This window comes from Desmodus rotundus, chromosome 2, assembly GCF_022682495.2.
Source record: "Desmodus rotundus isolate HL8 chromosome 2, HLdesRot8A.1, whole genome shotgun sequence".
Lineage (NCBI taxonomy): Eukaryota > Metazoa > Chordata > Mammalia > Chiroptera > Phyllostomidae > Desmodus > Desmodus rotundus.
In genome coordinates, this window is record NC_071388.1 from 15,120,325 (window position 1) to 15,264,503 (window position 144,179).

Below are 144,179 nucleotides of genomic sequence, written 5' to 3' on the forward strand. Positions count from 1 at the left end.
TGGTGTTTGTTGCTGACTGTCAGTTGATAGTCAGATAGTAGTTCTAGAGGAAATCAGGTAAGGCATTTCTGCTTAATAATCCATATTCTCCAATAGGATGGATAGGGAATATTTTACATGGTAACTTGCCAAACCTGGAGAGTGGAAACTTCCAGTCCTCTTGGCCTTCCGGGCCTGGAAACTGAATTCCCACAATGCACTTACTTCTAATACATTTGTTGGTCAGTACACTGGCAAGACCATCCCTGATTCCACAAGGGAAATCCTACCTCTTGAGAAGAGCAATAAGAATACCACATTGCAAAGTGGAAGGAGGAATCTGTAGCCATTTCCTATTTTCGTTAAATATACAGGCTTTATATCCTGGACTCTATTTCATAGAAATTTTTTTAGTATATTTTATTGATTATGCTATTACAGTTGCCCCTTTTCTTTCCTTCCTTTATCCCCCTCTACCGTGCATGCCCCCTACACTCAGCATTCCCTCACCCCTTACTTCATGTCCAAGGGCTGTATATGTAAGTTCCTTGGCTTCTCCATTTCCTATACTATTCTTTTTCTCTGTTATTTTTTATATGTTAAAAAACGTTATTACACTTTTTCCACTACTATTCAGTCCCCATATACCCCTCTTCCCCCAGCAAACTGTTGTTGTCCATGCTCATGAGTCCTTCTTTTTACATAGTTTCTGCGTCCCCTAAACTCCCCCTACCCCACTAGCTGTCATTGTTCTCCATCTATGAGTCTGTCTCTGTTTTGCTTGTTAGTTCAGTTCATTTGTTGGGGGGTTTTAACGCAGCCCCCTGGTCTGCCATGGATGAAGAATAAGACTACCAAGACATGATCTGCTTGGGGAGGAAAGGTAGCCGCTTCTCTCAAAGGAGAAGGGCCCAGAGCCTTTCTCTCCAGGGGCTTTTATTAGGTTCATTCGCATAGGAATGCGGATAAAGCTCATCAATCATTGTCAGCCAGTAAGGGTTAAACAATACAAGATTTACTGAGAACTTTGAGGTCTTATTCTGAGTTACAGCCAATTAGTTAGAGGGCCATAAAACTTTAGGCGCCAGACTCATCTCAGGTCTGGACGCTTATCTTTTAAACTGAGGGTACAAATTAAGTAGGTTTCACAGGAATGTATGTATTTTTCTTAGGCCTAATTCCCCAGGGAATCTGCCCCTCCCAGCACAGGACTGCACTGCCCTCTGTCATTGTTTCAGGCTTAAGTCAGGCAAGGGAAGTAAGGCAGCCAAGAGATTAGGAGACTTCTTGCAGACAGAATGAGGACTCAGGCTATTTCAAAGCCGAGGGGCGAGGGTCCATCACCCCCTTTTTCCACAGCCCCCCTGAGTCCTTCCCTGGGAGTTTATTCCTGGTGACCAGAGCCTGTCTTAGGTCGATCTTCCCTTGAGGATTCTTACCCGTCATTTGCTAACTGGCCAAGCTCAGGGCCAAGCAGGGTGAAGTGGGCAGGGGTGGTACACCTGCCAGGGAGATAAGCTTTGTCTCCTTAGTGGCTTATGGTCCCAACTCTGACTCAGCCTTAACCATGGGGGGTTACAGCCTCTGAAACCAGGCAGTGTGGTTCCCAACATCCATTCACTAGATTCCACATTGCAGTGAATTCATATGGTCTTTGGCTTTCTCTGACAGGCTTATTTCTCCTTGGCCATTAAAAAGATACAAATTTTACCCTTTGTAAAAGTGTGAATGGAAGTGGAGAACATTATGCTAAGTTCCTATACTATTCTTAACTTCCCCCTGTCTATTTTGTACCTACCGATTTTGCATCTTATTCCCTGTACCTTTTCCCTCATTCTCCCTCTGCCCTGCCCCGCAGATAACCCTCCACATGACCTCCATTTCTTTGATTCCGTTCCTGTTCTAGTTGTTTGCTTAGTTTCTTTGTTTTTGCTTTTAATTTTTAGAATCATTTGTTGATAGTTTTGAGTTTGTTGTCATTTTACTGTTCATAGTTTTGATCTTCTTTATCTTACATAAGTCCCTTTAACATTTTATATAATAAGGGTTTGGTGATGATGAACTCCTTTAACTTGACCTTATCTGGGAAGCACTTTATCTGCCTTTCCATTTTAAATGATAGCTTTGTTGGATACAGTAATCTTGGATGTAGGTCCTTGCCTTTCATGACTTTGAATACCTCTTTCCACCCCCTTCTTGCCTGCAATGTTTCTTTTGAGAAATCAGCTGCCAGTCTTATGGGAACTCCTTTGTAAGTAACTCTTCCCTTTCTCTTGCTGCTTTTAAGATTCTCTCCTTATCTTTAATGTTGGGTAATTTAATTATGATGCATCTTGGTTTGTTTCTTCTTGGGTCCAAATTCTTTGAGACTCTCTGAGCTTCTTGGATTTGCATGCTTATTTCCTTCAGTATATTGGGGAAGTTTTCCTTAATAATTTTTTTCAAATCTCTTGAAAATAAGTTTTCAATCTCTTGCTCTTCCTTTTCTTCTTCTGGCACCCCTGTGATTCAGATGTTAGAACTTTTAAAGTTATCCCAGAAGTTTCTAAGCCATCCTCATTTTTTTTTTTGAATTGTTTCCTCATTATGTTCCTGTCGAATGTTTATTTCTTCCTTTTATGCCAATTTTTTTATTTCAGTCCCGGTTTCCTTCCCTTCACTGTTGGTTCTCTGTTTGTTTTCCTTTATTTCATTTTGCATAGCCTTTATTTCTTCTTTTATTTTAGGGCCATAATCAAACATTTCTGTGAGCATCCTGAATACCAGTATTTTGAACTCTGCATCTGATATTTGGCTGTCTCCTAGTCACTTAGTTCTTTTTCTGGAGTTTTGATCTGCTCTTTCATTTGAACCATATTTCTTTGTCTCTGCACCTGTTATGTAGTAAGGGGCAGAACCTTAGGTATTTGAAGCCCACTTCACTGTGTTGTGGTGCTATATGTGGGGAAAGGGTCAGAGAGGGAACAAAGCCGCTTGCTTGGCTCTCACCCTGCTTTCAGTCACTTCCCCCAGTACCCACAAGTGAATTGTGCTTTTCTGGTGCTGATTACCAAGTGCGTGGTTTTGTGTACATTCTAGGGCTCTATGGTTCTCTCCAATGGAACCTCCTGTGAGACTGGGAGTTTCTTCTCATACCACTGCAACCCCCACAGGTTTTTATGACCTGAGGTTTTGAGGCTTTACTTTTCATGCTGGAACCAATCAGTTGTGCAGTCTCTCTCATGCACCAGTTGCTCCCCCCAGTTTATCTCCAAGTGAATGTGGGACCACCTGGTCTGCCAGCCGCTGCCTCAGCTGCCCTGGTTTGCCAGCTGCTGCCCTGCTGTGAGTTCTCTCCACCCTGGTTTCCTGTCTCTGCCCTTCCTCCCAGGATTAATGTTTCTCCTTTAACTCTTTGGTTGTCGGACTTCCATACAGTTCGATTTTCTAGCAGTTCTGGATTTTTTTTTTTCGATTTATTGTCGTCCTTCTTTTTGGTTGTGCAAGGAAGTGAAGCATATCTACCTACGCTTCCATGTTGGCCAGAAGTCCTATTTCTTGAATCTTTAAAAAAAATCATCGCTATTTAACATGCTGACCCATTAAGTTATGTTTTTATACTTACTTTTATCAAAGGATGAGAATCGTATTTTTTGTTCATTTTTCTTTTTCTAGTATTATCAAGTTATTCGCTTTAATCAGAAGATAAAACCTAGTACTTCTAAAATATGTATAAATTCATAATTTTAAATGTAATACCTTTTTATTAAAAGTTTAAAAATAGAATAAAATGTAAAAAATTTAGTAAATTAATCATTAAGAGATAACCTCAGCCAACAGATTATTTAAATATCTTTTAAAGCTTTCAGTTTTCAGGTCTAACCATTTCACACACTTGAATATGTATCCTACATCAATGTATATTTGTATATCTTGCTGTTCTTACTAAACTTTTGTGCATTTTTAATGTTCCATGCACTTCTCTGTTTTAACACATTTCATTGTTGTGCATTGAAATGCATTGATGAAAGTCTCTTGGATTCATTACATTGGAAGACTTTGCTGTTGTTACTCTGTTTTCTATGTGATCACCATTGTCCCATGTGACATGGCCAATACTAGTGTAAGGTGTCATTTAATAATATTTATTCCTAACAAATATTAAAAGAAAATGAAAATAAAATCATTTAAACCAACTTTTTTCCCTCTAAAAACAAAATGGTTGCTCATTAGCAAACATCTAGTTGTCATGGAATAAAGGGCACAGTTCCTTATGAAGAAGAAATAATAAGTAACTAAATGTTTTAGGATTACAAGGTATCTCTCAGTCCAGGGGATTCAAACTGCTATTTTATTTTCCCTCTACAATTTGAAAGTGAATAGGAAGCTCAGGAGGGAATTAGTTTTCTTTTTATATATATATATATATATATATACACACATTCCTTTGATAATAGGACAGTCATTACTACCTTTGCATTTTTTTGTGTATTATCAAGGGCAAGCATCTTGACTCTGTACATTTGCTACTTGTCGTATTTAATAGATGTGGTCAAGCAGGAATCTAGCTAAGTGTCTTTGTTCCCTTTAGCACTCCACACCCTATTTACCAAACCACAGACTGATCTAGCCTTTGATATTGTTTCTTTGCTCACTCAGAGGTGTGTGAGGATCAGCAACTCTAATGAGCCCGAGAGGTTGCAGCGTGATAAAAGATTAAGGCCACAGGAGGTTGTATCTAATTTGAGCTTCCAGCTTTGAAAATCCCTGTCCCAAGAGAGAACAGATTTTGGGCTTCATCAATATTTTATAGTTGTTATTATGTCAGACAATAACGTCTGTGAACAATTCTTTTGTCAGTGAAAAGAAATGGGATAAGTGGAATCCAGAATTGTGTTTGAAAAATAAACAAAGAGAATCATTTTAGAGTTAGTTATGCATCAGCCACATGAGCTACTAGTCAAGGAGTTTGTAATCCTTTGGAGTTATTCTCCTTTTAATATATTTTTTCATGAAAATATTGGTTTTGGTTCTTCTGGGGAAGACAGTGCTGGATAAAGAGCTTATAAAAGCACATCTCAGTATTCTACATCTGGTCCTATATTGTGATTTAAACTTCAATATCTTCTGGTGTGAATGTTCAATTACTCTCAAATCCTTTATATAAGCACATCTCCAAAAACAAAGACAAGGAAACAAGCACAAATAAACTCTCCAGTTCATTTTTATATTATATCATGCCAAAATCACACCAGAGAAGTTATATAGGAAAGGGAAACTTTCTTCATGACGCCAGCAAAAGAGGAGAGAGATGTAACTCAGCCCAACAGCTAGGGAAGTTTTAAGCATGTGGGGAGCTAGTAGAAAGTACTGGACTGTTAGGGAGGAGGGTGGTCACCAGCACTAGGACATCCATGTTGTTAATATGTGCTTTTAGAAGTTAGGCTCCTGTTCTCCTGCAGGGGAGGAAGATAGAGGACATCTCTATCGAAGATTACCCTTCAAAGAAATGGCTCCCAGGGCCATGAGAAAGACATTTCTAGGTTGTGAAACTGGTGAGAGGCTGGAAGAAGATTTACATCTCAAGGGGGCAGAGACAGAGTTTGCTGTTGCAAGTTTTTGAAACTAAATGTTCTTTAAAGAGAGAGGTCACGGGACATCAGGAAGGAACCTTTCTACAGTTTAGCCATGCTGGGGGGAGCACTGAGGTCACTTTAGGCAATTGTTTCTATTCGCTTAGACAAAACAGGCACATCCTTCAGGTCAATTCCACAAATAAAATAAAAATACAGTTTTAAAATGTTTTGCTATATTCACATATTTTAGTACTTTCATCGACAATCTAAACTATTTTTGGACAATGTATAGATATTTTATTTTAAAAGTTGCATTGTTATTCAAAACTAAAAATTTGTTTTACTTTGATCTTCCTATAAAATCTGTATCGAAAATAGTCAGATATACAAAACTTACTCAAAATTAAGTACATTTTGTTTCTCTTGAATCTCATCAACAGTAAAATATATTCATTTGTTAAAGTTTTTTTTTTAATTTAAGCTTACTGTTGTATAGACACAATAATTTGTATGGACTGAATTAGTTCATGAAGCTAACCTACTAGCAACTTTTTATAAATCTAGTAAATAAATAGAGATCTGGCTACAGAAATCTGACCCCAAGAAACTGACAGAATAAGAATTAACATGTAATTTATAAACACATTGGTCTAAGAACTAAATCTATGTATATATATAATATATATATAAAAATTCATAAATATAGCCATGAAAATCCATAAATATAAACCCATACTTTTTCTTCTGGTTAATAACAATAAAAATGATGTAATAGTTTCAAAATAATGAGTGTGCATTTAGTTCTTACCACGTCAGAAACTTTTTAAGACTTCGTGTGTTTTAAGTAAATAACTTTTTTATTCTCAGTGCCAGTGACCCCGGGAGGTCACGAACACTCTCCAGCGTCTCCTAGTGAGAGGCAGAGGTAGACTTTAATCTCGTGACTAAAAGTTTACCTGCCCTGAAGTGATCTCCGGGCATTATATATTTTGGTAGATGACATCATTAATTGTCCTATTTCTCATTCTAAAAGTATGAAATGTACTCTTGCTTTTTTTCTCTATGTTCTTTTTTCTGTCATGCTATATAGGTTTTATTTGGTGTATAAGCTCACATACAGTTACTAAAGTCTTATGCAGCCATTGACTGAGAAACATTTCCACCAAGAATAATCTAAAGGAGTAATTTCTTCCATTTTTAACAGTAGGTGGTTTTGTTTCCTATCATTTGCACCATCACTTTTTACAGTTCTTACTAGACTGAGGGAATCTGAATTCAATTTTCAACATAAATATACCCAATTTTCCTGTGAGCATGATTCTCCATTAGATATGAAAAAGTCAATATCTTTACTAACACTAATCATCTAGAACACCCCTGGAGGGGAAATCTTTTTTTTATATATATATCTTTTTTTAAATTGTTATTCAATTACAGTTGTGTGCCTTTTCTCCCCATCCCTCCATGCCACCTAGAAGAAGACCCATGTAGTGTTTCAGGTTAGACTCCTGCTAAAGCTCTACACACAATGGGACAATTTTTAGGATATGCATTTAGGCACCAATAGCCATCATACTAAGGACGCTTATCACTATTGCACTTGTGTATCTTTCCAGAGGGCCAGAAAATGTGGATAAGACTTGCAATTGAATAAATCCTAGTCATAGGATTTGACTATGTAGGAGATCATAAATAGTCAGCAGAAAACCAACTTTATCTTAACATTTGAAACAAAAGTACTTTGGAGAAAATTACTTCTGAGACCCTGATGTTTATTTTCCTTAATGGTTCTTAAAATATTTTTTCTTTTAAATAAACCTTTGATACAGTTAAAGTTAGGAAAGAGAGACAGTTATAGATCATGTGATATTTTGAGAGAGATGAGAGAAAAAGAGAGAGAGAGGGACTGACTTAATTTTAAAACTTCAAGCACCTTGCCCTGAATATGTGTTCCTGTTATTTAATTTTATTTGCCTTATCGCATAAAAGTTACCCTGTTGTTCAAATTAGTAGGTAATTTGATATACTTTCTCCATATCTGACAACTGATTTCATCTTATTTGGAAGCTGAGAATCACTTTGATGTGTTTATATTTTTAATTAAAAATTACAACCATCAATTTCAAATTAAGATTTGAGTATTTCTAAATAAAAATGACTTACTAAATCCCACTTCTGATTAGAATTTAAACAAAGGAGGGAAAGACTCTGACTTCTGACATACAAAGATTTATTTCCAGTTTTTTGTTCCTTAACGTCATGTCTGTTTCTTGAGTCCTTAATTTTGTATCTTTATTGCAAAAATAGATATGATAAGTTTTGTTTATTTGTTTGTTTTGTTTTAAGTAAATAAGGGAAATGTCCAAATTTAGTTTCATTTTAAAAGACAAAACATAGTCACAGGAGAATATTCTAGAAGTTTATGAGTATGGGGACTTAGGGAATGGTGTAGGAAGCAGAGCAAAAGTTGAGAGAAAGCAATGAAAAAATATAAATTGAAAAATTGAAGAGATTTTGGATGAAAAATTAGGAAAAATAGTTTTTAGGAGCAGATACTGTAATACTTGAAATTTAAAGAGGCACTAAATGACCATTAGCAAATATAATTTTAGCCTTTTTTGGAAACCTTCAATAAAAATTTATGTGCATATGTTTTGGATAACTGATAAGTATCTAGATAATACCCAAAATTAAGAGCTTCAGTTGTACTAAATTATATTTATTATACAATGTTAGAAGTATTTGATTTGTCTTGTATTTTAATAATTTATAACCTCCAAATATGTTGTGTAAGAAAAAATCAAATTGCTCTTTACCTCACATATAATTTCAGGTTTTAGACTATATAGTCTTTGGTCCTACAATTGCTTTCAACAGCTACAAAAAAGCCAACATTCTCCTTGCTTTGTTATCAATTGATTGTTATTAATATTTCCCCCCAAATTTTAGAAAGCCTCTTTTTCCCAAAGATTAAAATGCTGAAGTATTTTAAAACAAATGTAAATAATTATACTTATATAAACATATAACTCTGTATTTAAAACAATATATAAAAATCTATATCCAAAGACACATAAATATTTTTCTCCATCTCTCGAACTCAGTATATCCCTGTTTTTCTTCTCATTTATTTTTTCTGTTCTTGTCACAGCATTAAGCCTAAACTTTCATTAAATAAACATCTACTTCTACTTGGTAGTGTTTCATGGCAACATAAGTGGTTGGCTCAAGGTAGTGTTACATACAGGTGTGGGCCAATGTAGGTTTACAGTTGTAAGTGACCTTCTTTTGAGGTAATAAAAGTATTGTTATAACCATAAGCTGTATATCTTCTTCCACATGAACAACTGTAAAGCCACTTTTGCCCACTCCTGCATTTGTGAGAAGACCCCTTATATTTGAAAATACTCATTATGGAGAGGGAAGAGCTTATTAGCCTTCTAATAGGAATAATTTTCAGATATAAGTGGTTAATTATCTAAGAGTTCACTTATAAGAAGGTATGTTCAGATAGTAATTTAACATTAGCACTTTTGCTTGAGGGAGTCAAAATAAAAGGATGTTACTTTTGTCTCCTTAAAACAAAACATTTTATTAAACATAATTTTAATAGTTCAGAAAAATTTGGATTATCAATGACATCATTTTTGGCATGAAAACAAGTTGTCAAAAGCATTTGAATGACAAAGGGTAAGTGCATACTCTCAAGTTAGTTGTGAAAATTCAACAGTCAAAAGGAGGTATAGCTTATTCAAGTGAGCCCTTGACTGGCACAGGGATATATGTTTGTGTACAATATTCAACACCTTTAACCTCATTAATTATTTCATGGACACATGTTCTTTGGGTTTTATTTTACTCTTCTAGTGAAAACGATTATTCAGATCAAACTGAAAACTTTTCCCTAAACTCTTTAATTTAATTGGAATAAATTTTTGGAGAAAGGTGAGATTTCTCACTCCACCCACAGAAACTTGAGGTTTCCACATGAATTCAGTGTAAGGATTATGGGCCTTTTTGGCTTTTTCTTGCCCACCTCCTGCTCCACTCAATAAAGCTGTTGGATATCCTTTTATAGCTTAAAGACGGGGGCGGTGGGTGGAAGAAGAACAGGACATAGCCAAGTCCTCATTTCACTTTTGCTGCTTGTAATGGATATTCCCGTGGGCACTAGAGGCTACGCACTCTGAAGTGGTGCCTCTCCTTCACATGCCATCTGCTACCTTCACCTACCATCTTCTACTCCCTGCAAGGAGTGACTTTTTTTTTATAATTAGCTCACATAGACTTGCTTTGTGGTCCTGCTATCCTAGGCTAGCACACAGTCTGAGACAAAAATCCCTTTGAAAATTACCCTGGACCATACAAAGCTAGACTGAACTGTGACTTCTCCCTGACCTCCATGTTTCAGTTACTATGTACAGTTGCTAGAAGCAAGTGCAGTTATTTACAGAGTCAGCCACAACCCCCGCAAAGCCCTCATTCTTTCTTTCTTCTCTGGTCGACCCAAAATGTTGCCAAAGACAGGCGACCACAGACTGGTATCTTACCCAGGCAATTGTGTAAAATTACTCCGGGGTCACCCCATAACTGCCAGGCACCTGGCTTCAGTTTTCTAGGTGATGTTCTGGAATGCTCTCTTATTGAGCTAGGGGTCATAAGTCACCTTCACCCTTTATTGCTTGAAGGTAACAATTCAGTTTGAGTTTGGATGAAGTTTCAGAGTTTGGCAATAACCTTCTTCAAAGACATATCTTCAGAAAGACAGTTTTAAAATCCTTTTTCAAATCTTCTTATGTCCTCCATCTCAGTAAGAGTCTTCAAAAGTTGGAAAATAGAAGACTTAGCTGCTTCCTTGGAAATTTATATTTTGGCCTGTCTCTCAACTCAGTTTGGAATGTGATACCTACAGTATCTCAGACATTGACAAGAAATTTTCAAATTAGCACCTTTCCACAAATGTTTCAAAGTTCTACTCAAGACAGACAGGGTGGGAAAAGGGAGGGAGGAGGAGATTAATGTCTTTAATGTCTATTAAAAATAAACAAAAGTGGAAACTTTTTTTTCTATACTCATTGCCATTTAATAAAAGAAAATAGATTACTGAAAGATAAACAACTGAGTTACTTTCTGCACTATAGAAATAAGGAAGAATTTCATAGTTTAACATACGTATTTTTAGTTTCCAAATAACTTATAGTATTCATATACTGCACCCAGAATATGAAGCAAAATGGATTTTTAAATAGAAAAAAGAACTTGAAAGTAAAAGAAACATTCCGAATAAACAGTCCCAGGGCCTCTGCCTTTGTTTCTTCCATTTCCCGCTGGGTTATCACCTCAATTCTCACAAATCCTGAAACTAGAGACTGGGGTACATGGATGTGTCATACAAGAAATTGCTAGAGTATTAAAACTCTTTTGAAGTATATTGACCCAAATCTAAAGTTCGAAATGCATGTTTTGGTGTCATGCTCTGTACTTTTTGGTCCTGTCACTAAAGTTTTATGCCCTCGGATGATAGTGTAAACTTATTTTTTTTTTCTTTTTAACCTTATTTTCACTCTCTGAATATCTAAGTATGCCTAGCTAACTACATTGGCTAAGGTTGGCATTTTAAAATGCCATCAAATCTTCACACTGTAAAGGATCTTTCACAGTTTGAGAAAACCCTCACACAGGGTAGATTTATTTATGACCAATTAGTAAGCTTAGATATCTCTCAAAACACAGGGTCCCTTCAAGGCAGAGCATGTCTACTTAAGATTCATTCTCGGTCACATGAAAATGCCAGACTTCTGATTTTATTTTCCTGTATATGTACATATATACTTAAGATTTGGTAGATGAACTTCTTCAAAGACATTTTTAAATGAAATATTAGCATGATTTTAGTAATATATGTCATTGAATACCACCTTGAAATAGTTAATGGTTAAATGCCTGATGCTTGTCATCAGAAGAACTGTTGAGAAAGGGGTGAAAATTCAGTATAATTTAGTTGATGCAACACTAAGCAATCAGTATGAGAATAGCTTGCAAACTTATGACATTGGCTTGAGTTTTACTGATTAAAAAAGGAGGGAAAATGCTATAATTTTCCTATTTCACCATTTTCCCTTGCAAATTATATTTTTTTATTGAATCTTTAATCAGATTTCTGAACTCTTTCCAAATGGCAGCTCCGTTGTTGAGATATATTAAACATTGTCACTAATCCCACCAGTAGTTAGATTTGCTTCATGTATCTATACATTTTAAAAAATATACACATATATTTACTTGCTATTTGTGCCTTTGTCTTATGCTCTTTACTAGACTGTCTCTTTGGTGATACTCAAATATATAAAATCATTAAACTCTGGAAGAGGATGGAATGTTTGCCAAATTACCTAATTTTTGTGATTTCCTTGTCATTTCCTTGGTGATTTTTGTAGTATTAAAAATCATGCATGCTTATTATGATGGAAGTAAAAGAATTTTTTCCTCTTGATGAAGCATATTCAATTTAGTGAGGACAATTTTATATCCTCTCTATTTCTCTGTTTTAAACCCTGTCAGCTCCCAAGAACCTCTCAATCAAGCACCTTTATAGCTTTTGGGCTATTGAAACCTCTCCTGTTACTCTCTGAGCTATAGCTTGAGGGATTTCCCCACCTTTCCAAGCCTCTTGTACACTGTGAAATAAAGTGGCTTAAAGACAAAAGAAAGAAAGTTAGCCTATAATTCCTCTTTAGTCGATAAAGTGCAGTACTTTAAATCAAGGTTTAGATGTTTTTGTTTTTGTTTTTGTTCTTGTTTCTTTTTGTTTTGAACTAACTGATCACTTTTTCTAAGAGGGAGAATTAATGGACCAAATACAACCCTGTGTGCCAACAGGAAATATGTTGAACTTAAGCATCAGTTTACCAAGACGATAAATTCCCATTTATTTTTCTGGTAGGAGACAGTAGTTTTATTTATTTATTTATTTTGAACTTCATAGAAGAATCTACAATAAATTGCACATATTTAAAGTGAATAATTTATCAATTTTGATATATATAATATCTACCACTGAAACCATCATCACAATCAAGATAACAAACATTTCTTTTCCACCAATATTCTTTGCATGCTTTTTAACCCCGGTGTTTCTCCATGCCAACCCCCAGGCTACACCACCTCTGATCAACTCTCTTTGAAGTTCTTTGCATTTTCTATAACTGTATATAAATGTTATTACTGTGTGTGTGTGTGTGTGCATTTTTGCTTGGATTTATTTTAAACCATTACAGGCTGCAATGGTATGGAATGTACTTGGAAGCCTTCAATAAGACCATCAGGCTTGGCTGGGTTCTTATCCAGATTTTTTGTTGATAATTTTACCAGCCATATTCTGGTAAAAGCATATGAAGCATACTCCAAAGTCACCTCACCAACTCTGTTATATTTTCTCACCAGTGTTGATTGAGTCCAGGGGCCAGCTTGACCTTGCTGGGATGGATAAACTCATGCAAAGCTTTTAAAGATTTTAATTTGAGATCCTCTGGTGCCATCACAGGGCTGCCTCGAGATTGTTAGAGATTAGATTAGAATAATTTGCATCCAGGCATTATCTCATTATTTTTTCCTATTCCAGAGCTGATTGATGATTCTCTGTCCAGGGCCAGGATGTTAGTGAGGCGGCTTCTTTGACATAAGGATCATCCAGAGCATTTTGCACATTCAGTACGTCACCTCTTTCTTCCCCCAGCCTCACACACTCCCTGGTCGGTTTTTGTTGTCGTTTCTGTTCTTGTTTTTCATAATAGCCACCTTCTTTGTAAAAATTAGCATTCTTCAGAATTAGTTAATATTTTAAGTATTTTTAATTGAGGTTCCTGCAGAAGTGAAGAAACTCCTTTGTTTTCAAAGCCTTCCATAATCCTTATTTACCCTCAAAACACATCCTTAACTTCAGATTTTTAGCAACCTCCTCTTGTAAATAGAATGTTCCAAGTGCGATATCAAATCTCATTCTAGGGATGAGTTGAGACATGTTATGGTGTAACATACATAATAAGGTTTTTTTTTTTGTAATAATATAGGACCCACCAATAAAAACAGATAAAGTCACATTTTTAAAAGATGCCCAATAAATATGTCTAGTGTATGAACAGCTTTCAGACGGGAGCACAAATATCATCAATTATAGGCCAGTATTTATAATATTACAATAATGGATACAAATGTGTGAAGGAGATTTAAAAGTAGACAAGCTTATTTGATGAGAATAAGCAATGGAGCCTGCACAGGAAGAGATCATCCAGTGTAAGGAACATCCTAAACCCAAGTTGGCCAAAGATTGTGCTCTTTTAGCTGCTGCTGTTCCTCTCTCCCAAGAAGGATCAGTAGACTTTGTCAGAAAATCAGGACAAAGAGAGTAAAAAGCTATCAGTTTCTCATGATTTTCATTAAGTTAGAACACTAAGGGATTGTCTAGGATTTTCATAAACAGTAACAGCAACAATAACAATAAAATTAATATTCAAAATACTATATGCAGGCTTAGGGCAGAAGTTTATTTAAAGGAAATTACAAATTACAAGCATCTCTCTGTTGTTATGACGGCAAACATTAATCTCCATTTATTATCTAAGAGTTTCACATTTTATATCCTAGTATGTAGATTTCAGATTGTCTTGAATTTTTATAAAACACAAAAACAGATTTACGATCAATCCCCTCGTATTCATCCAGCTTATGTAGCAACATCACTGCCTGAAGAATTGAAAGTAGCTCAAGGGTTGGGACTGATTAGTCTATTCCTCCCACAACTGGCTCAGAAATTTGGTTTACTTCTAGCTGTCATTTCACTTATTAATTTTATATGCCATTAAGTACAATTGATTCATCTGTGTATTTTGTTAAATGCAAGGAAGGTTCACTTAAGTATTTTGTGCATTTCCTTTACTTGGACCTATTTTAATTGAAGGATAAGGAAAGGAAACAGTTATTGCCACCCAGAGAGCACCGTAATCAATAAATTTATTTCTATCTGTAAGTAAGACTATAAAACAGAATGCTTTCTCACCAAAAGAGTATTGTGTGTATGTGTGTGTTTTCACAATTTCTGAGACAAAAATCAATAACAGTTTTAAAATACTGAAAAATGCATTTGGTCGATTGCAAGCTTCTCTATGCCGGGGGACACACGATTGTATGCTCAGGATCAAAGCCCTTGCTGTTCTAACTTAACTTTGATCCTTATGCATAGTTGTGTTTCCTTACCGGTCATCCTTCAGCAGAGCAGAGACCCATTACTTCCTGATGGAGTTCAGCTTTATGAAAATCCACTCTCTTACCCAAGGAAGAAGGCAGTGTTTAGCTTTGCAGTTAATTCCTCAAGCTTTTTTTTTTTTTTTTCTGTTTTCAAGATATGTAGAGTTGAAATCATCTTTGATAACTTTTCTCTTTGGAAAACCACTAAATGTTCCTTTTAGCTATGTGAAAGCAGAACAAGTGTTCTCTCCTGAAATGAAGTTACTGTAAAAAGCTGAAGCCTTGTAGGAGTAGAAACTGCTTCCATGAGACTGAAGATAATTTTTTATGCTGAAAATACAAGTTAATTCTCTTGGAATCATGATTCATCTTCAGAATACACAAGGGGGATACACCCACAAAGAAACCAGAATTATCTTCTGGAAGGAAGGCTTCTTGTGGCAGAGGCTTCCCCTGCGAGGTGAGTGCCCATCTGTATCAGTGTACCTGCTGGTGGTGTTACGAGAGGCTGTGTTCTGCTTGGATGAAATTTTTCTGAAGACTCTTTCAATAATTTTGCCCATTTCATGATGGGTGATTTACAAGTGCACTTACCCACACTGTGCTGAGTGTTCAGCAGCTTTTGACAAAGACAACAAGACCCCCAAGCCCCACCCTCCCTATTCACCTGATCTCCTTCCAAGTGACTTTCTGTTTGCTTGTTTCCCTGGATAAAAAAATGTCCTCAAAGGGAAATATTTTGCTGATGTGGAAGAGGTGAAACAAAAAATGGCAGAAATACTAAAATACACCAAAATTGATGAGTTTAAAAACTGTTTTCAGCAGTGGGGGGAAAAAAAAAAACTCAATAGGTGTATTGCATTAAATGGAGAGTACTTGGAAGGTGATTGAATTTTAGACATGTAAGAATAAATACACAGGTTTTATAAATAAATTCCATTTCAGAGGGTCCCCACTTGTATACATATTTAAAGACATACCTCTTTCTATCTCTCCTTCTTCCTCTGTCCTCTCCCCTCCGTTGTCCTCCACTCCCCTCTCTCCACACACACACACACACAGATTTTGATGATACCTTGTTACAATGCATTATTTTGGCTAACTAAAAGGGTATCATTTTGTGTATTTGCAATTCCTCATATAATATGAAAGAGTTAATTGTCCTGCAGCTATTGGCAAGAGCTATACAGGTTTAAATACAAGATAAGAGAAAGAGATTTAGTGCTTTCTGAATAGAATTGAGAAATATGCTCATACATAACGGATAAAACCATTGACTTCAAGGAATTCAAAGCAAAAAGGAAATATACAGTGATGTAACATAAGGGACAGCATATACTGAAACAAGAGAGCACTTTCGTAACATTTTCAATAAGTAGTGGGCCTTGTGAACAAAGAAGCTTGTAATAGGTGTATAGAACAGAGGATATCGATTGTATAAGTATTGCGTAATTTATATACAAAGGGTTGGAAGATCTTAAAATATTTGAGATAAGAGCAAAATAGACTAACTTGCATGAAAAAAATTGCAGTTATGAACATGTTTCTTATAGTTATGGCAACGTCTTTACTGATACTAATTTCACATCAAAGCACGAATGATGAAAGTCATATAACTCCCATGTTATATATTTTTTATTCCCACAGTTTCTAGGTTCACCACTCACTAAGGTGTATCCATAGTGAAATTATTATTATTATTATTATTGCCTGGCTCTGCCCGAGACCCCGACTTGCAGCTTGTCCTGGAGGCCCTGCTCCCGGCTCGATCCTTGCCTTCCCGCGGCCTCAGCGCTGCACACCCGCTTCCACCCTGAACATCAGTTAACCCCGAGGGCCTAAGGTGGCCCAAGATAAGACCCTGCAGGCCCCCAAGACGAGGTTCTCGGCCACCCCTCCTCCATCCGTCCGTGTATCCGCTCTCCTGTGGGGGGACCTGCCGCTGGATGGCCTCTCTCCCAGAGCTTCAGTTTACCCTTTCAGCAACTGGGCCCTCTTCCCGCGCTGCCTAGGCGACCCCAGAAGAGATGTCACAGGTCTCATGGAGTGGGGGTCTCCAGCCCCCGGTGAAATTGTTTAATGATCTTAGTGTCTGAGCCTGTGATATGGGACTAATGTTCCTACCTCATAAATCTGTCAATAAATATAACACATCTGTAAAGAGCTCAGTAGTGTGTCTTTTTTTGTTTATTTTGTTAGTTTTTCTTTGTGCTATTATTTTAGAATGATCTATCTGTGCCGGTGAGGCCAGGTTGAAAGTAAAACAAGCACATAATTACATGAGTCCTAATATATGATGCAAAGATAAATAAAAATAGTATGTTTGTCCTTGGGACTGAATAATTATGAAATAGGAACTGATGGACAATGAGACAGATTTGGGCAAGAGTAAGGCACAGTGAGAATTTTGGAATTGTATTCCCCCCAGACAAAGACCTCACACAATGGACGCTTCATTTTAAATCTATTCTGGGACATTTGCCCAACACTTACACATTCCCACGCATAAGCTTTGCTAGAACTCTCTTTTTGTTGAACAAAGGTGCAAAGGGGATTTTCCACTGCGCATTTTATTCAGTTTTCACCTGAAACAATACACTGTGTCAATCTCTTGGCAGAGCAGTTGAAGAGTGTCGGGAGGCTCTTTCTATACCATGGGTGGTATAGATTGTGACACTTACTGAAGGATGCACAGGTGAAAAAATGGAGCATTGACAGTGTGAATGAATAGCTCTAATATGGCTGTCAGCTGGTGAGTTAGATGATAGGTTTCTGAAGAAAATAAATTGTGGACTAAGAACTCATGTATTCATTTAAGGACATTTTAATCACAACTGCTTTCTAGTGTCTGTACATGTAACACCATTTATAACAAGATTAAAATAGGAATTATTTGATGTAAAAGTGGCATAGTATGAAAATGACAAGTTGTTACATTCACAGCACATTGTGACAGCTACGTACAGGCATGCTTACATCATTTTAAGGAAATACATTTATTTCATTAAGTTCTATAATGGTGTGGGCCATATTGATGTTTTTCAAAATGAGAATTCATAACATTAATTGACCTTTACTTGTACAAGAACATCAATATCTAAATAATCAATACATTGTTTTATATTTACAGTTTCTAAGAATGTCAGCTATGTAGATAATTATGTTATAGTTATTTTATACCTGCTTCTACTTAAACATTACAAGGAACCTTGCTGCTCAGAAAACATGTTGGTACATAGAACACCATGGTCAAGTTTTTCAAAGAAGAAACAGTATTTATTTGATGGACAAATCTTATATAGGGGCATAAATTTAAATGAAAATGTGTACTACCAGTGAAGTAAAGTGGTATATTTAATATGAGAATTTTCAAGAGCATTATTTAAAATACATCAAATGGGACTCTTGGAGTTAAGACCACCAGGCAAAGACTCTGCTTAAGCCTTAGCTTGGGAAATGTGAATTAACCAGAATCTGCCACTCCCTAATGTGGGACCCAAGGCAAGTTACCCAAATCACTTCGAGAAATATGTTCCTAATAATTAACTAGATGAAATATCTATCTTTATTGGGGGTGGTTTGAAGTTTAAATGTTATAAAGTTTATATAACTAGTAGAACATCTTATACATAGTAGATGCTAAATGTATATTTTCTATTTGTGCAACTACCACGCTGGTTTACCCAGGTGATCTTACTCAGTTGCCTTACTCTTTATTTTGTCAGACTTCAAATGAGAATGTTGGTCTACATGACTCTGAGTTCTCTCTCATTTCAACCATAAAGTTCCAATTCATATAACGTATCTACAAGGAAATATCCCACTAATAGTCTTCACTTAATTTACTGGTAAAATGTATGTAGTTCTCTATCTGTGTGTATGTGTTTATATCCATGTATGTTAGGTAGTAATACCAGGTAATGTTATAACTGATACTCCTGATATAAAGAGTTTCTTCTCTTCCATGCTGTACACCCTCAGAGAGGGTTGCAAGTGAAAATAAACCCGATTCTGTGATGTCATATGTGTGGTATTTGTAGGACAATATTTTCATATTATTGAGTCGCAACAAATTTTCATATTTTCTGTAGAAAAAAACAACCATTTTTCTCAAACTGTGAGTCTAGATCCTTAGAAAAACAGATGCCAGGAAGGGGTTAATGTTTAAGGAGTTTATTGGGAGAAATGCCTGTGTGAAAGAGACGAAGGAGAGAGCCTTCAGACTGCACAATACAACTGGACCCCCAGTCAAGGAGGAAAATCAACAGCAACCAGGCACTGTGGACTGCCTTTAATGCTAAGGAACACACTTCAAAGTGAGGAAATCCCTGGGCTAGTTCAGCTTACAAAGTAGTCTTTAGTCTCCTAGGATGGGGCCGCTGTAGAATCTCCATGGCACTCCGTCATGGGAAGCATGGCCTCAGCCCAAACATGGCAATGGGTTTCCAAGGTATAAACCAAGGCCCTTGATCAACGGTGCTGCCTCGAGGAGGACGTCTGCAGCTGTGCTCGCATGCTCACCGTGCCATTTGTGACTGCTTCCCAGGACTCTCCTCGTATTAGAGGCAAAGGCTCCCAGGGTCTTAGAGGAGTGACGAAGCCAGACGTGGGCCTGTGTCACTATGAATGACAAGAACTTGTTAGACTTTTGTGAAAACGCTTGCCACTGGCATCATAGGAATACGATAACATACCATTTCAAACCTAACTCAAAGGGCAGGACATTTCTCTGAAAGTTTCTGTAGACATGAAGATTATTTTCCCCATGAACCATCCCCCATAATTATCAGTCCGAATTAAAAATATGTATAGCAAAACTACCTTCACTGCTTTTTTAATACTTCCCTATCCCACTGTGACTAAACAGTGTAATATGAATAGATATTCTGTTTATAATATTTTAACATTATGCCACTTCACTTACATATGTGACCTTCAGTTAATATCCTGCAGCCAGAAACCCCACACTGACTAACTTTAATGGCTGTCACTTTTCATACATTCTAGTAGGAACTGTTACTAAAAAGGTACATAAGGCTCAGGGCCAGCCCCCCACATGTTTCCCTCTACGGTGCTGACTATAAAGATCTGCCAAACACCTTCAAATCTGGTATTTTTTTCTTGTTTTCTTCCTAAATATTATAGTTTACATATAACATAGTTGCTATTAATGTCTCCTTTCTTTTTTAACTGATCATATTTAAAAATGGCAAATATCTGCTATTGTTGACCTAAAAACATTACCATTTAGACAATCTATTAGACCTAGATGTAGCTATGAACTATAAATTTAATAGTATGTTGTAGGATATTCATAAGAAGAACAGCATAATTTTTCAAATGGAATTTTTCCCATTGTCAGTTTAATTATAGAATATATTCTAGATGATACTTGCAAGTATATTTTACTCAGAGTACTGAAGAGAAGAAGGCATAAATAGTAAAATATAATGGAAAAAAGCCAATATATCTTTTTTATGCTACAATATATATATATTTTTTACCCTGAGTCTTAATTTTTTCTTGCTTTGGTCTTTGGACTTTAGGAATATTTGAATAATAGATCTGAAATCCATGCAAATGTCATGTAAGCCTTTTTAAATTATGTTTAAAACTATATATGCATTTATATATAGTGAATTGGTAACGTTACTATATCATAACTATAGCTGTAAGAGAATAATATTAGCTAATTCATTATAACAGTCTCAGAAAGTCATAATCTTTTTAATATTAATTTCTTAGTAACCTGACATCAGAGAAAAATTCCACAGTGTAATGACAAGAATTATTTGTCACACATTTAAAAACCAATAACTTGTAGCTACGATAAATTATATAATAAAATTATGCAGAAACAATATAAGATTAATTAGAATACTTAGAATAATGGCACAAACTATTCGTGGTCTTCTAAAAAACAAGTCAAAAATGAAACACACAAATAACAATAACTCAAACACAGACTTCTATGAAAAATTAAATAGACGCGAGATAGAACACGAAAGCACAGTTGGCCCATGCTGTTTCAGCCTTGCACATTGATTTCCATTAACTTCGTTTTCCTTCCTGCCTTCTTACCGGGGCTTGTTTTCATGGGTGGTTTACAATTCTTCATTGCATTCACTGAAGCATATGGTTCCTTCTACATGCACGGAATGAAATGCGTGTTTGGGGACTCGGTAACTAAACATGGGCCTTTCCTTCCTGTCAGGGTATGATTTCAGAAATCTCTGAGGCTGCAGCTGCAGCCACCTCTCTCGCAGATCATCAGCACTGTCAAATGTATTCAGGAAGACAGTCAAATGAGTCTAGGAGATTTCAGCAGCACAGAAGATTTTTTTTTTTTCTATTTCGAACTGTTAGGAAAAAATGCAGGTTATTTTAGTAGTGAAGGAAGCCCCAAAGTGCTATATTCATCACTGTTTCACTCCTCTGGTTTCAGTACACCACAGAGAAGAAACATGCTTCCACATTGTTTAATGCTGTAATAGTCACCATGGGAAAGCTATTAAACTTACCTATGCAAAGAACAAGAATTGTAGAGTGTTTATGTAAATATTCCTAACTCAGTGATGAATACAAGAGGCATTTGTAAATTCGGAAAGCAATTCTGTAACATCGTATATAAAGTCATGGACAAAGTGAGATGAGGAAAGTCTAAGCAATAGCAAACCATCAATCGTAATTGTGTTATCAGAAATGAAAGCATGAAATAAGACATTATCAAATAAAAAATGAAAGGCATATTCTAAGCTAACAAGACACAACTTAAAATTAAATACAAGAATTTAACTTATCTGGGTGAAAGAAAATAGAAGTAACATTAATTTCAGTAGTGATAAGGGAAAATAGAAACATCAAGTAAATTTATTTATTCTTTAATTTGAGGTGTACTGCACATGCTGTGAGTGACTTTGTGTTTGTAGTTCTATGAGTCTTCCCAAATGAATACAGCCACGTAACTAGTGTCCTGTTCAACTGAGATATACAACAGTTGGACCTCCCCTTCCCCTGACCCCCAGCCACTTCCTCATTCGCCTTTGTAGTCATCATCTCCTCACTGCTCCAGTCCCTGGCAAACACTCACCTGTTTTCTGTTTTCTTTTTCCTGATTTTCATATCAATAGAATCACACAGTGTGACTGAGTTGGGTTTATTTTACTTAAGGTACATAATGCCTTGAGATTCACCCTGCATGTGGTTATCGATGGGACACTGACCTCATATAAATGGACTCCATAAGTTAGCTCAGACATTCTTATTCTGTAGGTTGGAGATTGGGCAAGAGAGACTTATTTTTAATGAATCGTCTCATGTTATTTGATGCAAGAGGGCTTTGGAATATACTGGTAAGAAGGCCTGAACTAAGAAAGGGTAATCACTCCCAAAGTAATTCAGAAGACTGCTTGCCGGTAGAGGTAAAGGAGAAGCGTAGGGCTCCTGGTACTGCAGCCATTCCTAAAGATCAGAACCTTGAGGGAACATGGATCCTAGTTTTACTAATAAAAGGCATACACCAATATAACACCCCACTGTAGAAATGAGGGTGGGTCATTCGGCCATAGCTTGCATTTAGCAAAACGTGGTTGTCTCTGCAAAAAGGCAGAGTTCATTGGTTATAAGAAATGGGAATGCCTGTAAGTAGAGGGGTAAACGAGGTGTACTGGAATTGTTTTATTTGTAATAAACTAGCTAAATAAAAACCATAAGCTCTTTCTACCATGTGAGGACAAAACAAGAAAACGTCCGTCTGCAAACCAGGAAGTGGACTTTCACCACCATTCAAATCTGCCGGGGCTTACTCTTGGACTTCCAGCAGGGAGAACTCTGAGGAGACACATGGTTGTTGGTGAAACCACACAGCCATGGTAGAGTGAGGCAGCGGTGTTACCCCCACTGACACAGCAGTGGGCTGAATCTCACAGGGCTTGGGTGACTCATTTAAGGGTAGAGTTACAATAATGGTAAGTTTAACATTCCCCTCCAACTTATCGATCCCTAAACCTGCTCTTCTCTCTACCTGACAAAGTTTTCAGAGTTCAGAATACCAGGTTAGGAATTCTTGTTCTTAAGGATTTATAATTTAGCAAAGGTAATAATGTCGTACAGGCTATTAAAAAATACTCTTGTATCTGGGATGTTCATGATTAGATTGGCAACTGTCCTAGAGGTTCAAATATTTTTTTTTCTTCTATATATACCTCCTTCTCTCCTCACCCCACGTTGTGTGCTGAGTTGTGCTGACATTCTGTAAAGGAAACAGGTATGTTGAAGTATGCAAATAGGGTCACTTCAGATGTAATAAGACAAGGTTATACTGAAATAGAATGAGTTCCTACTTCACTGTGAACTGGTGTTCTGATAAGAAGATGGCCATGAGAAGGCAGATCCACATGGAGAGTACCATGTGATGAGAAAGGCAGAGATGGGTGTTATGCAGCTGCGAGAAAAGGAATGCTGGAGGTTGCTAGGAAACTGGAAGATAGGAAGAGGAAAGAAAGAATTCCCCTAGAAGTTTCAAAGAAAGCATAGCCTTGAAAACACCTTGATTTCAGACTCCTAGTCTTCAGAATTATGAGAAAATAAATGTAACTTGTTTTAAGTTCCCAGTTTGTGGTACTTTGTTATGGGATTTGTAAGAAACTAATGGATGTATATCAACAAATACAATGAGTATTTTTCTACATTAACTTTATTCTCATATACTTCATATTGGTTTTCTTATGAATCAGAGGCAGGAGGGGTCAGGAAGCATGAACCCAGAGTGTTCAAGCTTTCTATCACCTTGTTTTGTTCCTTTTTATGTTTTATGTACTTATTTGTGTGTGTGTGTGTGTGTGTGTGTGTGTGTGTGTGGTCCCCAGAGAAGTGAGAATTTTCTGCATCTAGTCTTTGTACATAAAATTCAAGGGAAACACCATGATTGGCCAAACAATGTGATTATGGTGAAGGGTATCACCTGCATGACTGGCAAATTTGCTGACCCCTGTGGCAGGAAGGGAAGGAGCGTGTAATAATTTAGCGTCTCCAAAACCACGTGGAGTGAAGGTGTGTAATTATGAGGATACGTTTTGAGTAAAATTTATGAAAAAATGTATTATTGGTTTTGAAGGACATTCAAAGTAGAGATATATAACCAGAGGATAATAGATAGATATAGATAGATAGATAGATAGATAGATAGATAGATAGATAATAGATAGATAATAGGTAGATAGATAGATACGATAGGATACAGATAGATGTATACAAACAGACAACAGTGGAGCAAATACATTTTTACACAAAATCCAGTCTACTATATCCACATTGCTCTACTGGTATAATCTACCAAGAGAGTGAATAATAAAATGTATCATTATTTGTATTTTAACGATAAACCCAATTAAAGCATAAAAAGAGGAACTCCTTTACCATGAGATCAAAGTCTAGTGATTAAATTTATACAGACACTTGGATTCTAGTTCCAGCTCACCTGTGTGATCTCTGATGGTTAACTTGTCCTCTTAGAGTTTCAGATTTTTCTCCACGGTAGTGGTCATTGGGGAGATTAAATTAGATACACAAAGTATTTAGCAGAGTGTCTGGAATTTTACTCAGTGCTTAGCCAATGGCAGCTAAATGTTTTACAATTTTAATTTTCCATTTTTAGGTGAGGCTATCGCTGCCAACAGGAGTATGTTTTTATTTTCCTGGTCCTATGTGCCTGAAATCAGAGCCCAGCACTAAGGAAACAAACCTGGAGGGGTGGGACTTGTCTCAGGTTTGGGGTAATGGGGAAGCAATGCCATGAACACTGAGGTTGATGGCACAGGGTTGCTCTCATAACTTTTAGAAGTCTGGTTAATCATAGTTCAGACCATTCTTGGTAGACCCAGAGAGCTGAGTCTTGTAAAGAACAATTCCATGTCAGAATAAGTCCTGTATTCAAGCTTAGTATCAGAAGCCATGTAGAAATGAAAATTTAAGTATCTCGTGTACTCCGCTGCCTCCGAAGAGCTCCCAGTGTCTAAGAGGTGACACTGTTCACTTAAACTACCTAGTCCTACTGACTGGGGGTGATGCCACATTGCTGTAAGAACCCAGACACAAAAAGGAAAAAGAAAGCAACATTTCTTTGAATTTCCAGAGTGGAATTTGGGCTTGTATCTCCAAAACCTTTAAATCTATATGCACGGATATCTGAAGTTTCTCTCACTTGCCTTTTCATTTAAAGTGTCAATATATCTTCTATTTTGCTTAAACTCTAGATGACCCTACTAACTCTTAGACAATAATAACAAGACATGCACATGTTTATAATTTGATAGAAACATAAATGTTAAATGCATGTCCTCATTACTCTTCATGTTTCCATACAGAGAAATTTTCTTTAGATACTTTCTCTTTTCTCCTGCACATTGCACAAAAAGCTAAATATATAGCTATAAACATAGCTATAGAACACCTATAATTGGTGTTCTTATCTCTAGTTTTTGTTTATATATTAATTTTCTTAATTGGAGAGTACATTTGGAAAAGATAGACATTGATCTTATCTATAAATATTCACTTGCTTAATTTTTAATATTGGAAATATGTTAGTTATATGTTTCTGTTGGATTTAAAATAAATCCATTTATATTTCTCCAATAATAAACTACATTGTAATTCAAAGTAATGAAATGATGTAAGATTTATTTCTGAAGATATAAATATATACATGGTATACATTTACAGGAAATCAGCTGTTCTCACTTTAATCTTATTTCTTCTTTGCCTCCTTCTTCCATTTTTACTCTTCTTGTCATCATTTATGCAACTTAAAATTTGGCACACACATTAAAATGACTTTAGAAAATAACTAAGAATAAAAATAGCATATCTGTAAATGAATGGGTTTTTAAACAAGACTGACAGAAAATCTCAGTTCCAACACTTCTGGTTGCAGTTTTAGCCAACTTTCTTAATTTCTCTGCAGCCAAGTTTGTTATAATAATTGAGTTAATATGTGTTCACTTAGAAGAGTGTCTAAGATATAGTAAGTGCTAAATAAGTGTCAACTCTTATTTAACAGGAATAAAGATTGTTTAATATCAAGAATTATGAGATGGGCTTAATTTTGAAAATTACCATAATTAAAACGAAACATTAATTCACTTACAGTAATATATTAGCATAAATAATCAAGGTAACAAATTTATTGGTAATAAATAACAATCAATTTAGAAAATGTTCTGCATAAATATAAAAACAGTTTCCTAAATGTTACAAAAATAAGTGGGAGTCAATGCGATACCATTAATCACCCATTTAAAGTGGCTGTAATGTTAGCTATTCGCAATATCAAGGGTCGGTGAGTTTGCGAAGCCTCCAGAACTTTCACACACTGCTGGTGTGATTATAAAATTATGCGGCCACATGGATGAACTGCTTGCCAGTTTCCATAAAGTTAAATCTACCCTTATTACACGATTCTACAATTCTACTCCCTGGAGCTTACCAAAAAGAATGAAAATAAAATCTGTATCTACAAACTGATTTGTATGTGGAAGTTCACAAAACTTTATTCGTAATAATCAAAAACTGGAAATTACATAAATGCCCATCAGGATGAGAATGTATAAATTGCAATAAATTTCTATAGAGGAAGTATTTTTCAGAAATAATGTGACAAACTACTGATATACTCAATATGAATGAATATCAAAAACAATTTGCTGATGCTGACAAAATAAATTCATATAATTTTATTTAAATAAAATTATTAAATAGGCAAATCCAATCTACAGTGACAGAAGGAAGCTCACTGCTTGCCCGGTCCCAGAATGGAGAGGTACTGACTAGATATCAGAATGAGGATATATTTGAGTTAATATAAAACTCTTGACTGTTGTGGATGATTACGTGGGTCTATGCATTTTTGACACAATTCATTGACCATCTAGTGAAAATGGATGCACAGTATTATATATAATTTAAACCTCAAAATGACAAAAATGTTGGAATATACCAAATATGAAAGGTTAACTAAGACAAATAAATATGACTTTCCAAGACTATTTGTCCTATGACAAGCTTGATGATAGTGATTCCAACCCAATAGAGAAGTCATTACGTGAGGTAAATTAGGAATACATAAAGCTTCATTTGCCTGATTAGTAACAATCGCCTGCCTTCATAGTACATTCCAGATATTTCTGAACATGTTTTTAAATATTTTTCAAATATTTTAGAAATTGGTTCACATTATTTTTCTGATGCTTTCCTTTCTCAGGCTACCACACTATCCCTTCTAGTGACGAAGGTCGCGAGAGAACCCCCCACCCCGTGTGGCACACAGTAATCATCTCAGGATAGACACTGAGCGCGAGCTGCTTTGTGCCTGTGAGGAGAGAATGCTGATTGCATAGCTCCATCATTACTTTATTTCTGGTGTATGGCAAACCATTTTTTATTTCTCCTAACAAAGCAGAAAACAGGTTCTATTTCCTATTGAGAAGGCTAAGCAATTATGGAAGTGAAGTACTACATGAAATAATTTCCATGTGCTGGGGAGTCCTAGGGGATCCCCAGTCCAGAGTATTTCTTTTTTCTCCCTAGACTCAGAATAAGCTGAGGTAGAAAATAAAGAGTTAATATCAAGACAAAAGCATTGCCTTTATTATGGATAAATCCAGGTAGGAGAACAGGGACTGGCATGAACACGTAATGCACCGTCACGCAGAACTGGGCGGACTCGGCCAGGCCACACACCGATGCAGAGAGCCCTGCAGGCGCAGACACTCACCCTCTCTGGGCAGGCTGAATCCCCAGAGGAAAGAGCATCAGCACTTCCCCCCAGACTTCCAAACATGCATTTCTTCCACCACACAAGGGACAGAGTAGAGATATTTTTTTTTTTAAAGGAGATACTGAGAGTGGTAAAATAGTATCCCTCTCATGGAGAATATTTCCATTTCCCCAATGAAATCAGGTCTCCACCCTTCTCCATCCCAATGAATAATTAGGGAAATAAACACATGGACTAAAGCAACAGGATTCTTTGACCACTGGACCTACCGAGTTTGGCTAATGGGAGATATTGGCAGAAGATAAGAAGGCAGGTTTAATTAAGGTCAGGTGGCTAGCAGCTTCATTTCTCTATGGAAGTCTAAAGCTCTTACCTGTCACCCTTTCCAAAGCTCCAGACCCATTCCTATCTCTAGATTAAACCATAGTTTACCTCTTAACCGTTCTTTCCTTCAAATAGCAACTCCTCTCATGGTTTGTCCTAACCCTGGCCACCCAGGTAAATAATAATCCCTTCTTTAAACTCTTCATAATTGCCTGTTAGAATGCCATCTGTCATTTTGTTTGTCTGGTTGGTTTTTGCCAGTTCCTGTATTAAAACAGCAGCTCGTTCTTTCTGGTTGTGCTCATTACAAGCACTTCCTATCACCCAGGCCCACTCGGGATCCTCTGATTATTCATATGACAGAGAAAAATTTAAACAACACCACGACTAGCAAGCACAATAGAAATTGCAGACTTGGTAGAACACCATGAGAAGCTCATGGATACTAGGCTATGGATGTAACTAGGTTATTAAGTATTTGGTATCATATGAAGAAAATATAAAGTTCTTTTTAAGAGTCTGGCTCCTTACAGTTGGTCTGTATTTATGATAGTTGATAATTGACAGTAGATGTGACTACACCTGGGTTTTCTGGATGCACTAATTTAGCCAGTGCCTTAAAAAGAAAGTAATGCAACTTTGGAAGGCATTTTATATTCGTTATTTTCTGGTCCAAGAAATGTGAATATCAGTCACTTAAAATCAAAAATTGATCAAGATACATTTCTGTCTGAATCAGTTTATAAAGAATTGTATAGAAAAGGCCACTTCATGTGACACTTTGCAGTTCCTCAGTTATATCTTATCATTTAAAAATATGTGTCCTTCTTATCAGACATTGCTACTTTGAAAAAAACATTTTATGTACACAGACAGCCAGTAAAACAATATCTCTTGTCTTTGCCACGCCAACTGAAATATGGTTACAATGATTAAAATTTCACATCAAATACAGATAAAAGTAAAGACCATTTTTATTCACAAAAATACATTTTAAGTAATTTGTAAAATTTAAACAACTTTAGACCATGTCAATTTTCATACCCTTAAGACAATTTCAATTTGAACATTATCAAGCCATGGGGGTTGTGTCTCCCTTGTAGACTGAAGTTAAATAAAATTGTTTCATTACCACACCTACAACTACATTGTATGAAACATGAGCATCTGTTCAGAAGCGAAGCTGTCCCTGGGGCCATGTGCTGGAGAACTCTGTCCCAGTGAATCTGAGACAAGACTTCAGATCCCCAGAATACCTCTGAAGCAATTTGCTGTTTAGCAGTGGGAAGATTTGGTCTGAAGAAGAGAATTCTTTGAAGAAAAATTTCAGTTTAATTACAAAGATTAGTTATTTCAAGTCATAGTTTAGAGCAGAATATTTTTCTGTTCTATAATTGCACCCCAAAGTCATTCACTTAATACACGAGAAAGACTGAATGTGCATGTTTATTAGACGAGTTATCAGAAGAGATCAAAAGGCAGTGTTGTAGAGACTAAAGTGAGAAATTTTTGCTTAATTTTTAACAATAAAAACAATAAAGTGGAGAAATGAGTAGCACATAAGCATGTGCTAATAGGAAGTTCAAAAAGATCTAGCAAGATGGACAACTGGCTGAAATTAAACACTAAAATTGTCATCAGAAAAGCAAAGTTTCTTACAAGTCTGACATTAACTAATAATGTCAGACTACTAATAACATCAGATTAATAATGTAATCTTTGGCAAGTCAATTTTTGTATTCTTTGAGTCTGATTTCTCAGCTACATGAAGAGGAACTATTCTAAATTATTTCTCAGGTTCTGTTTAACATTTACATTCTATAATTCTACTGGTAAATAAGTTATTAAAAGGAAACATAATTATGATAATATATTCTCTACTGTTCTCTTTATTTTTGCTTTGATTTTGATGGTAACTGATGGTGAGGAAAGTACATGAAGGAAAGGATGAACGCAGGTACAGAAACTTTTAGAACCTGAAACATATAATATTTAGTTTATTATTTATTGACTATAACCAATTGGTTCAGCCACACTAATTGCTGTTTAGTTCTGGGAAAATGTAACCTTCACCGGCTAATCTAGGGCACTCATACTATTCCTGGAGTGCATTCTCTACAACCCTTCTTCATTTGTTAAAAAGCTAATCACATTTAAATCATGAGTCTAAATATCACTTAATCAGGAAGAACGCCTTAACATCCCCTGTACCTCCCCCACACTGTTTAAGCTAGTTTATCACTTATATATTTATCATGTATTTGTAAGAAAAATTTAATAATGTGTGCATAAATTTCCTGTTCTGTTTGCAAACTACCACAAACTTAGCAGCTTCAAACAACACAGACTCATTGTCTCAGAGTTCTGTAGGTCAGGATTCTGAGGCAGGTCCTGGGGGGTTAAAATCAAGGTGTATGCAGGTCTGTGCTCCTTGGAGGTTCTAGAGTCAAAACTGTCTCTGCCCATTCACATCATTGACAGAACTCAGCTCCTTGACTTTGTTGGACTTGAGACCCTTTTTCCTTGCTGGCTGTCAGCACAGGGCGGTTTTCAGCTTGGAGAGGACACCCACATTCCTTGGCTTCCATCTTTCTTCCTCCAGCTTCCATTTTGAAAGTCAGCAACTGTGGGGTCAACTTCCCTCACATTTCAGATCTCTCCTTCTTCCTCCATTTTATCTTTTTAACTCGGGCGGGAAAGATGATCAGTTTTAAAGCCTCCTGTGATTAAAATGGGCCTACCTATATAATCCAGGATCATCTCCCCTCTCAAGGTCCTTAACGTTAATTGTGTGGGGGTTCAGAATGAGCTACTCCAAGATATACCTCAGTGGTATGTAGATTATTTTGAACTAAAGGCAACAGAGACCTTGAGAGCTCAAAAGAAACTTCTCCTTCCCCCATAACTATCTAGACAAATTTAAGTTAGGAGTGTGGCCCATAAAAAGACTGATCACAAGAAGTGACTTTTTACCTATTTATATGGCAGGACAAACTGATCAGTATTAGGCATGTTCTCTCCCTGAAATTGCCTTCTGAAGCCCCAAGGCGCATCACTTCGTCCCCAGTTCAGAATCACTCACCCGCCAACCCCACCTTTCTACTGCTGAACTTTTGAGAACATGTGGTCTCTGACTCTCTCGTGCACTCAGGGTTCCCACTCACATGCATACGTAAAGTGTGGTCATTTGCTCTTGCTAGTCTCCTGCACGTCTATTTGATTATTTGACTAGCTAAAAGAACCTTGAAGGCAGAGATAAGTTCGTTCCTGTCCCACAATTACATCTGAAAAATCTCCTTAGTATTACAAGTGACTTTCTACCTGATATTTAGGACCTGAAATGTCTCATAGGACATCTAGAACAGGCACTCATCCAGCTACTACACTTTGGAATGTTTCTCAGTTTGTTAGAGCTGCTTATTAATGTCATATAGTGGTCCATCTCAGTAATGGAGATCAAGTTTCCCGCCTGGCACAACTCCCAGTTTTGATGGGCAGATTACTCAGGTATCGTCCAAACCTCATCTCGGTAGGAAAGTCATCATCGTGATTCCTCCAGATGAGAGGTCAGAAGATGTTTTCTTACAGAACCAGAGAGTAACTTTTTTAGGCTTCCTAGCCAAAAGGAAATATTTCAGATATTATATAGGTACATAGATAGCCATTTATAAGGTGAACATTGGGGCAGCTGTGGCCTTCATGGCCTTACTGAACTTCACTTAGATGAAGAGAGAGACATTTATGGGTACCCACTATGTATAAAGCTCAGAGCCCATTTTAAAGAGAAGTGAAGTACAGAATGTTGTGGAACAGAAAATGTAACTATTATATGAGCTATATATCTCTGAATAATCATCCTCTCTTTTTCCTTGGTTCTCTATGGTATATTTTTAGCCAATTACTTAATTTCCTGATTCATTCTTAAATTTTACTTTCCAGTTTGCCAAGACATTTTTTCCATGGCTAATATTTGCCTACAGAATATAGAGAATTTGCTATTAACAACTATGGAAACTAAGTATGAAAAGAGAAGTGGATGTCTCACCCTTTATTATGTAGGTATTCATTAAACCCAAACTTTTCAGCAAATATATATATATATATATAAGATCTACCCCAAATATGCAGGAATCCCTCAGTTCAAGGAATTCCACTTTTTCTGACATGGTGTTGCTCAAGGTTTTTCCATTGTACTGGTTTGTCTAATGCTTTGCTTTGTTAACTCTCATTTTATCTCTTTAAAATATTTCATTTTCCAGACAAAAATTATATAATGTTCACTGCCATTTTTACAGCCATACTATCTCTATTTCAGTTTTACTACCCATAAATAGTAGCAAAAAATTAAAGGATTATTTTTAGTTTTAGTAATTACCATTAGAGAAAAGGGTAGATTCTATATCAGGACATATATATACAGGTTTGCACGTAACCTATGATTTGGCCCAAGGCTCCATATGGGTCCTTTAATTAAGACAAAGATAAATAAGGGCATGTAATTTGAATGACTATTATATATTTGTGAATGAACATTCCATATGTTTTTAAAAATTTATATCAGGTAGGAGGTAACTAATAATTAAAGATGTAGTTGTATCAATACTAACAATTGTATGACTTGAATTTCTTTCTATAAATCAGAGGTTTGCCATTGGATGGCCTTTAAAAGGTAAAAACATAAAAAGACATGTTTATCTTTACATCTATCAGTGATTTAATTTTTTCCTTTTTTAAGACTGTTGTTCAGTTACAGTTGTCCCAATTTCCCCCCCTTGCTCTCCCCTGCCCTGCCCACCCCTCAGTCAGCCCGCATCCTGTTATCTATTACCATGGGTCCTTTATACGTGTTCCTTGACTAGACCCTCCCCCTTCTTTCCCTGTTTTCCCTCTCCCCCTTCCCCTCTGGTCACTGTCAGTTTGTTTCTTATTTCTTTGTCTCTGGTTCTATTTTGTTTGTTTGTTAGTTTTGTTCATTAGATTCCACTTATAGGTGAGATTGTGTGTTATTTGTCTTTCACTACCTGGCTTATTTCACTTAGCATAATACTCTCCAAATGTATCCATGCTGTTGCGAAGGGTAGGAGTTCCTTCTTTCTGTCTGCTTCATGGTATTCCATTGTGTAAATGTACCACAGTTTTTTGATCTGCTCATTTACAAATAGGCACTTAGGCTGTTTCCAGCACTTGGCTATTGTAAATAATACTGCCATAAGAATTGGGGTGCCATAGGTTCTTTTAAATTGGTGTTTCAGGGTTCTTAGCGTATAATCCCAATAGTGGAGTTGCTGGATCAAAAGGCAGTTCCATTTTTAGTTTTTTGAGGAAATTCCATACAGTTTTCCACAGTGGCCTCACCAGTCTGCATTCCCACCAACAGTGAACTAGGGTTCCCTTTTCTCCGCATCCTCTCCAACATTTGTTTGTGGATTTGTTTATGTTGGCCACTCTGACTGGTGTGAGATGGTACCTCATTGTGGTTTTAATTTGCATCTCTCTGATGGCTAGTGATGCTGAGCATCTTTTCATATGTCTCTGGGCCCTCTGTATGTCTTCCTTGGAGAAGTGTCTGTTCAAGTCCTTTGCCCATTTTCTCCACAACCCCACCAACATTTGTTTGTTGATTTGTTTGTGATGGCCATTCTGATTGGTGAGAGGAGGTATCTCATTGTGGTTTTAATCTGTATCTCTCTGATGGCTATTGATGTTGAGCATCCTCTCATATGTCTCTGGGCCTTCTGTATGTCCTCCTTGGAGAAGTGTCTGCCTAGGTTCTTTGCCCATTTTTTAATTGGATTGTTTGTCTTCGTGGTGTTGAGTTGTATGGGTTCTTTATGTATATAGGAGATCAAACCTTTGTCCCAGGTATCATTAGCAAATATGTTTACCCATACAGTTGGTTCCCATTTCATTTTGCTTATATTTTCTTTAGAGGTTCAGAAGCTTTTTATTTTGATGTAGTCCATTTGTTTTTCTTTCCTTATATCCCTTGCCCTAGCAGATATATCTGCAAAAATATTACTATGTAGGATATCTGAAATTTTACCACCTATGTTTTCCTCTAGGATTTTTATGGTGTCATGACTTATACTTAAGTCTTTTATCCACTTTGAGTTTAAGAGGAAAACTCAAAATAAATGCATCCATCAGTGATTTAAAATTTTAACAATTTCTACAACACAGTTGGATATTAATACCAATTCACAGGTAATACATTGAATCAATAGAAATGCTACCCAAAATGTTATTGTTATTATTACTAAAAAATAATTTATGTATATATCAGATATTAACTGTCATGACATATTATTAGATTGAATATATATATACATCAGTCAATAAAATGTGTTTCTTAATTCACTAGAGACAATATCCATAATACAACTTTTATATTTTTTCAACCTATTAAAATATTAAGATACCTTCAAGAATACAACCACATGGCAATTCATTTTTTGAGCTTTAAAATATCAAAACAAATTTTTTAAAAATCATTTGATGAGGAAAGCAGCAATACCTACTTTTACAATTACAAGTTTTGTTTAAAAGTAGCTCCCTAGTATTAAATGCAATTTTGTTGATTTTAGTATTTTGTCTTTTCTCAAATCCAGAAGTCACTCAGTATGTTCAGAATTAGTACAAGCTTTGTCTGAGGACATTAATTAGTTTCTGAGAGCATTTTATTGCAACTTGCTAAATATAATCAAACTGTCGAGAGACAGAATAATAAAACAGAATTGACTGAAACTGTTAATTTAACCAACTGGATTAATTTTTTATTATATGTTTATGAGGCAATGTTTTCCATATAGCATGATTTTATTTTTCTATTTTGATACACTTTTTAAAATTCTGCTGGCTCTTGAATTTTAATATTGGATTGTACATATAAATTACTTTTAAGATTCAAAATCATGTGTTGTTGCATAAATGTCTAGATTTTAGTACATTTAATTTAAACTAAAACAGTTGATTTTGAAAATGTTACATTTTTACTAGTTTTATGATTCTTGTTTTGAATAGTCAAGCAGCTCGCCCTGACTGGTGTGGCTCAGTCGGCTGGCTGTCATCTGGCAAAGCAAAAGGTGGCTAGTTCGATTCTGGTCAACGCACACTACTAGGTTGTGGGTTTGGTCTCCGGTTGGGGTGCTAGGAGATGCAACCGATCGATGTTTCCTTCCCTCTTTTTCTCCCTCCTTTCCCCTCCATAAACAAACAAACAAACAAACAAACAAATAAATAAAAAGTAAAAATTTAAGAATGCAGGCATTCTTGTATTTAGATATAAATTATGTGAACATAAGAACTTATAAAATTTCTTGCCTAGAATATTATAATATGCAAAATATAAACCATTTCTGGCACAATCCTTGTATTTCCATTGCTTTTATTGCTGCTTGTCTTTAAGAACTAGGATGGCTCTTGTATGTTTCACTAATTTCTGAATAAGATGGGGCTTACATATATCTGAAAACAGTAGACACTGAATTAAAATTTGTTCAATAAACAAATAACCCCAAATACACACATATTCTTCCTTCCTCAAGTGAGAAATCAAATATTTTCATGTGTAAGGTTGAAATTTTTCTCAAAAGGGCACCTAAGCAATAGGACATTTTTTAAATTGCTATGTGAACAGAAATAGATCAAGGGTCTTCTTCCCTGATTTTGGTTTGTTGCTTCGGAAGCTAAACAACTCATTTATTTATTATCCTTATTTAGTAAGGTAGCATTAATCATAGTATTTGGTTAGCTTCTTGAGCAAATCACAAAGTTTAATTTATTTATTCAATTTACCTACATTTCTTCAATGAAAACAGTGCATATCATTGATGGCATGTTCCTAACAGTTGCTCTCTTGAAGTTTAGATAGGAAATGGCAGGGAAGAAGCAGCTAAAACATTGCACTCGTGTGAAAGATGGATATGCCTCCATCCCTTTGTAGAGGTGCTGTTGTAAGTTCTACACAGGCTTGCCAGTTTCCTACGTTGCATATTTGGACTGCATTCTTTAAATTGCATCAATGAGAACCTACTTGTAATACCTCAAGAAGAACTCAATTATATACAAAACCATAATCCTACTATTGCAGGACCTATGATATACTGAGGGACAAATGTTCAATAGTATTTATTATGCAATTCTTATGTACTTAAAATGCTATCAAATCATGAAAATGGTACATGTATATTTAAAGCATATAATTATTTTTTATCTTCACCTGAGGACATGCCAATTGATTTTTTAGAGAGGGGAGGGAGGAAGAGAGAAAGGGAAAGAAACATGGATGTGAGAGAGAAACTTCAATAGGTTGCCTCTTATACATGCCCCAACTGGGAACTAAACAAACAACCTAGGCATGTTCCCTGACCAGGAATCAAATCTGTGATCCTTCGGTGTATGGGACAGTGCTCCAACCAACTGAGCCACACTGGCCTGGGTTTTAAATCATACAATTTTGATGTTTTTTGTGAGTTCAATGATACAGGTAAGTATAAATTTGTTTATACTTAACTGTTTCTTTTGTGACATTAGAGGAAATGTGGAACAACCTGGATCCAAACCCTACATCACAAATGTTAATATGGTCTTGGAATAAACGTTACTTAATATGAGTAAGGCCATTACTTACTCATATATGATAAAAGCAAACAAAATAACAGCATTTTATGGTTGACATACTTACTCTAACTTGAATATCAGCTGAATCCTTGTTGGTCTCTAAACACTGAGGGTCAAGAATCTCCCCCATAAAGTTTTTAATGACACATTACCTTCTGATGTTTCTTTTTGCCTCTTTGGTTCTATATCAGTGCATATTGTTTCTGTTATTTTTTTCCATTAAATTTCCAATTTAACCTTTTCTTTGATTTTCATAAGGAATTTACTTCTATAAAGCATAGTGTCAAGAACCATGAAGTATGTATGGAGAACCACTCCTTGGGAACAGAGTAAGAACTGATCACAGAGCATCCGTTTTTCTAGAATAGGCAATAATTATGGTTCTCCAATTTGATTTCAGAATTGTTATGGATTATGGTTTTCCCTTTTCTCTTCCACAAATGGGAACATTTTCTGTGGTTATTCTACCTTCATATAACCACCATAAGTTGGATTTGCATAGTGCAGATAAAATGTCTTTTCAACATGATATCTTATTTTATCTGGTAAAACAGTGCATTGCAAGATGAAGGTCTTTAAACCTGATGCTTTGATTAAGTGAGACTTTTGATGTTTTTGTGAGAGAGTGAGTGTGCATGTGAGAGATAGGTGAACCGTTGCTGCTAGGAGCAGACTATACTAGGTATCACAGTAATAACCCCATAACTTTGCTTTCTAGTATCTCCTATGTTAGTTGTACACTTACATAGAGGACATGGGCTTTTCCATCTAATGAGATTTGAACAAGAAGACAATCACAAACATTGCATAAGCAAAGACTTGAGAAGTGTTTGTGTATTGGGGTTTGTCCTCTTTTCATGTTCTTAAAACCTGTCCTATAAACATCAGGTAATAATAACCAGGATAATCTGTTAGATGAGGCGAGACCATTAGCCTAGTAACCCTTGTTATTTCAGTCAAAAGCTAAAAATTGAACACTTTCATTGACTACCAATGTACCACTTATAGGGTGAGCCCAGCTCAGACTAGTAGCTCAAACTGCCAAACCACAAAACTTTGAATTAAATTAATATTAACCCAAAGTACAAAATTTTGAGTGGGATACAGCATGGATTGGGGAGAGGAGATGATCAGGTTTGGAGGAAAAAAGATTTAAAGCACTCTTTCTATTGCTTAAATGAATTATATAATGGATTATGTTTATTAAATTAATAATATATAATTTTTAATATTCATTAATTTTTAGAGAGAGGGGAATGGAAGGAGAAAGAGAGGGAGAGAAACATCAGTGTGTGGTTGCTTCTCTCACACCCCCTCCTGGGGACCTGGCCTGCAACCCAGGCACATGCCGTGACTAGGAATCGAACTGGAGACCCTTTGGTTCTCAGGCCAACACACTCAGTCCACTGAACCACACCAGTCAGGGTAATAATATATTATTTTTAACTGTAGAAAGAAAAAAATCTAAACCAGAAAATAAGTTTTATTCTGAAAAAAATTAAGGAAAGTAGACATTTGTCTTTATAATATACCCTGAGTATCAATAAAGATTAAATTTAAATAAATATAATAAAATCTTTAAAATATATTGTAAAATGTAGTCAAGTTAAAATAATTTACTTCTGTAATATCAAATTAAAATGAAAAATATGTTTTCTTAAGGAGTTTAAAAGGTTACATATTATTGTAAAAAAACTGTTCTTAGGTCAAAATATATTGCAAGAGCACAGAAGACATATATTTTACTCTCAACTCTGCCTTGACACTCTCTGTATTTCTTTATGTATTTGTAAAAAGAGGTGGTTGAAGTAGATATTCAAAGTCCATTCTAGCATATATTTTATATTAAAGCTTTAAAGTATTTGCAATCGCAGAATACAATGTGCCATCAAAAACTTGACTTGTAACAGATATTATTAAAAAATCCACTGGAACAGTGTAATTATTCTATACCATTCTTAAAGTTTTTTTCTTTCCAAATATAAAAGTATTCATGGTTGATAATTTATTACTTTTATATCTAATCCATTCCAGTATAACAGAAAACATTTATTCCTGAGGCCATATAAATTAACTGTTTTTAGCATTAAATTTCTTGAATTTTTAAATGAAACAATCATTATGCTTATCTCAGACATAATGGCATGTTAAAAATCATTCTAAGTAAATGTACTATATTTGCTAACAGAAGACAAGAACATTTAAAAAAACACCAAGTATTCATTTAAGGTTTGTAAATAACTTTGCAAAATAAATTAACAGAAAAATAGAATGAAGTGAGAGATAATCACTTCTACTTGTCTCTGTTTTTAATTAACCATGATAATGTTAATAGAGCTATTCATCCTATTACTGTAGTACCCACCCGCCCACAAACTTGTGCAGGCATACTTTCACCAACACAAAGCCTAGCTGCGTGATAAGAATAATTAAGGAAGTCTAAGACAGTTTAATTAATATGCCAATGTCTCAGCACCACCACTGAAAGTTAATCAATAAATGGATCCACGGTGTGATTTGTTACATCATGTTTTCTTTAAAAGGACAAAACCGTGAATGTCTGCTTTCCTCCTGCTCCCCTAGATGTCTCATCAGTCTTGTTGCATCACTGGCACGGTCACACGCTCTCTGCAGAGATGTGCTTTTATGCTCTTTGTTAGACCTGAGAAATCATTTCTGTGTCTGCCACCTAAAATGAGAAAGGCAAGGTAGATGCAAATTCTACTTACCGTACTTTGCAGACCATAAGGCACACTTAGGTTTTAGAGGAGGAAATAGGAAAAAAAATTTTGAAGCAAAAAATGTGGTAAAATATTTAATAACATCCTTTAAAGCAGAAATCCTGTAGCGAGCCAGGTAAACTACATTTGGATTATAAGACGCACCCTCGTTTTCCTCCCAAATTTGGGGGGAAAACGTGCATCTTATAGTCTGAAAAATACGGTAATTCAGTCTTGTTCTTTAAAAAAAAAGTGTCTGAATGTGAAATTCAAACCATATACATTGTTTAATGTGCATAGCCATTTATAATGGATAGCCCCTGTATGCCAAGAAAATGTATCCATTCTTAATACCATTGCTTTTATAAATTGAAGTAACAAGACTTTGTTTTTTTCTAATATCTCCAGGAAACCAAAGACTTTGATGAAAAAGATATGCTGTCAATCTTATTATTTCACATTTAGAGCTTGATTTGGGAAGTAGGAAATTAGGACAAAAAATAAAGGAAACAGGTATGCTTAAGGCAAAAATTACAATGTGATATTTTTTTAAAACACAGGTATAAATGACAATAATTATTAGAAAATGCAATTTTCTAAAAAAGTAAGAAAGTTTTTAAAAAATATTTTAAAGTATGCAAAAAAGCAGAATGTGTTAACTACATATTTAGTGATTAAAGAACTGCTTCTCCCTGAGTACAGAATAACTTGTTTATTAAAAAAAAACTAGTTTTTACTTTTTTATTACCATCCACATTAACAATGTAGAGTATTTATAGCCTTTTTTGTGAAAGAATTATTATAATTACCTGCTTAAATTTAATACATTTAATTGGGTCTTAAAATCTGTTTTATAGGTATTATAAAAATAAGCAAAGTAGTACCCTTTAACTTACATATTATATCTTACTAGTATATTTTCCAACAAATATTTTAATGTCTTTTTTCATGGTGCTGAACAATGAAGGCATTTCTTTTTTTAAAGATTTTATTTACTTGTTTTTAGAGAGGAGAAGGGAGGGAGAAAATGAGGGAGTGAAACATCAATGTATGGTTGCCTCTCACGCACTCCCTACTGGGGACCTGGCCCACAACCCAGATTGTGCCCTGACCTGGAATAGAACTGGCAACTCTGGTTCACAGTCTGGCACTCAACTTCTGAGCCACACCAGCCATGGCCAATGAAGATATTTATTACTTTAAGAAAAGCAATTTTTCTTTTAAATAAACAAATAAAAAAAGAAACATACATTATTCTATTGCCATAATGATCAATTTTTTACATTGCTTTAAATAAGAACATATGCATTGATATAACAAAGTAATTCATACACTTATTTAATATAATGTATTAAATGAGAGTATAGGTATATAAAAATAATCAAATATTACTTTAAGGTCTGAAGTTAAATAAGTATCTTGAAATTACTGTTTAAGGTAACATTAAGTCCTACTTCTTTGTAGTATTATAAGAATTTATTTTTAAAATATTGTTGCTATTCTAAGTCATTTACATTTCAATGTAAGTTTTAGGAATCACTTGCCAAGCCAAAAACTTCTGCAATAATTTTGATCGAGATGCATTGAATCTTTTGTCTGAAATATATGACCTCTTAATGGATTTGTGTATTGCAAATTTAAAGCAAAACATCTCTAAATACCAGGATGGACAAAGGAGGTTCACAGCTGTTTGACATGCTAAGCTGTCTCCTACAAGCCCATGAATAGGACTTTTATAGTGAAGATTTTGTGTTCACTTTTTAAAAAGTGTAATCAGCTGTAAGTGGGTGTTGTGTTTAGATATATAGGGATATTTGAATTGTTTATAACCTTTCTGGGTTTTTGTCCAATTCCTCCATCAATAACTGGAATGAGGTATTAAAACCAACATCAAAGTTTGCAGATTTGTCTATATCTCCTTTTGGTTGTTATTTTTTTCATATATTTCAAAGTGTTTTTATTAGAATTTAAGAGAAAAAAAAGAAAGCTATGTGTATACATGCTATTTACTTCTCACACTTTTTCTACTTCTTTTGCCCTGCATTCTTTCATTCCTGTGGCCTTGTGGAGTTAGTGTCATTTCCATTCTGTCTGAATAGCTTTTATTATTTCTTGTAGGCCAGGAATGCTTGCACTTCCATCATATAAAATAGCAGATACCTTTCACATGTTTTGATTTCTTAACATGGAAAATCCTTTGTCTTAGAATAGGAAGAAAGGAGAGACTTTTCAAGCACTTTCTTGTGTTCACCATTTTAAAAAATTTCTTCTTTTTGCTACATTTTCTAGAAAATCATTATATTCTCTTTCCAAATACACAACGCAAATGTGTACTTCAGATTCAGTGGTCAGCTGAATGTCAATGATTGCTTGGCATATTTGTTACAAAACAAAACAAAACAAAGCAATTCTTGATCTATATGAGAGCATCTTTATTCAGTGCTCAAGTTTTGAAGAGCAGAAGATAAGAAACGGGAGTACCAAGGAGGTGAAATTACTTTTACTACATTACAAGATTAGAGAATTTACTTAGTAGAAGAACCAAAAGAATTTCCCGGTATCTGCATGACCTACATCAAGTTGTCGGATTGCATTTTCTCAGTGTTGTATTATATCTCCTTATATACCACCGCGCACAACTTTGGGTATTATTTTTTAACAAGAATAACAACAAAGTGAATAGGCATTTCTAACCAGCAATGCATTCTATACTAAGATTGGTTTTTGAAATGTATTTTCAAATATTTCAGCTTTAAAAAAAAACTTATTTTACATATCCAGATGAGCAGAGCCGGGTGTAAGACATGGTCTAGCAGGTGATGACATTTACAGCCTGAAAATCAAGTAACAAAGAATGTATTCATCAAATTATTCACCACTAAGCATGTTTAAAATAAAAATTTATACTGAAGAAACAAAGTAGTTTTTGCTGCGATGAGGTATAATATAACATTGAATGAGAAGCTCAAGCCTAGTGCATGCATTTGTTTTCTGCAACATTAGCTGATAATAAAATAATAACAACAACATGTTTGTAAGGCAGCTTATTATTTTAAATAGTCTTATATTGATTGTCTTATTTAATGAAATTCCTTTGTATTGAAAATTAATACTAAATCAGTGTCTGAATTTAGTCTAAATGTTTAACTTGAAAATTAAGACTTTATGTGGTCTTAAATTATCTTATAAAATCCATATTGGCAAGTTACAAGCAACATAGTTAATGGATATACACCAATGGCATGCTATTTTCTATGTTATTCAATTTCTAGGGTGATTTACTTCTAATGTATAACCACATATATTATTGTTTTTAGAATTACAGAGGAACTCTCAATGTGCATTAACCTAAAGTCAACTAATCAAGCTTTACCATCTCTAATTTATAGGAAGCAACTAATTTCCTTGAATATTTTACAGTTTTGCTGCTTGGTGCACATTATCGAAGTGTGCCTAGCAGGTGCAGAAGAAGACAAAGCATGTACTGAGGATACAAACCATGCACTATACTAATTGTAACCTAATTTTTAAAATTATAGCAAAACCAAATATCTTCGTATGGGAAAGTCTGATTTAAACTTGTTTCTCAATCATGTTATATACTTCTAATTTAAGAATTTTCAACCTTTTTCATCTCATGGCACACCTAATTACTAAAATTCTGCTGCACACCAAAGTGTGTGTGAATGTATATATATATTCATTTCCACTGGACAGCTATTGTTGTGTCAGTTATTGTCATTTTTTCATTTGACAACCTAAGGGAAGAGAGGTCTGTGCCCCTGACTAAATAGTCAGGTATTGCACGTTTTAAAAGTTCTTACAGCATAGTGGTTTGAAATTGCTGCTCTAAATAACAGATATAACTGATTTGTGAAATATCATTTCAAGGCCTTAAAATCACAGTTAATAAGAACCATATCATTTAGAATAATTTTCAATGTGAAAAAAATAACATTTGTGGAAAAAATTTTAAAGAAATATATTAGATTTAAATTACCCTGAAATTGCAAAGCTGTAATTTTGAGTGTTCATATCTTTTATTCCTCTCCAGTTCTGACAGAGTAACCTCCTGATAATATTTTTAAAGATTTGTAAGTCATTTCTGAGCAGAAAGTCAAAATCCTTTTTGTAATTCAGATTAATTACAGTTTAAACCCCTGCAGCCTTTAATTATCATTCTTTCTTTGATAAAAATCTGCATTTTTCTTTTTGTTTCCATTTCATTATGATTTTGAAAGGGCATCTCTAGGTAAACCATTATTTTCATGAATATTTCTTAACTGGAAAGTATGTTTACATTTAAATAAAAATCGGGTACTATGGAAAGAACACTAAAATCTGTTTTATTGATCATGCATTAAATATCATTTCTCCTTGATAATTTTTTAAATTTTTATTTATTGATTTTAGAGAGAGAGAAGGAGAGGGAAAGAAACATGGATTTGTTGTTCCACTTACCTGTGTGTTCATTGGGTAATTTCTAGTGCGTGCCCTGACCGAGGATCAAACCTGCAAGCTTGGCATATTGGGACAGCTCTCTCCTAACCTACCGAGCACTGAGCCAGGGCTTCTACTTGATAAGTTTATATATGTTCTAAAATTTTAATTTGGAAAACTATAAAATTCACTAACAATATTAAGCTTATGTAACAAAATATTTTGATAGTTCTGTTATTATGTTTTTGTATTGTTTACCATATTTTGTATTTTGTGTACATTTCTTTGTCTGTTTTATAGTCTGGAAATTTCTATAACACAATATGGAATATGAAGCATGATAGAATAAGAATATTCTTGTTTCATGTGATAAAAGATATTTGATACTTCTTGTCTTACTTCTCTTTCTTTATGATTCATTACATGGTCCATCACAGGAACCTGAGAATGATTTTTTTGGCTCTTTCTTCTCATTCCTATCATCAAAGTGGGTACCAAACTTGCTGATCAAACCTCTTTAAAAACTGAACAACCCAAGTCTCCTTTTCATTCCTATTGACATATCCTTGATTTTAACATTCATCACTTTTACCCTGCATGACGACAATAGATACTTATATTTTCTGGCCTCTAAGTCTTGTTGCCATCAATTAAATCCTCCAATCGCTGCCAAAAGTAATTGTAGTAATTGTAAAGTACACCTAAGATTCTATCACTTCATTGATATTACATGGAACTAGCACCTTATTATATTCAGCTCAAAACTCCAAAATCCTTTTCCTATTATACAAGGGCCTCCGTATTTTACTCTGTACCTGATTTGGATGCATTTTCCTTTGCCAGGCTTTCACGTATTCTCAGGACTCTGGCCCTATCAATAATTTGTTATCATGTTTCATATTTGCTGTAAGCAATTGTGAGTAATCTAATCTATGAATATAGAATATACATAAAGAAATGGTAAATGAAATAATTAACCTTATCTAATGACTAATCTGAAATTACCCTTTGGAATAAATGTTTAGTATTTCTTTTCTCTGATTACAAATTTTTATTCCAGATTTCTTTTCTGTAGTAAAGACTTGGTCACCTGGTTCTTTCATTTGAACACTGATGTGGCAAGAGCCATGAATCCAAATGGTTAGGAAGCATAAATGGTGTAGACGGAGCACCACAAGGCACAGACAGAATTTAAACAGAGAAGGTATCATGGAGTCAGGTCAGCCTGATAACAGTGAAAATTAAAAAGTCAAAGAAACATTATATCTTGGGTTTACAGCAAATATATCAGCAGGTGTATTTGTATGCTAAGGATGCCATACAAAATACCACAGACTATGTGGTTTCAACAACAAATTTATTTCTCAGTTCTGGAAGCTGGAAGTCCAAGGTTAAGGTTCAGGCAAAGTGGGTTACTCCTGAGACCTCTCTTCTTGGCTTGCAGATGTGTCTTCTTGTTATGTCCTCATATGCCCTCTTCTCAGTGTGCGTCCTTCATATCTCTCTTCTTATAAGGACAACAATTCCTTTGTGACCTTATTTAATCTTAATCACCTCTTTATAGGCCCTGCCTCCACATATAGTTACAATGGGGCATTAACATATAAATTAGGTCAAGTGTGGAGGGGGGTTGGCACATTGAGTCCATAACAGTAGGTTGTTAATGGAGAGTATAATACCAGAAGTAAGTTCTAGGGCATTCTCCACACTTATCTGGTCAAGTGATATTACTCAAATTCTTTTTGTATTTGAAATCACTTTCCTCAATTGTTAAATGAGAGGCTTGAACCTGATGATTTGCCCATTCCCCCCACTTTTGAGGAATGATTGAAATCAGGATACATTGAAACATAAGAATTTAATCACTATTTACTCATTTATTTTCTTTTGGGGACAGTAGCTTAAGGCTGGGCTTCCTGTTCTCTCCCAGGTTTCTGTCCCTGCTCAAGCTTCTTTAGGTCTAATAGCATTTCTCTTTAATTATGGGCTCATATTGACACATCTGCCTCAATGGATAGAGTTGACCCGGATCTAATGCCAATAGGTCTGTGCTGGTTTAGTGAACACATAGGAAGCACTATCACTTCAATCAGTTGGTTGTGATTTTGTGTCATTGTATAAATATCCCCAGAAAAATCTCAGATGTCAAGAAAACATTACAACAGAACGTTAGAACACGGACATCTGTGGCAGACTGACAAATATCCACAGTTATTTATGCTATGTGTTTAAGACTGGGAAATCGTGTTTAATATAACAACAAACATTCAAAGAAGAATGCTTCTATGCCCAGGGCATTGCAAAATCTGACATAATAAAACACGCATTCATCAAAGTGATACACGGAGTGATGTTCATGTGTGATGAAATACTTTTTTGCTTTGGAAAATAATTCAGCTTTACTTACAGTGTACATTCCCTCAAGCCATGTAAATTGTTTGTGGAAATTTTATGAACAGATAATTTATAATGAACTTGTCTGTTAAATGAAACACTTTTCTATTACAAATTTCCCCATGAGGGCCTGACATAATTTTTTTTCTTTTGCTGCAAATTACTAAATACTATAGATATATTTTTTGGATTTTAAAGATTAAAGCATATTGGCTGCATTTATTTTGTTAATAATAGTATTTGTGGAATAAACTATAATAATAATAACTACAGTAATTTTTGCAAGGGACATTAACTGATTTTATACAATGTAGCCCAACTTATTTGTGTAGTTATGAATTTATATCTTTCAAAGCTTAATTATATTATCTGATATATAGAAAAGCTTTTCAATGGAATATTTCTATACATTTCATTTTAAAAATTGTCTTGAGTTATATGTTCTGACTTCCCTGACCTTTGTGGTTACTGTTGGAAAGCATGCAACTGACTTTGGAAACTACAATTGTAATGGGACAGATGGATGTTCTACCTTCCTATGCTGTGTGAAACTAATCAATACTTTTCCAATTACATTGGTGAGTGGTTAGCATAAATATTACTAAAATTCTTTTTCTAAATCTTAATCACTATTCATATGGCCAATATACAATGACACACAGGAAAATTTCTGTCACAAATATAGTGGATGGCTGACCAAGAGTAGTTGCAAAAATTGACAACCATAATTCTGAAGCCAATATTGGTTTTGGTATGGGTTTTATTTTTCTGTTTCTTTGTAAACTAATACCACTATAAAAAATACTAAAATATCTCTAATTTTAGGAATTTTGTGATATTGATATTCTATGTGTTATGTTACAGCCCTGTTTTAAACAGTGCTTTTATGCCTGCCATTGCTAACAATCATGGTTATGAGTTAGACTTTAGAACAACAACAAAACTGGCTTTGCAAACCAGCTTCTCCATTGTTACTCTGTTATGTCTTGGGGCAAGTTATACAGTGTATCTGCCTTTGTTTCTTCTTGGACAGTATCTTTCAATTGGTAGTATAGCTATATTGATTTGAAAATAAAGAATAAGAATTTAAATCAAAGAGTGTACCACCAAAATATAATATCTGCTCTATTATTGTTAGTTTGTAGGATTATTTTCCAAGTCAAAGTCTCTTTATTTTTTTTCTCAGGATAAACATGAAACACTTGTGTCAATTTTCCACCAACTGCTCTATCCACCCATTATATAACTGCTATTATTTGGGGTTTATCCTTCTGAATTTTTTAAAGAATACATGGTATATTTAGATATTCCTCCTGTTTTGTAATCTGTTTTATACCCATGAAAAAAGCTATCATCAAAAATTTTCCCTGCCAATAAATTAACATATCAGTATCATCACTTAGTGGTCACATAACATCGCTGGCATGGTTAAACATGATTTTCTAATCATACCTCTATTGTTGGACATTGTAGAGTATTTGAAATTTGGCACTTTTTCAGTATTATTGTACTTTAGTCCTTTCGTCCAATTTTCTTGGATTTTTATTTTCTTAGAGAACCTGGGTGTTACTGTCACTCAGTCTTGAATTCACATTGCAGCTCTTTAAATGCAATGCCTGTGGGAGGTCACTTCACCTCTCTGAGTTGTATTAGGTAAGACCTTTTTTCTTTCTATTGAATTTATTGGGGTGACAGTGGTTGATTAAATGCTGCAGGTTTCAGGTGCACAACTCTACAGCACGTCATCTGTACACTGCATTGTGTGTTCACCACCCCAAGTCAAGTCTCCTTCCACCACCATTTACCTCCCTTTTACCTTCCTCCAGCTCACCTCGCCAACCCTGTCACCCACCACTGCACTATTGCCCATGTCTATGAGTTTTTTCTCCTCTCTTTTTTTTGCTCAATTCCTCCACCCTGTCCCCAGTCACCCACCCCCTACCAATAGCCATCAGCCTGCTCTCTATGAATCTGTCTCTATTTTGCTTGTTAGTTCCTACCTGAAGAGCATCATGCTAAGTGAAATAAACAAGCCAGAGGAGATACATATCATATAATTTCACTCATACGTGGAATCCAAAAAACAAAATTTTCTCAGATACTTAAAAATATCTATTCTTGTGTATTTTATGGTTACTTATTCTGCTTTGACATAGTTTTCAGATATTTTTCTGATACTACACCTGCCTTTCAATTAGTTAACATGCTTTGTTGATACACATAGTTTATTAAACTACTTAATTATATTTTGGCCAAATCTATTAATATTTTCTTTCAAATTTTCTTATATTGATTTATTGCTTAAAATGTGCCCATTTCAAAATTATATGTAAAAGGCTCTCACTTAAATATTTCCTTCCTTGCATTAATGCTTTGCTGTTTTCCCTTTCCCCCCAAGGGAATTAGTAATAAACTTGTGGTTATGACACTCTCATGTCCAGTATAGTGGTATTCAGAAGTAGGGCCTTAGGAGGTGATTCAGTCATGAGGGTGGAATCTTCAGGATGGAATTAATGCCTTTATAAGAAAAGACAAAGAGTGATGATTGGTCTTTCCACCATGAGATGTGACCATTCTGGGTGATTCGCTCATTTTTGATTTTGAACTTATGTTTATATTTTGCTCCTGCCATTAATTCTTACCAGAAATTACTTCAACCTAAGAACAAGGATTGGGTTTGTCCGGAATCCATCAATAGTGAGAACTCAAACCCCATGTGAGCATGGGGTACAGCTAGCGTTACAGATTCTCATGGGAGATATTTTTTCAAATTTGAGCTAAAAACTAGAAAGACACATTTCTTTGATTATGGTCTTCGGGAGTCGATTTATTAAGTCTGTCCTTTCACTGGGTGTGTGTAGGCTGTCAAGCCCCCCTGTCCCATTCCTGAGGTTTCTTAGTTTCACTTTCTTATCTTAGGTGAATGCAGTTTGTTTCTTACATCTCAGGGGGCTGTAAACTTCAGTGCTGTCAAACTCTTAGGGGTTTTGAACAGTTTTAGCTCTTACACATGACCTTCCTTTTGTCCTTTCCTTATTTTTAGTTTTGAGAATATATTTTTGGAAGCTTAGCCTACATATACACATTTACAAGTGCTTTTGTTATTTGTTTTTTGCAGTTTGTATAGCATCCTAAATGTTTTTAGGGGAATTTCCATTAAGACAAATACCATATGATCTCACTTATATGTGGAATCTAATGAATATAATAACCTAATGAACAAAATAGAAACATAGGCATAGATACCTGGAGCAGACTGGCGGCAGAAGGAGGGGGGGGCAATGGGGAACTAGATGAAAGAAAATGAAGGGTTTAGCCGAAGAACATTTTTGCATGACGCCTAAACACCCCCAACAGTGTGGGGATGGCCTGAGAGGAGGGGTGGGTGGATGGGAACAAAAGGGACAGAAGTGGGGACAACTGTGATAGAATAAAAAATAACATAGAATTTAAAATGTATTAGAAATGTAAAAGAAAATATAAGTTGCCATAATGCCAAAACAGAAGTACTTCTCTTCTTTTGAAGATTTATTTTTTCCTCCATTAAAATTATCTTTAAAATAGGTTTGGTTTTTAAATAATGATAAATTTGAAATAATATGGGCATGGATTATATATTGCTCATCAAATACATTTATGTAATTAAAATAACACATTTTATATATATTTTGATGATCAATTATTTTATGTTGTATACAATATTAATAATATAGACTATAAATGTAATATATATTATATGTCCCATATTATATATGAGTTACTTATTATTAATTATGTAATGTTAATGTGTTATATATTTATATATGTCTATACAAGTGTATATAGGTGTGCACATTTACCTTAAGGCATCAGAAGTTACAGTGATCCACTGAAAACCACAATCATGATTGCAATAATAATGCTACATAAGCATATTGAAATATAGTTGCTGTTATTACCATGTTAAGACTAATGCTTGCCCTCACTTGTGTTGCTCAGTGGGTTGGGCATCATCCAGCAAATCAAAAGATCACTGGTAGGGTTCCTGGTCAGGGCACATGCCTGGGTTGCACGCCAGGTCTCTGGTTGGGGCAGGCATGTCAGAGGCAACCAACCGATATTTCTCTTCCTTTCTTTCTCTTCTCCCTTCCTTTCTCTCTAAAAATAAATTGACAAGATTAAAAAGACTAGTGCTGTATAATTACAAGAAAAAAATAATTTGAGATAAATTTCTCAATTTGAACCTTATTTGGCATTTAGGTTTTATGTAAAAGTAATTCCAGATGGTAATAACAGTTCACACTTTCAGAACATTTTTGTACAGGACATCAGTCAACTTTACAAATAGCAATGTGACATTTCGGTCAGCAATGTTATAGTTATTTTTGGCATGTTAAAATGTTCATTATTTAACGTAATTTTAATGAGTATACAATATTATGATGTGTAAAATGCTTTCCTTTTTCCTTAGTTCTTGTTTTGATAATAGTTACAGAGATAGGCAAATGAACAACTGTTACCTACCCTTAGAGGAGAGAACGGAGACTCGGAAATGATGGGATCATGGCCAATAAACAGATTTAGGACTCAACCTGGGTCTTCTTACTCTGTTCTAATACATTTCCGTTCTCCTTTTCATATTTAATGCGACAAATGTATTTAAAGAACTCTAGTTTTACTGGAGCTGTACTGATTTTTTGCATTATGTATTATGGTCAAACAGTCACTAGTCTAGGCAGTGTGGGCTATCTGAACAGAAAGTACTTCTTTTATCTTTAACAATATAACATTATTCACAGAACTGTGACTCTTTTCTGATAAGAAATATTTCATCAAAACAATAATGTTCTTTATATTAATGTGTTTTGCTTGTGAAGGTTTTAGCTGCAGTTTATCTATTCTATAGACATGTAGTTCTTATAAAAATAAATTATTTGCAACATAAACAAGATTTCTGAGTGCTTGATATTTCTTTTGTCCCCCTTAACTATGTCAGTTGTTTCCATAACAAAGTACAAAGACATTGGAAATTTGGCTTTTGTTTCTTTATTTCAAGCTTTCCCTATAAAGGAATTACAGGTACCCCATCACAGTGTAACTATCTCTGACAATGATAGAGCAGCAAAATCTCCTAGGAGAAACCTTTGCAAAAAATAGCATCCATCCTATTTTGGACAGAGATCAATGGAAATGAGCCAAATTCTAGATTTTCACCCCTCAAAGACAGAAACATTATCCTAGCAGTCTCCATGTTTATTAACCTGAGACATCCAGGTATTATTTAAAAAAAAATGTGGCAATAAACATGTATACTAGTGAGCACAGCCTGATTGCTAAGATTTGAAAATTAATTACAATATATGAAGTTCATATTAGTGATAAGAGAAAGGTTTTTTTCCATGTTCCATTATTATAATTTATTTTATTTATTTCATATTCTTTCTGTCCTGCTCTGACTAGGTCATCTGGTATCATGTTGAGTACAGGTGGAGAGATGGGGCATCAGCTTATTTTTTCTAATCTCAAGTGAAAGTTTTCTTATTTTGTCACTAAATCATTTTCTCTTGATTTTTTGTAGACTTTCTTACTCAACAAATAAAAACATTAATCTCTGACTTACTAAAATGTGTTTCATTACTGTCAAATGTGTTTCCCAAAACTGCAAGTATAGTTTAGAAGGATTTGACTCAATTTATATCCTTCCAATTTATATGCCAGTTATGTCACATACTTTAATTCTATATATGTGGTATTTTAGATTCCAGAAAACATCTTTGTTTAATACATGGAACATGCATCTAGTTTTACTCACATATTTAGGTGATTTTTAAACCTGCTCACTTATTTAATCTAAATAATTGATTTCACCTAAAGTTTCTATCTGGCTTACTTTCCTTCTGCCTATGTAAAAGTCATGAAATATGTTATATATCTTTTCTTGGTGACTATAAATTGGCTTATTTATCTAAAAATGTCTTTATTTGCCTTTACTTTTAATAGATGTTTTTCCACACTTACATGGAGAGGTGTTTTTTTCCTATACATTGAACTGACAGACACAGATCCATTGACTATTTTTCCTGATTCTGTTAATAACTCAGTTATAGGAATAGTTTCCCACATTAAAGCTAATTTGCCCCCCTCATGACTTTTAAAGACACTTTTGTCTTTTTCTGCTATTTTGGTATTAAATGTCTAATTATCATTTATTTTTATTTATGCAATTTAGCTTTTGTGGGCTTTTAAATTTTTTTTATTTTTAAAATATTTTATTTATTTTTAGAGAGAGGGGTTGAGAGGGAGAAAGAGAGGGAGAAAAACATCAGTGTGTGGTTGCCTCTTGAATGCCCCCAACTGGGGCATATGCCCTGACTGGGAATTGAACCTGCTACCCTTTGGTTCATAGCCAGCATTCAATCCACTGAGCCACACCAGCTAGGACAGCTTTAGTGGGCTTCTTAAAATGATTAATTATCTGAGTGTTCAGTAGAAGAAAATAAAATCCTCTCTAAAACAAATATGGGCATAAAAAATAAATTTTTTTATGAAAGTGAAAGTGTTATGTCTTATTTTTCAACATCTAATATCATTTCACCACTAAATATAACATTTAAGGTAATGATAATTAAGAACTTGAAATATAAGATTTAGCCTTTTTATCAAAATAATAACAGTTTGAAATATAAGACCTAAATTTGTATTTCTATAATCTGAATTGATATAATTTATATAATGTAAATTACTCTCTATAAGGTTGAGTTTTATAATTACTCTTTATAAGTACTAGTTTTAGTTATATAACATTGGATATAAGATACAGGATGCAGGAAAACTGTATCTTTTAAAGAGAAAATATCTGTGAAATAATAGAGTTGGAACCAGAATTTTTAGTGTTCTCACTTTTTATTAGTGTGATTTGAGGCAACCCTGTCCCAGGTCTCTCTCTCCTCATCCCTCCCACTCCTTCTCATTCTTCCGTGCCTTTATTCTGTCAACTGAATGCAACTACACATATTGGGCCACAGGAATCCTTCCAAGGATAGCTGATGGTAATCATTTACATCATAATGTCTACCCTATTTTGACTTTTCCCCTTTCCTTTACTAACAGCATAAATCAGAGCTACTTTTATTATAAAATTACCTCAATATAAAAATAAAGTATGTTTCTATTGAAGTAATTATACCTGTGGTTTAATTCAAAATCATGAGGTGATAAACAGAAAATGGAAATATATTCTTAATAACTTTTCCTTAGTACTTTTTCTATTTGTGATTGGTTCTTAATAATAAATAGATAAGAACTATGCATTTTCCATTTGCAAACATTTTTCAAACTCACAAGAAATATAAATAAGAGGAATTACAAGTCAAAGTGTAACCATGCAGAATGGGATTCGGCCACTTGTGCTTGATACTCAGGTCCCAACAATTTGTGCTGAAGGGAACAGGTTTTTATTAACAGAGTTCCAATTCTGGTGGGCTGTGGGGGACTGACAGCACTCAGTCTGAACCCTTCTCTTCACAAGACCCAGAGCTTCTCTTGCTCCCCAAAAGACTACAAGCCAAATCCACACTCAGAAGTTCCCCATTTCCTTATCTGTCCTTAAACTAGTCACATCATCCTCTCAGGAATGTGTACTGGTGATAAAGTTTCCTTGGTAAAGGAAAGGAGTCTTTATTCAAAAGCTACACTATCATTAAATAACAGCTTTTCCTGGGCATTAATCACTTAATCCTATCAATTAAGACTAAACTCTTTAACTTTTTAATTATAGCTTTAATCATTTAAACCAATCAATTATGGCTAAAATCTTTAATTCCTGTTTCCCTATCTTCCCCCCCCCCCCATTAGCTTTTAATCTCGTTTCTACAGGATTAGTTTACAAACTAAAACAACATGAGATATAAAAGCTACACAATTTTGGAAGGAGAGCAGGCTTCTTCCTCAAAACCCCTCCCCTCTAGAACAACCAAAAAAGAATAACCCTGCCACCCTCTGCCAAGCCAGCCCAAACCTAGGCTGCACCCAGAGCTTCTTCTCCCATCCAGAATACCGTCCTTCAGGAAACAGGGGCAGCTGCAGCACAATCATTCAGGCACCCTCAAGGAAGAGGGCCAGAGGCCATTCTCTGCCCTCTTTTTATTTTAAATCTTCTGGCCCATAATTCCATGCACTTCAGAGGCATTCAGCTTCTTGGCTAATACCATCATAGGCTGTTTACCATTGCCTGGGGCAACCTCCTCCTACAGCTCTTCCCTCCTCCTCAGTGATCTGATCACATCTCTCTGTATCAGTAATAGGGATGAGATAAGGTATTTTGCTGTGTATAATGCATACTTTTTGCCCAAGTTTTTGAGGGAAAAATAAGGATACACACTATACATGGTTATAGTGATTACATATCAAGGGCATAATAATTCCATGTATAATGGTCACAAAAACATGGGCACACATTATACATGGCAAAATACGGTAATTTTCCTGTTTCTTAAAAATGTACTATATAATTACAAACAAGAAAAGATCAACTATAATACGGGGTAGAATAAAAACATGTCTGGTAAGAATTGAATACACACAAATATACACTCACATTTTTGATTTTTAATTGTTGTGTGGATGTTCTGTTGCCATTAAAATTTAATTTTAATGAATATGTTTAAAACTATATATTTAACTTATTTTCTGTCTGATGAAATTTTGAGTGCATATTTACCCAGGAAGAATCTATGTCAACTTGTGCACTCTATTTAGACTGCATTTTGGCTGCTTATTTATCAGAGCACCAAAGCTGAAAATAATAATTTAATTTCTATAGTTTGCAAAAGTCTTTATGAAACCTTTAAGATCTTTCTGACTTAGCACCAAAAATGACTTGGAGAAATTTAAAGCCAACATTATATTTTCTTTTATTACTTTGTTGAATATTTTATTTGTTTTCCAAATCAGGAATCTTTGGAAATAAAAAAGGAGATTATTTTTATATTTATTCTGGTCAACATTTATAAAGTAGAGCAATTCTATGCAATTTTGATATATGACTATCATACTTATAAACTAGTTACTTATTTTTAATATAGGAAGAGTTTTAAATAATTTTTTCTCTTTGTTTTCAATGTTCTGTAAAAAGTAATATGATTTTTTTGTTTGTTTTTAGGATTAAGAGCCAATAATTCTTGGCAGAAGATATTTTCTTTCAGTTTATAAAGTTAGGCCTGAATTCAGCTCATATTTTATTTTCACCTTTGTTATGCCTTCTTTTGCCTGTGTTCTTCCACACCTACTTCATGATCTACCTTCATTAAAGTGATTTCTTCATCTTTGAAAAGTTTTATAATATTTAGTTACAATTTTTATTTGCTCTAGGACAGCATTTTTATGAAAGTGCTTTTCTCCATTAGCAATTTTTCTTTCTCTTATCTACTTTTCTTGTTATAGTGGATATGTTTCTCAGGTGGGTTAACTCTTTTTAAAATAATTTATCATTTTTAGCAAATCCTTGAAAACTTAAACACAAATCACCACATAATTTAGCATTTCCACTTTTGAGTATATTACCAAAAGAATTAAAAGCAGGGACTTGAAAGGTACTTGAACACCCATGTTCATAGAAGCACTGTTCACTACAGCCCTAAGATAGATGACCCAAATGTCCATCAAAAGACGAATGGATAAATACAAATGGGATATATGCACACAATGGAATACTATTCTGACTTAAAAGGGAAGAATTCTGACACATGCTGATTCCTGGATGAAACTCGAAGACACTGTGCTGTATAAAATAAGCCAGACACAAGTATGCAGAGACAGAAATCACTGGTGGTGTCAGGCCCGGGGCGCAGAGGGACGGCCCTCACTGTGCACTGCCTGCCGAGTCTCTGTCTGGGAGTCCTTCTGTAGGTGAGGGTGGCGGCGGCGGCACAGCAGAGCCTTAGTGCCACAGAACCCTGCACTTCAAATTGTCAAAATGGCAACATTTTGTTAGGTATATATTACCACAATGATAACAATAATTTATTATTAAATAATTTGAATTTCCCAGACAAGCTATTTGCTCAATGAAAAAGTGATGAACTAGAGCTCCGAGTAGTTTTCCAGATCAATTCATTTACTGTAATTGAAAATTTTTTTAGGAAAAATTTAAAATCTATTAAAAAATTGCAAAGATCGTTCAGGTAGTTTTCCCATATCTCCACCCAGTTTCTCCCATTAACATTTTTACATTAACATTAACATTTTACATTAACATTAACATCTCTAACATTTTAGATTAATATGATACATTTATTATAATAAACAGATCTTATGCATTGTTTTAACAATGTTTTTAAATGTGCATTGTTTTTAAAGTCCATGTTTTACTTGGATTCCCTTCGTTTTTACCTAATGCCCTTTTCCTGCCCAGAGCGCCATCCAGAATGTCACCTTGCAGGTAGTCACCGCACCTCTTTGGCATCTCTCGATTGTGGCCACTTTTGATACGAATCGTGTGCCATATGCTCTTGACAGTTTTGTGAAAGACTGGTTGGGCATTTGTCTATTAAGGTTCATTTGATTTCTTTTCTCATTAGACTGTGGTTAGGAGTCCTTGGGTGGAAGACCACATGGGGAAAAGTCCCGTTGGTGAGCTTGGACAGTAGGGAGAAGGTGGCGCCTGTGCCTTTTGTTACTGTGCGCACATTTGGGTTGGGAGAAGAGTGTGATGTCCTGATTGATTGTCTCCTACTAAACACATGGAAGGCACTGGAGACGCGTCTTAAAGGAGTAATAGTAAAAGACAGAAGAACAGCACAGCGATGCAACCACTATGGGGATATTCCAGATGGGTTTTATTCCTAAAATGTGAACTCTCCGGTTGACCACTTAAATAGGTATCAAATTTCCTTGAAACTTCACAGTGTCCTTTCTATTTCTCTTTCACTTTTTATCCTTTAGTACACTTTTTCCCTTTTTATATCTTGGGTTGTTTATAGATTATGGAAAAAGTCAATATATGATAGTGAACAATTTCCCTCAAAACTCATGTAACCTCATATTTCTTCTTGCTAGAAATAAAATTTTACTGTAGATAATTCTTCATTCTCAGTCTCTAGACTGATTTTATTTTTTCCCAGGTAACTTTATTATCCAATTTACTTTACTTATAGGTAAAATTATGATTTATAAATTATTAGATGATACATTATTATAATCTCATTTTTTGCATCTCTTCATGCTGTCCTATTTAGATAATTTATCATATTAATTTTTCTTCAGAACAGTGAAGAAGATAGAGAATTACAATGGAGAGCAATTGCAGATAATTTTTATTTGGGCCTCTTAATAAATTGAAATTTAGGTATACTTACTCCAAATCATAAAATCATGGTTCTATGGCACCCAGTCCATTTCTGTCTCGTAAAATTAAGCCCCTCAAATTTTACCTGTCAGCTACTTCTGAGATTTTTCAGTATCCTGATTTATGAGTGTTTGAAAAAGTCCGGTAGGTTCTTGGGGTCAGACTTCTTACGCTTGCTTCTATAGATGCCTTTGCCTATGGCACTTGTAAGTGTGACTGTTGTGCTCCAAAAGTAGTCATAGTGCTATGGAGAACATGGGACTCTTCTATACATTTATCTTTTACCCCAAATTTATGCAAAACACTATTCCCAATTTCAGAACATATTAGAACAAAGTTAGTTCATTTAATGAGCCAATACTAAAAACTTGTCCGTAGCAGAAAGGGATTACATCGAAAAATGACTTACAGATACTGGGTAGTCTAAAATCCACACAGGGGTCTTTAGAGGCTACATCATGGCTGAGCTTTTTGTGTCTCTGCATCTGGAAAGGGAAACTATCCACATTAAAACAATCTGACAGTAACCAGAGGGGAGGTGGGAGGGGATAATGGGGAATGGAGGGAAGGGTTTTCAGGAACAACTATAAAAGACACAGGGATAAAACCAAAGGGGGTTGGAATCAGGGTAGGGAGGTGGGGATGGCTGGGTGGGGAGTGAGGGGTAACTACAGACAAGTGTACTTCAACAACAATGAAATAATTTTAAAATAAAAAATAAAAAAATAAAAGAAGTAAGAAAATATTTTGTTCTCTCCAGTCAGTGGTTTCTCTCACAAAGTAGAATTTAAAGTTCTAGAGTTTCAGGTGCACCACTAGTCATTTGGAAGTTATTTCCCTTTGGGAAAACTAACCCAATTTACCAAGAGGAATGCAGTCTGTTCCCATGACTCCCAAAGAGGGAACTATCAGCAAAGCATTTGCCAAAGTCCGGGCAATTTGGTATTTAAGTTACCACAGGTGAGATTCCACAAGGTAGTCCTCTTTACTCTAAAAACAAAAGTAAAGAAGTTGATATCCTTTACATAATTTTTCTTCCAGTATTAGATTTTAAAAAAAGTTTTGCTCCATTTTCACTGTTTCCATCCAAACTTCACAACTGTAAAACATTATACAAAGAACAGTACTCCCAAAAATCACAAGATAATTTATAGGAATACTACAATTCAAATCAATGTTAAAAAAAGATAAATGGTTTCTAAAAGAAGTTCATGTCCAGAGGTCGAGTTCTATCCCAAGTTTACCAAACAGAACATTTGCCTTAAAGTATTTGCATTCCCAGTGCTTTATTTCACTCATGTTTTTCACAAGGACAATACAGATAGTATATATTTCACATTTGTACTTGAAAAACTAAGCCATGTGCTAATTTTTAAAAGATAATCATTATAAATATATATGTAAAAAGTCCTCTTTGATTTTTGTCAAATGTGGGGCATTTAATGAGGATTAGGTGATTTATTTAGCTATAAAGAGACTCAGGCAATTAGTCAAAATTCCAAAAGAAGTAATAATTTATGTATAAACTAATGCACATACTATATTAAAGTATATCAATTGATAATAATTAATATTGTATTAATTATAATATTAATATAGTATAACTGTTATATTAAACCTTACAGGACAAAATATTTTAGAGGTCTACTCTAGTAAGTTTTGTACAACTAGCTTAAAAATACCTTGAGTTCACTTTGGGATTCAGGCATCTGCGGGAAGAGAACTCAGAGGTTTTCTTGGAAGAGGAAGATAGAGGAAAGGACATTTTGATAAGAGCATGATGGCTGTTGTCTTGTTTCATTAGCTTAGACTCCTTTTTTATGCCTAAATATTTAGGACAAACACTGCAAATAAAGGTTAAGGCAAAGGAGAGGTTTCTTTGATGACATATGATAAGAGTTACCGGAAGAGGAGGATGTTAAGGTTCAACGTGCTGAGACTTACATGGTTGAGAGGGAGGTTGACTGAAAGAGCACAGCTGAAACAAAGTGTCAGCAGAAGCAACAGATGCTTCAATTACCAATATGTAATTACACATGGTGGAGGGGAGAGGCGGCAAGTGCAGCTGCTATGCAAGTAGCACCGTGCACAGGCACTGCCCAGTAACAATTGGACCAGTATCCTTGATCTACCACTTGTTGCCCATATGACCTGGGAATAGCCTCAATTTCTCTATCTATACATTGATGATGAATCGATAACAGAATCTGTATCCTAGGAATGCTGTTAGGGGAGCCTGGTGAAATGTTGGACACAGTGACTGATACATAGTAAGTACAGTCAGTTTTCTGCAAATGTTAGCCATTCATTTTTTCTACTCTACCAGTGTCCTTGGAGAAGACAGCAGTATCATTGTGACAGTGACTAGTCTTGTCAACACAGAATTTAGATGACTACTGTTTCTCTGGTAGTTTGCATATTTCTTTTCAGTGGGAATACTTGTGGGGGGACTCTGCCTGCAGGGTGCCCCCGGCTGCCACAGATGAAAATAAGTCTACCAAGACATGATCTGCTTGGAGGGAAAAGTGGCCGATCTCTCAAAGGAGAAGGGCCAGGAACCTGTTCCTCAATGGGCTTTTATTGGGTTTAATTTGCATAGGAATGCAGGAGATACACACACACACTCATACACTCCTGTAAAGCTCATCAATCATTACCAGGCAGAAATGATCAAATAATAGATAACAATCAAAGAACTCAGGGCTTATTCTGAGTCAGGGTCAGATAGTTAAAGGGCCATAAAACTTTAGGGAAACAAGCTCATTTCAGGCTTCGACCCTTATCATTTAAATTGAGGGTATTAGCAAAGTAGGTTTCATAGGATTTTATGTATTCTTTCTTAGGCCTGATTGCCCCAGGGAACCCAACTTTTCCAGCACAGGGCTGTACCCACCCCTGGCATTGTTTCAGTCTTAAGGCATTGTTTCAGGCTTAGGTCAGGCAGGGGAAGTAAGGCAGCCAAGAGATTAGGAGACTTCTTGCAGACAGAATGAGGACTCAGGCTATGTCAAAGCCGAGGGGTGAGGGTCCATCACCCCCTTTTTCTATAGTCCCCCAAGTTCTTCCCTGAGGGCCTCTTTGTGACCCTGCCTCTTGGGTCATCCCTCCTTTGAGGAATCTTACCCGTCATTGGCTAACCAATCATGCACTGGGGGCCAAGCAGGGTGGAGTAAAGTGGACGGAGGCAGAGCCCTGCCAGGGAGATAAGCTTTGTCTCCTTCGTGGCTTAGGGTCCCAAGGTCTCTCACTCAGCCCTTAGCCATGGGGGGTTACAGCTTCTGAAACCAGGCAGGGCAGTTCCCAACAAATGCTAACATATGTATTAAGCTGTATGGTTATGTTAGAATATAATAAGATGAAGCTGGGAGAATAAATATCAAGAGCTGCAGTTTATAAGAAAATCACAACAACAAACAGCTATTCAGAATTTTCATGGGTTAGCATGTTTAATAAAGCATTTTATGTTAACCCATGCAGATCTAATAGTAACCTCATAAGATAGGTACTATTTTTTTGCATTTTACTTATGAACACACAGAAACTAGGGAGTTAATAACTTGTCAAGATCATTATTTCATGCATAACAGAGCTGGGTTTCTAAACAATGTGACTGTATCCAAAGTCTGTGGGAAAGAGTTATCCTTGATGCTCAATGAGCAAATCTGTCTGTTACAAAACAAATAAATAAATAAATAAATAAATAAATAAATAAAATAAAAGCACGTGTAAAACTCAGCTTTACAGCAGGAAACACAAAGGAAAAATCAAAGGAGACCTAGAATGATGTAATTCATCTACAGGGTGAATACAGATTGCCTTATGGGGCAGTAGAGATGAAACAAAAATGTAAAATGAAGTGAGAACACACATAACTACACTTGTTTTAAGGGGCTTATAATTGCTTATTGAATCACCCTTGATTATATAGGTGGGAGAGCTGGATGGATAACTTTTGTAAAATTAAATGGCTGTACAATCATACAAAGTTTGAAATAAAGTCTTATTCCTAGAGCTGAGTTTTTACACAAGTGTGACCATATAGCAACTAAGTAGAAGAAGATAAGAGAAATTTAAACTAGTATAATCTGTGGGTCTTTTTTACTGCATATCTAAGGAAAAAATGGAAATCAGAGAACCAGATCAAAAAAACATTAGTATTTATCAGATATTTCAGCCAAGTACTTTCTTTATCATAACAAATGTTGTAAGCTGCTTTGGTATTAGAAGCAAGTTTTTATCAAAAATTTAAAATAAGAAACAACAGTTAGATAGTTACAACACATCTTAGTGTAGGTTATATTATTGCTATATGAATTTTCAGAAATAGGATGGAGAAAACTGATTAACATCTAAAAGTGCAGCTCATAAGTCTTCTGGAATCAGGTCCCTTATAAGGAACTGCAATTTGGAAAAATTTAGGCTGTTATTATATCTTAGCTATTAATTCATTTTAAGTAACTATAATAAACATGTTAACAAAATAACATTTAAAGTGGTACATTTTGATAACAAGACACTGTTTAGTGAGAAAAAGTGGCTTTATTTTATATTTTATCTCATCTTTCTAATGTCTGACAATTTAAGAGCTGGATCCTCATATCTGTTTCTACATCCAATATGTATGATATCACACATCATATAGCTCCTGGAAATCATCATCCTACTCAGGAAATAAAAACGAAAAAGGTAGATACCATGAAAAAGGTAGATACAATTATGAAAATTACTTTCATCTCTTGGACCCGTGCATTATTAGAAGGTCCACACTGAGAATTTCAGGCAAAGAGTAGATTTTTAAATAATGCTTTTAAAGAGTGAATGTGTACCTGAGTTGCAAGTTACTATAAAATTTGCCCTGAAATTGCATTAGGTGTGATCTTGAGAAATCACAAATTAGACAAGGCCCTGTCTTCAGACTGCCACATCCATCACAACTCTTCAGGCTAAGAATTCGTAAAGGAGAACTGGCCACAGTCCGTTGTAATGACTTGATTTTTACATACGAGAGAATGAAGGAAAGCATAGGGCACATAGAACTTTGACACACAAATGCAGGAAGGAGTATCTATCATCTACAGAGTTTTTAACCTCATAAAAATGAAACTAGTTAGGATTCTAGCCTATAGGATATAACCCTCAAAGACATCAAAAAACTTATTTCAATGTAAATAGCATTTTTTGGCCATCTACTATAGATACTGTAATACATGTTACAGTACATATCATTAGAAATTATATTAATGTTTCAAATATATGATGCCAATAAGTATACAGAATCTTAAAAAAGGAAGTTACAAAGCATATGTATAAATACATTATGATAAACATACATTATATTATATATATATATAATTTAAGTGAGTTTAAATAAATTAAATTTTCAAATATGACCAAAAATGTTATTTAAACTTCGAGGTTAAAAAAGATCAATTTTCTATTATAGAATTCTTTTGAAGTAGTCATTTAAAAATAATGACTTCTTGTTTTGCCATTTTCCATTCCCAATGTAATCTCTGCACTAATGTAAAATATCACAATCTTAATGTCTTATATATCCTGGGAAAGGTGCTTTACTACCTCAACCTTTTCAATATTCGGTATTTTGATTGCCCTGCCCTTCAACTCCACTTATAGTTTACAGCCTCAGTGAACTGTGGGGAAGAAATTAGATTGGCAGAAAAAAATCACAAAATTCTAAATATTAAAGGTGTCAGTTGTATGTCTTAAATTGTCTTATTTTATTCACCAGTATTAAGGACTATAATGGTTTCAGTGGTCATATTTTGTGACAGATTTTGAACTAAACCAAAATAATTCTCTTATGGTTTAAGGTGGTGAAATGTGTGTAGGTGTGTGTGTGTGTATAAAGAAATAACATTTTATTTAATTAAAATAAACAAAATAAAAAAGAACTAGCACTTTATAGAAAAGAGTCTATTTTCCCTGGGGTTGTCAGGCTTGTGCAATATTCTCAGAACACAAATTCAAATTTAATCGTGCAAGGAAGAGGCACAATTACAATACTGAATGAAGAAACTGTAAGCAGTCATGGTCAGGGCGTGTAGCTGGTCTGCGCCGCCTCTAAACAGCAGTTGCATTGGCCTGAGTGAGAAAGGGAAAGTGAACCTGGGTGGCAAATGCTACTCTTTAAAATACAAGGCAATTTCATGGCATGTAATATTGATGCTGATTGCGAAGAAAAGTCTGTTATAATTAGATCAGAAAATCAGAAAAAAAGAAGCTTGATTTGAAGAGCTTTACACTAGGCTGAAAAAGAGACGAGATGAGAAATTGGAACGGTAGGAAAAGTTAAGTTGTACCACAGGACTAGCTCTTCACTTACATTCCAACTTGTGGGAAACAATCATATCAGACAAAGAAAGCCTGCAGGTTCTGCTTGTTCATAAATGCACTCACTTGCATCCTGTTTTCTGCTTCTCCTTGTCTCCCTTTCTCTCTCTGCATTTGCAGATGTATCTATCTATCTTCATTAAAACTCAATCAAGGAGAACATTTGTATTTCTAGCTGAGAAGCAGTTTTCATGGCTTGGTAAGCAAACTGCTTTCTTGGGTGCATATTATTGTAATGTAACTGAGAAAATGGCATTAGATAAGACATTTCTTTCCATGTTTTGTTTAACCCAAGGGATTGGAAGGAATAGGTGAAATAAAATGTATATGTATGAGCACTTAAAGATTGGATAATTGCTGCCTCTGTGAAAACTTCAATAACTCATGCATGGGAAGACAGTGCTTTCTGGTAACCATATGCATTACAAAGTTGTTTTTTTTTTTTTATTCCCAGAAAAGTAAAGGCACATTTTTTCTCGAAAAATAACATTCTGAACTATTCATTCGGCAAAGAAAGTTTACATTTCAGGTCCTTTGCTAATCCACAAAATTACTCCAACAACAATCACACAAATTGTATACCTTTGCATCTGTTTGCAAAAATGTGTATAGGAATACTTATTAAATCCTGAAATGATACATATTAAAACATGAAATTATGTCAGGGTTGTGCCCAAGATTTCAGAGAAAAAGCTGTTAGTGTTCTGTATTGTCAATAAAGGCCATGTCCTTTGCTTTATTATAAATTGCCAAAAAAATCACAGCCTCTTAATCACGGGTTTTGTTGTCCAATAAGAAATTAAATATATAGTCATATTTATTATAAAGTATTTAGTGACAATTAATTAAACATTTTAATGATAAAGTAGAAACAGCATTCACAATTATAACTAGGAAGCATCAGTTCTTGTTTACAGTAGTTTTCAAAAACTTTTCAAGGAATATAGTCACTAACCACTTTAATACATCTCAAAATATGAATACTTTTTAATAAAATAGGCAATTACATATTTTATTAAATGCATTTATATTAAATATACATTTTTATCATAGATAGACTATAAAAGAGTTAATCTCTCTATGTATAAACCACTAGTAAAATAATAATTGTTAGATCTTTAAAGATTCTCTCTGGTACAGAAACTTAGATGTCTATTTTCTTTCAAAGCATTTATACTAGCTGGGTTTTGTAGGGGATAATAACAAATGAATCAAAACATCCATTATTAATACCGCTGAACTAAGTAATTCATGTCGCTCCTACCATTGCTGCAGCCTCTTTCCTCCATAGGCAGTGTATTTCCCTCCCTTAGCTTCACGGCTGCAGCAGGAATAATCATGCTCTCAGTCTCCTCAGCCAGTAGTTGAAATATATCTAGGTATGGTGACAAATTACTTAAAAAAACACACAGAATTATTATTATTAGCATCATCGGTATTCACCTACTTTAACTTCTCTTTTATAAAAAGAGATCAATTATATCACAAAATGCCTACTTTGTATATTAAAATTTGTAAAATATGAGTACAATTTTGTGAAGATCAAACAGCCTTAAAAATAAGTTTGGGTTAGGCTTCTATTGTGTAAATATAATGATAATGAAAATAAGTAAAGATACATTCACCAGTGTTTGTAGACTCTTATTTTCTTTTTCCCAAATGGGTTATTTCCCTACAACTCCTTCCTTTGGGTGCATCTTCCTACAGAACAAGAGAACCATGAATCACTGTGAGTTCTCTTTTCCTGAAGCCCCTCCTACTTTTCTGCTTCTTTAAATCTTTAGCTCCCAAAAACTAATACTTCAGATAGCTGTAAAGCCCCAGATAAAAACAGTCCCTTTTACAGTGAGCTTGAATAGAGAGGGCCACAGTTGTAAGAGATAAATTCTCCAAAGGTGCTCTGACTCCCATAGAGAAATCCAGACACAGTTTAAGCCCAGTTCAACAGGAATGTACAGGCACTGAAGACTCAAACCCGGTTGCTTCCTCTGCCAGTGTTTAATAGTCACTCTCATGGCTGTATCACCCCAGAAGCCAGAGGGCAAGGGAGCCTAGGCAGAATATAAATCAGGGTCACAAACACGGAACGCAGTGGAGGAGAGTGCACGGTGAAACTGAGGGGTGGGACGGGGGAATAAGTGCAAACCTGTGGCCAAGGTAGAAATAGAAATATTCTGGCATGAAGATTATTTTCTCCTCTTAAGTAACTAAATCTCCCTTTTATAGAGTGTTTTCTTGCCACTCCTTTAAGTAAACAGCCTTAAAAGGGAGAAGTAATCTCCTAGATTCTGGAACAGAGATAAGAGAACAGAAGACTAGCTTTAGAAAAGAGTAGCTTTAGAACCCTTTGAGTGAGGTTAGTTAACCGTCCCTTGACCTTGAGTGACAGAAGCACAATTTTACAGTAGACTAAATTTTCTATTGACTCTGACTGATGGAAAAGCGTGATTTTCCCCCCTCTGACAACTCCACTTTAGATTCCAGTAAAGAGTCTCTACAAACTTGCAGAAAATGTATTTTAGCTGTCAGAAAAAGAGCAATTTGTGAAATGATGATAGCTCCAACAGTTTTGAAGACTCTAAGTAAAAGTCATTCACCAAGCCAGGCATAGAATGGTGGACGTGGGAACCACGATGTGCTGCTTCTAACTGGCTCAGGGTCAAGGATTCACCTGCTAAGTGGGCTTATTTGTGCCTTAGCGGTCCTGTCCTCCCAGCTAGATGCAATTAAGTTGATAATTGGGCCACAGAGACCTCATCAACAGCAATAGGTTCTCTGCCCCCGAAGTAGAGATTTGAATTATTTTAATCATTAATGTGTCTCTTAAATCTATAAATATAAATGATATTATATTCCATTAAAAGTTTCAATAGGGATCATTAATTTAAAGTGGATGTAAAAAATGATGAATATATTAGAAGATTGTTAGCGAATGCAGCCCAATATTACTTCAATTTAGCAACACATTCTACTTTCACAATTAAGGACTCTGGACCCATTAATTACATTAATGTCTCACTTTATAAACATGAATTCAAAATTTATATCTATAATAATATTTTGGAAAGACAAAGTTAATTCACTTATCTTTGTGCATATACACTAAACTTTCAGCTCTATGAAGGTAGAAATGGATCAGCATACTATTTCCCACCACTGGTTTTCAATATATGTATTTTGGATAAATAAAGAAAAAGAGGGGAAAAAAAGAAAGAAAATAGTTCTTATACTGTAATATCTAACATGCCAGAATGTTACCTGTGTTTCTTTTCTCTTGTCTCTCTCTCTCCCTCTCTCTCTCTCTCTCTCTAATTTTTAGCCCACTGCTCTATCCCAGGAATATAGACCAATACTCGGTAGATAGAAGGTGATAGTAAATACATGTTAAATACACATGTTCTAGGCTCTTTTTAACTATATCAATCCATTTTGTAGGTAACTGTAGAAAGAGCTTGTGCATTTGTTTATCCAAAGTTGCAAGAGACATATTCATATATTCCAATTTCCTCTGATATTGTCATGCTTTGTTTTTAATGAATCTGGCAATTGGACTCTTTCAGTTCAGCCTCATTCTTCACATTTTCCCTTAGAGGTAGAACTAAAAGGTCAGGGACCCTTATTGTTGAAGGGTGTGTAATATTTTCTTGGAGGTGCTTTGCTGGCAATATCGGTTCACAGTCACATAAATGAGAGTTTTGGAGAGTAAAAACGCCATTGATTAAAGTCTTCTCTGGGATAGCTGCAGCTCTGTTTTACATTTATGTATTTGAAGCAAAGAAAATAAGGGTTTATTTTTGGAAGTGGCGCACACCCAGAGATTCAGGTGAGCTAATAATACTCAAAGATCTGGCCTCTGGTGGCTTCTAGGAGATGGATTATATTGGGAAAATACGATCAATCATGCTGGCTAAGGGAGTTAGGAGTGTAATGAGACTCATGGTTTGTGCTGATTGTTCCCTTCTAGGGTAGGGCAGAGATGGTCCGGGCACCCCTGCCTTAGATCACCCTTATTTTACAAACTGCAAGAATGCTGATCTGCCATGTCAAAAGTACGAAAATCACTAGGAAAGGTATTTTGTACTTTGAGAAACCAAAGCTTACTCTTTATGGACTTTTATGCATTTTAAATGTTTTTAAAGTTAGTACGTCATGTCACTTCTCATATAATTACCAATTTTGACATTGCAGACTGTCATACCAAGGTAACAAGAAGGAAGCAGATGGTCAATGTTTAACTGAATTAATTTATTGTTTTGTCAGTTTATTTTCAGAAAATGGGCAAAGACATATGTTGTACTAAAGTATATGTTCTATTAGGAAGTAATGTTCCACTGTTCTCTAAATTTATGGGTTTTTTTTTTATAGTTTATCTCCAATCCAAGCAGCTACATACACAGAGTAATGTAAAAGTTATTAATCATACTGATGATAATAAATATTATTACAGGGATACAATAAATCATTTATTTTTGGCATTGGTTTTAGTTTTTCAACAGTAATTCAGAGATGTAGAAATAGACAAAAATTTTCTGCATACTATTAAAGTACCAGCAAAATAACCATCACACTGAGTAGTTAGATTCATTTCAAGTAGCAATCACTTCTGATTTAACTTAGTAATTCATGGATTTGCTCAATCCCTCCTTTGGATAAATACTTAGTTTTCCAGAATTTCAAAGTGATTCCTTTATTCAAGGTTATATCCTGGCTCATGAGTGTTTCCTCTGGGCTGTGTTTCGGACTTCAGTCTTTATCCTTATGGTAACTACTGCTGAAGTGTCCAATCCATCTTCTGCTGGCAGAATATAGCCTTTTAATTACACCCTATTCTCAGCCCTGTGTAAATCTGTACATAGATCTTCAGGCAACTCTCTAAACCAGCCCCATGAGAATTCTGAGTTTTCTTCCACATCCCTCTTTGGGGCTCACAAGAACTTCTGAATCACCACATGCCCTATAATATCAAAACAGAGTGATAGTGAGTGTAGTGTAGGGGGAGAAAGAGTAGGCTGTAGTGGGGGATTGTGGGGAGTTAACAAAGTCAGACTCTATCTGTCCTATCTTCTGAATGTGAGAATGCGTGGGGCAAGTTTGTTACTGAGTGGGGACAGGGAGGGAACTTCTCTGTTCCCTTGGGATTATATTAGCCTGGAATTTGGACAGACCAGGTACTTTTGATAAGTCCACCACTAGTTAGACTGACATGTCTCTATGGTCAAGTACCTCCCCCAGTTGCCCCCCAGCAATTCCATACCAAAGTGGGGAAGGGAGAAATGTTAACCCGCTTGGTGGAGTGATGCTATCATGCCCTGGGGTGTGAAACTATGGCTTCCTGGCTAAGCAAACAGGCTCATGATTCCCTGTTTATTAAACTCAATGTCTAATTCCCTTCAATTCTCTTTTTATAAATAAATAGTTAGCTACTTATGGAAACAATCCCAGAGTCCCAACCCGATATGGAAGACACTGCCCAGTGTAGAGTGCATTCAAAGTTACACACGAAAAAGTATAGATAGATATAAGAAAGGGCACAGGGTTAGAGCCAGGAGTGTAATCAACTTAGCGAATTTTGTTTTGGGGATTAAAAAGATGTTCATACTTTTTGAATCCTTGATCCACAATTATTTATTTTTGAAACACTACACCCAATGTTTTTCAGTCCATGTGTTTCATGGAAAGGAAGGTCATTAATTCTGGGGAAAAAAAAACATGTTTTTCTTTTCTTTTTTTTAAATGACAGTTTAGTTCTTACAAGTGAAGTGACTGATTTGGGGGAAAATATGTATATCAATAAATTAATTCAGTTCATGTATTCCACTGAAGCAGCATCAAACAGTTCTTTATGCTCTCATTTTTTTCTCCATGTTTATTACTGGACTAAAGGGATTTGTTCACCTGTACATCAAAGCTCAGTCAGGCACAGACAGGAGTTTGCAGCAAAGTAGAGGTTCATTAGCTGAGGAAAGCGTGGAGCCGTAGGTAAGCTAATGCCCAAACTCTGGCTTCTGGGTGGCTTCCAGGGGATGGGCTATATAGAGGAAAAATAATTAATTACAGTGGTTAAAGGAGTTGGGGTCGGGGGCTCCGCTGATTGGGTGGAGCCAAGGTAGGATGTAGTGCCCATTGTGTCAGGTCCTGATGTCAGCCATGGCTTTCTTGTGTCTGGTTGCGGTCTATAGGGTCATTCTACTGTGAAAGGGTTGGGGCTGAAACACAACTGAAGTCAAGATGTTTTCTTTTCCTTTTTTATTTTTATTTTTATTGTTACTCAATTACAGTTGCCTGCATTTTCTCCCCATCCCTCCACCCCAGCCCAGCCAACAGCACCTCAACTTTGAAGATGTTTTTTTTTTTTAATTTTTATTGTTATTTAATTACAGTTGTATGCCTTTAGCTTAACTGAAATTCTGTTTCCGTGGTCAACAGGTCTGAGGCTTTGTTGTTAAGACATTTAAAATGACCAGAATCTGATACCTAAGGGCTTAATGGTTCAGAGAAGGAGCGGATGGAGATAAAGAAAAAAAGGTCTGGTTAAGGAAACGGAGTTTCTGCAGGATTACACATTCTCTACGTGGCAGCAAGAGTTACCTTTTTAAAACAAAAATCAAGATTTTTACTTTCTCAATATCCCTGTGTTTTTGTCCATTTACTACAATTTAAAATCCACGCTGTAAAGTGCCTTTTTTCTATTTCATACTGTTATTTATTTATTTACTTGGTTGACAATGCTTAAAGGCTTATCCTCTTGACAAATTTCAATGATACAATATAGTACTATCAACCAGTCACTACTCTGTTTATTAGATCCTCAGAACTAATCTACCTTGTAACTGAATCTATGTACCCAACTTGGAGGGCACGATGTTAAGTAAAATAAGTGAAGACAGAGGAAGACAAATACCGCATGGCATCAATTACACGTAGGAAAAAGTCAGAAACGGAGAGGAGAATAGTAGCTGCCAGGGGCGGAGGGTGGGGGAAGCTGGCTTGTTGCAGCAATCAGCTGTGGCAGCCTAGCCCTTTCCAGCTCTTTCAGGACCCACTTAGTACCAGCTTCTCCAGCTTAACTTCTGCTACTTCCCTCTGACCCTGTACCTTCTGTATCTCTAATAATCCCACTTCTACAATCATACCAACTGATATAAAATGGTCATATTAATGTTATTTTGGCTTTCTCAGAAAAAAATCTTTCTTACCCACCACATAAAAATAGGTCTCTGTGTTCTCAGTCTCATTATCCTAGTTAAAACATTTTTGAAAACTTATAGTTATGTTAATTATACCATATTTGAATCATATGGGCAAATCACATGCTTTTCTCCTATTTTGTTTATCTACTGGTTAACATCTCCATGCAGACTTGGCATCAATAAAAACATTCTAAAGACATACTTAAAATCAGTCTGGTAAAAAGTTCAAAAAGTAGCCAATAATAAGCAAAGACACAGAAAGTTTAGGTGATTAAATAAATAAATAGAATGAATAGTATAACTACTATGACACCCCGAAGCAACAGAGAGTAACAAAACAAAACAAAAAATAAATTGTTTGTGAGTGTTATTTGTTCTAATGTTGAAGAGATTCACTTGAAAATAATTGCTCCACATAATTCCTTCTCAAGTGATGACTAAGAAATTTAAAGTTTCCCCAGTCTTCTTTCCATTTGCCTCTGAAGTCGAATTTCTATTCCATACAACTCATGATATCCTATTTGCGGAAGAAACTGAATTACAATCCAGAGGTATATAGAAAGCAAAATTTGGAAATGAACTTAAATATTTAGTAGAGGACAATTTCAAACAAGTGTTGAGTATGTAGCCTGTTTTATTCTTGCTCATTACTGTTAATGAGAAAGAAAAAGGTAAACTGAGGGAAGAAATAGTAAACAAGAGAATCAGGACTTCCCGTTTTGGAAAATTCTCATCCTCTCCAGATTGTAAAAGACCCTAAAACTAGAAAACTTACTTTCAGGGAAGTATGCTGTGAAGAGAAAACAGTTGTCTGGTCAGCCTTTTGTTATTGCCACAGAAGGAATAAAAGGTCACAGTATTGTTACACTTAAGACTTTTTGAAAAGATTAAGTGTGCAATTTAAAGATTTCCTCCATTAACTCAGGAGAAGCCAAAAGCAGAGGTCTATTGTTTAGGAAAGAAAAGTGGCTGGAGTAAATCTCAATGACATACCTGGGAGATCTACAAATTCTGAGACTTTATACCATCAGAACTGCCAGTTCAGACTGAAAGGGATAGAGAAATGACGACAACAACAACAAAAGAATGCATTTAAAATTTCAACAGTCTATAGGCAGAAAAAAGCCTGATAAAACTACCTACCTGCCAACACATGCTCCCCATAATGACAAAGGCGGAATGACTGTGGGTGAAGCTGTAAGCCCAGTGAATGGAGCTATGACCACAGAAGCCCTGAAACCTGGGGGTAATTGATAATAATTGAGTTTGTCTAAAGTCAACAGAGGGGCATCACAGAATGCAGAATATTGTACATGCTGGCCAAATAATTTTGCCACGATCTAATCTTTATAGGCAGTCACTACTTCCATGAGGAAGACCCTTGGGGAAAAAGGAGTTGAGGAATTGGGAGTCTAAATGGAGATTGTAGAGAGTAAAGGAGCTAAGGATATTTAAAGGGGAGAGAGGGAGAAATGATAAAGTCCAGAGACTGACTTATTAGTATTCAGGGTGTCATCTACTACAGCACTAGGAAATATTTCTACCACCTAAGTAAACACTAGTTAATTCGTACTTCTCAACAAATTTCTCTCAATTTGTCTAAAACTTTTCTCTTTAGTCAACTCCTTGGGAAAACACTAGTATTAAAAAGAAAATAATAATCTGCTAATCCTACATGATTTGTCATCACTATTTAAAATATAATGTCTACCACTAGTTATGTTCTTATCACAAGTACTGTTTCCATGTTTGTATGTGTGTCTACATATACACATGTATACATGCATCATGTACATCGCATGTTATATAATTACATGGGCATATAATTATATAACATATACAACATACATGTTATTATATAGTATAAATACTTATGAACATTATTAGGTTGGGAAGGGCATTTACCTACTTAAACCTTCTGGTCCCTAGGAGTGTGAGTTGGCGGGAGATGAGCACCTTCCCTGTGTCAGCATGCGTTTGAATGCAGCCCTAGTCCAGTGATAACTCATTGGCATATACCCCTGTCTGGTACCATCTGGGTATTACTACTTCAGGAATACTGGTGTGGATGTTATCATTAAGAGTTTTCAAACAAAAAGCAGTGCATGGAGGGGCAGAAGTAAAGGCATAATTATTATGCAATTTATAGGCCTCTGTGAAAAACAACATGGAATTTCTCCATGAGCAAATACGAGCAACTCTAGAGAAGCTAGGAAATAAAACAAGAGGCTGTGGGTGGTGTTATGTGATGTTTTCTAAGCGACAAAGACAAGGCTGGTCCTAGACTGGCAGCTATGGCTGTCGATGTTGCCATTAACTCGTTTGTACTCTCAGGCCTAAGACAACAGGGAAAGGGGTTAGTAAATCACAGAGACAACTGGCGTCTTATTTCCCTCTTACAGTGTCAGCTTCAGGAGCGTAGAATTTTGCCTGATATTAGAAATAAATGTTTCCTGATATGTCATTTGTTTTAAAAGTGGTATGTATAATTAAGGTAATATCAATTTGTTATACATAATTTATCATTATACATAGACATATATCTGTTATATATAACTAAGGAATGACATGTTTTTAAAATTTACTTTAAAAATTAAACATGGCAAAATGTTTTGAGTGGAAAAGTCAAAGTGGCTTTACCTGTACCTGTGCAACCTCCTGCCAACGTGAGGAAGGCCATATGTACATCTTCTCCTCTGTAACTTTCTGTTCCCCAGTGAGTGTTACCATCCGGTTCACCATGACTTGAAATCGAATATGACAGTTCAACATTTGGATTTGTTACCTACTTTTTTGAATAGATGAATATGTTAGCAAATGTATTTGTATTAAAAACTTATTAAAACATGATGACTGTTATTTACACTGTTTAAATGCAGTCAGAAAATAGTTTGACTTTTAAAACATACTTTCCTGCCTGGAGATATAGCCTGACCATCAGGAAATGACTTGATCGCAAGCGGGAGAGATGGCAATGTCAGTAAGTCCTGAAGAGCAAGGTTTGTTACAGGGAATCTATACCGTTGGAATCCCAGGAGATAGCGAAGAGCTGACTTGGCGTAGAAAATACACTGGGTCTTGGCAAAGCACTTGAAGAAAAATCTCTCAGGTGGAAAAAACAAATAGACAATTAAATAGGAGTCCAGGAAAACACCTGGTCTTAAATGCACTCAGTTAAAGAAGAAATATATATTTAAGTGTAATTTAGTTTTGTAAAGCAGGAATAGTTAACAATATACTTGTCTAGAAAAACTCACTTTTTAAAAATATTTTCATATTAAAACCCTTCAGCATGAGCCAAGGCTACAGAACTACTTTTTAAAAAATAATGCATAACTTATATTAACAAAACATAGAAAAAGTATTTACTAAAATGTAAAAAAAATGTGTAAAATATATACTATCAGATTATTTTTATTATATGTATCACAACATTGCTTATTATATCTATTATATTATTACTGAAGTGTGTCTACCATGAGGGCGGAGGTATCCATATATATATTTATATATGGATACATAGATATATATCAGACAGCTGAGACCTTGAGTGCCTAGAAGAGAATCTGTTTTGGATTAGATATTCAAAAATTAATTTCCACATGAAGGGACAAGTGAGGGTAAGACAAAAGGCCACCGATATGAGTTACAAATAGCTTTGGGGACTCTAGTAATACTCTATCTTCTTTTTGAGGTAAAAAATATTTGACTCTTTCACTTCAGAAGGAAAACAACTCTCTCTTCCTGCTTAGGGGAAGCAGGGACCAAAAATATTTTGTGACAAGAAAATTTGACAGTAATTCAGATTGATTTTTGACTGCTATATCTATATATTTATATTTAATAAATGTAGTTTGAAATTTAAGGAGAAACTTTTATTCCTTTTCAGGTCTTGGGAAATATATATGTATATATGTTTTCATATCATCTTGGCTTTCAGATGGCATTTTGTGAAAGTTCGTATTTATCTTCTTGAACTTTACAGATAAAAATAAGCCATTGATCTGTCTTCTTTACACTCCAATTACAAATTCAGATGACATTGACTATTTACTTAGGTTTTCTTGGAACTCTGATTTATCGCTGGTCATCATGACACTACTTTTTTTAAATTAAATATTTTATTTATTTTTAGAAAGAGGGGAAGGGAGGGAGAAATAGAGGGAGAGAGAACCACCAGTCTGTTGCCTCTCATATGCACACCTACCAGGGACTGAAACCCCAACCCAGGCATGTGCCCTGACCGGGAATCGACCCTGCGACATTTTACTTTGTGGGAGGATGACCCACCAACTGAGCAATACCAGTGAGGGCATGATCCTACTTTTAAGTTGGAAAAAAAGAGAAAGATTTCCAACAATTTTGTTCATTAAGCACATTTTTTAAATCAGTGTAAAATCCAGTGATAATCTCTGCCAAAATATATATTTTTTTTCTGGCTAGAAGAACTTGACTTTTGTGTAAAAGATTTTCTGTATTTAATTGCTGTATATTACATACTGTTTATGTAAACACTGTCACAACAAAGGCTGCCAAAACTCTTTCATACAAAATGCTTCTTCTTTAAAGTGTTCAAATGTGTGTTCATTGAAATATTTTTAGTGCATCTTTAAATACAGTTTCTTATTCTCCTCAAGAACTTTAGTTCATTGACCTCCCTTCCTCACTTCTTTGCATTGTTCTTTCTGCTCCACAGGTGCAGAGGAAGGATGTATTCTTTCCCTCCTTAGCCTGCACAACAGCTGCATAATATTCTCATTAGTAATCTTCTTAATATTTCTTCAAATTTAAAATTTGCTATATGGAACTCTTATGGTTGGTGTTTAACTAGGTATCGATAAAGGAGAGAAAGCAAAGGTAACTAAGCACTGAGTTTAATAAACTGGGAACCATAAGCCTGTTTGCTTGCTAGCCAGGAAGCTACAGCTTCACACCCCTAAAGATTACAGTATTGCTCTGCCAAGAGGATTAACACGCCTCCCTTCCCCGCTCCAGTACTGGGCTGTTGGGGGACTCAGGGAGAGGAGGTACAGGCCACAGAGGCCTGTCAGTCTCACTAGGGGATGCAGCCTATCCGAAGCTGATGAAAGTTTGGGAAGTTGATTGGTCATTTTCAGAAAGGACCCGATGCATCCCAAGCCCCCACTAATATAATCCCAGGAGAACAGAGAAGCTCTCTCCGTCTTGCTCCTGACGTGTACTGACAGGGGCACTCACATGTTCTCTCCTTGTGGCTTTAGCAGCCACGTGGCTCACAGCCACACAATCCACATGCAGGCTATGATTCTCCACCAGTAAAGGTCACTTATAATAGATATTAAACTCAAAACAACTTCTGAAAAGGAATAAACAAAATAAAACAAAACAAAAACAACTTAGCTTATGAAGGGAAGTCAAAGGGGCTTTATTCAAAGTAGAATTCAAATCAAATAGAATCAAACTGTTAGTCAAACCTTTATACACATTTATGAACACATAACTGCATACACATTCTCACCAACCCACACCCTCATACCTTCCTCTCCATCAGCTCCACTTTGTTCTATACTGCTTTCTTTCCTGAGGCTCTTTCTTCCACAGTGTGAAGCTGCCCTTCGTCAATTCAGGCATTTGAAATCTTTAGCACCCTCCATCAGGAATTGAATTATGCCTCTTCTTGAGTTACTTAGCTACCCCGGATATAACCACTGTATCCAAGAACACAGATGAACATGTTTAGGCCAGCTTGGGTCTTACAGACACCTTAAGGGCATGAAACGCAGGATCATGGGATTATTTGCTTCACTGTAATTACACAGAGAAATGGAGAGGCACTTCCTCAAAAAACGCAGACAATATATACTTTATACTTCATGTTTACATTTCTCGATTTCAAATCTTCAGCAAAACTGATAAATTCATACATTTATTTTAACAAACTCAATATCTGCAAGAACAGGTTATTTCCACCTCTGTTTTATGAGCATACTACTTTTCCAAAAACAACTTGCACACTCTCTACAAGATTTAACCTGTCAGTACAGGGGAAATAATGTTATTTTTCTCATATTTCAGAATCCAAAGTAATTAAGATATATGCTGGTAGGATTATTTCAGTCATTTAATTAATGTTACATTGAAACCAGAGAGTGTTTAAGATGTACATAAAACATGGAGTAGCTTCTGTATAGCTTGTCTAAATTACTGGTGTGTGCAAAAATATTTTTAAAGATTTTATTCATTCACTTTTAGAGAGAGGGGAAGGGAAGGAAGAAAGAGAGGAAGAGAAACATCAATATGTGGTTGCCTCTTGCACGCCCCCAACTGAGGACCTGGCCTACAACCCAGGCATGTACCCTGACTGGGAATTGAACCAGCGACCCTTTGGTTCCCAGGATGGCACTCAATCCACTGAGCCATACCAGCCAGGGTGGTATCTGCGAAATTATAATTATTTTCCTATTCTCAAATTATTTCTAAAAGACAGAGTGGCATTGGAGTGAAGACTTCAATCATTGTTAATGTACGACACCCCCCAGCCACCAGCACAATGTTATGCCCATGGACATTATCTCACCCTCTAAGAATAAGCACATCATGCAATACTTGCTTTTTTGTATTGGTTTCAGGAGCACTGCTTTGTTGTTAGACAGTTACATACTTTACACAGGGTTCCCCTCGAAGTTTGATTTCTGTCTTCAGTGCCTTGTACTTTTGTGAGTATAGGTGTTTTACCTCCTTGGTTAAATTTCGTAGGTGCTACTGTAAATGGGATTGTTTTCTTAGGTTTTTTTCTTTTTTGATAATTCATTATCAGTGTATTAAAATGCAACTGATTTCTGGATATTAATTTTGTATCCTGCTACTTTCCTGAATTTGTGTATCAGCTCTAATAGGTTTCGGATGGCATCCTTAGGGTTCTCTCTACACAGTATGATGTCATCTGTAAATAGTAACAGCTTTACTTTTTCCCTTCCAATTTGGATGCCTTTTATTTCGTTCTCTTGTCTGATAACTGTGGCTAGGTCTTCCAATCCTATGTTGAGTAGAAGTGGTGAAAACAGAGATCCCTGTGTTTTTCCTGATATTAAAGGAAACAGTTTTTCCCCACTGAGTAAAATGTTACTTGTGAGTTTCTTACATATGGCTTTTAATTTGTTGAGGTATGTTTCATTTATTTCCACTCTGCTGAGAGTTTTTATCATAAATTGGTACTGGATTTTATCAAATGCATTTCTGCATCCATGGATATAATCCTGTGATTTTTATCTTTCATTTTGTTTACGTGGTGTATCACATTAACTGCTTTGTGACTATTATACTGACCTTGCATTCTAGTGGTTTATTCCATTTGATCATGTTTTATTACCTTCTTAATGTATTGCTGTAACCTGTTTGTTAATATTTTCTTAAAGGATTTTTGCATCTTGGTTAATAACGAATATGGCCTATAATTTTCTTTCTTTGTAGTGTCTACCTGGCTTTAGAATTAGGGTAATGCTGGCCATGCAAAATGAGCTTGAGAGAATTTCTTCCTCTTGAAATTTTTGGAATAGTTTAAGAAGGATAAGTGTTATTTTTTTTGTCAACATTTAGTAAAATTCTCTTGTGAAGCCAGTTGGTTCAAGACTTGTTTGCTGGAAGTTTCATGATTACCACTTCAATTTCATTGATTACAATTGGTCTGCTCATGTTTTATGAATCTTCCTGATTCAGTTTTTGAATATTGTATATTAATAAAAATTTGTCCATTTTCTCTAGGTTGTCCCTTTTTTTGGCATGTAGTTGTTTGAAATATTTTCTTACAATCCTTTGTATTTCTGTCATGTCAGTGGTTCTTCTCTTTCATTTCTAATTTTATTTATTTGGGTCTGCTTTCTGTTTTTCTTTATGAGTCTGATTAGAGATGTGTCAATTTTATTTAGCTTTTTAAAAAACCAGCTCTTGGTCTTTGTTTTTCTTTTTCTTTTAGTTTTTATGTCATTTATTTCTGCCCTACTCTTTATTTCCTTTCTTCTGCTCACTTTGGGTTTTGTTTGTTGTTCTTTTTCTAGTTCCTTTAGGTGTAAGGTTAGATTGTTTATTTGACATTTTTCTTGTTTCTTGAGATAGGCCTCTGTTGCTGTGAATTTTCTTCTTAGGACTGCTTTCTCTGCGTCCAATAGCTTTTGGGTTGTTGTGTATTAATTTTCATTTGTCTCAAGTTAATATCTGACTTCTTCAGTGACCTCATTGTTAACTCTTTCATTGTTTAGTAATATGTTATTTAGCATCCATGTGTTTATATGTTTTTGAGTTTTTTCTTGTAATTCATTTCTGGTTTCATACCATTATGGTTGGAGAAGATATTTGATATAATTTTAATATTCTTAAATTTACCGAGACTTGTTTAGTGTCCTAACTTCTGGTCTATCCTAGAAAATGTTCTATGTGCACTTGAAAAAAATGTATATTATGCTGCTTTGGGGTGAAATGTTCTGAATACATCAATTAAGTTCATCTGATATAGTATGTCATTTAAGGCCACCATATCTTTGTTGATTTACTGTTCAGAAGACCTAGTAATTGATATCAGTGGTATATTAAAACCCCCTAATGTGACTGTATTACTACTGATCTCTCCATTCATGTCTATCAACATTTGCTTCATATATTTAGGTGCCTCTATGTTGGGTACATAAATGTTTACAGTGGTTATATCCTCTTGTGGAATTGACGCCTTTATCATTAGACAGTGTCAGGCTTCTCCATACACCCCTCCACTTTTTAGCTGCCTGTTAGGCTGTTACTGAAAGAGCCTCTGGCAATTGTGTGTTCCTTGAGGGATGCTGTCAGTGAGTCACCAGGTAGGGGCAAGAGGTGTTCACTAGATTGCTACAGATTGAAACTCAGTGCCAGTGCTGGGTTTGAGGTTGGTAACAGTCTCAGGGTACACCAAATTCAGCCACCACCTGCAGTGTGCCCTTGGATCTTTGTGGTAGCGCTTAGTTTCAAGGATTCATCTGGGTGAGTTCAGCAGTGTTCATCAGGCCCGCATGGACCGAAGTGTGACCATGTGAAGGTAGGCTCTGCACAGGAATGTGGCGCTGCTCAGGAGTATGCTGAAAAAAAAAAAGAAGGCCTCCCTGAGCCCCCTAGCAGGAGCCACACGACCTAATTTTTTCCCAGAGCAGGCCCAATCCTTCTGGAGAGTCTTCCTCACTGGGGAACCTGGCCAACAATCAGAGGAGCACAAGCTCGGCTGGGCAGGTGCACCAGGAGTCAGGAGGGGAGAATGTCCCCTGATGGGGCACTGGGCCCACAGTGGGCACTTCTGCTAAACCTGAGTGAGGTGCAGGGCCATCTGGTCACCAGCAGGAGGGGATAGGGTGGCGGATGCGTTGGCAGGCTGCCTCTGCTGCTCCTGTCCTGTGCAATATATTTATATCAACTATTTTTTAAAAACTAAGGAATACTAATCAGATAAGTAATATTAGAGCTAAGAAAAAGCTAGTCAAATTTAATAGGATGATTCTGTGTTAGTTAAACATGAAAGGGCTATTTATTATGTGCCATGTTTGAAGAGAAAGGCAGGTAATTTAATTATAAATGTGAACTTAAGCGTGACATTTATCTCCTTGGTGCATAATTTTTAAAATAAGTAACTGTGCAATACACTACAAGGATGCTAAACTACATACACTCTCATGCACACAAGACACCAACTAAGAGTCCAATTCAATTATAGATAAATTACCAAAGGAGTTTTGCCATAGAGAAAACCTATCATCTTTACACTAAATATGTAAATAATGCAAACAATGCAATACACTCATTGAAAGAGAAAAGATTAAAGGCTCCTAGGTTAAATGTCAGTCACAAAATGTCATGCCTTTCTATATCCTTATCAAACTGCCTTGATTTCATTATCGAATGTAAAATTCTACTTATATTATAGCTATTAATCACCATGGCATAGATATGTGAAATAAAATAAGAGTTAGGTCACCTACACGACCTTGGCTGTTTCTACCCAACATTCTTCCTAACTGCACATTTTCTCAGAAATGAGTTTTAAAATGTAAAATATCACTGATTAAAATAAGAACAGGACTCTATGGTATTTTAAGTAAGGAAATTTATGTTTAACAAATAAAAATTACGCTATCTCCTTAACCACATATGCCCATGTTTGTTCCCCAAGAAATGATTTTTACTATCAAATAGATCAAAATTGAATAGTATGCTTTCCTTGTTAACTCAAAATCACATATACTTATGTATTTCTTCTTTTTTTGAGGTTTAGGCTTCCTTTAAAAATGTCCTTATTATATTATTTTCTGTATAAAAACCTTACATAGATACTGTATCTAACTTAATTAGTCTCTCTGTGTTTACATATAATCTTATTTTATATCAAGGTATTTCATTCATTTTGCTTTTTCCCAGCTGAATTGTTTTTCTTCTCTAGATTTTAACTATTTTTTCAAAATATTTTGCCTTTAGTTAACTTGCTTAATGAATGTTTTTTAATCTATTTGAATATGTCTAATATCACAGAAGGAATAAGTAATGATGTCACATTTTTTATTGTGATTAACTGGAAATGTGTATCATCTGAACTCTGATAACTCTTCATCCGTGTTTCTGTTACCACTTTACATAAATTTTGCTGTGTAAAATGAACACCCACATTTTAGGCCCAACATTCAGGAAAAAATCTTTCATTTTAATTTTTAATTCAATTATTTATTTATTTATATTTAGATACTTGGGTTTTTGTATTATAAAAAAAATTGCATTCATTTTTGAACATATTATGGTATGAGAAATTTTATATAACAATTATAAAACACAAGAACAGATACAAGGTATTTCAAGTACTACCTATGTATAATGTGCATCCTTATTTTTCTTTCAAATATTTGGGCAAAAATGTGCCCATTATACAAGGCAAATATGGTGCATATTTTATGGAACATCTATTCTTTGCTAGGTTATGTATTTAGGCACTTTTGAAACAAAGATGAAGAAGATTTGAACCTGATTTTCTTTCATTAAGGAATTACTAGCCTCTGAGAGAGAGAGACATCTGTAGAAATAACCTATAGAATTGGTTAGCTTGTAAAGGTGCTAAAGAGAGAGCAGTTATATTGGATTGAGTTTTCACAGAAGACCTACAGAAAATATGACCTTTCTGAAAGAAATACCAGCTTTAAAAAAAAGCCCAGTGGTAGACAAATGGAGGCCCAGAACTTCAGGGTATGTACTAGGAAGAACATCAAGTAGTATGGAGCTGGAGTGTAAAGACACAGTGTGTGGTATGGTAGTGGCTGAGAGAAGGATAGCGATATATGAGCTTGAAAAAGCCTGGAGTAAAAATGAGATGAGACTTATTCTTTATGCTAAGGAGATAAGACATCATTATAAAGGTACCAATGAGAGCCTCTGCATAGAGGAGAGACACGATATCATCTGGTAAAATAAACTAGGGATGCAATGTCAATTCAGAACTAGACAAAATAAACCCATATAGAATTAGAATGAGAAAAATATTGATTGCCTTGATCCTATAAATAATACTTTTAACAAAACGAAATGGATATAAATAATTAAATCAGATGTTTCGTCTCTAAAGCTGATAAATTTGCTAATTGCCTAGTAGGAGTTAACAAGGGGCAGGGTCAAAGTTTCCTCCCAAGTGTTCTTGTTTCAAGATTTGAGTAGACAATTGCATGACTAAATTCATATGGAAATTCAAAATGAGGTTGTCTCAAAGTGGCAAGAATCTGGGAATGTTGTCAACTTTCAACACATTGAGTCTAAATTCCTCCTCAATTATTTATGTAAATAACTAATAGATAATTCTAAGTCTATACCACCAAAATATATTCCAATGCATTAATCATCGAAGATGACTTAGAAAAATTAGGATTTACTTATATTAATGAGGGTGAATAAAGGTAGATAAAAAAATAGTTGAACACAACACTGTATGTGTCAGGTACTCCTTGTTTTCTATCTTTTGTCCATTTTACCCCCAAATAATCCACATTTTATTTAGTACATATATTTTTTAAACAAAAATAGGACAAGGAGCTGATTCTCTGGGTCCCTCCAAATGGCAATAAGTATGTGACATAATTATAGCCCATAATATGTAAAAAGGTGTGTTCTGGTTGGAGATTTTAGGGAAAAATGTATTTTTTGAAACAATGGATTTTATTATGCAACATCTTGATAAAAAACATATCTTCCACTTCTCAAGTTCTTTTTTTTGACATCACATAACTATTTTTTAATTTATTTGTTTGTTTGTTGTTCAATTACAGTTGTCCCCATTTTCTCCTCATTACTCTCCCCTGCCCCACCAATATCCATCTTCCGCATTCAATCCCCCTCTGTTGTCTTTGTCCCTGGGTCCTTTATACATGTTCCTTGACTTGACCCTTCCCCTTCTTTACCCCATTATTCCCATCCCCCCTCCCATCTGGTGGCTGTCAGTTTGTTCTTTATTTCCAAGTCTCTGGTTATATTTTGCTCACTTGTTTGTTTTATTGTTTAGGTTCCACTTATAAATGAGATAATATGGTATGTGTCTTTCACTGCCTGGCTTATTTCACTCAGCATAATGCTCTCCAGTTCCATCCATGCTGTCACAAGGGTGCGAGTTCCTTCTTTCTTTCTACTGTATACTATTTCAAAAGACCTCAACAGACACTTTTCCAAGGAGGACATACAGAGGGCCCAGAAATATATGAAAGGATGCTCAGTAGCACTAGCCATCAGAGAGATGCAAATCAAAACCACAGTGAGATACCACTTCACCCTGGTCAGTATGGTCACCATTAATAAATCAACAAACAACAAGTGCTGGCCAGATTGTGGGGAAAAGAGAACCCTAGCACCCTGGGAATGTATGGTAGGTGGGAATGCAGACTGGTGTGGCCACAGTGGAAAACAGTATGGAATTTCCTCAAAAAACTAAAAATGGAACTGCCTTTTGACCCAGCAATTCCACTGCTGGAAATACACCCTAAGAATCCTGACACACCAATTCAAAAGAGCCTATGCACCCCAATGTTCATAGCAGCACGATTTACAATAGCCAAGTGCTGGAAGCAACCTAGGTGCCCATCAGTAAATGAGTGGATCAAAAAACGGTGGTACATTTACACAATAGAAAAATGTATTCTTAATGAAAAAGGCCAAATTCATCTACCTAAAAATCTGATCTTCCTATTTCTCTCTTAGTCTTTGAAATGTTAAATGGTGCTAGAGAGAACCACCAACCAACTTGTGATCACTGAGAAGAAAACCACACGCTAAGAATGATGAGCAAAACATAGATTACATAGATGACATAGGGTATCAAAGGGTCATTGTACAAATTTGGGTCATCAGCATCCTTACGTCTTGTTATGTAACAAATATAATTGCACTGGGTTCTCCCCTACTGGGCTTCCTCCCTTCTGGCAGGAACCATGAGGTCTCTGCATCGGAGAACAGACCATTTTTTACTCAGAGGGCATCTCAGTATGGGTTCTTTGAGATCCATTCCCCACACGGTGGTGTAATGAAGCTATCATATGACCCTCTGCATGTTACAAGGTTGCACAACAAGAGAGGGGCTCCAAAATTGCAACATGCAGAGCTTACATAGGTTAGCTGGCATGAGAGAATGGATGGGGATGGGGGGAGAGACTACTTTACTTTGAAATTCAAACAAATCTACCCCAGATGGGGAAGGAGTAGTCTCTAACTTTGCCAACCTACAATGTAATACAATAGATCCAGAGGAGATTATTCTCTAAATCTTTCTGGAGCCATATATCATCTCTAGATTCCAAGATTTTTGTTTTAATCTTGCTTCTGTAACAAACTATCATACATTTAGTTGCTTAAAAAACAGAAATACTTTACAGTTTTGTAGGTCAGAAATCTAATGTAGATTTTACGCTGCTAAAATCAAGGTGTCAACAAGATTACTCTCCTTTCTGGAGACTCTGGAGAATTCATTTCCATGCCTTATCTAGCTATTAGAGTCTACCGACATCTCTTGGCTTGTGGGTAGCCTCATCCCTTTTATCTTCAGAGTAAGCCATGCCTTAGTCTTGCTTACTGCATTACTCTACCCTGATTATTCTGTCTCCCTTCTATATGATAAAGATGTTCAAGTTTACATTGAGCCCACTCAAATAATATCAGTATTTTGAGATCATCAGATTAGCAAACTCAATTCTATCTTTAATTCCCCTTGCCCTGTAAGGTACAGGTCATGGAGATGAGGACAAGGACAACGATAGAAGACATTATTCTGGCAAACACACATGGCGTGTTTGCTATCCAGTCACCTTTAAAATAAGCTTGCCAGTACTCTTTGCTCAGAAAGCCCAGACTGTATAAAGGGGGAAAATATTAATAGAGTACTGCTTTCTTCTGAAAAAAATCAGCATTTATGTATGTCTTATAATGTCAGAAGATAAAATTAGGTTATTTAGGGAGCCATTGCATGTGGAATTATTGAAAAAGCACTTCAGTATCAGAGTTCACAGAAATGAGAAAGAAAGAAAACAGAAGAGATGGAGGTAATGAAGGGAGTGGATAGTGAAATTTAAGGATAAGGAAGAATGTGGTCTCTTGGAAGTTAAATGAAGAAAGTTGGGAAAAAAGTGATTAAATTTTGCAAATGTTATCATAGATCAAGTGAGATGTGAATTGAGAAACAACCATCAAATTTTATAGCATATATTAATTGAATTGTTGTTTCTTTTTCTTTTTCTTTCTTTTTTTTTTTTTGGTGTTCAGTTGTGTGACTTCTTTATATGTTCTTTATAAGTTTTGGATATTAAGTCCTCATTGGAGCTGCTGTTTGGAAATATCTTCTCCCATTTGGTTAGTTTGCTTTTTGTTTTTTTGGTGTTTTTCTTTGCTGTTCAGACCCTCTTTTTTAAAAAAAGTTTAATTTAGTCCCAAAAATTTATGTTTGCTTTTACTTCGCTTACTTTGGGGGTCAAATTCATAATATCTTTATAACCAAAGTCCATAAGTTTAGTACCTATAATTTCTTCTATGTAATTTATTATTTCAGATCTTATATTCAGGTCTTATATCTATATAATTTATTTTTTTTAGGTTTTTGATCCATTTTGAGTTAATTTCTATATATGGGGACAAACAGTACTCTAGTTGAAACCTACATAATTTTATTAACCAATTAGTACCCTAATACATTTATTTAAAATTTCATAGCATAAAAGTAATATACTATTTAATATAGAACATTGGAATAGTCTATAGCTTCAGGACAGTGTATCGTTTACCTCATCTTGCTCATATCTGTATCATGCTATCCATATTAATTTGGCTTTTTAATTATAAATTACAAGTACAGATAAAATGTTGAGTTAAGCTATGTCTATATCACATCTCACATTTATATTGGAGTCCAAATTTGCTTGATCACAAAGCTCAGTATTTAAAGAAAATTTTTTCACAACTCTATGATGCTAATAAAACACAAAAGTAATTAACAATCATTACTAAAGCTTTCAAAATATATCACAGCTCTGATGACTACATGACGGCAAGGACAATATTATAAAATTTCACAACGCAGCAATTTAAGCTATAAACAGATATAGGATTTAGTTGTAGAATTTCAAGCAACATATTCTCATTGAGAAAACTGTCAGGAAGTTGTTTACTGTTTACATTATTTTACCTTAGCAAGGTTTGTAATTTTTTATAAAGTCTGTAACTAATTAAGTAGTAACTGACCATACAGGATATCCACTTTTTTACTGTAGCTATTGAATGTTGTGATGGAATAATTGTTAGGTGTTATTGCATGTGGTGGAAATTAAGTGTCACACATAATTTTTGCATATATTTCCTTACAAATAAATATTTTCATGCTTCATTGAAATAACAGCATTGTCAAAAACTGTTCTTCCAAACTAAATTTATTGTATTATTTTTTAACAATGTATGTATTTATTTTTAGAGAGAAGGGAAAGGAGGGAGAAAGAGAGCAAGAGCAACATCAGCGTGTGGTTACTTCTCATGCTCCCCCTACTGGGAACCCAGGCCTGTGCCCTGACTGGGATTCAAACCAATGACCCTTTGGTTCTCAGGTTGGCACTCAATCCACTGAGCCACAACAGCAGGGCAAAATTTATAATTTTAATGCCAAAAGAAAATTCAAATGACAGTCTTCAGTGAGTACTAGAGAAAGGTTTTTTCTATTTTCTTTAATATATGACATTATTTTAAATACATTTCTGAAATTATTTTAGAAGTTTTCACGGGGAGCATTTGTAGTTACAATAAAGTTTTATTTCTTTAAGAAGCCAAACACCAGGAACAGAAAAAGAGCAGATCTCTTTTTGACTTCTCACTGGTATATTTTTCCATAAAACTGATAAAAAGAGATAGCCATAAGGGAAGAATAATAACATACAGTTTGGATATTGTAGAATAGAAATGGAAAATAAAGGCTATATTTTTTAAAACTAGAGTAGAGTGTTATTTAAGGATAGAGAACTGTAGACCTGTAGGTGGTTTTGATTTTAAAAATCCATTTCAATTTTTTGAATTGAATGATACATAAATGCAAATGTATTAACAAGTAAGACCTCCATCTTGATTAACTCGGTTAATTAATCATGGACTTAATTACACCTGCAGAGTCCCACTTACTTACCCTACAGTGTTTGATATCACATTATATTAATAGATCTTCCTCACACTCCAGGGGAAGAGACTATACAAAGTGTCTATACTAGAGTGTAGAAATCTCTGAGCCTCCTAAAACATATGCTTACCAGAATTCGAGTACCAAAAATTAACATTTATAATGGATTGGCATACATCAAATATGCATATAAGAAAACATAATTATATTTTTTAAAAATATTATTTTTTATCTTTGGAGTTTCTTGGAGATTCAGTAAGTTCTTTGGCATATTGATGTAAAAAATCAAGCATTCATTCTACGTTCTATATGCAGTGTGATTTCAAGGTAACTCAATAGCTGATGATGGAATTGTCTTTATTACAGAATTCCAAGTAATAAAATTCAGAAAGAAAGGCATAATGATAAAGTTGCCTTTTTGCAAATAGTAGTAAAAATATATATATAGGATACTATCATCAGTCACTACTAAACGAGGCAGAGAGTCGTGAGGAATGTGGACGACACCTAGATTCACTGACCTCCGTTAACATAATTAAAATCAAGATGACCAGAGAGTGTGCACCTCCTGAATGATGAAATATAAAGTTAACAAGGAGAACCACATGCTTATATTTCCCAGTGAATTAAACCTGACTATGATCTAGCCCCTAAGTATAAATACCAGTTTACGGAATGGTATGAGGATAAAAATATAGGGAGCACTATGATCATGCAAATTGCCAAATGAAAAATGTGAGATAGTCAACAGGACAAATGTGTACTCTATTCCACAAAATGCATAATACAAATAAAGAAACAAGAACGGCTATAAAGTAAAAGAGAATTTAAAAAGCAAAGCACCAAATGCCATGTGTGGGTCAGTCAGGATCTTGATTAAAAAACCAAATAGAAAAATATATTTATGAGATAATTAGGAAACACAAACATTGACAAGAATTAGACATTAATGAATTATTTTTAATTTTGTTACATATATTTTATATTGGTAACAATCTTATCTTTTAGAGTTACTCATAAGAAACTTATAGGTGAAACAGTAACATTAAATTTCCTTTGAAATGGGGATGAATAGATGATTCCAGATTAGTAATGTGGACAGTTTCCGAAGCCAGATGATGGCTACAGAGGCAGAATTTTATTGCCCCAAGCCTTGTGTAAGTTAGAAAAATAAATCCATATCCTGTGATCTGTTGGCCTTGCTCCACTGGCTATAGTTTGTTGAGCTCTGAATTGGACAAATATCAACTCATTGATGAGGATTTATTAAACCTCATACTGGCAGCAACTCAGTTTCTAAGGCTTTATTTTTACTACCTTATGACAAGCTCTCTTGGTGTTTGCAGTTACAAAATTGATACCCTGACTGCCGTGAAGAATGGTGCAGACAAGAAGTGACATGCAAGATGGGGCAAAGGTAGGCTTACAGGTGTGAGTATGCCGAACCCAGAGTTACTTTTGTATTATTATTTATTAATTATTGTACTATCATCCATATGAACAACTGTAAACCTACCCTTGCCCCATCCTGCACACACACACTTACTTGAATAACAAGTGAACTGTTATAACAATTATAACACACAAGTGAATAATTTAATTTTTGTATATAAACAGCCTTAAAATATTCATATTGATTTATGCTGTAATGCTATCTAATTTTTTATAGATTCAAATCACAGCAAGCAACAATTTGATTTTTTTTCTTTAGATATTTGTGGTCATTAAATCAAATTGAATCATACTGCCTATTAGTCATTCAGGAATTATAATGAGTTTCTCAGGTGCGGCAACCAAAAAGAAAGAGATTTATCTTATTTGGCTTGGGTTTTAAAAACAAATGGCTATTAGGACAATATAATGAAAGTTCAAAACTAAACACTAGTCTTTGCCAGTAAGTTTATTACTCAACAGAAGGCCATGGGACTCAAGAAGGAATTCCTTGACAGGAAGGAACCCAAACACCTGCCAAAATGTTGACACACCTGAGAGAGAAATTTTGTGTCCACAACAGAGTTTGAGAAATTAATCCACTAACCATTCAACGTATGAGTTCCTGTCTAAGTCTTAGATCATAATCGCTTAGAAATACAACTAGAAAAAGGTCAGCCAGAGGTATTTAAAATTCTGACCATCATTTCTTTTATTTAACTAGACAAATTGACACTAAACACAAATATGCACTTTGACTGAGCATAGGATACTGGAAAAAGATTCTCCAAGCTTAGCAGTATGGCTTGAAGTAGGAAGTGGCATTGGAAAAAGTTTTTTGGGGAGCTGTTGGTAGGAGGCAAGAAGCTACACTAGGCAGAAGGGCAGTAGATCTGGCTCTTCTGTTGATATGAACAGAGGTATTGGGAAAGAAATGAAGAAAAATTGTCATAGTATATATTTCAGGGGACTGTACAATTCCGTAATTTAGAACTAAGTAGAGGAAACTAAGTAGAATTTTCGGGGGAGAGCAGAGAAACTTGGCTATATTATATTTAAATTTCATGTTAGCATGCAAAAGAGCATTAAAGTTTCTAAGTATCAATTGTTGCAGTTTGAATTCTATTTGTGTTGTCTGTTGAACCCATTCATGGGGTCTCTCAATATCCATTTTTAAACAAATTTTATGTGCACGTGATTTACGTTAGTTATCATTGCTTGCTTTTTCTCTTAGGATACATAGTTAGTTCTACCTATGCAATTTATCCTATTTGCTGATTACCTCATGACATTTTTCCCTCTGCTGATCTTCAAAATTGAGGAAAATAATGACTATATAGCTTAAACCTTTATTAATGAAAAATGTACATTAACACATGCTTTTCCAAATTTTAATTCACCAAAACATATTGAAAATAGCATCTTCCACTATAATTAGAAGGGTATATTATAGTTGATGTCTTTTGCAGTATTAATATATCTAGACAAGAAATAATGTTTGTTTCTATAATCCACAGGTGGCAAACACCTTGTTTTATCTGGCTCGGCACCTTGTTTCTACCCAGAGCCAAGCTCCTTGCCCCTAGTTAAGAAGTAGTTACATTTATACAGACCCAAAGTTACATTTGGCCCTTTGAAGGCAACTGCGAGGCTGTGGTGGCCCCCGGTGAAAATGAGTTTGACACACTTGATATAATCCATAAAATAAGAGACTTTTAAAAGTCATAATTCTATTAAAATGGAAGCAACAACAAGTTTCTAGAAGTCTTACCAAAATAACTCACATATTTGTTTTTATGTTTGTTTTGCTGTATAAACAGAGCATCTTTGTTCTGAAATATCTGGTGTCCGTACCCCTGAGTCCTAGATAGATAGGGCCCAAATACATTGAAACATTTTTATAAACTGGGACTCAACTGCACAGAAACCTCAGGTTATAGTTCTGTTTTATTTAAAAAGATAAATAAATATTGCAACAGCTGTCAACCCCTACTGGGGATCTATTTTCAGAAAGGCCTCATCCTACTGTCCAAGAAGAAAAGAAACTCTTCTCAATGTTTTTTCACTTAAAAGTTTTCAAAGAACTTTTAATATTTTACCAATATGCTCACTCAGTTCCTTATTATTTTTGGATCCTGCTGAGTAATTTTCTCAGCTTTTTAGTACGGTGATTTTCATTCCTTCTCATATCTGGGTTCTTTTTGTCTTTTATTTTATATATTTGGATTCACATAGAAGCTTCAATTTTCTCTTCTTAAGACAACAAGATAAAACTTTTCTTAAAAATAAAAATTTCCCACACACTTGTAAGCTCTCTTTAGATGTCTGTTTGTATCTCAAAAGATGTGGTAGTATTGCCCTTTTTTTTCTTTGTCAGAGCAAGCTGGCTCTTGGATTTTTTAAAAAAATAATACATATTCTTATTTTTCTTTTTTTAAAAAGGAAATACATGTAATTTGTTTTAGATTAGGTAGATGGCTTCCATAGAGTATATAAAGAAAATTAATAAGATCTATTTTTCTTTTTTCTCCAGAAAGCATGTTCAGTCAGATATAAGGCTGTATTTTCCAATATTGGGTGAGACTCCTTAATCACTTCAAAGTGAACTGCAGCGCACTTTAGCACAAAAGAATTCAAACAAACCAAGATGACAGCTATGGTGACAATGATGATGATGATGACATCCACCTGCAAAAGGCTGTGAGGGTTTCTTTTTGTTATATTTGATATATAAAATCTCCATATTAAACAAGATCACTATGCTCCAATGATTCCAGTAATAGAAAATTGTATTGTACTAGAACGTAGAAATTCTGACCTTACCTTAAGCTAAGTTGAAGGAAATACCACCTAAAGTCAATCCCTCATTATTTACAAGCTGATGATTTTTTGTATATTGTCCTGTGAATTACATATTTGTTCAAATTTTTAAAAAATGTATAAGCAAGTACTTAAATAGTCTGGTATTATGTTGACTCAAAGATTATAATTTGTGCAATTCTAAGGATTGAATTATAAATATAGAACAAACTTAACACCATAAAAATATAAAGCTATGAGTATATTTAAGCATCTACAAAATACCTGTTTTTTTTGTATCCAAAATTCTAATAAAACAAACTGTGTTGAGTGTTTAAATAATATAAAGAAAAATTGTGCTTGAATAATTTGTAAGGGAAGACTCCCCGTATTAATTACAGATATATTCACTGACCATTCAACAATAAGGCGGAAGGGAGGAAAATCCATTGATCAGATCAAAATCAGCTGACAGTCTTACGGGAACTGCTTTGTAAGTAACTGTGTCCTTTTCTCTTGCTGCTTCTAAGATTCTGTCCTGTTTAATCGTAGGTAATGTAACTGTGATATGCCTTGGTGTGTTCCTCCTTGGGTCCAGCTTCTTTGGGACTCTCTGAGCTTCCTGGACTCCCTGGAAATCTATTTCCTTTGCCAGATGAGGGAAGTTCCCCTTCATTATTTGTTCAAATAAGTTTTCAATTTTTTGTTCTTCCTCTTCTCCTTCTGGCACCCCTATAATTCGGATGTTGGAACGTTTCAAGATGTCTTGGAGGTTCCTAAGCCACTCCTCATTTTTTTAAATTCTTATTTCTTTATTCTTTTCTGGTTGGATGTTTCTTTCTTCCTTCTGGTCCACATCGTTGATTTGAGTCCCAGTTTCCTTCCCATTACTATTGGTTCCCTGTACATTTCCCTTTGTTTCTCTTAGCATAGCCTTCATTTTTTCATCTAATTTGTGACCAAATTCAACCAGTTCTGTGAGCTTCCTGATTACCAGGGTTTTGAACTATACATCTGATAGGTTGGCTATCTCGTCGATGCCTAGTTGTATTATTTCTGGAGCTTTAATCTGTTCTTTCATTTGGGCCTTTTTTTTTTTTTTGTCTTGGTGTGCCTGTTACATAAAAGGGCGGAGCCTTAGGTGTTCCCTGGGTGGGGTAACACTGGTTGCTACACTGTGATGCTGTGTATGGGGGAGGGGCCGAGAGGGAGCAATGGCGCTTGCTCTGCTCTCTGCCGGTTTTCAGTCTCTCTGCTACCCACAATCAAATTGGGCCCTTTTGGTGTTGATTCCCGAGTGGGTGGGCCTGTGCATGCTCTAGGCCCCTGTGGGTCTCTCCAACGACCTCTCCTGTGAGGCTGGGAGTTTCTCCTGCTGCTGCCTCAAACCCCACGGGTGTTTTCAATCAGAGGTTTGATGCTTTATTTCCCTGAGCTGGAGCCCTGGGTTGTGCGGTCTGTTTCGCTCCCCTGCAGTTCCTCCCAGTTTATCTATGTGCAAATGTGGGGCCACAGGGTCTGCCAGCCCCCAACTTGTGGGGTCTGCCAGCTGCAGCCTGGCCTGCCCCACTCCACAATCCGCCACCTAGCTGGGCCCACCAGCCCCCGCCTTGCCACGAGTCCTCTCCGCCCAGGATGCCCATCTCCGCCCCTCCTACTGGTCTGGATGAATGTTTCTTCTTTATCTCCTGGGTAGTCGGGCTTCCATACAGTTAGATTTTCTGTCAGTTCTGGTTGTTTTTTTGTTTTTAAATTGTTGTTGTCCTTCTTTTGGTTGTGGGAGGAGGCACTGTGTGTCTACCTATGCCTTCGTCTTGGCCAGAAGCTGTTCTCCTTATTTCTATACCATGGAAGATATTCAGGTATAGTGCTTAAACCTTTTGCATAACATACATTTTAAAGGTAAGATGATAATTTTTTATTTTATTGCCTAATATATAAAGGAAAATATTATTTTTTCTATCACCCTATTTCTATACTAAAGGAACATATTAGTTAGAGGTAAGACATATCTATATAAACTGGGCTTTTACTCATGCTCCATCTTTTTTCAGTAGTCAATTTAACACTGTCAGATATTTGCCTCATTCAATAAGGTAATAGGAATAGACTCAGCAAGGGAAACATCTATTTGCAAAAGAAGAATTACTGGTACCATACAAAAGATTTAATCACTTAGTTGCTTTAATTTTACTTCAGCTGCTCTTCTCTGCTAAAGGCAATAGTGTCTCAGCGATATGCTTCAAAACAATTCTAATAACAATATCCTTTCTCTTGGCTGTCTTCCATTTCTACATATTTCTCTAAGCAATTATTGATAATCCATGTGAGTTATAAGAGCATTCCATAAAGGTAGATTTTTGTCAATTGAAATAGGTATTCTGACCCCTGTGCCACCTCCTCCAAGAAGCTAATGGGACCACCTACATTATGACTTTGATCCCTTCAGTTTCTACTCTGAATAATGTCACCCATTTTTAATTAAAGTACAAAGTATGAACAGAATTCACAGCTGTAGTCTGCCAGCGCCAGAACAATCTCAATTGACCACACATGCATCATCCAGTAGAACCCCATAGTCTCCCAGTACCTGAAAACCATCTGAACAAGTCAATGCTGTTATATGCAGAGATCTACAATTATGTCCTCAGAAAAAATGATAACATTTTCACAGGCAGTGAGTGATATGTCGAGGGAGAGCAATATAAATAGGTGCCTGAACATTTGAATTTGAGCTCAACCCACTGATGTAATGGGAGTCCGAGTCTCTGTCTAACGCTTTGCACAATTTTGTGCATGGTATGGTATCACCTCGTAGAAACAGGCCAAAAGGAGAACTCATGCCGCTATGTGGTTTATTAAGGTCATAAACATAACCAGAAGACTCTGAAGAAGCCACTCTGCACTTGTTAAGATAACCTCGCAAACAGTGTGCAGCTTTATGAACCCAATCAAATAATAATAATGGTAATAATAATTACTGTGTGTATATTCTCACTGTAGATTCAAGTAAATTCTTCCTAGTCCTCGCCTCAGGGAAACTTTTCAGCACCATCTCTATTCTAGTTGTTCCCATTTCGTTTTAATGGGTGAGCTTGTTATTTTAAACAACCTTGTTTATCATGTACGCAGGCCTTTCTTGGCCTTATTTGCTATTGGTTTTCTCTTCTGTGTGTACAAATTATAATAGTGATAAAAATACAAAACCAAGCATAAATGTAATCCCTATGAGCTCTCACATGCGTTATTGTCTATAAATCTAGTACTGTTCTTAATTGCAAGACTATTTTTGCTAAAATGATTAAATCTTACCGCGTAAATACTATTTTCACTTATTAGATGTGATGCACATTAACACCACAGATACACATCTACTCTCTATTGTATTAACATTGCCAAAATGCTGTATAATATTATCATCTTGGCCCACTTCTAATTTCTCCCTAGTCTTCTATTCACAGCCAAACTCTTTGTGTGTGTGTGTGTGTGTTTCTATCATTTTTATTAATGTTAAAATACAGTTGTCTCCATTTTCCCACCACAACCAAACTCTTGCACAGTAACATTATATCATAAGCTACTATATAAGCTAATGCTTTCCTATGCCATCTTAACTGACACTTAGCTCTTTCAAGAAAACCCCCTTCCATGCAACTCCCCCAAGTGGCATTCTCTCATGCCTTCCCTCATACAGCTGAGGATGGCAATGTGGGTTTGGTGTTCTGCTTGCTCACTATCACCATGTCACAAGCATCATTCCTAATGGATGACCAATCTAACAATCTGTAAAACAAGATCCCAGAGTTCTTCTAGTCAACTCCACCTTATCCATGTTACATTTTGGAAAATTGTATCACATAAATGCGGATAACTCATATAACATATTATTTTACTTGGGACACTTTGAGAGTAAAAATTGGCAATGACATTAGGCCAAGAAAACAAACATAAATTCATACTTTCCTGGACATCTGTGATATATGATCATTCTTTCACCAACTGATCCTTCTCCAGATATGATCGATGTAGCATCCTCTCTATTTGCAAACAATCTCTTTTCCTCACTAAACACTTAGTACCCAAGTAATATCACAAATAAATGTCACTTGAATTAAAAAGTATTTAATAGGTATGCAAAAGATTATTTGGATTATGTAGAAATTTTAAATTTTACATATATATTTTATATATGCTAAATTATATATATATGCACACATGCATATATATATATATAATTGTGTGTGTGTGTATATATATACATATATAATTGAGCATTGGCAGCATAGATGCCTCTGTGTGAACTCAGCTTCCTATTATCACTTAATTGTCTGGTTGTGACTTTCTGGAAAATTTAAAGTGGTTATTACTTCATTATCAAAGCAAACTTCAAATGTCCTATGATTAAATATGGTAATCCACAACTAAAAGATAAAGGCTTTTTTTAAGTCTCCTTTGTCAATAAACAAAGTTAGTTGTTCTTATTAACCTGTTGTGTCTGGCTGATGATGTCTGAATGGTGATCCCTAGAAGCAGTTGCTATAGTTCTAAAAACTCTGCTGAGTAATCATGTTGTTACTGAAAAATTAATTGGGCCCAAACGTAGAGAAAGATTATGCTGACTTAGCTGCCCTTCCACCATCCCCCCCAGAAAACTCCTGTTGTCATGTAGAAGAATAATGGAATAGCAAAGATGCTTGCAGAGATAAGGAAAAAATAAAACCAGCAAAATAGGATCTGTAGTGGTCTCCATTTTCAAACTAGGTGATTTCTGTGTCAAAAAATGTGTCTAGCATTTCTCACGCAGCACAGCTTCCTGGTATAGAACATGCTATAGAAGACAGGTGATTTTGCAGTGAAAAAGGAGCTGCATTTCTTTGTCATGGCTTTGAAGAACCCAGAGATACCCAACCCACCCGTCTTGAAAGTGGCTAAATCTTCACACAAGTGCTTGTTAATTGTCAATATCATGGCAAAGGCAATGATGTAATTACTGTGGACATGTTGGCTTACTTTCCTTTGGATGCTTAACAACATAAGGTTTGTACTTTCACACATACATGAAGAGGGAGCTTACGTCCAGAAATGAGAAATTAATATGAAGATTACTGAGCCTGTTGACTTTGTAATTGCTTCTAAGTTTGGTGAGAGTGGCCAAACTATCAAACTTCTGCGTTCCCTGGAGTAATTACTGGCCGGCTGGACTTAGACAGAGGTCTTGAAAGCAGGAAGAAATATGCCAAAGCCGTGGTGTGGACAAAGCAGACTGCATTGTCTGGAATAGACAATGCATTGTCTTCATTGACTCAGGAATAGACCTGAGGGGGTATTTCCTTCTTCCTTTTTTTTTTTTAACACAGTAGCAAAACTGTATTTATTTTTTTATAAAAATTATTTTATTATTTTTCCCTACCACACCCTCCCATCCCTACCCCCCACCCTCAATCCTACCCATGTTTGGCTTTGTCCATGTGTCCTTTAAATGCATCCCTTGACAATCCTTCCCCTTTTTTCCCTATTATCCCTTTCCCTGCTCTTCTGGTTACTGTCAGTTTGTTGTTAATTTCAGTGTCTCTGGTTATATTTTCTTGCTTCAATGTCTTTGGTTATATTTTGTTTTGTTAATTAGGTTCCACTTATAGGTGAGATCATATGGTATTTGTCTTTCACCACCTGACTTATTTCACTTAGCATAATGCTCACCAGTTCCATCCATGCTGCCACTAAGGGTAGATTTCTGCTGCTTAGTATTCCATTGTGTAAATGTGCCTTAGTTTTTCGATCCACTCATTTACTGATGGGCAGTTAGATTGCTTCCAGCACTTGGCTATTGTAAATTGTGCTGCTGCGAGGGGGTGTTTCAAGTGAAAACCGTTTTCAGGGAACTTGAGCACTAATGGATAGGATGGGGATGGGCCTTTCTTGTGCTGCATCACCATCTCAGGTGGCAGAGACACTGCTGTTTGCAATACTAAGTGGAATGAAAACATTAATTATGTGAGAATCTGGAAGTTAAATTCTTTCTTGCTTCTTGGTTCCTGTGCATCACCCCTAATTCAAAATGACGCTTCTACACCTCCACTTGACTTTAGTTAATACCATCCCAACATCAATACTCACCTAGCAGCCATCAATAGATGAAACATCAATAAATCTTAAATGGCATATGGCATCTCACTCCTTGGATTTGGTGCCCCTTGGATTTGCTTGTACTTTTCAAGATCCCACGTGAACTTCTTAGTGTATAAACTATTGTGCTGTCTAGGATGCAGATATTTATACTTTCTAAATTCAAAAAAGAGACATACGACTTTCAGTCTCCTTTTGAAATAACTTATTTTGACCAACTTTGTATATCTTAACAGCATGGAAACAGGATAAGTTCTGGTTGTGGGTGGGGGGAGGGATAAAATTTGCAATGTGTTAAATAATATGTACACTTAATATTTAAAATTACTGTAAAATAATTCATTTATGCACTAGCACGTGACTTACTTAGAAAAGATATAAAAATAATTAGCACTCAAAAAACTCAGAACCAGAACAGCAGATTTAATTAAATAATATTTTTCTCTATTACTTGCATGATCCTGGCTAGTGATGACTATAATTTTGCCTGAGTAAATATTGTCAATGAATTTTCATTTTTCTCTTTTGGTAATCAACTTTATTATTTCTCTCATATTGCTATTCAGATTTTAATATTAGCCATAATGCTGACATTATCAGTGGTTACTTCCTTTTTTAATAATAAAAGCAACCTGTAGTTTTGAATTTGAATACTAATAGAAACATCATTTGCATAGGCACAGTGAAGGAGTGATTAATCAAAATTCTCTGATTAGGAGGATCCTTCCCAGTGTCAATCTCTGATAATTACTTAAGAACCATCATATTAAAAGATATTTTAATTGAACATGTCATTGCTTATGCCTCCTCGGTGGCTTCACTTCTAATGAGTATATGCCTGTGCTTGCTGCTGTGGAGTTTATGGAAGTAGTTTGGATTGCTCATGCCTACAATCAATGAATCTATAGTTAAGTGTTTGCTGCAAGTCTCAACTACTTATTTCCATAATCAAGGGAATGCTGCCATTCTGTAGTTGGAAGGACTCACAAATGCCATGTATATTTAAGGGAAAATGAGAAACATCGAAAAGCCCTGAGGATCTTTTTAGGTACTTTGATATGAACAAAGAACACTCTCTGTAGAAGGCATACTTCTCTGTTTAAGAGTTAAGAGAAAATAATCTTCAAAGTTTGAAAACTAATATTCTTTAGTTAAATATTTGCCTATTATAAAGTTCAGATCATGTATAAAACTAGTGCACAATATATAATGTTATTTAAAAAATAATGTTTTTAATATACTAAAGCTCCTACAGGTCCCTTAGCCCCGATGCTTCTCTCGTCAGTGAGAAAATAGAAGCTTTCAAACTGGATCTTCTGTTCATCATCACACACCAAATCGAGAACCCAGGAAATCATTCCATTTGTAGTGATAACATCTCCCTTTTCTATTTTTAGAAATGATGGAGTTTCTCAACTATAACAGTCTTTTTGCTCCTATGTAGGCACAGCCCATTCATGAGAATGATTTCCGGTCCTCCTACCCTATATATATTCCTTGCAAGAACATCACTCCACCATTTACACCTCTCACTAATTCACGTTTCTAATGACCCATTTTCTCTGGAGAATTTCCATGAGCAGGTGAACATGCTCCAGGAGCTGGCAAACAAAACAGCAATCCCAAAACCCCAAACCCCTCCTCACCTCACACACACAGCTATCATCCCATTTCTGTCTTCTCCATCTTTACAGGAAAGAAAAATTCTCTTTTCACTTCCTCACTTGTCTTGGATTCTTTTCTGAAGCACTTCGAATTACATTTTTCCAACTCCACCCTCCCTGCCCCTGGGGCAGGGGAGGGCAAACTGTATTAGAAACAGTTTTTGTTTGAGTTCTGTATTGACAAATGCAATAACAGTTTCTTTTCTGGGATCACTTAAATATTCTCTTATGGGCATCTGATTTCTATTTTGAAACCCTATCTACTATTGGCATCTGTAACAACTCCTGAATGAAACTGCTAATTTGATCACTTAAATCATCTCACTCTCTGGGAATTCTGTAGTATACTATACGGATACAATAAGGGTCATAACTAGAGACGGGAGGGGGGAATAGTCTTGATTTTTATAAAGGCGAGATTACAGTGAAATAAACAGACACAGGCTGTTTTTCCTACTGCGTATTTATCAACAGTCGTATTTATAGTTATGGTCATCCATCACAGTGGGCAAAACGCAGATTAAATTGAAACTATAGACTCTGTTGGGCTCAGAGAGGTTTATTTCTATTTTATTCTGGGGGTTGATATATATAAGCAATGTATTAACAAGATATGTAAATTACCACCAGATTTGATTTATATTCTCAGAATTCTATAAGGCACTCATAAAAATAAATTAGCTAAAAGAATTATTAACTCCATAGTACATTATGTATAACCCAAAATAAATTTGGTATATGCTTATTAAAGTTAAATGGACTTCTCAAAATTATTTTACCAGCTTAGGTATATTAAAATGCACAGATATTAATTTTAAAACATTAAAATAATTTTAAAGAAAAACAATGGAAGAAAGTATTTAAATTGTCAGATCCAGAAAGATAAACAGTAGATAAATTTGAAACTTATAATAATTTTACTTTTTAGAAATAATCTTAAAAATGAATTATTTTGTTTCTGGTAGAAAACCCAAAAATATTTGAAAATTGTTAAAACGTGTCAAGTAACAAACATAAAGGCTGCATTCTAAAAGCTGTTTCTCAAATTCCCATTTTAACTTGAAATCAGAAGAAATATTGTTTAAGTAACTTTAATGTATTTAATCACATTCATAATTTCAAACTTCTTTACATTAGCATTTTGTATCTTTCACAATTCATTCATTTTACAAATACTTTCTGACTTTGACAAAAGCACAAAAGCAATAGAATCGCTTTGCGATGAAATATACTTTTGGATCCTTAGGAATGCAGTCAGTTGTAACCTCACCCCTTGTTCATGCAACTCGCTTAATACTTGTACATACTATAATACATATGAATTTTTAAAGAAAACCAGACAGGAACGTTATAAAACAAAGAAAAACAAAGAAGCCTCCCAAAGGCAAGGCCGTGGAAGCAGCCCCGAAGCAATGGTGGGAATATCTGGTGAATAGCACCCCAGTTTCCCCTCCCTCCAGGTGGGAAGGCCCTGAGGCAGGTGCTGCACAGCCTGCCAGGGGTTTCAGTCATAGTTACACCCGCTCATTAATGCGATCTGTACTGCCTTTCTTCTATTCAGTCTTCACTTGCCGTCGGCCCAACATTGTGTCCAGAATTCCCTCCTGAGTGAATTACTTGCACCCAAATTCTTCTTCTGCTCAGAACATAGAAAGCCACAGCTGCACATTGCCCCTGCCCTCAAACAAGGAAACAGGAAAAGCAGCAGACTCCTACCTTTTCTCAAGTCCTTCGGAGAGTTGAGATTGTAAGGTTACCGGGTGAACCAGAGTGGCAGACCTCTACAAGGAGAGACAAGACACAGTGTGATAAAGAGAAGCCAATATCTTAAAATGTGAAATAAAACAACTAAAACGTATCAAATCCTCAAGTGCCAAATGTTGAATAGTGTGCCAGTTCAGAGTTCCCAAGTCCTAGATACAGATGGAGATCACTCACTCACAAGGTCTTGCCCACCTCTGTCAAGAGACCGATTAAGGGCCGGGCACAGGGCAGGGTGACACCCTGAGTTAGACAAAGCCACGGAGCCCTAACCCATGTAGACAATGGCACATGCTCTCACCATTGGCTTCACTGATCAATTGATGAATCTGTCATTTATGCTGCAAAACATGCTCCAAAAGTGTCATTCTTATCAGTTTCCGTTAAATTATATGATGTTTTATATCAAAAAGTTATTTTTTATCATCAGTTGGGAATCATGATAAAACTTGCTTTAAAGTGCAAATTTAAGATCATTGCCAATACTGGTTGGACATTTAAAACATTAATTGCTTTTTTAAATTCTTTTCTTTGAAAAAAGAAATTTAGAATATAGAAACCTAGTTTTATCCCAGACTTTAGAAACTTGTTTGCTATAAGTAAAATGCAGTTGAACTCATGAAATCTACATTATTTATACACGCCATTATGTGAAACTCTAGAGATGTATCAAAAATAGAATTAAATCATAGAAAATCTCAACCTTGCCCTTTGGCATCAATGAAAGCCTCATTTTCACCCTATGTTACAATTACCTTGACACCTATTCATAAAACTCTTTAACTCATTTGTTTGTTTTGTTGGTATGAATTGTTTTCCAGATATGTTAAAAACATATAAAGAATGAACAAGTTCAAAAATATTATTTTTAAAGAGTGCCAAAGGGATATTAGTTCATGAAGGTAAAATTAAACATGGTAATAAAGAGGATACAAATTTATTTTTACGTGTTTTTTGTTATGTCTTTTTTAAGCACCACAAGAATAATGCTTACTGTCTCTGTTCCTGACACAAAACTCGAATCTACTCAGAGAATCTTAATTGTGGTTTGGAGGAAAAAAATATATGGAGAGTTAAAATCTGGGCAAGAGCTTCACTATTTTAAATTCAGAACAGATCTCTATAAGAGTGATATTTAATAAGAGTGCCTAAAAATGTCTCACAATCCTTACATAATTTTAAGCATACTGAGCATCAAGAGACCTACTTTTGACAAATCCTTTAGAAAATGCATTTGTGAAATAACATCATGTCCTCCTAAAAGGTCTGTAGACCCTTCAGTGATACATTATTTGCACATCTATCTTTCACGCTCTCCCACACTACCTAAAGCATATAAGCTTTGCTTTAAAAAAAAATTGTCAGTACCTACTAATTGCTTCCTGAGTAGGTTTTGGTGTTATTTCTGTGGAAGGTATAATTTAGCAAACAGATTTAGCAAGCAGCAGATAAAACAATTAGTACAAAGATTTTTTTTGTGAAAGTAGTGGCTGGCAGTACACCCGCAGTGAAGGCTGAATTTGTAATTTAGAAAACAGATTTAGCAAGTGGCAGATAGAACAATTAGTCTAAAATTCTTTTTTGCAAGAGAAATAGTTCACAGAAGAGAAAGAGAAGACACATTTGCATAAAAATGCTATGTCTGTTTCACTGAAAAGAAAATAATTTTCTATCTCTACTTCTTAACCTTTTCTTTTCCTTATGATTTTCTCTTTTCTCACATATTACAGGTGGTCAAGGTACTAAGATATTTCAAATGCATGACATAAGCAATATTGTCTCATGTAGTAGAACCACTAAATTCTTTATGACTAAAAGCAACGTGAATACCTATTGGATTGTGGAAGGAAATGAATCCCTTTTTCCTTCTGCTAATGAGCCTTTACTTCCTTGGTCATAGCTTAGATTTCACAAATAGAATCACATATTAGACACAGTTAAAAAATTTGGAAATTCAAACCAATAAGAGTAACTATCTAAAATACCATTCATTTTAAAGCTCTAATATAGAAGCAGAGAAAACATTAACATAGTAGAAATGGACAAAAGAATGGATTCACAGTAAATCTGATTAGATCGAATTGGCTTCAAAATTTTCCCCCTTACTTAGGAAAGGATGTTAGTAGTGTGAATGCTAGATCCTCAGGGATAGGGCCCTGTGAAGCTGCGAGATCACACTGCTATCAAGGGACCCCTGTCAAAAACCATTGAGCAGTATCCCATTGCAGATTGTGCCACATCTTCTTTATGCAATCATCTGCTGGAGGACACTTCGGTTGTTTCCGTGTCTTGGCCACTGTTTATCATGCCACAGTAAATATAGGGATGCATAGCTCTTTGAGCATATTTTTTACTTTATTTTTATTGTTGACACTACTACAGATACCCCAATTTCCCCCTCTTTGCCCATCTCCACCTTGCCCTCACCCCACTTTCTTTTGGTCTTCACCACACTGTTGTCAATGTCTATGAGCTATGTGTGTTTTGACATTTTGGGGGGTAAATACCCAGAAGAAAGTATGGAAACTCCATTCTTAACTTTTTAAGGAACTGTCATGCCATTTGGCTGTCCCAATTTACCTTCCCACCAGCAGTGCATGAGGGTTCCTTTTACCCCCCACAACCTCTTCAACACTTGTTACTACCTGTTTTTGCTAACAATAGCCATTCTAACAGATGTGAGGTAGTATTTCATTGTAGTTTTGATTTGCATTTCCCTAGTAGTAGTGAGGTTGAGCATCTTTTCATATATCTGTTGGCCATGTGTATATCTTCTTGGGAGCAGTGTCTGTTCAAGTCCTGTGCTCATTTTTTAATTGCATTTTTTATGTTGTTGTTCCATTGCATGAGTTCTTTATATATTTTGGATAAATGCAATGGAATACTACACAGCCATAAGAAAAGATGAAATACTGTCATTTACAACAACATGGATGAATTTTGGGAATATTATGCTAAGCAAAATAAGTCAGAAAACATCAAGAACCATATATGAGGTATGAAACCGAAAGCAAAAAATGAACAAATAAAACAAAGAAACAAAGAAAAACTCAAAGACACAGACAACAATATGGTGGTTACCAGAGGAAAAGGTGTAGGGAAGTGGCAAAGGATAAAGGGGGCCAAATATATGGTGACGGAAGTAGCCTTGATTTTGGGAGGTAGGCATACAAAGCAATATACAGATGATGTATCATAGAATTGTACACTTGAAACCCATATAATTTAATTAACTAATCTCACCCCAATAAATTTAATAAAAAATCAAAATCAGTGAGATTCATTACAGCAAGAGGCTCAGCCAAGGAAAACCTTAGTTGCTGAATTTGAGCAACTCTATATAAAGTTGTGAACAGCCCCCCAGAACCCCCAATGGCTGTCATGGATGCCACTTGACATTTGTAGGTATTAAGTCTTTGGATATATAATACTTAGTACAGCTATTGTTTCAGAATATTTATAAGACAATGATCAGGAACTGGAATGATAATTTGAGATCAATTATAACAAATAAGCTATAGGATAAATAAACAGGTGATTTGTGAAATTATATAGGACAAAGTTTTTCTGTTTTTTTAAAAACAAATATATATATATATATATATATATAATTTATTACCACTTGTGTATAATTTCCAATCCCTCAGCTTCAACATTTATGCTCAGGCTGTGTTGAAATACAGATTTTTGTGACAGATAAGATAGTTCACACATAAGGATTTTCCCCAAATTGATTGTACCTATATGCTAATTTAGTCATTCCTAAAGTGTTTGTGGGTAGCAGAAAGTTTGTGGGTGGTGCTGTCAATTGTGATATGAAAAAAAAAAGATTCTATTTCTTTTCTCACTGTCACTAAGGTAAGTGGTATGGTTTGCTTCTATATTCTTCTTTCTCACTTCTGTAGTTTTTCTTTTAATAACTTCTTTTCCTTCAAGGCTCCTCATAGTGCTGAACAAAAATTTCCTCATTATGGAAAGGGAGAAAAGGAGAAAATGCCATGTGATGTCAACTATTTAACCAACTATCACTCATGATCATAGGGTACTTGGAGACAGTTTTAGCTATTGAAACAGCTGGAAACTTAAATTTTTGAAATGAGAAAAGAAATAGATTGATACTCAGATACCTCTATGTATAATCCTCTCATTTCACAAATGAGGAAAGAAAATCTAGAGCACTAATTGACTTATCAAATGTCATCCAGTAATTTGGGGGGGAAAATAAATACACTGTCTTTTCAACAAAGCAGTGTTCTTAATTCATGTTTTTAACTTTATATCTCTATAATGTAACCATGCCTACTTTTCAGAATTTTCTCTAACAATTCCCTTAAGTTGTAGATAGAATTTCTTCTATCAATAACTTGTATTACTGATTTGGAAGAAAAAATATATGGAGAGTTAAAATCTGGGCAAGAGCTTCACTCTTATACTCTTATCAAGAAATAAGAGTAAAACTATTAATATTTCATAGTAATTTTAATCTTTTTAAAAATTTTGTATTACTTCACCTATATTAGGCAATGCCTTCTCCCTTTCATATTTTTGCTTAATTCCCTAATCGATGATGCATCTGTCTTTTTTCACATTCAGGAAGATATTTTTGCCGTTTAACTCATCTCATTACCAGTTTTCCCAGTGAAAGGAAGGGTGGATGAATGAAAAGCCTAAATGCCAAAAAATTGTAAGGACATACCTCTAGAGCTTTTCTAGCTCTGTAACTGTTAGCTGTATGTGGATATTTAAATTAATTTAAATTGTACAAAATAAAATAGTTGTTCAGTTAAATGGGCCATATTTCATGGGTTCCACAGTCATATGGGCCTGCTGACTACCACAGAGCTGTGCAAATATAGTATATATCTATCAGTGGAGGACGTTTCATTGCTCGCCGGTAGTCTGGACATAGATATAAATGAACATATGCAGTTTGGAATAAACCATAGCTTACATGAACATTATCTGCCATAAGCACAACACTGAGGGTTCTAGGCTGCTACTTGGCTTATGTGAAATGTTCATACAATGGGTTAGAGAAGTCCAGCTCTAAAGGGAGCTCCAGTTCATCTCAAGCATACCCTGCATTATCATGTAAATAAAATAAAATATCTTGTAACTGTATGGCATTCTTTACATTCATCCCTTGATGATCTTCTTCATTAACTTCTTTGAAGTAATCTTACTATAAAGAAGAATGAATGAGTTAAAACAAGCCTCAGGTGTTTTCTTTGTTTTTTGGTGGGGGGGGGTGTCCCTAATTGGAAAAGTACAGATTTGGGTGTGTTATGACAATTCTTTTCTTTTCTTTTCTTTTTTTAATTTTTATTTGTTTATTTTTAGAGGGGAGGGGAGAGAGAAAGAGAAGGGGAGAAATGTCAATGGGCGGTTGCTTCTCATGCATCCCTCCACTGAGGGCCTGGCCCACAACCCAGGCATGTGCCCTGACTGGGAATTGAACCAGCAGCAATCCTTTGGTTCACAGGCCAGGCGGGTACTCAGCCACTGAGCCACACCAGCCAGAGCGACAATTCTTTTCTATAGAGCATTTTTTCTCTTCCATATTCTTTCAGTTGGCCTTTGGTATTTTTATTTTAATGACATTGCCTTTTGGGAAATGAAGGCATTGGGTAAGTGGGATAAGAACATTGAAAAAGTCAGAGAATCTGATGACTGTACCGTTTGAAAAACAAAAATAACTTTAGCACCTGAGTGAGTGTTGGAATAACAGAGGGTAAGGAGCAATACTGTGATAGGGAAAGAGGAATGCGAGTTAAATCCCATGCCTTTAGATAACTGATATAAAAAGAAGATAGTACTTTATTGTCTTAAAAAGTTTGAGGACAGTGACCAGAGGGGAGAGGGGAGAGGATGATGGGGGAAAGGGTGAAGGGTTAACAGGAACAACTATAAAGGATATATGGACAAAAATGAGGGGGGTGGAAACAGCGGAGGGGGTGGTAAGATCTAGGATGGTGGGGAGGGGTGGGGGGAAAGGCAGTAAACTGTACTTGAACAACAATAAAAAATGTTTAAAAAAGGTTTGAGGAATTATACATAATCATTTGTAATCATACATAATCCTACAGAGGATTACCAGACCCCGTGTAAAGAAAAACATTGCAAATGTCACAGATAGCCCTGAATGATGTGGCTCAGTGGACTGAGTGGTGGCCTGTGAACCGAAGCACTGCTGGTTCGATTACCAGGCAGGGCACATGCCTGGGTTTCTGGCCAGGTCCCTGGTAGGGGGTGCACAAGAGACAACCATACATTGGTGTTTCTCTCTTTCTCCTTCCCTTCCCCTCTGTCTAAAAATAAATAAATAAAATCTCTTTAAAAAATCTTAGTCAAGCGTTGACGAAGGTCCTATATGACCTTAGACAATGTTGTATGAGAGAATAGGCAGTCAGGTAATTGAAAATGGTGAGAATTACAAGGCCTGGAGATCAAATCTTTGTAAGTAAAGGGAATCATGAACCAGTGATATAGAGGTGTCATTGGCAGGTAAGAGCACAGCCAATATCAAAACCACTATCACTGAGAGTCCAGGAGATTAGAGAAGAAGGCCCCACAATAGAAGCACTAGGGTAGAGTGTCTGAAAGAGAAATATTAATGCACGCATATAATATTCACTGAAATGAGATCAGTGTCATCATAGTTTGTGGTGAAAATAATCATAGGCCGAAAAAAAGGGTGAGAGTAAGTTTCAACAATGAACAAAAGTGACTTGGGTGTAGGGAGCTTATGTGAGCAAGGAGATGAGAAGTTCATTTGCACGGGGGGTAGATGTGATGAGCAGAAACAATTGAAACACTTCAGCAAAATGTAGTCTCACATTTTGAGTCTGATTTACAGAATTGAGAAAAGAGGGTTCTAATCACCTATGTATTTAAATGCCAATAGACTTAATGCCAGACTCAAATGTTCTAAACTTCTTATGACATAGTTAAAAAATAATATGAAAATTCAAGCTGTTGTCATGAGACAAAGTCATTTTTATAATAATATGTTTACCTGTTAAAATTCTATTCAACCTCATGTCTCATAGTTCTAATGGTTTCTTTTTAATAAGAACTTTATTGATCTCTGTTTGGGTTCACTTTTATACAAGGAGCATAGAACATCAAATTATATGACAAAAAAAGGAAATCACGATGAATCAGACAGCTGCTATATAAGTAAGGGAACACATGAAAAGCCAAGTAGAGATAGGGTAAACAACAAGACACTCTGGGAAACACAGGCAGCAGTCCATATAATAAAACTTTAGTGTCTGCGGCACTGACCAGAGTAAGAAGAATGTTGAGCCAAGGTTGATGCATTGACCCTTTGTCCACTTAATAGGGACTGTTGATAAAAACAGATTATTTTTAAAAAGAAAAAAGGCAAAGTAGACATCAAAATAACTCTAAAATAATCCTTGTCAGAAGTAATCACCTTCTCATCTGAAGTATGATAGTATTTTTATCTCCACAACCAATTTATTTACTAAAGGTTTCCCTAGTTATAGTAATAGAAACAGCCCGGGCTGGTGTGGCTCAGTAGATTGGGTGTAGGCCTATGGACCAAACTGGGATAGCAAGTTCAGTTCCCAGTCAGGGCACATGCCTGGGTTGCAGGCCAGGCCCCCAGTAGAGGGTGCTCAAGAGGATGCCACACACTGATGTTTCTCTCCCTCTGTTTCTCCATCCCTTCCCCTCTGTCTAAAACTAAATAGACATTTTTTCTTTTTTTAAGAAAACACATACCTGTTCTTGTGAACATGTTCTCCTTGAGGCGAGGTCAATGAATAGACCTTTAAATGTCTCCTTTCATCCCCTTTCCCGGTCCTTTAACCAATCTGTGAGTATTACAGGGCCACAGATTCAGTTCTTTGCTCCCTGTTCTCCTCAAATTGCATTCACTCTCAACATTACCTCATCTCTCTCCATGTGTTTAAATGCCATTTACAGCTGATGATGTCTACAATATTTCATTTATTTTCTTCTCCTCTCTGAACCCAAGACCAAAATATCTAAAATAATAATCAATATTTCAGTTTGGATATCAAAAAGCACCTCAAAATCAGCTTTCCCATAACAGTTTGCTTTGATTGATACTTCTCTCAACTTCTTCTCTTGTATTTTCCATTTTCATAATTGATACCAGCAGTTAACCCAGTGGATTAAACTTAAAACCAAGGCATCATGCTTGAAAACTCTCATTCTTTGATTTTATTCATATTACAGAATTCAATCCTTCAGAAAGCCTGTCCGTTCTAACTTGAAATTTGAATCTCCGATCCATAACATTTCTCCCACTTCCAATAGCATCCCACCGAACCAAGTGAAAGTAAGCTTGCCCCTTACCAACCGTGGTCGACTTCTACCAGCTCTCCCAACTTCTGCTCTTATTCTTTCCAATCAATGTCCACAGAGTGGAGAGAGAAAGCTTCCACCAACTGGACACCAATTAAACTATTTCCTTACTTTCCAAATAGCTCTCACCCTGGTGTATGTGTGTATGTGTGTGTGTGTGTGTGTGTAGAAAATCAGCTAGTTTGCCTACTATTGACGTCATCTCCATCTCAGTGCTCTTTTTTTCTGTTTATTAAGCATATTTTACAACATCTAGCACATTATGGTGACACTCATTTTGAATTTAAACTCTGGGTTATATGTAGAAATGCTGTTGTTTTAAGCGCTTAATACTTCCATGACTTGTGTGTCTGTTGTCATGTTATTATTTTGTTTTTGTTTTTGCTTTTTGTCTTTTTATTCTTGTTCAACCTATTACAGTTGTCCCAATTTCCCCCTTTTGCTGCCCTCCATTCAACTCACCCCCTACTACCACAGTCAGCCTTCACACTGTTGTCCATGACCACGGGTCATTCAAACATGTTCCTGGACTAATCCCTTCCCCTTCTCTCCACCACTCTCCTCCTCCCCCTTTCCTCTGGCAGCTGTCAGTCTGCTCCAAATGATGTTTTCTTGTTGTTGCTACTATAGAGGTATGTTAGTTTTGAACACTGTTTAACTTCTAAACATGATTCATGCAGGAAATAGTTATTTTAACTCTGTCTTTCATTTAAAAAATAAATTGTGTTGTAACTATATGTCAGTGACATCATTTTTAGAATGTTATTTATTTATTGCTATTTAAAGTCATTGGGAAATAAAACCAGATAGATGTTTACATTTCAGTACCAATATACTTCTTATAATTTGGGGGCACTGGATATAAGATTTGCAAAGAATTTTAGACATGTGACTCTTTGAATTTAGCATTAAGTCTTGTGATGCTGAGAAGTAACAACTCTGATAACATTCAGGCCATAGTGTGAAAATTAATGATGCAGTGAATATTTACTGAATAAGTATGTCGGATTTTAAAATAAATGTTGTGTTGTATATTTATGAGAGGAAATTGATGTATAAGAATAAATACGACAGCTGCTTTTTAATCATATGTAGAAATTATGATTCTCATTTGTTACATTTAATAGCACAATGCATTCGAAAGAATGTACTACTAAGTATTCATGTTATTAAGCATTTTTGCACAATCAGCACCACTAAAATAACTCATATTCTACGTTTTTGAAAACAGATTGGAGTCCCTCCACCATACACTAGGCTATTTCATTGCCTAACACATGGCACTAGCAAATACCTTAAGCTTGACTTGAGGAAACATTTTTAACTTTTGTTTCCTTAGCTTGCTGAATTAGCTGCTGTGTCTCTCTAATGTGTGTGGAAGGCTGACTCTGGAGAAGTGACAGACCTAGGGTAGAAGTCAAAGACTTAAGACGTCTTTCTTTATAATTGCTGTTACTAAAGGAAGCAGCAAGTCTTACTACATTACATGTTCAAACAGTTTTGGGAATGATGGCACTATCAACAGCACCATCCATTTACACACTCGTGCTTATGGTATTAATATACATTATTTTTAAAACTTTAATTAGTCCTCAGAATTTCAGGATAGTCATCCCTATTTACCATCTGAGTAAAATAAAAGCTTATTTGAAAATGTTAAGTTATATTAGGGATATATCTTTAAGGAAGACTAAAAGGATATCAGAAATTAAAATTATCAGGAATTTTACAACTACTTAAATATAGTAAACACAAATTTGTGTGGCAAATATTCCTAATCTTAAAGACATATCTCAATGTGGAAGAATTAAAAAGTTGGCATTTCATATAAATAAAAAAATAACAAAACTAAACAAAGATGATTTCCAAAACAAGCACTTTAAGGCTATGAAAATTAATGAAGGCATTCACTAAATTGGGAAGCAGATATTTATGAAAAACTATTAGACTTTGGGTAAGACTACTGTGACTCTGTCATGTTATTGCCTGGAATAGCTCTTATTTCGTACCTAGCTCCTTCATATTGTGGTTTAACTAGAGCAGACTGGGCATGAACATCAACAGCTTCCTTACATTATGGATGTCCTTAGATTAGAACAGAGTGGAAAACACCTTATACCCACAGGGGTTAGTAGTAATAGTTGCAAGTTCATTAGTGAATAATGGGAAAAAAGAGAGACTCAGAGAGCCTCGAACTGTGGTCCTGGTTGTGGCAAGCAATAGGGGAATAGTCAGTTATTTACTGTGTAGAGCTGGATCAATAAAATGGCACTGGTCCAATCAAGATAGCATAAAGTATATAAAACAAATTGGAGTCAGCCATGACACTTTGGTTCAAGAGGAAAAGTACCTAAGTCAGAGCAGACATGTCTGGCAAGGAGACCCACTTAAGACATCATTTCTGGTCACACACAACCAGAAAAGCTGTGTCTGCAGAGCAGAACCACCCATAGATAAGGGAGATTTCCTGGGGAAATTCCTCACTTGCCATCAGGGGAGCCAAGACATTTACCAGAGACCCAGAAGGGTGGAGTACACAACTTTTAAGTGTATACCTGAGGCAGACCCAAGACCACTGCTGAGACAGCCGAGCTCCACATGCCAGAGTGCTGCCCATGACACGCAGATCTCCCTTGGCATCTGCTGCCTGCTGGACTGAGAAGTTCATCTGCCTTGCTGCCCACCTGGCTCCAGAGACCCTTCCTTAGAAGATGCTGACAACTCCCTTGTCTACCATGCTGGCTCCGGGACCCACAGACTGAGAAACTCTGGAACTAGGGTTCATTATCTCCCAGTTCTCTCATGTAATGTTATTACTGATTGTTTCTGAGTGATTAATATTGTTATTAGGGTAGTACAGATCTGGATTAAATCTGCATTAATAAAAGCTGAGTGAACCTGCATTAATAAAATCCGAGTGAATAGCACAGTCACCTATGTTGGCTCCTTGTCATTTTTTGGTGCCTGGGTTACCCGTAGGTCGAGTGGTCGTACAGACAACTTGGAGATTATGGCTCTTAGGACCCAGATCAGATGATCCAATGGGAACCAAAGGCTGATTTACAGGAAAGACTACATTGCGAACAATGCTCATGACACTTACCAGGGAGCTCCAGAAAGTCTGAGGAGCACAGGGGAGGGTTTGCTACTTTTAGCAGACATCCCTAGCTGACCAAAAGAGCTCTGCATACAGTAGGCTCAGGAGAGCCTGAGAGGGCAGTTACCAACACGTCACACACATCACTGGTGTCCATGTGTCCGTGAGGACATCCGCAGAGAGAATGTGAGACAACGATTGTAATGGAAAAGCCAGGGAAGACTTGAAAATGACCTGAAATTTGAAACTACTTTGCAACTCAAACATATATTATTAGCAAGGGGTGAAAGTCTTAATCAGCTCAAAGTTTTCGAAAACAACTTTTGAAAAATTATTGACTGCCCAATAAAGTACATTTACATAAGAATGACTTCTATAAAATGACCATAATTTAGTAGTAATAATAATAATTAATAATGCAGTGATATCTGGAGTCACACACAATGGGTGAGACAGTTCATAGATAAAATGAAAATTGCTATAATATAGTGTCTTAAAAGACCAAATTTTAACAACCACCACGACTACCACACACAAAAAATATGAGACATAGAAACAAACAGGAAAAATGTGACCGATACTCAGGAAAACCATATGTCTCTGAGGGGTACAGATCTAAGATATATCCAAAACATTAAAGGAGACCATACTAAAATAATTTTTAAAAACCATGACTTATCCCTGGCTGGTGTGGCTTAGTGGATTGAGTGCTGGCGTGCTAACAGAAAGGTCACGGTCAGGGCCTGGGTTGCTGACCAGGTTAACCTGCTGATGTATCTCTTGCACTTCAATGTTTCTCTCCTTCTCTTTCTCCTTCCCTTCCCATCTCTCTAAAAATAAATAAATAAAATATTTTTAAAAACTATGACTTAAATGACTCACCAATTGAGAATGACAATAAAGAATAGAAATTATATGTAGAGTCAAATAGAATTTATGAATTTGAAAAGTATAAAACTGAAGTTAAATTTCAGTTGAGTCCAGCAGTAAAATTAGTACATGGAAGAAATAATCAGTGAACTCAAAGGTGGGTAAATGCAAATACCTTTGTCTGCAGAGTAGAGACAACAAAGAAAGAAGAGAAATGGAATGGACCTTGGAATCCAGCGGGTCATGTCCACACCTGTGCATCCTGAAGTCCTGGTGGTGGGAGAAGAAAAGACAGAAAAAATATTTGAGAAAGCATTGCTTGGATATTTCCAAAATTTGAATAAATATTATATACAGACCAAGAAGCTTCATGAATACAAAATGGGAAAAATACAAAAATATCCACATGTAGACATAGTTGAAAGACAAATAAAAGGACAAAAATCTTAAAATCAGCAAAATAAAAATGACTCATTACATGTAGGGGAGCAATAATAAAATTAATGACTAACTTCTCATCAGAAATAATAGAGTCCAGAATCATTAGAGAAAAACATTTCCAGATAAGGAGGAATGAAAGAATTTATTGTTGGCAGAGCTGCCTTACCAGAAATATTAAAGGCCTATAGTCTGAAAGGAAATGTAACCAGATAATAACATACATACAGATAAATACATTAAGAGCATCAACAATGTAAATGTGTGGGTAAATGTGCAAGTCCACACATATGATTTCTCTGAAGTCCTTTATAAGTATTATGATTGTATAAAATAACACTACATTGCATTAGGTGGTTTATAATGCATGTAGATGCAATGCATAGGACAACAACAGCAGAAAGGAGAGGTGATCAATTAAACTGCAATAAAGTAAACTCTTCATAGTTTAAAGAAATAAAGCTAGTACTATTTTTAATTTGAATGTGTTAATTTAAGTGTGCATTATTGTTCCCAGAGCAACTACTAAAAAATAACTGCAAAAATACCATAGATTTTAATAGACCTTTCTCCAAATAAGACTTATGAATGACCAATAGCTCATAAAAAACTGCTCAACTTTATCATCTGTTATGAAAATGCTTAGGAAAACAAGGTACTACTACCTTCCTAATAAATGACTATAATAAAATTATGTAAGTTCTTGAGGACGCTTTCCATACCCTTGATAACAACTTAGTTACATCATAATGCTTAAGTATTTACTTCCTAGAGCTACTATTATAAATGAACATAAACTGGGTAGCTTAAAACAAAAATAATTTTATTCTCACAGTTAGAATATCCAGAAGTTCAAAATCAAGGTATCAGCAGAGCCACACTCCTATGAAGGATTTATAGAAGAATCCTTTCTTTTTTCTTCCACTTTCTGGTGGTTCCAGGCACTCCTTGAAGTGTAGCTACCTAATCCCAAACGCTATCTCTGTTTTCACGTGGCCTTCCCTTTCTGTCTCTGTGTCCTCCTCTCTTCTTATAAGAACACAAATAATTGCTCTTAGGTCTACTGTCATCCAGTGTGCTAATATTTAATTATAACTTCAAAGACCATATATCCAAATGGGATCATATTCTAGGTAGTTCCAGGTAGGCATGAGTTTTGGGGGACACCCTTCAACCCACTCTATCTTGCAACATGTAATGGAAGCAACGTATCCTTGCTGGAATTGGAGCCATGAGCACTACGCATGTCTTTACAGAATACCTAACTTAACAGTATGGGATCCTGTATAATACTGACTCAGGATCAAGGCACCATTTGTTTGAAAAAATTGTAACATTGGCTCATGACCATGGTGTCCACTTATACAAGGACATGCCACATCATTCTGAGGCAGCCAGAGTAATAGGAAACTGGAGTATCCTTTTGCTGACAGACTTAATTTGTCAGCTAAGAGGCAGAAGCAATCAATGACCATAATATATGCAGCCGATAGCAGAATAAATGGGTGAAACCAGGATTGAATTTTCTCACTGAGCTCTAGTATCCCAACAAGTGAACTTACTCTTCCTGCCCTTGAGGTCATGAGCTTGGAGGTTCTTGCTCCCAGACAAGAAAGCTACAGCTACAGCTATAGCTAAGAATTATAGGGAGAGAAAAGAATGTCTGCAACATTTCTTCTAGGTGTTTCCAGACTTTGTACAAACTATTAATGAACAATTTTTAATGAACTGTGGTCTGTCAAGGGAAATGCAAAAGTCTGGTTTATAACACCTAAAACTACTTAATATGGGAAAACTGCACTGTCCTGGGGACAGAATTCTAAGTATCAGTTATGACCTCAGGACCTGTTACAACATCAGGCACTGATTCAACAGTCATCTTGTACTGAGCCTCTTGGTGAATTTGTAGCTTGTCACCTTCTTATAGAATCACTGAAGGAACAGACTTAATGTGGGACCTGAGTGGGTTTGAGTTGTGCAGGGCAGGGGGGGGCAGCTAGAGCAGAAAGTTCTGGTACCCCACAACACCTCCATTTTCTGCACCTTCCGATTCAACCAAAGGCTCTGTCCTAGCTCCGACTCTCCTCAGGCTGACAAAATATCACTTCAAGTGTGTGCCATTCTTTTATCCTCCATAACAGACATCTATGTCACCTTTTCTCCCTGTCTCACTGCACCTGAACCTCACTTTTGCTTTTGGGAATCCACGCCCAAATTTCTACTTTCAGCAGGAATACGATTAAAGTCATAAATGCATAACATTTCATCACTGACCACAATAATTAGTAGCAAGGGTTAATACAATTTATGCTTAAGCATTCTTTTTCAAAAACAAATCCACTATTTGATTTGCTTAACAATTTCCTTTAATAATCACTGCTATATAAAAGTAGCACTAAAACATAAAATTGAAAGACCAGATCCAATTTAATAGTTCACTTCAATTGCTAGTGCCATCCTTTTAGGAAGTTCTATAAATATAAGTGATTACATGTGAATTCATCAGGTTGAAATTTCAGTTATACAACCAGTTACTCATATTTAAAGGGTTTCCAATGTAAATCACTATTGCCATTAATTATCATTACCATTAGTACTATAGGGATATAGAGATAATTACTATCAATCTGTCCTGAATGGCAAGTTATTACTTGTATCTGAAATGGAACTTCTAAACTTCCCTTTCAATTTATGCCTTTTTTAGAAGCAGGAAAGGATCAGCAGGTAAAAAGTGTTATAGAGTACAGGAGTACGGTAACTCTTGGTGTATTCAAATGCTTGGCTACAAAAGTTCAGAATACAATATGTATTAGGACATATACATTATTATGTATAGAATATACCACATATATTACCACTCACCCACTGATGGACATGTATGTTGCTTCCACTTCTTGGTTACACTGAATAATGCTGCTATGAACATAGGTGTGCAAATGTCTCTTGAGATTCATTTCAGTTACTTTGAATATATGCCCAGAAGTGTGATGGTTAGATTATACAATAGTTCTATGGTTTTCATAGTAGTTGCCTATTTTATAATCACACCAAAAAAGCACAAAGCTTCTAACTTCTCTATATCCCAACTAACATATTATTTTTTGTTTTCTTAATAATAGTCATACTAATGGATGTGAAGTGGTATCTGTTGTGGTTTTCACCTACATTTTCTGGTGATTGGTGATGTTGAAAATCTTTTAATATACTTGTTCTCCATTTGTATATCATTTTTGAAGAAATGTCTATTCATCGACTTTTTCATTGTTGAACTATAAGAGTTCTTTATGTATTATGAATATTAATCCCATACCAGATATATGATTTGCAAATATTCTCTCCAGTTTTGTAGGTGCCTTCACCCTGTTAATTGTACCCTTTGCTGAACAAACTTTTAAAGTTTGATGTAGTCTTATTTGCCTATTTTTGCTTTTGTTGCCTACGTACTCACTATAATTTTTGTAAATTCATAAAATATTTAGGATTAAAAAGAATACAATTATAATGAAATAATTAATAAAATATTAAAACTATGAAAAGAGCAATCATATGTGTTCATATTGATACATGAAATGAATTTTTGAAGCATAATACAAATAATTAGGTGGTTACAATAAATTATAGTGTAAATATTATATATTATATCACATTATAAATATTATAATAATAAAAATATTGTGGTAGTGATGATTGTAGTGATGCAATTTTTTTTGTTACCCATCAAAGTTCATGGACTGAGTCCCATTATGAACTACAAGATAAAGAAGTCCTTTTCTAGCACTTGAGTACTTCATCTAATAGCTGTTATTTGAAGAGTAGTATGGCCTGGCCAGTGTGGATCAGTGGGTTGGAGCATCATCCCATACACCAAAAGGTTGGGGGTTCAATTCTTAACAGAGAACATACCTAGGTTGTGGGTCTGATCCCCAGTCCAGGTGCCTACCAGGAGCAACCAATCAAAGTTTCTCTCTCACACAGATGTTTCTCTCACTCCCTTAAAAAACTAAACTAAATTAAAATAAAATAAAAGTAAAATATAGTAAAACAAAGTAACTGTATAATTCTTCTCTACTTATACCCTCCACTCTCTCAAGAGCCTGCTACCTAAAATTGTTCAGAAAAGAGCCCCACACCTAAGAACACTGGAACCAGCAAGATGCAGGAGACAGGCTCCACAGAAGAAGCAACTCCATCAAAGTGCTTATTAAAACTCTTTTAAGTGTTAAAATTGTTATGTGCACAGTAACTCATTAAATCAAATTAACCTTTAAATAGATGTTTTAAATTTTTAAAAGAGCTTTGCTAATATTCTTTTTCTCACAGATTTTGATAACAAGAAGCATGAAGATTTAAGGCCATTCATTAACACATTTGCACAATAAGGACACATAAATACTTAGCCTAGGAAAGTCCCATGTTGGCAGTTAAAAGAAATAAGCTCTTGTGAGGAAGAATGTTGATAGAGGAGATATAATTCAACCACAAGTCTCATTCCTTGGAAACTGATTCAGTCAGAGAGCCAAAACAAATACAGAATAAAATCAAAGTTTTCATGGTTTATGAATCAAGGAAAATGGAATAAATTAAACACAAAATTCCAGGAGTGACTCCTTTTGAATAAAGCAATAGGCAGTCTTCAGTAAGTCAATTGCCTTAATGAATACAGTCTATTAATTAAATCAAGACCCAGAAATGACTTTTATAATGAAAGAAAAGCTTAACAGGAAATGTAAAAAAAAATGTATGTGAATCGGTCTTTAAAATTTTTAAAGACAATGGAGCAATATTTTCAAAGGAACTTTGTAAAATTATAATTTATGGGAATAATTAAATTAAGTAGGCATGTTAAGAAGTTATTTAATTGTTCTTGACCTACTTTGGCGATCTAGAGTTTCAGGATATTCTGCCTAACTGAAGAGATTTTTCCACATGATAGTACTTTTTCTGAAATGGAATAGCTGAAATAAGTTATACTTTATGTTTTTATTTGAAATTTAAAAGAAATTTTTACAATGCTATAGTTTGTACCACCTATCTACATTTTTATACACAAACATGAATTTATATATATATATATACATATGTATGTATATGTAAAATATGTATATATAGTATACATATTTTAAATCCTGTTCATTGAATCTTTCCCTTTCTTTGGTAATGTAAAGTTAACACAACATCATAATGAAAATAAGATTTTTTTAAAAGTATTTTTAATATCCTTAAGACAAGTAACTTTCAATTTTCTTCGGAGTCTATGCTAATAGGTACATTTACTTGGGAATTCCATAGTAGAAACAAAAGCAAACAAAGCATACTTCAAACACACATATTTAAATCATTGAGGCCAGTTTCTGTGATGTACCCTTCGTTGGATGACATTTATCTTGTTAATTCTATTTAGTAGTACATTTCCTTCATATGAGTGATAATTCCCCTGCATGACAGCTATGCTCTGCACACAGTGGGTCATTACTTCAGGTGCAAAGAGAGAGATTCCTCTTAGAATGACGTGTTAGAAAGGTAACTTTTATATGCTTGTACAATACACATGCCTGTGAGTAAGAGTTTGCTCTTAAGTGTGTGTATATGGGAGAGGGTGTATGAAATTCTCTTATATTACTTTTACAAAGACATTATTTTTTCTAAACACAGACAACTCATCTTGATTTTATGTTTGCCTCTTCAATTTCTTGGCAGTTCTGATAACATGCAATCCATTCACTAAATGTGTGACAATATTATATTTTAATTATATTATTGAACTGCTTCATCAATTTTAACAGTAAGCATGAGAGAAGATATGAAAAACACATGTAAAAAGTAGATGTGTTATTTGATGAGATTGATAGAATAATACATATGTAGATAGATCGATCAATAGAAAGATAGATGATGGAAATATGACTGAGAGAGACAGTGAATAAGAAAGTAAGAGAGATGACAATATGCCATTTTAAAGCATAGCTTCCTATAGTCAGAGATTGCTTCAGTTAGAGCCAGCTCTTTGCCACTTACTGTTTTTGTGGTTATTGGAAAGTCATTAAATATTTTCTTAAGCTAATTTTATTCTCCAAATAAAAACATAACCATTAAAAACAAAATAATAAATCAATTTAACAAGGTATATAAATACCTTTAAAAATAGTTATTATAGGTCAGGTCAAACATTTTCACCAAATGGCTAGTGAAACTCCATTGTTAATGGACACTAGAAAATGAAAGTTTTCAGAAAAATGGGGAGGGGGTAGTTATTCCTTCTGAGGCATTTCTAATTTTGTTAACATGTTTTCTTTATACATTAGTTCAAAGACCACAGATATCCTTTGAAACACAGCACAAGGAGGCATTTCATTTTGAAGAATGAGAGGAGAAACATGTATCAATAGTTTTGATCAATAGAACTGGGCTGGAAAAAGACGGAGTATTTGAAGAAAAGGTATAATCTTAGAGGTGGTGCACATCAGGGATTAATTGTGTTTTCACTTATATTCTCAAGTTGATATATTAGAGAAGTAACCAGGGGTCAGCACAAGAGAATATGTATTTGATATGTTTTGAAAAATAAACTTCTTTCAAAGATAAATGTATGAACATATTCAAGTATGGATTTTATGTCTGTGAGGGAATAGCTTAGAAAAAAATGAAGAAATATAGGGTTAAAACTATTGTTCAGAAATAATATGTGAAAGATTCTACAGACATTTTTAGAATTCATTGACAAAGATTTCTGCAAGAGTAGCCTCCTTAAAATGGCAATAAATTCACAACAGTCAACAATTGCAGCTAAAAAACAGATTCAGCAAAGAAGCAGAGCAGGAACAGAATCCATTTGGAGGGTTATCAGTTGGGAGGGGGAAGGGGACAATGGAGGAAAAGATGCAGGGGATAAGTACAAATTGGTAGGTACAAAATAGTGGAATGTTAAGAACAGTATAGGAAATGGAGTAGCCAAAGAACTTATATGCTTGACCCATGGGTTTGAACTAAGGGTGGGATTCCTGGAAGGAACGGGGGTACCAGGTGGAGGAGGGCAAATAGGGAAAGATTGGGACAAGTGTAATAGCATAAGCAATAAAATATATTTTAAAAAAAGATTAACCACCCATTACATGGACTTCTCTTTCCACATGGAGGGACTTCATCTAAAGGAACATTTCTACTTTCTTGCTGTGCCTCTTAGTCATGGAGGTGAATCACATCTATTGGTTTACTTTCTTAGCCTCAAACTATGTTTTCATAGAGCTTAGAGAATATAAAAATAAAACTGAAATAAGTAATATCATGGAAATATAATAATCTACTGTAATATTAATACATAATATTGACTGATAAGATTACTTACAAAATAAGCATTAATTGTCCATTAACTAAAACAATTTTTGTGAAATGGAAATAAAAACTACAGATGGCACATGAAAAAGTAGCTGCATAGTTTTTAAGTTACAAACAATACAACAAAAACCCAAAACAATTGCTATACCTAGCTAACACTCGCAAATTTGAATCGAGGAAAAGCATAGAAAAATAAAAGCCAGAGTAATAAAATTCAGCTTAACCTAGGGATTCTTTGTTGCAGGAATAAACCTCAGAAACATGGAGCAACATTTCTAAATGTCAGCATAATAGGTTTTGCTCCAATGTTTAATATTGAAATAAAATGGTCTTTTTTTATTGCTTATATACTTTTTAAAGATTTTTTTTATTTTTAAGTATATTTTACTGATTATGCTTTTACAGTTTTCCAAATTTTATCCCTTTATCCCCCCTCTGACTTGCACCTCCATAACCCTCCAGCATTCACCCCCCCCCCTTAGTTCATGTTCATGGGTTGTACATGTAAGTTCTTTGACTTTTCTGTTCCCTACACCATTCTTAACCTCTCCCCATCTATTTTATGCCTACCAAATATGCTTCTTATTCCCTGTACCTTTCCCCCAATTCTTCCCCTCTCCTTCCCCACTGAAAACACAAAAACAACCTAAAAATAAACAAACAAACAAAAAAAAACAAAAACAAATTCTAAGCAAACAACTAGAACAGGAACAGAATCAGAGAAATGGACATTACATGGAGGGTTTTTAAATGGTCTTTCATACAGCTTCAGATAATCTCAGATATCCAACATTTCAGAAAATAATGACTGAAGTTAAGCTCTCTTTAAGGAACATCTGAGGTGGAAATTCTTAAGATAACTCTTAGGATAATGTCCTCAGAAAGGGAATAGAGAAGCTGGGCAGGGCAGGCCAGACAACCAAACAAGGATGAGATCTCAATTAGTGGCAAGCCTTAGCCTGGCTCATGGGGCAATCTGGAGCATGAATGCAGCCATAGATTGGACCCACTTTGAGGGCACATCACTGGCCTTTTACACCCCTGTGTCAGTCGGAGAGACACTGAATGGATGGCTGCCCTGAGAGCAGTGGCAGCAATCCCCCTGGGTGAGACCCCTCTCCTTACCTGAGGCCCATACCCTGATGCAGACAACTGGCAGCCGTCAGCACTCAACAATCAAAGCAGCCAGAAAGAGGTACAACAGCTCATTTAAGGAGTTAGTATGTGTCCAAGTCATTTCTACACTCCTCCCTTACAATGCTCAAATTAACTTGTTTATCAATAGCACAGTTGTTGACAATTTCTGTGAAAAGTCATGACATTCGTGTAACCAACAAGAACATTAGTGTAACTAACGAGAAAACTTAAAACTTCAGTTGTCTCCGAAGCTGTAACTGATGTAGACCATGACCCCTTACTCTCTGAAAACCTGGATTCCCTTTCCACGCACCTACTACCTTTTTGGTTGAGGTCACTGCAGAGCCACTAGATGGTGGCTTTCCTACTGAAGTAAACTCACTGGAACTTTGTCCCTGAAGGTACTGAGCTCCAGGCAACCACCATCATGCCAGGCCTTGTCTGTAGGTAAAATCTTTCCCACTGAATGGGTCACAGACAACTGTTCCCCTGGAAAGCCGGGCATGCTGTCCTGAGGGAAGGTTACCAATAAATTTTGAAAAAATTAAAAATATAAAGTTAATTTGAAACAAGTCAATAAAAATGGACAGAATCATATTATAGATTTAAGTATCCACCCACTAGAAAAAATATATAGTATAAAAATAATAATTTTCAAACTGTAATCTGGATTAAAAACTCCATATTGTATTTACATACTGCAACCCTGAAAGAGTTTGGGAAGGGGAAAGGAAAGAAAGCTCTTGAATTTCTTGCTTTTAATTGTGGTGAAATTGAAAGACACTAAAGTAAGTCAGGGATGTAGCTGGGCATTTCAGTAAACAGTAATTTAATGATATTTGTTTATTAAATTAATAGAATTTGTGAGTGATTTCTAACTAAGACAAAATAACTGGTAAGCATCATAAAATATAATAAAGCATGTATAAAACAAATTAATTTCAGAATAGAAAATGGAAGAAATGTTTAAGTAAATAGATAATGATAAAAGAAATAAAATATTCCAAATTGTCAACAAGGTCCAACCCTCATATACGTAAAGCTTAAAAACAAGGTATTTTAAAAACATAAATGTATGCTTGTTTACATAAAGTGACTTGACAAAGTGAAAAAATAAGTGAAAGGGTATGGGAAGTTACTTCATACAGAAGGAAAAACAAAGGTGGCATTGATGGCATCAAGTGAAGAAGAACACGAAAGCATGCGGCATGAGCTACAGCAAAATGGTACATTAATACCAATAAATAGTACAAAGGTTAATACATTTATCAACACCTAACCATTAGTAAGTATATATAATATGTAAAGACAAAGTTTATGTGAAACACCAAGGAAAATGAAAGGAAAAGTGAACCTTTCTCACTCCTGTGGATCAAGAATTCCAAGTATTTCATTTTTTCTTATGGCTGAATGGTATTTCATTGTATATATGTACCGCATTTGTGACAACATGGGTGGATCTGGAGAATATCATGTTAAGTGAAATATCAGAAAAATTGAAGAATCATATGATTTTACTCATATGTTGGATGTAAAAATGAGAGCAACAAGTGAACAAGAAAACTAAACAAAAACTCATTGACACAGACAACAGTATGGTGGTTACCAGAGGGAGAGGGTGCGGAGGTAGTAACGGGTAAAGGGGGTCAAATGTATGGTGACGTAAGAAGATCTGACTTTGGGTGGTGGGCACACAATGCAATATACAGGTGATGTATCATAGAATTGTACACGTGAAACCTCTATAATTGTATTAATTAATGCCACCCCAGTAAATGTAATTAAATGTAAAAAAGAATTAATGCCACCCTAGTAAATGTAATTAAATGTAAAAAAGAATTCAAAGTAAAATTAATGTATAGAAAATATTAACAAAGGTAGTGTCTTGACTATGAGGTATTTCCATATTTAAAAAAATCTTAAATTGGCATCATTGCACCATTAATAACATCATGTCATTTTGTCTAAAAGCTGTATTAAATCAATGATGTCTTATAATTAATGTCTTAGAATTGATACATAACATATTTAGTAAACATTTATATTCCTTGGGAAATTGATTTGGCTGCTACGACAGGACATAATACATGTGGCTGAAATAAAATGAAAGTTTATTCTTTCCTCATATAATATTCTGAACATAAAACATCCCGGGATGAGAGGATGTCACCATTTGGCAGACTCGAATCATTCTATTTGACTGTTACACTTCCCTTAAAATGCAGTTTCTTTTTTTAAATAAGATGGCTATTTTTGTTCACAATTCATCTGACATTAAATCCAGGGGAAAGTGAGTGGTTGTTGGGGGGATGTATGTACATATTTAAAAAGCCCTAAGAATAAATTTTATAATAAAAATTAAGACATTTTTTAAATGCTGACTTGAGGAGCATAAAGAAAACTTTCACATTAAAATGAAGCAGTTTCAAAAGTACACATATATAGCAGTCATTTGTATGTCTTTTTTGGAGAAATGTTTGTTTGAGTCTTTAAGCCATTTTTCAATCAGGTTATTATATTTTAGATTCTGGGTTATAGGAGATCCTCATATATTCTCAAGATGCACCTCTCATCAGACATATTCTTGCAATTAGTTTTTTTCCTTTTAACTCCGTTGATTGTTTTCTTTTTTTGCAAAGGTTTTATAGTTTGATGTACTCTCCCTTTCTATTTTGGCTTTTGTTGTCTGTGTTTTTGGTGTCAGGTCCTTAAAATTTTTACATCACTAATTACGGAAATGCAAATCAAAACTGCAATGAAATATCACCTCACACCTGTCAAGAAGGTTTTATCAAAAAAAATCAGAAGACAGCAAGGTTTGGCAAGGATGTGGAGAAATCAGAACCCTTGTACTCTGTTGGAGGGAATACAGGAGAAGCTTCCATAAAAAATATGAATTTTGCATTAAAAATTAAAAATAAGTCTATCGTATGAAAACCCCTCTACTGAATACGTATCTGAAAGAATTGAAATTAGGATCTCAGAGAGATATTAGCATCCCTGTGTTCACAGTAGCACTACTCACAATGGGAAAGATGTAGAAACGGTAAATGCTCACTGACACATGAATACGTAAGGAAAACCCAGTGTGTACGTACACTGGGATAGTGGACTCGGACTCAGCTTTTAAACAGGAGGAAACATTGCCATATGTAACAACATGGACAAACCCAAAGGAAATTATGCTATGATCCCACTTGTATGATATATCTAAAATAGACATTTATTTTTTTATAATCAAAGGGTAGACTGGGGGTTGCCAAGGATTGGGGGGAGAGAGGAGACGATAATTACTAATGAATGGGAATAGAGTTTCAGCCAAGCGAGATGTATAAGCTCTGGAGATCTACTGTGCAGTGTCGCACCTGCAGTCGACAACATCGCTTTGCACATTTACAGATTTGACTAGAGGATAGATCTCATGATAATTACTCTTACCAAAATTAATTAACATTTTCAGGAAAGCTTCTACTCAGCAGGATAGAAATGTAATACTCTGAAATCTTACACTCATAAGCTCCCATTTTCTAGTGGTGGGAAAAAATAGCATTGCCCTAAATTGTAACACTAATGTTTCTCACTTAAAATAACCCCTCTTAAATAACCGTTCGTTCACTTCCCTCATCATGCAATTGGAGAGCCAAATGTGAATATGAAATGAGAATTTTGTCAAATTTTATAGACGTAAAGTGGTCCATATGTGTCCTGAAATGTCTATTGGGCTCCCGAGCAGTAGACCAAAATTAAATACATCATATTCCTGACATGAAATATATGTAAATTCATATGCAGTGAAATCAATAATGACTTAAAGTAACTCATTGTCACCAAATTATTTTGAGAGCTGTTTGCATATTGGACCTGTTGCCACAGAAATGTAAACCTGAGTTAAGTCTGTCAGTGTTTTCTTCATTATTCCCTTGTCTTTTGTTCTCTGTTCATTTAAACTAAATATCTGGGAACTTGCTATCATTTCAGCCTTTCTGGGATGATTGAGTTACTACATGGTTTTATCTCCAGTTAGGTCTCTGTTGCCCAAGATTTTGAAACTAACTGCGCAACAACTCAATGATATGTCAAGGAACATAAACTAGAAAATGCTTGGAACCCCAGATACTTGCTATTACTTTCTTTATGGTCAGAAATCACCCTCATTATTTTGCATATAAGCACAAATATTTTTCTAAGAGAACAGCTGATTTTTTTAGGTTGACTCTTTAACATACACTTAAAAATTCCAAAAATGATAATAAAATAAACATGTATATAGCACAAATAATAATAATAATAAATCCCACTTCACCCAGCAGTGTATTTTGGAATTCAACAGAAGTGGGAAGAGCAGAAACAATTACATGATTCCTCAGCTAATATCTATTTTTTTAAGTATGAACAATGGTGGCTGAAAACGTTCCCTTTTAAAAGCAGAGCAGCTGCCACTGTATTGCTCTCCTTGAATTGAATGTGCAGCTTGTAATATGATATGATGCTTTATGTTATATTTTAAAAATGATTTCTGATTTTCAAGCGGCTATGATTCAGATATTAAAACAAAGATGATTTTGGGGGGGTTCATGTCAAACAAGCTGCTATTATTTCTATAAAATATACTTCTGAAAGAAAAATCCGACAAAGAACTCTATCTGTTAAACCTGAGACAGGAGCAAAACAAGACAAGGAGAACCTCTCGAACCCATTCCAGTCCTACCCCCTACTCTATTAGGTCACAGACAGAAGATTGTGAACTACAGGCAGAAAACTTTACAGGCAGAAAATTTCTCAGATAGACATCAACCAGAACCTTAAAGACCAGGACAGAATATCTCAGCAGGGTTTTTGTTTCAGTAGGGATTTGGAACAAAGAGGGGGAAAAGGAGTCCTCAGAATCTATTTCCTCAGAGCCACCAATTCCCCTCGTCTCTGCTGGTACTTTTAAGAATTATTCCAAGATTGGATCTCTACTAGGTCCACCTACCCTTGTGTCCCATCCACCTTTTCTCCATTGGGGGGTCTCAGGATAAGTAACTGTGATTTCAACTTTCTCAGGTGTTAACACGCAGGGGATAAGGTCTTCATATCTTTTGCAGAACTGTCAAGCTGGGCATGTCCGAGCTCCAGTTAGAAAAGCACTCAGTTAATTTCTATAAACTGCCTGGAAAACAGCCGACTACTTCTTGTGTACAGGAAATTTTAATAAGTTCCTGCCGAGAGCCCCATTTTCTTGTTTTTGTTAGAATTCCTATAGGGTTAGGCCAATTATAAGTTAGCTCTACTCAATAATGAAGCTGTATTGTCTCATTTTTTTGTAGCAGGATAGTTTTTAGTGAACTTAAAAACAATGTTTCTGAATAGCATTAAAATGTATCCTATTCTTAAAATGTTTTACACAATGAAAACACTGTATAATCCAGAAAAGATGGAACTATTGGTATTTATATGAAAAAAATAAAATGAAGTAAAAATAAAATGAAGTAATACTTTTTGTTTGATCCAGTGTGATATTTCACAATGAGGCAGAGAAAGTGACATTTTTTCCCCTTAGATCATCACAATTAAATATAATGAAACCCAAGGAATTTCAGTGAAGCACAATTAATAGCATCCACACAGGTAAGAATGCGGTCTCAGGAGTTAAACTCTGGAATAAAATGCTATTTCTAGTGCTTCCTAGGTAGGTGATCTTAAACCAATTAAAAATAAAAAGTGTGATTAAACTAAAAAATTAATCGCCTAACATTTTAGACACTCTATTCTGCAAGAAGACATTGACATTAAACCTGCGGTTTGGGCGTGTTAGGTAACGGAAATCCAGCCAGTGCTCTCTATGTCAACTTGTAACTCAACAGGCCAACTTAATGACAGGGTCACTTTTTCTGATTTTTCATCAAGCAAGTGAAGAATGGGTTGGTAGCAGCACTTGACAATATAAGAAGGGGACTCCAAAAAAAAAAAAGGAATTGAATTATAAAAATTTTGTATTTATTCTTACATCTGTAAACTTCAGTCGCCTTCCAAGTAGTCTCCTTTTGATGCAATACTCCTATCAAGACATTTTTTCCACTGCTCAAAACAGTGTTTGAACTCCTCAATTTTGATGCTTTTAGTGCCACAGCTGTTTTTTGTTTCACCTCTTCCACATCGGTGAAAACGTTTCTCTTTGAGGAATTTTTCAACTGGGGAAACAAAAAAAAATTGCTCGGGGTGAGATCTGGTGAATGGAGATGGTGGGCACAGAGGTCATACGGCTTTGGGTCAGAAACTGATGAACACTCAGGACAGTGTGGGCAGGCAGGTGCTCTTGTAAGTCATTCACCACAAAATGGGCAAATGTGTTGAAATAGTCTCTGAAAATTTCACTAAACTGACCTTAGCCTCTCACAACAATGTCACAGAAGGGTTCCTAGGACTGTCACCTAGCCAGGGAAGACTGTATTAAAAGGGGCCCACAATCCAGAAGTTAATTCCGTGATTTTCGGGTCCCCTCTGCTTACCTGTGTATTGTAGTTGGTTATTTTATGCTGCTCTACATTGAGACACGTCTAGTAATTTGTCCTTTACTGTTTGGTATATTGTATTTTATTTCTCCTATTCTCATTAATGGACACTTGGAAGTATGGACATAAAAATATCTGGCTTTGAAAGGTAATTGTGTTGAAAGAATTGAAATAAAAAGCTTTTTAAATGCTTGCCAAGCTCTTAATTTTATATGAAATTAGGTAAAAGCACATATTCAAAGTACATACAGTTGTGAAGAAGAGATTTATGCTAAAATAATCAGGCATTAGTTACATGAAGGTAAAGACTCAATTTTCATTCCATTTTATTATTCAATGAGTATAAAAATTACAAATTCAGCAATGATAACTGTAGTGAATGCATAGTCCATTGAGATCTTACCTCATTTCACTAAATTAATTGTACTTACATTTCTTTTAGTCTTTACTTCCCCAGGATTAACACCATGGTTTGAATGCTCATTTATTTTGATTTTACCTTTTGAGTAAGCACATGAATAGGAGCAAATCATTTTTGATGGGGTATAGTGAATCTTACAGCCAATGCTCAGACAAATAGAGAAAATTTTAAAGTTAAAGGTCACAGATTTCCTATGTGCTTTCCTTAACAGATCAACGAGACTCTAAATGATGATAAATTAACTAATGGTAAAGTTACTAAAATTTTGTCAAAGAAAAAATTATTAAAATTAGAGCTGAAACTCTACTTGTTAGTAAGAAAATATTATTAACATCTCCAAATTACAATAATCAAGTCTTTTATTTTGCTTCAATATTTAATAAAGGTAACCGAGATATAAATTAGTATAAAATTGAATTTTTTAAATTATTTAAAAGAGAAACTAATTCTTTTGCCTATGGATTGCTTTTGTGCATATTATTTTGTCAAAGTGACTTTAGTTTAATCTCCAAACTGTGGTATCCTCACAAGTGTCCTTAAAGCCTATAATGGGCTTTATCCATTTTTACAAAGACAGTATAAATTGGCAGAGAATAAATTGTTCGAATGTTTGTGAGAGGCCACTAACACTGGGAAATATTTCAATAAAAATGTTGCTTAAAACAGCATATTCTGAACCCATCCAGGGAAATTTCCTGCCAAAATATTTCTTTTGATTAAGCAAAGAAAAAAATTAAAAATAGCTTGTTGCACCAATTAGGAATCTTTTCTATTTTTAAAAGATTTCATTTATTTATTTTTAGACAGAGAGGAAGCGGAGAGAGAGGGAGAGAAACATCAATGTGTGGATGCACTTGTGTGCCCTCTACTGAGGACCTGACCTGCAATCCAAGGCATGTGTCCTGACTGGGAATCAAACCAGCGACCCTTTGGTTCATGGACTAGCACTCAATCCACTGAGCCACACCAGGCAGTGTTCTATTTTTTATAAATTTCATTCCTTTTACGTGCTTGTAAAGAATATATTTGAAAAAATATAAATTTGAATTGGTAAATTCACAGTAGTTTAAAATTTAAAATACTTCTCAAATAGTGTTAATTTTTAAAGATGGTTTAGAATTGTAATAACTTCTAGCACTAAAGTCTTTTTTATTAGTTAGAGGAAGAACAGTTCCTCCTTAATTTAAGACTTATCTTTTCATTTTAAGCTTTTGTTTTAATTCAGACTTCCTTGATGCAAATATAGAAAACTGTTTGGAATAATTTAATTATACTGGAATTATTAGAAGGCATAAAAACAGTTCTTTGGATATATAGAAAGGCTAAGAAGAAAACTTGAGAAATAAGGAGGAGTACAAATTAGTCTAAAAAATACAGAAAAATCCCTGCTACGTTCTTTTCTCCAACTCTTTAAAAATTTAGATATAATTGTTATACAATATGATGTTATTTATAATAGTTTCAGGTGTACGATATAGTGATTTGACATTTTATACCTTACAGTCTGATAACCTCAATAATTCTAGTTATCATCTGCACAATGTTGACTTGTCATAGTGTTGACTTCATTTCCTTCACCTTTTTCACCTATTCCTGTATTTTCCTCCCTTTGACAGTGGTCCCTTTGGTCTATGCTTCTGTTTTCATTTGTTCTTTTGTTTTATTTTTTTAAATTCCACATACAAGTAAAACCATATAGTACTTGTCTTCCTCATGTGTTCTTTTTTTAAGATGAAAAAAGTATTCAAAGATTTATTTATTTATTATATTTTATTGTTGTTCAATTACAGTTGTCCCATTTCCCCCCTTTACTTCCCCCTTCCCTATTCATCCCCTCCTCCCACATTCAATCCTCTCTCCCCCATTGTCTTTGTCCCTGGGTCCTTTATACATGTTCCTTGACTTGACCTTTCCCTTCTTTCCCTTATTATCTCCCTCTCTCCTCTCTGGTTACTGTCTTTATTCTATTCTTTATTTCCATTCTCTGGTTATATTTTGCTCACTTGTTTGATTTATTGATTAGGTTCCACTTATAGGTGAGATCATATGCTATTTGTCTTTCACTACTTGGCTTATTTCAATTAGCATAATACTCCCCAGTTCCATCAATGCTGCTATGAAGAGTTGGAGTTTCCTCCTTCTTTCTGCCACATACTATTTCATTGTGCAAACTACCACAGTCTCCTGATCTATTCATTTACTGATGGACACTCAGGCTATTTCCAGCACTTGGCTATTGTAAATAGCACTGCTACGAACCTTGGTGTGCATAGGTTCCTCATGTATCCTTAATCATATCTGTAGATTCAAAGACCCATGCAGGAAGGTCTAATTGGCTGAGACTGTGTCTTCTATATAGCTCCCAGAAGTTGCAGAAGACTAGCTTGACCATTCTTTTTCTGTTAATGAGGTTTTCATCAAAAATAGATAAAGTTTAAATACTGAGCAAACTTTAGTCCAACCTCTTGCATATCTAGCATCAAAGGAAAGAGTGGTTAATGTACATAATATTCCCTTGCAAATCTATTAAAACTGGTCCTTGTCAAACACAAATACATTTACTTCCAAAGTGGTCTCATCAGTTATTGTAGCCAAATCCAAGTTTAGAACTTCACCATTGTAATCATCCTTTCTATGATTTGCCTGCACCAATTACTAATATATGGTGATTTTTGTGACATAGCCTAGCTAGTTCTTACTATAAAGTTAATGACCATTAAACAATACCAGGTACATAGTGGGGTCAACGGGAGGTATAAAAGCAACTTATCAAGTTTGTATTTCTTTTAAAGAGTTTATGACACCATTAATGGGTTGTTAAATATATTTACTGATTATAAAAATGCTATTGTAGTCAATAAACTTCCCACTGACAACTGCTTTTGACCAAATAAAGATATTGTTTGCAACTCTGGACAGAGTACACAGTAGTCCCCCCTTATCTACAATTCTGCTTTCCATGGTTTCAGTTACCCTCTGTCAACCAAGGTCTGAAAATATTAAACTGAAAATTCTAGAAATAAACATGTCGTTAGTTCAAATTGTTCTTGTTCCGAGTAGCATGATGAAATCTTGAGCCATCCTGCTTTGTCCTCCCCAGGATGTGAATCATCCCTTTGCCTGATATCCCCACGCTTCATATGGTTTAAAAATTAAAAGTGTGGGAAATATCTTCACTGATAATTTATAAATATTTACAAATACAGATATTTCCAGCATCATTATCTGAATAATGAATAAAAAAAACGTGAGCCCATGCTTCATCACAGCATTACAACCTCATGGTGGTCATACTTATGCAGGGTCCGGCAGAAGTAACACCTCCTTGAGTGTGGTCGGTAGGGTAATAATATGGGTGTAATCATTTATAGTTTTAATTTTAACATTTTCCCTAAAATATCATATGATGTGCTTGAGTGTGATATTGTTATGTTACAGAATTATAGGCTTATGATTTTGTAATAAAAAAGGGACTTTATGTGTGCTGGACCCCGTATGAGGGTGGAAGGTTCTGAAAGGGAGTGACCCAAAATGAATGTCATAAACTGCTGGTGAGGCAGGCACAAGCCTTCCCAGAGGAAAAAGGTCTGGAGTCAGAAACCACCTTTTACTAAGAACCTCCTTCTTAATCTTCACAAATTATATGCACATATGCCTTAGAAGTGGTCCCCCATAAGGAGGTTAGTTGGTTATATATAAATTACTTAAAATTCTGATTCAACAAGTAATTCCTTTGAAAACATCAAAAACACAAATTTTCACGCCATTATTGGAAACTCCAATTCCCATAGTACAGGTCCCTTACAGTTCCCTATGGATTATCTGATGTTTATAATCACAGCAATCTAGTTATTTACAGTGTTGTGACTATGAAACATCATAACATAACTTCTAGTCTTTGTTTTGTACTTTATTATGTAACAAACACAAATTCCCATTCAAAGAATTTAACCAGTAATCATATTAAGTCTTTACAATATTAATCTAAATATTTTTGTGTTGCCATACATAAAATAAAGCCATTTAAAAAATCTTATAATTTGTAGCTATCCTATATATACTGTTTAAACAATAACTGTTTTTTAGAGGACAGAATCAAGAAGGAGACATATAAATGTATCAGGTGGTTCTTACTAAGACCTTGGAGAACCTGACTGTGATTTCGAAAAAAAAAAATCTTTCTACCACGAATCCCAAAGAACAGGTTACTTTGACAACAATTTAAAATAATGTATCTGCTATTCTAAAATGCTCATAACTTTTATAAAAACGTGGTAGCAGTGGTTTGGGAAATATAAATACTGTATTAGATAATATTTTAAGAAACTTGAAAACTTTCTCATTGCTCTTTGTCCCAATTTCAATTAACAATATTTCTGATTTGTTAAAAATATGTGTTTATTCAAAAAAGTTAGCAGAGGTTAATAATACTCATTGAAGCCTGTGCAGCATGCTGATTTCTCTAGAGAACTCACACTGCAGCTGATGATTTTTCTGTGTTATTGGCAGACCTACATACATAATTATGTTCATTTAACAAATGAAGTATCAGAAACTCAGATAAGTGTCTTTGCCAGGATTGTCCTGTGAACAGGGGGGAAAGCTGGAGCAAAATATTCATATATCTTATCCAATAAATATTTTCAAAAACTTTTGTAGATACCCAGAAGAGGGGTCATATGCTAACTTTATTCTTAATTTTTTGAGGAACATAATGCTGTTTTCCATAGTGGTTTCATCAGTTTACATTACCACCACAGTGATGTTCAGAATTTTACTTATGCTGTTCTCCACTGACACCTATAAAAACAATGTGAGATGTTTGACAAAATTAATTGAAATGCAAAGTTAAAGAGATAAAAATACTGAGAAGCCATTAAAAAAGCTACACAGCACACAGAGGTTTCCATGATCTGGTAAATGACTTCTTCAACCTTGTTTGAATATTAGATTCTGTTCCACTTACACTGAAAAAATTCTCATTCTCCAGACATGCCAGCTCCACTCTCTCTTCCATCCAATATTTGGCAAAAGCTCTTCCTGCTCTCTGATCTGTACTTTTCCACTTTTAAGATTTTCTATATCACCATCATTCTGTGAAAGCCATCTTACATATTATTCAATCTAGAAGTTTATCATTGTCTTCCTCGGTTTGAGATTATTTCCTTTCTTCTGCGTTCTTATAGCACCTTGAACATATCTCAATTTTAATGACAAGCGAAAGTCACACCCTATTGGAAATCTTGCTAACTTGACAGGTAACCTCATTGGTCTGCTAACAATCAGATAGCACAATTCATCTCTGGAGATTACTTTTTTATGGATTTCCTAGGCTCACCTAGTACATTAGCAAACCCATAGCTTATTCAGAATGACAGGGTGACTGAAAATTTAAAAGGAACTTATACATAATAATGTGTTTATTTGGATACTATCTTTAGCTGCTAATAAATGAGAGTTAACTTAAAAGATATTTTGTTGGCTTACTTTTCCCCCCTGAAATCTCTACATTAACTAAAAATTAGATTATTCAGTAGGAAAAAGTATAGCATATAATACATACCTTGTGAGCATTTTCAAATTATATATTTATAATTCCATTTGTTTTACTCTTTTTATCTTTACAGAGAATTTTGGATACCTAAAACTTGTGTGACCAAATTTATAAAATAATAAAAATAGAACATATCCATTCAGTTAACTGGGAACTTAATATAAACAGTAAGTTTATATAATTATTTTAAATTTAATTATACACCATTTGTGTTGCAACATATGTTTTTCCTTTTCATCTCACCTTTTACTAACTTATTTTTATTTAAACTGTTTTTATTGTAACAACATGTATTATGTAGTTTGGTCTTGACATTTTTATTCAATATGATAAATTTTAAATTGGGTATTTCATATAATTTGTAATTAATTCAGCTGTTAATCTGATTAAGTTCAAGTCTATCATCTTTTCTTAAGGCCTTATCTAGCTTTTATCTCCTTTCTTTCTAGTTGGTTAAATCAATATTTAATAAAAATTTCTTACATTTTTAGCTATAACTTATTTGATATTTCAGTAATTGTTTAAGGGTAGACAAAATGAAACAAGCATAACTCTTCTATTTAATTCATTATATTTCACTTATGCCATTCTTGTGTAAAACTATTGATTTCTCTTTTATCCTTTTTTTAAAGATTTTTTCACCTATGTTTAGACAGATGGGAAGGGAGGGAAAAGAGGAGAGAAACATCTCTGTATGCTTGCCTCTCGAGCACCCTCTACTGGGGATCTGACCTGTAACCCAGGCATGTGACCTGAAAGAGAATCCAACCAGCCACCCTTTGGTTCTCAGCCTGTTGTTGCTCAGTCCCCTGAGGCACACCAGCCAGGGCTCTCTTTCACTCTTTAATGTAGACAATCTGTATGAAGTAGGCATTTAATTCGTACTTTTGATTTACTAGTTGTTTGTTGTTTTAACTTTTACCAGAAAGACCAAATGGAAGATGTCAAATGCTTGCTTGCCATAAAGATTGGTCCAGAAATTCATGACCTAATGTTAGTATATACAGAAGAATTCTGCCAAACTCAAAATCTGAGCATTGTTAATAAGATAACATAATAGGATAGGAAATCATAAAGTACAAATCAGAAGTCACACAGAACCCCCAAGAAGATAGAGTTCCAGTCATCAAAATTGAGTTCTTCCAGAAACCATCTTCCACGTGTTTAGACTCTTCAAGCCAAGGTTCTAAGATAATTTATCTCGCAGATATCTTGGGCTCTTATTTTGCTTTCAAGTGAGTTATAAAACTGAAAAAATATAAAACAGATTTAAAATATTGTTGCAGGCACGAATAATTAGTATTACATATCTAAAACTAGTGAAAAAGTAAAACGTGATAGCCAAATTCTAACTTTGAGTATATAAACATCTTGATTATAAGATTTTCTAATTCAGAAGAAAAATTCTTGTGTGTAAGTATTCTTTGGCTTTTAATAATTGGTAGAAATTTTTAAGCATGTAAATTTTTTAAAATTACACTTTGATATGTTCCTCTTGATCCTTAAAGTTGACATGCATACACAATTATATATTTAGTTTTGAGAAGTTTGTGAAATACTTTTCTTCTGGCCTTAAAATAGATTATATATAAAATAGATTATGTATATAATATATTATATATAAAAAAGATTATAGCATGACATTGCTATAGTGAGTCTACAGATTGTTCACTTAAAATTTTGGTGCATGATCATTAACTTTCGGAGATATTTTTCTCATGTTAAGTAACGTTTTAATCTTAAAAAAAAGGCAATGAAGTTAATAAAAAAGTACTCTTAAGATTTTCACCCATTAACTCTTTCCATGGGTTTTTTCTTAAATATAAAATAGTTCATTTAACCACAACTGATTTACAGAGAACATATAAAGTATTGTCTCTAGAAAGTATTGATAAGTTCAAGCTAACTTCAATTAAAACTTGGTTGCTTATATTAAAAGTTTTCGAGAAACCATTAAAAACTGGTAAGAGCATTTAAACAAATTCTATTTCAAGATTTGAAGAAACACATAAGAAATTACTCATGTTTTTCTCTAATGTTCAACATATTTATTAAGTCAGGTGAGTATATACAGTAGAACAAAATACTCAGGGAGACAAAAACAAGACAGGAATGAATATTAATGTGATTACAAAAGAATATTGAGTTACTTAGCAGTAATAATTTTAAAAGTATTTATTTAGGATTCAGAAGCGATCAAGACACCTTATGGTTCAGGTGCTGAGCAACTTAAAAGATGTTAGAAGGAGGAGAGTAACAGCTAGATTTAAACATCACTGCAGCCCAGGACGCAGAAGGACAATAATTATAATTGAAGAGTAAAGTCGTGTGAATAGTTAAAAAAAGAGATTATACCTGGTTACAAAATAAACAAGCCTCAATAAAAAATAATTGTCTGAAGTGATTTTTAAGGTTTTTATGGATTTTTAATGTATAGAGTTGGACAGGAAGAGGCTTTTGGATGATGCGGATGGCAGGAGCAAATGCATGTCGTTGTAGAGCATTTTAGCTGACCTCAGGCTAGTCTGGGTTTAGGACACCTGGAAAGGTGTGAATCAAGGCAGATCAGGTATATTGAAATAAACTATGAATTGCCTTAAAGATCAGCATTAAGCCACACTTTATCAATTCATAGGACATATGGAACAAAGGACCCCTTTGTCAATTGGAAATGTCTTTGCATTAGGTTCTCTATATAGAGGGTTGCCCATCTGATGCTGAATTCTACTGTGTTCCTTTTTTCTCTACATTTGAAAAGAGTTCAATTTCAACACTTTATAACAAAATTAAGGTACATTTTGGTATTACTCTTTTGGGTAAATTGACAAGTTCATAGAGCAAGTAGGTTGCTAAAATGCTAAACAAAGTTTTTCTCACTTTTATTTGACTCAATCTTGACTGTTCCACCTTCTCTGATGGACTCAAAATATACTTTCACTGCCTTTTCTCTCCAATTTGGCTGACTACACTGTCTATTTAACTGTGAAGACTGATTTCTTCTGACAATTTTTTAATATTTTCTTTCTTTGAAATTTGCTGAATCCTCACCAATTATTCTCTATATTCTTCCACAATTAAAGTAGGTTTTTTATCTTTATTCATCGAAGACTTTTTTTATACCTGCACCTTATTCTTATGCTTTATTTCACTCTCATGCATATTGAACTATTCAATTTGCAACACAACTTTCTTTGATGGACAAAAATTATTAATTCAAAGAAAGTATAGTAGGCATAAATACTTTCATTAAAACTATAGTATACCCTCTTTCTGGTCTTTCTCTCCAATTATTTCCTGAAACTTTTAGTTAGGTTCTGTCTTAACTATTATGGTCTCTTAACTATTACAGTTTCTGTCTTAACTATTTAAGCTCTCAAAAAGCTTAAATGAAAACAAGCAATGATTGTGCAATTAATTATTCAACTAATAGTCATTGTTACTAAGCACTCTGTCCAATTTTAACTGTAAACTCTGAATAACATTTTTGGTAAATGCATGCATTGATTAACTTTAGAGACTCCACACTTTACCTGTTCCTCAAATTTAAAGAAAAATTTCCAATCTTTACTTCTCCAAAATAGTTTTGAAAATATGAGTCTTTTCTTGATTGCTGTGACAAATTAAAGTGGCAACAAGGAAGCCAAAGAGAGTTGACTGTGTGAACTACACAAATATTTTAGTAATGTCTTCCTCTTTCTCAAGTCTGCTCCTTTGCCTTGTTAATACCTCCATGTGGCTGTTTTCTGGACCAATTGCAGGTTGCCAAGGCTTTAGAATTAGGTAGACTTGGGTACAAATATCTGCTTCATCATGTATTAACTGAACAAACAATGTTATTGTTTTGAGTAATATTAACTTATAAAGCTGTTGTGAGGTGGAACAAATTTGAATGGATTAGTGACTCTTACAAATTCATTTCTCAACCCCTCCCATTTTTCACTGAATCTCTAATTGCATTTACATAATCTATTTGCACAACTCTACTTCTAACAATAATAGGCATCCTGTAAACCTTACTTGAGATTCCTTCTTATCACCTTTTTGTGCCCAAGGTAGTTGGCTGCTTAATCAAGTGATGCTTATTTATTATTTTTACTTTATATTCTCAATTTCCTTCCTTAGTTGATTGGAAATCTGCAAAAGTATGTTTTTTATGCATTTTAACTTTAATAATAAAAGCCTTAATGATAGTTAGTTATTTTGATTGAAAATCGAACCTCACAGAACATCAGAACTCTGAGTTTTTGTCTCCAGACAAAACAAAGCAAGTACGATTAACTTTGTAAAGTACCGAGTAATTTGAATGGCATTACTTAATATTTATTCAAATGGTAACCCAAGGAATTGTGGAACACAGTAAAACATTTTTAACTTCATTGTATTAATCAAAAATGGGTAAAATTACATCTTCAAATTCAAGGAATAGAACCATCAGGCGCAAGAGAGCGTCAGATAATGAATGCTGTCCAAATAGCTAGTGAAAGCTTCCCGGGCGTCACCTCACTGAGCTGTATCCTTCCACAGAAACACTATGTGCATCCTTATGCACAAATACCTGTTTTCAAGATTGTAAAAAACATTTTGGTTAAGAGTAAATAAGAGGAACATATTTGGCCTTACAGAATTAAGGAATTTTTGTAGGTACAGCAAGTTAATATTTTTGTTTGTTTATTTGTTTTTAGATTTTCTGCTTTGTAAACACTAATTTTGTGGTAACTGTATATTGCCTAAGAGATTACTCTTTTTTTCCTCTCTGCAGTTTCTTCATCTATAGTGAGTTGGAACGAGTCACCATGTAATCCGTGGCTTTGAATAAACACAAATATATTCTAATTTTAATTTATTCTAATGTTGAGAGCCAAGTGGAAAGGAATAAGAGGATAAACACAGAAATTATGAATAGACTTTGTAATTGGACATAGGAATTGAGCTCTAGATTTAGGGAATGTTACATTGGAAAGGGTACTGACAGAATGGCCAGTTCCCTGTCCTCATTTTCCAAATCGGAAAGCTGAGACCAGCGAAGTATTCCATAACTTGTCAAATGCTATGCAAGCAGTAAAAATAAATACACAAATAAATAGATAGATAGCATTTGAAATTATGCCACCTGGATTCTCCACGGTGTTTCAACATCCTGCAACACAAAACAATGCTTCTGACCCAGTAATCAGAGAGGTACAATTTATTTTGATTTTGATGTAAAATGACCGAAAGGAACTGCATTTTAAAATCCATAAATTGATGCCCTTTTAGTAGGATCATATTTACATTATTCCTTAAGCTTGATGAAGAATTTTACAGCACTATGAAAGTTGGATTATTATTAATCAATCAAACCATATAAATTCTCCTGAAATTACTGTCTTAGAAAAGAATGTGTAACCCAATGCTGGTCAATGAAAAGGAACATAGGTGAGAAAAAAGAACTTGCACTCTTTGTGTTCTCCGAATTGCATGAAAACTGATACTATTTTATGGCTGTAGTACGTGACTTCAAAATTTTCTTTTGGAAATCTTTTACAGCTTCTTTGGTCAACTTCTGTGCTGTTTTAGTCCAATCCATAAGGCTAGACTGTATTCAGTGTTCCAGTACTACACTCCATAACCACTAACTGAAATTAAACGTCAGATATGTATTAAGGGTTGATAGAAAGAGCAGAAGGGCATGGGAGCTTCAAGTTTAAGCAAACTGAAGTCGAGTTCGGTGAGAATGTTAAAACATTTCCCCAATGCTCACACTAGCACTTTGCTTCGCCATCCAAGCATACTTGTTTTCACTTTCCATTCTGAATTAATAAGCATCTCCATCCATTTCCAAAGTCAAATTTCTCTTCTTTCCTCCTCTATCTCCGTGAACATACTAAAATTCTGCCACAGTTTAGTATGAAAGGTACAAAAATAAACATTTCAGTTGCAATTTATTTTTTCTGTCACTCACATTTAAATATTTGGATAAATAGCTTCCATGCATAATATAACAATTTTTACTACTTTACCTTAATAATCACATGTACTTTAAAACTACTTAATGAAAACATACTTAAGTTTGAACATAAAATAAAATAATAGTGTTATATTTAATAATTTTTTGTAAATCAGAGAAAAAAGTGAGTTGCTTAGTTTCTGCAGCTAAGTACTACTTACCCAATATAGGTATGGTGAAAACTTTTCTACATTTTGCTTTTAACTCTCACGCTCCTCAGTTTCAAACATGCTGCACAACTTCCTCTTGTTTCTTTTTGTTTAATTATAAATGTGAAAAATGTCACAGCTTGTCTCATTACAATGCCAAATTAATAATTCTGAAAGAAGTTGAAATACAAAACCATACAAAGCCAAAGGGGGTGGGTTTAAGAGTGGGAGGCGGGGCTGGGGGGGTAGGGGGAGCATGGGGGGGTGAAAATGGAGACAAACGTACTTGAACAACAATAAAAAAAACATAAAACTATAAATAGGCATTTATTACAAGAGGATAATGTGGCTTGATTTCCAAAATGTCTCATCAAAATATTTGTTTCAAACTAATATGTTTGGTTAGTAAAGTGATGTCTCCCTTCTGTAGTTATTTTTTCCCTGAGGAATGACTTTCATTGTATTCTATTGAAGAATAAGTATAGTATTCCATTTCAGCATATTAAAATGCAGAAGAAATCAGTATCAGTTGGGTAGACTTTACTGATAATTATAAATCAACATGACCCCAGAGAAGATTAAAAGTAATGCTTTAATTCTATAAATAAATTTTTGGTATTTTTTCCCTGAAAGTTTAAAAACCTTTGTGTCTTTTCAGTTTAATTTTAAAACATCACTGTGAGGTATCCAGGAAGATGATACAATAAGAAATGGGGTTTCAACTTGGTCACTAACTATCTGGAATTCAGTTACATATGATAAAACCACAAGGTCTCAATTTTATGTTAGGAAATTAAAAGATTTGGGACATAATGACTTTTGAGTCTCCTATCTCTTTAACTTTCCCATATTGGTTGTTTAATCATTTATTATTTCCAATAAAATATCTAGTCATATTTTATACACACATGATGCAGATCTCAGCCCGCAAGATCTGCTGTTGAGGTTTCAGTATTCCAATACACATACACACGGACTACAGAGGTCCTGTGGGGGAAAAGGACGGCGGCCACTCTCTCAAGAGGACAGTGCTCCTGAGCGCCCCAGCCACTCCCTCAAGGGAGGAGTGCCAAGACCCTTGCCTTGACAAGCTTTTATTGGTTTTTAAGGCCCCTCACATCAAAGAAGGTTCTCTTTTACTATACAAAGGTTTGTTTTGGGTGGTTATCTTTGCTGACACAGGAGAGGGTGTTGCTGAATACATCAAAGGAGGACATTTGCAATGTAAAGGGAGAAGTGGTCCAAACCACTAGGTTCCAGACCTGGAAGGTCTAGCCCAGATCCCAGGAAGATAAAGATACTCAGTAAACATTTGCTTGCCTCAGGGTGAGGGAGTTGTAGCAAGAGCAAGTCCCATAGCAGTCTAGGTACAAAGCAGGCCTGATTTCCCATTGGTGAACTTATCCATGGACGTGGGTCCTGCCTGCCAACCTCGCTCCCTACTGGCTTTTCCGAGAGGGGGCTGAGCCACGTTTCCCATGCTTGGAACGGTCTCCCCCCCATATATATATGTGCTTGTGTGTATACATGCATGCTTACACAATACCTTACATAAATATATATCAGCTTATGAGAGCTCCTATTTCACGAGAGCCCTGTTCTCAATAGATTATAAACAATTCCACTAATTAAGATTCAAGATTCCTTTGCAGTTCTTTTTTTCCCTCAATTACATTCCACTAAGGAAATACAATCCGAGCACTGTGTCCAAATGTTACATCACAACTTGATGTTTTTCTGCGTTGGTTCTATTGCCAATTTGAAAGTTATGTACATCACTATCATTCTTATGTTAAATTATAGTTCTTGATTTTTAAATATATATTATTTTTATTTATAATTTATTTGTGTAATGTATCTTTATTCGTCTTTTACTAGGTTGAAGTGCAGTGTCATTAATCGATAGTGTTGTGGGTGGCTAGTTTGCTTCCATTTGACCATGTTTCAGGTCCTGTAATGTCCATCACATGCTTCCTTCTTTCTCTTCAGGACCACATACAAAGGATGCCTTCCGCTTCCAAGCAAACTTCTTTTTGCCAAGATGCTGTAACCTCTCACTATTGCTTCCTCTTGCTCCTCACATTTTCAAACCCATTTTTTTTTCAAAAGTACAGTGCACTGATTCACTGGATTACAAACTTTTATGTATTTCATTCACAATAGGATGTTCTGTATCTGGAGAGATTTTTTTTCTCTGTCTGATCACCATTTAGCCCTCTCCGCATTTAGTTCAATATATTTATTTATTCACTATACATATATATATATGCATATATATACAGACACATATATATGTATATATATATATTTTTTTTTTTACCAAGCATGCCTCTAGGAATTACAAATGCTGAAGTGGATAAAATAGATGGAAACATTGCCCCTGAGGGACGGGTACATTACATTTTGGATATTTACAGGTATAAATGCAAACAAAAAGTCTGTAAGTAATCACCTGGTAATAGTCTTCCTCCCACACACACGAAAAATGGTCAGGGGATTTTAGTTTTGTTTACTGTATTTGAATGCTTTATAAGTCTTGCAATTTTCTATCTTATGTGGCTACAAAAGGCAGAAAACAGGTAAAATAGTATTTGTCAAAATATTTAGATTAATAAAAATATCCTTTTTATTATATTATTATTCTAAGACAGCTCTCATGCAGAAATTGTTTTTTTTAAATGTTTTAATTTCATACATTGAATATATTCTTAGAAAATTATTGCATTATTTATACTCCCCTTTGAGATATTATAACACAAACTTTATAATAAAGATAACTTGTAAAATCAGCAGTCAAATATTTTTAAATAAAAATATATGATTTTTTGAGAGAAGTGTTAATTACCTTTCAAGATTCCTTTAGTAGTGTTGCTAAACTCATCTTACAGGTAAGACATATAAGAAACAGAGATTTAAGACATATACTATGTCTCAAGAAACAGCTTTATATATCTGGGAGATACAGTGGAATGAATACAGTTGTGTTATGAAGCCT